A 132,363-nucleotide genomic window follows, 5' to 3' on the forward strand; every position below is an offset into this window, starting at 1 on the left:
ACACTCAATTACCCCTGAGGATCGTAAATTTACATGTCTTATGGATCGGAGTATCTGCCCAGCAATACCCACAGCAAACCATGGGCATGCTATCGAGCGTGTAGGAAATGAGCTGTAAGATCGTGTACTGGTAAAAATGGCACATTGACCGTTCCTGCAACCATCAAAACCCACAAAAGCATCGAACGGGAACGGATGGCCGGTGAAGCGTTCGAATCTTTCGCCTTCCACAGGTACGGCCGCATGTGCTCATAACGTTGCCATTCTGTGGCCAATGTCAAAAGCGTACAGCACAGGGACACAGGGTGCATGTTTCACTCTTCCCAAATGTGGAACGAAATTCCTGTTCTGTTGGCTCCTACTCCAAGCCGGACGCTTGCCTGCTTTGACTGATCTCAATGAAGGAGTGGTGGAAACATTCTCCAAGGTTAATAAAATTTCACCGAACCTCATCCTCAGCCCAGTACCCGGATATGGACCAGGGTTTTCCGTAACACTTGCTTCTTGAGATAAAGCGCCCGGTGTGAGTACCGTGTTACGGTTGTGCGTAGATCGTCCGGGTGTGCATAGATCGTCTTGATAGTCTCCCGTGAGGATGATTCTACGCAAAAGAACGAACATATCGTCTCCAAAGGTGAGACTAACTCTGGACCGCTGGAAACTAACCGTGCAGGATAGACGGAACTGAAAAGATGAAAATACGCATTCCACTCTTAAATCGTACGTTTAGCTGGGGAATGGAAGATGTGGTGCTGCGGAACCCATGGCGGAACCAGAATGGCATTTTTTCTCAATAAACATGTATGATATCAATATTTCTTACCATCGTGTTCGCCTCAAAACCACTCTAGCAGTAAACACTGGCACACATACAGACACAGACCTGTTACGGTCCGGACGGAAGTGCTGGTGGTCGATCTTTTGCCAGTTCCGACCCGGAGACAGCCCAAGAAGCTGTTTCTCGCTTCGTGAGGCCGTGTGTATGTGCTTTGCTTTCGAAAGTGTGCATTTGAGAAAATAATAATAAAACAGCGATTGGTTTGGTCACATACAAACACACACACACAGCCACATGACACACAAACGGTAGAATTCATGCTGGAGACACGATATCTTTATCCCTGCTGGGCCGGGCATGGACAGGAAACAACCGCAAGCGGAAGCAACATGAAACATAATAATATTTTCCCGTGTCCCGTGATTGAAAACTGAACCGAGCGGAAAGACCGAGATCTACCTCAAGGACTGCACTGCGAAACATATCCGGTGTGTCTCCACGGGCATGGGTTTATGTTTTTCTTATAATACATGTCTATCCGTGACTTTCTTTTTACACCCGGTCCGGGGGAAACGACGAAACATGCCGCACAAAGCACTCAAGTCAAGCGACTTCAAGTAAACGAAAGATATAAGAAGATTGAAATTGAAGAAACGGTACCGCCTGCCTTCCTGTGTACCGCTCACGGTGTATCTTGCACAGTCGACTTCAGGTTTTGACGTGAGCGACATTTTGAAGGGCAAAGCTTCCGCTTTGCATGCAACCGACTCGATATTGTTTGGATATTAAAAATGGAACAATCCAGTAGGCCCATGTGAGCAAAAACGACGTGTGCATGATAAAGTGTTTTCAATTAAATACGCCCTGAACCATGACATCGAGTGTAATGGAGGCGCCCAGCTACTGACAATTTGCATGAACGATTTCCTTGGTCGATTTGATGGTTTTTTTTATCCGTGTTATTAATTTTCCTCTAAAATTGAAACTACAAAATGGGACGCAGTTGAGGTGGTTATATAGAGGTTCTACCTACCGGAGGTAACCTTAACAGTGCGTTTAGGCCTAATCTGTCTTAAAAATATTGTCCGTAGATTATGAAATAAAAAAATTATTGAATTTTCAGATTATTTGACGACTTCAAGTAAACGAAATTACTTTAAAGATTTCTTTACCAAGGTATGCTACTTAACAAAGTTATCCTAATTTTTTTTCTTAATCAGTATAAAATTATTCTTCGATCCGCTTTGCATTCTGTTTGCATTTCCTTATATGTGTTTTTTTTTTAATTGCAGAAATATTCTGTTTCTCTTTGTTCTTTTTTGTTCTCTTTCTGTTGTAGTATGAGAATTACTATTTTTACATTGTGGTTTAATAGTGTTTTGCATTCAGATAATTTCATCGTTATCACTATTTTTACCTTGCACATGTTTATTTATCAACATAAAAATTAATGTATTGTGTTGTTTTCACACTACTTTAAAGAGAGCAGTTCTATTAAAATGTTCAAGAATGTCACATATTTGTTGCTTAATGCTTAAGAGCTTTATGTTGAAGAATGTGAGTTGAAGAGTTGTAAGAATGTGATAATTAACAAAGATACAATCAATCAAATAATGCTACGCCACGTGAAAATGCATGTGCTTATGTTATGACATGCTTTGTTTTTCTTTAAATCAACGTCATAGACCAACGATTCTACGACTAGCACTTACCAAAGGCATTTCAAAAGTCCTTGTCTAATTGTCCTTTATGATTCAAGAAGTAAAAAAATTACAATCAAAAATTATCATAAAAAATATCATACTCATACGTCATACGTCAAAAAATTAAAATTTTCAAAACCAATACGACGACAGTTGTGTTAAATATTTATGAATATTCGAATACTCATACTCATTATACTCATTTGAATAGAGTTTGGAATGAGAATACATGACTCATTTCATACGATCAGGTCGGGAAAGTAACTACTTTTAGTAATACTTTTCATAAAAGCAGTTGTTTTGTTTAGTCAGCATATTGATATTCAAGCATAATCTTTTAAGATCGTTCCATAACAAATCATGTAACATTGTCTTTTTCTGATATTTGAAATTGGCTATAATGTTTTCCCCGGCACAACTTATTTTCATAACCTATTTTCACTTAAAATCGATATTCAGAATGTAGTACGGAACGAATTTGCACAAAAGCGTGACGTTCAAGCAGTGCTGCGACCACGGTTGTTTTAACAAAAAGTCAAGGTTATGCAGCCTTTAGTTAGAATTTCATTGTTGCTGGAATGCTACATTACGGCTACAAGGCAGCTGAATGTGACAGTGGGACGTACTATGTTGGATGGCCGAAAACTGAACATCCTTCCGTGTGACAAACCACGCCATGGAAACACACACACACTCAGGGACATACCCATAAAAGGGAAATACTAGGTCGTACTGAAACCACCAGTAGATTTCGTTACCATTAGTTCTCATAGTCGACGCCGTAGTCGCTACCTTGCATTGTGAGTCGTTGGACCGCAGTCTGTTCGCTGACGTCATGTCTGCAGTGCATCATGCATTCCTGATTTGGGGAAAGTTTATAACCACTGCTGCTGTAGTTGTTGCTGATGCTGAACGGAGCCAACAGCATTCCAAAAGCTTCCGAAAACTCGACCGGCACCAGCGTAGGACATTTGCATCGGATCTCGGGGCCTGTTCGGGACCGGTACACCGGGAGGCTGTAAACATGGATAAACTTTTCCCTTCCTGCCCTATACCTTTCCCGGGGACATTATAGACGGGGCACGGGTTTTTGAAATCGATCCAGGCCGAACCGTAACATCACATTCCGGGTGAATTTCGTTAATGCTTGATCCACTGACTCCCTTATGCCAGTCGCCTTCCGGGATAGTTAGAAAGTAGAACCTTTGTGGAAAAAACGGATCACTTTCCGAGTATCTGTTCCTCCGGTGCATGAGCATCCTGTAGTCATACTGCAAAAGCTTTTGCTCGTTCTACTGCATACTATTCCGAGCAGTGAAAGTGAAGGTGCAATAGTTAAAGAATTCACCACTAACCCGGATGATGGAAATGAAAGCCGTGCGCATCTCGTTGCATCTTTTGGCCAATGCACTATCCACGATGACACAGTGCTGCAGTGCCGGCCATTGCTGCGGAATGTGTCGAGTGACTCATCTGCTGGAAGCTATCTTCACCATCGCCCGACCAGCGGCATGAATTGTAATGCCCCACAATGTTCGGCCAGGCGACGGATATCGGTTTTGCTGAGGAACGATTCGTGCAGCGGGAATGGGATTGTTTGCGCGGCCGAGTAGAAAATCGATCGAAATCTTGGTAAGTGTTGTGCAACGGCAAGCACTGGTAAGCATTGCGATGGATGAACGCTGTTGCTGGATGCGTTTTGCGGTAGATGGTTAAAATAGGAATTAAGGTGGCTGTTGCGAAACTTTTTGCAGTGCCTAATGTAGTGAGCAGCTTTAATTTCGTTAAGTTATATTAAAATTATTGTATGTTTCAAAATGTGTAAAAGATTTGTCGCACAACCGGGTGGCTTTTCCACAAAGAATTGTAATTCACAATCAATACATTATCAGGTACTATTTCTAAAATGCCAATAATGAGAAGTGTCAATAAATGACAACAACAACAAACCGATAATATATCATTTAAAAAATGCATATTTCATAAGCTTTACTCCGAAATATTATTCGATTTATTTTTTCAACTTTATAAATATCATTCAGATTTATGGATTTTTCTGATCATCTGAGATCAATCTCCCGCAGTTACGTTATCTGTTGCGCCAGGAATACATTTTATTTTGTTTGGTAAACCTTCCGCCACCTACAGTAAGGGATAATCTCAGTTTATTTTAATATAGCTCAAGATAAGATTTAAACTTTCCACTAGAAATCTCTAATTTTGTGGGATTATTTTGCCAAACATCTGCCGCCCGCTAGAAAGCTTCAAGGTTCTTACGCGAACGCTTCATTGCTGGACGTTTAAACTCAATCCAATCCCTAACTCCGAGCACTCTACCAGTGTGTTTTAGTTTTTTTGTTCGTGCCATAAAGTTTGATGGACAATTTTATTGGATTAAGGCCGCCAACGTTGGATTTTGGATTGTGCTGAAAATTTGTCAGTCGTGTGCGTCGTCGGGAGCAATTGCTATCCACGCCGGTTCGAAACAACATGCTACGCTCGATAACCACATCGATTGAATGTTATTAGCATAAAACCGTCGACAATGCTGCGAACACATCACAGTTCCTCTTGGACGTTAGCGTCTTCGGTTTGCTTTTGGATTCCGTTGCTATGTTACCGTAGGATAGGTTGCGTGATGTAGACGAGCCAGTGGTGGTGATGATGATGATGATGGCTGATGAAGCTGTTTCGGTAGCGCTGCGGTGGGATAGAAAGGTCATCGTTGGAAGGGATGCGTACGGACGGGAACTGATTCAAACATATCCTCCATCCCATCGGACTTTTCAACGATAAAGCGACGGGAAAGCTCAAAGTACAAAATACAAAGCATCAACAACAATGGATATTGCTAACGGTTGAGCCACCTTCTGCCCGTCGGACGATCAGGTTCGATCCATTGTTTCACATGCCCGGGCAAAGAATCTACGCGAGCGACCCGATGGGCTTAAGGCTTGACGTTGGATACATCGCTGCGTCAGAAAAGTAGCACAATAAAACGGAAAATGTTCAACGATTTTGACGACGACTGTAGATGAGCCGCTGGATGGAAGCGCTTGCTTCTTTTGTGATGGTGCCCGTCTGATCCTGTTCAAGGCGCAACTTCCACAAACACCAACGCTCCAACCCTCCCGGGAGGTGCCAAACAGTTTCGCCGTAACTTCGATGTGCCGTTGGTGGGAGTGAAATTATTAGCAAAGTTTGTTACCACAGCTATTTCTTTCGAGCCTTGACGAAGAGCACTCCAGGACATTGACCCTTGCGTTGCGTTTCGGGAGATAACTTCACGAAGCAACTTTCAGCTGCTTGCTTTGAATTGTTAACTTTGGTTTAGTTTCTTGCTGCTGTTGCTGCTGCTGACTGGTTTGTGGCGCGAGTTCTTCGCTTCGCTTCTTGCCGATAGACCGAGATTTGATGAGCATGGACCCACCGTGCGTGGAATGTTTGAACAGCTAGTGCTATGCAAACCACTCGAACGCCGGCGCCCAACTCAAGGGAATGGCGCGATAAAATCAGGAACCACCAAATGCAAGGTTCCGACGACAACTTTCGGCTGTTTATCGTACGCAAGGCGCTAATCTTATCGGTGCGGTGCGTATTTTGGTTTCAGCAAGTTTTAAATTGCGATATTTTATCGATGCTGCACGCGCACTGTAACTCAGCACCGTGATGGCGTTGGTGCCGCCCGGCTCCCCGAAAAAGACAAAAGACCAAGCCTTGCAATGGTGCGGCAGGCCTTTTGTTTCCTTACCCACCCGGGCCGACGGCAAGACGCCGTCGAAAGAAGTCAATCAAAAGTCAATTTTCCAACTTGAATTAACTCGCGCCACGGCCACGAGCTGCGCTACTTGCCGTGGATTACTTTTTGTGCTCGATTTCAGTTGCCACAGCTGGTGGAAAACCGACGAGGATGTTGGGGGTAGGATAGGGTTGGTGTGTTTATGACTCTTTCCCTTGTTTCGCAATGAAAAGACGCGGGGATGAGGACTATCGTCTTGAATCAGCCGCTCTTTGAAGCATGTCCGGCGGGTTGCATATCGTTTGGGCGCACCAAACTTTTAAGTGACATATTTTCCCAACTAAGGGCTTACTTCAGTCATTAAGCAGTAAGGAAGGAAGCGAATGTCTAAATGAGGCTCCAGTTGTTTGCCGTTGCGATCAATTAGATTTGATGATCATTAAAATTGATTTCTTCGAATGGATTGAATATTATCGTCAAGAGAAGTATAGCCTTTTAAGCGATTTTTGATGTATTTTTCTATTAGCAAAGGGTACTTTGGGTTTACTGCTGGAAGTATTAATCCTTTGTCACTGACATTTCCAACAAATTGAAAATTTTGAGCGCTTTACAGCGCTGCATTTGAACGTTTTGTTGCATATTCAATCCGGTTCAAAAACATCCTTTCCAGGAAAGGAAAGCGTTCCTGTGAGCTGTTTCAATTCTACCAAGAGTAAATTGCTCGTTAACTTTGAATGTGCCATCCGGTTGACTTTTACCACGGCTCACACAAATACCCCTCCCCACACAGGCGGTTGTAGCAGCCGGGTTTTTGAGCGAATTCGATTAATTTTCCAAATGAAATTGATGCTCCAAAATGACAAATATTTGCACTCGCGCCATCTCATTCACCAGTGCCGCATCGGAAACGTTATTTACGTGTGAAACCTTGAGACAGTATCTGGCAGCTTCCTTACCCGTGCGTTACTCAAACAGAAGTTCTTATCTGCTTCTCACCTGCGTAATGGTAAATATGCTACGATATGATATGGCTGCCAGCTGCCAGCTACCGATACAAAGCCGAAAGCTTCGGCTGCGGAAGTTGCTCACTTCTTCGGTGCGAAAGTTTTACCCAGCCGCCGTTCGCACGGCGCGGTTTTGTGGAACACGACGTATTGCTTGTCTTGTTATCTTAATTAGATCCATAAAACGAAAGCCAACTCAGCTGTGCTGTTTGACTTTAGCTGGTTGGATTGGGTTCCAGATCGGTGGGTTCGTTTTATGGCAAACACTCGACTGTGTTCTGTGATTTTGTGCAATAGCAGGGCGGTAAAGGTTTGAGTATGGTTTTCGAAAGGCAGTAGTGTGGAGTAGCATTAATTATTCAAATAATCATAAGAAATTTTTAGCAACTTTGAGTTATACTGTGTGCATGATTATTCCCATTCCACAGATTTGTGGCTTAGGAAAGAAGTAATTATAGCTTCCTATTCATATCCTGAACGCTAACGAAATGTCAACAGGAATGATTGATCAGTCAAGCCAGGGGAGTTTTTTCTATATATAATTACAATACTATTTGCATGTTCCTTAATATGGCTTATACATCACATACAACTTAATGGTAAACTCTCAAAACTTGGTTTAGAGATGTTTGAATAAAACTAGAAGGTTAATATAAGTGTGAATCGAATTACACATAGGACAAGTTAAAACTCGTCCACCTCGACTTGGTGTCTACAGTACTTAGCGAGATATGTATAACAGTGGTTCATTATAGCTATACTGTCGCTTCATTAATCCAATGCTTAAGTGTTCGTTGGAATGTAGTATCCTAGTGTGAGTAAAATTAACAATTCGATCCAAAATGATTAGAAGCTTAAAAACAAATTGTAAGAATGTTTGCACCAAATATACTTTGAGGACCTATTCGACGATGTTCCAGAGATTATGTGTGTATTTTTTTTGGACTGATTTATTTTTGCTATCCCAGATAATAAAGTAAGGACTCTCACGTAACAGTACAGGTATAGAGACCAGACAAATAAATAGATTAATAAATCAACTTGAGACAATGAAGGCAAGTTATGCTACACCAGTACGAATTTAATAAACCTTAACGTTATCATTTAGACTCATACATAGGGACCAGCACTCCAAAATGTAGTACTGATAGACTGTAGTGAAAAAAAAACTAAATCAATCGCACCAGTAAATTGCAGTAAGCAAAACAATAACCTTCAAATTCCAAAGCTATGCACAAACAACACAAACATACTTCATCAAACTGTAAGATAAAGCTGATCTTCTCACATCACGATTTTGAGCAAAGTAGTTTTACTCCAACATAAGACACTGGTTTACGATCGTCATTCAAATGAAACAGAATTCCCACATCGTAGACTACGTGCATTCATAGTTTACCATCTGCTCTTCTTACAGGAATCATCCAGCTGCCCCAAACTGCAAGCAAACCCCCCTAAAATACAAAAAAGTAAACATACGAAAACGAACATAAAGTATCACCTTCCACGAACTTGAAATCGTGCAACGAATTTGTTCTCTATTTGATCCATTGCAGAAGCAGGCTACGTTGTCATCAGAGTTCAGCTTACTACCAGCGGGCGCAAGGAATATGGCACCAAATCCCTCCCCCATCAAACGCTACATGCTCGTTTATGTATTTGTGTTGCTGCGTTGAAACATTTATTATTATCATCTTCTCGTTTCGTTTCACGATATCCTTCTCGTTCGACTTCCCTCGTTCGATCGTTTGATAAAGCCCTACAAAGGCGTCGTAGCACCATCTCACTTACAATATCGGGGAATGTGTGGGTATGATTTGTCTGTTATTATGTATTATGCGTGTATTTGTGTGTATATGTGTGTTTGTGTGAAAATGGATGACGACTCCTTTACGGTGGTCGAAACGTGGCGCGATTTTGGGAAGCTGATCGCGTGCCGTAATGCTATTTATGCACACTGACGGTCGTACGAAACGAAACGCATTTCTGTCTCGAACGTATCTTTTATAAAACGGTAGTCAACATTGTGTGTGGGTGTGCTTCGGTTTGTTTTTTCTTCTCATCCTGGTCCTTCTTGCCATTGTAGGGAAGATGGAGAATAAAGCTGGCTTTCAAATATTTGAATGATTTTATGTTCTGTCTTTTTCATATAAACTTTTCTCGTTCGAGTTGTATTGCATGAAGTAATGTGTTTGCATGATCTATATGTTCTTGGTATGATCGTTTAAATGTAGTTTGCTTTGCAAATAATGATCAAATCGATTGCACTAGTTACCATAACTATTCTCAATCCCGTTTTGTATTTTCCGTTTACACTAATTGTCTAATGATTTTCGCTAAATAGATCCTAAACTAGATGTTCTTTCAGTTTTCCACATACTTTAACCAGAACTAAAGGGCTCCTTCAGTACGAGAGAGGCGAAAGGGACGAACGAGGGAAACGAGGAAGCGAGGAGAGGGAGAGGGGGTAGGCTAAAAGGACTCAAATCACGCACTGTTTCACTGTTCTAGGCTGTACACATGCATATGCAAAACAGTTAATAAATTCCGGTTCAAATTCATTCTATGCTCATTATCTACACATTAGTTTTGGTTTTTCTTTATGGAAATCTGACCGGGTGTCTTAAGTTTTAAAACTTCAATGCCATCTCCTCACGTCCAATCTGGATGGTGTGGTACCAGAACATCCAATTCCTGGAAAATGCTCATCCAGCGTTGAGAAACAACCCTTACAGTAACTTTAAATATCGCTTCGTAATCGCTAAGCCCCACCCGAATACGCTCTTAAATTTTGCTACACTTTTACACACAATTCTTTCAATTCCCTTCTCAATTCCCCGATTTTATTCTGGGATGTTCAATCCACCTGTGTGTGTGTGTGTGTGTGGAGTAAGGAAAATGAACAGGGATACGTCTACATACATTCCTCCGTTTCTTTCGGGGCGGCATCGTGTCTTATTTACAGTTGAGATTTATTCTCCCGGAAACGGTCACTTGTACCTTCCCGAAATGGGGGAGCTTGATTTGGATGTCGACCTCGGGCAGCAATCGATCGAAAGGGCAAACATGGTTTTTTGATAAAAGAAAAACGGAAAAGCTTCGAAAATCTAAAGCAGCTAGCGAATGGTTACTTTTTTTGTAGGAACTAATCCTGCTCACTTTTGCAGTAGACTGGAAGCTAATAAAATCTCTACATAGTGAGAAGCGGAAAAAAGACCAAACTTGACTTTAACTTGTTGCGAATGGGCAAGAGCTTTCACAAGCGGGTTGAGATTTTTTGTGTGTTCTCGTCTTAAAGGATGGAGCTGGCAAAGATTTATTGATTTGAAAATGGTAAGATGGCTGCAAATGCTTCCAATCGATTGAGTAAATGCTTTTTCCACTTTTTTTTCTGCATCTGGTAAGTGAGAACTGAGTAAATGAAGAATTATTGCAATGCCAATCAGCTGCATGGTGGGATTGAGCAAGATGGCAGCAGCAGCAGCTACATGGTGATGAACATTTTTAGCTTGGAAAAGTTAAAATCATGCATCCTGATTTACCGTTCAATCGATTGTTTGCCACCCCTGTCAACGACAAGCGTTCGCTGCCTTCGTTCGTTTATTTCACGCGATCAGCCGTTTAGCGTTACGTGCATTTATGTCTTCACACAGCTTCCTGGTCGTCGTCAGCTGTGCTGTACCGGTGCTATACGGTTACCTCCTGGATCTGGACGCGTTTCTTGAGCGTGGCCGTGTTGCCAGCGGGTGGTCCAGCAGTGTTCCCTGCGGTGGTCGTGCCGGCCGGTCCAGCACCGTTCGCATGGTGGTGCGCATGATGGTGATGGTGGTGATGCTGATGATGTTGGCCACCCACACCCGATGAGCTTCCGGTGGCCGTCGTGGTCGAGCTTACCAGATCCACCGTTATGACGTTGCTGTTTGGTTGCGGTGGCAGTGTTGCCATCTCGCAGCCCTGCTGCGGATAGTGATGCTGATGGTGGTGGTTGTTGTTGTTGCTGCTATTTACAAGGATGGACGTCAGTGGTGCGATGGAGGTGGAAGCCGTACCGGAGGATGTGGAAGCGTTGCTACTGCTGCTGGTCGTAGAACGGATCGGTGGAAGGGGCGCTTTGCTGGCACGTGGCAACGTTTGATGATGGCTGACGGTAGCTGTCGGCGTTATTGTCACTGCCGTGTGGGCGACGCTGCTGCTGTGTGGCGAGATTATCTGCGAACGGAAAGGTGAGTTTGTGGATTACTGTTACGTACTGGTGAGTATATGAAAGTTGATTTTGGGACAGGTGTTCATTAGTTAATGCGGCCATGAGTGGATTTAGAAACAGTTTTACTTAGGTGTATCGTTTGTTATGTGCTTATCATGTTTCCATTGAACCAAAATAGACGAAGCTTTTGTTACCTTCAAAACGGAATGAGTACAATTTCATTAATCTTGAAAACAAATGCAATACACGAACCCCTCCTGAATAGCGTAGCCTAGGCAATAAGCAGGCAAAAAAGGTGCACACAAAAAAGGTTTGAGTTATACATGATTATTTTAATACTGAGTTTATTAAACTGTGATCTTAAGGATCTGTTTCAATGCCATGTCTTTGCATAAGGAGCTAATCAAGATCGATGTGTACCAAACACCAACACTCCATTTTTGGGTAATCAAAAAGAATTTCAATTTACACGTCTTGCGAATTGTTTTGCAACACTTCATAGGTGTATCAGCATGCTCCTCGGTAAGCTTAAGCCATGTGGATTTATTTGCTTCGCTGCACATTCTTCCTTAAGGCCTGTGCTACGAGACGGCGACAAATAGTTCGATTAGAAACTGTTAGTTCAAGAGCTTTTGGATAACGTGGATCCCGATCCTAGCAAGTTTTCCTAGCGAAAACCTGATGATATAAACCGTCGTTTACATCACGAACCAACAATTTTGGATGAAGTAGGGTAGGATGCTAGCAAAATAAATCAAACGACTTTAACATCAAACAGCTGACTTAATTTACCTAAGACTTTTAATTGCTGCTCACATGTTTATCCACAAATCTTAATTAACCAATTAAAAATTGGCTGGACAAAATCGCATGTAAAGTCCATCTGCTTCCGCTCACTGTTCACCTCTACATTAATCTCAATCCGTACAATCTGACGCAGATTTTCTGGGGAAAATTTCCATCCAACTCACAGCTCTCCATTACTACCCCCTGCAGCTTTCCTCATTTACAGTTAATTTTTCTCTTCACTCTTCCACTTTAGTGGTGTTTCACTTTCGGGACCATCGCTTAAATGAATTAATTGAGCATTAAAGCAGTGCAAGGCGACGGAGATCCGGCCCAGTGAGGCTTTCCGGGGTCCCGTCCATACATTATTCATGGACTGTGTTGCTGGGCGCACATATAATTAACTGCTGAATAATCAACGGAATTCATCATCCAGCCAACCATCGTGAGCGTCACCTTTCGGAAGGATCAACGCGAATGTGGAGAGCCTCATCAGGCTCGAACGGGAGCTACGCTACGCAACGGAACGCTTAGTCAGAGAGTTTTATTTTTTAATAACAATAATTCTCTAAACACGGCCCGGTTACGTTTGGGGATACGCTGTTCAGTGCGTTTGTCACAACAGATGTTGTTTTCCCTCTGGAGGGAAAGCTAGCACGGGTTCATTTTTCCACCGTGTATCAGTGTGTGTAAATATTTTAATGAGCACTGCTTCATCGAGCTGGTAGCCTGAAGGTCGAAGGCTTCGAATCCCTCGAGGTGAATTTTCTTTGTTCGCATAGTGATGCGCATATAAGCATCATACAGCAAACTGCTCGTGTGAGAAAATCAATCAATCAAATGCAAGCTTTGCGGGAAAATCTAACGAAAACCTCTAGCCCGATCTGTGCCGGGCGTCCTCAGATGTGAATCTATGCTCGAGAAGAAACTAAGAGGCTTCACCTTCGAGATTGTTTTTCCTCCTCTCAGTTATGCTAATGCTTCCCATCCGTCGGCCATTTCTCTCTTCTCCCACACCCGTTCATGCACACGAAGATAGATCGATACGCATGATGGGGCAGTTTCTGGCCGTGATGAGATTATCGTGGATGAAATATTTCCCATACCGGCACGCATTAGAATACCAGCCCCGCTGTGTGGGCTCGTCACCGGGCACGTCTGCAAACGATTTGAAGCTACTGGACGCGTTATTCACCCACAGTGTGCCTGGTAGGGCAGAACAGCAAATTCGTCAACCCACCAAGCGAATCGAAATAACAGCAAGAGTATCCACAGCCTTTCCGGAGGGTATCCAAAATTGTTTGACATTCCGTACGGTAACGTGATTCCATTGGTACGCTATCTTTGTCGTGGGCCAATGGTATTATGTGTACATTTACTTCGGACAGTGAAATTATGGGACAGATCACAGGCAGTAGAAAAAATGTGCCTACAAAATTGTTCGATAGCAATCTGTTCAAACATGTCATCCGCCTTAGGCCAACGGTTCGTGAATGTTGTGTCGAACAAATTAAAATTCAATGATGATTTTGTGTAGCCTTGTTTACAATAAAGACATTGCAAAATGCAATATAATGAATGGCGGATGGAGCATTGGCTGTTAATAGCATAACAAATTCCAATAGACTGAAACCAAATTGAAATATTAGGTATTACAAAAGATTATAAACGATAAATAATGCATAACAGTAATTCTCATTCTCAATCATTCTTAATTATGCTTAACACTAATGATAATCACAAATTCAAACGGTATATTGCAGTAAGTGTTGTGCTCAGTGAATCGAATAAGTAAAGTGGTGTCGCAATCTAACTCACTCAGTTGTTCATATAGATACGATTCGATTTTGTTACATGTCCGCATTTTTATTTGTTTTAACAGCAAAAGGGTATGAAACGCTTTGGTATTATTCAAAGGACGTTTTTTAAATTACCTGTATTTTAACTTCGCATGTCTTCGCTTTCTTTTACTTGCTTACTTATCTCGTTAAATCGCTTATGGTTAGGCACCGTCAACTGTCAATTCATTATTCGGTTTTTGGATCCAAGACGCCTTCTCTGTCCATGTGGACGATCTAAAAGGACTTTACTGTCTCGATCGTCCGGTGTCATTCTCATGACATGACCAGCCCACCGGAGCCAGGAGAGTATAATTTGTTGCCTCGCTTTCCGTCGCCTGCTGTGGTAAGCATCCTTTGGTAAGCATCCTCCACGTAGGAAAACCGTAAACCAATCATGCCTATGTCTATGATGAAAACAACCAAAGAGGTTTTAATATCAGTTTTCTAAAAGCTTCTTTTAACCAACAGTTGTCTAAAAAAAAAGATCGCTCTCAATAAATGTTTACCAAAAATTTGTTGCTACTCATGTGTTTCCCTCGTTTGGGGAATCGTTTCGCACGCAAGATGCATTCAAAAGCAATCCATAATTCGAACGTATCACCATGAATCACTCGTTCGTGTGGACGATTGATGTGTTTTGTGATCGTATTTTTGAGCTTTTGATTTGGAAGCGCAAAAACGGTTTCGCTTCGATTCTAAATCGTTTTTGATATGTTTTTCTTTTCGACACATCATGCACTTTACGGTTAGCGGTACCAAATGTGTCCTAGAAAGGTTTCGAGCTGGTAAAACATGCAGGCGGCAACCATGTGAACCCTCAGGGAGTTTTGCTACCGATTTCGGAACTGGCAAAGCATTTATACTTCGTTCGATGGCCGGCCAGCCGGTGAGTTGGTAGCCCACTTGTACAAATATAGTTGGTACGAATGCATTTTCTCCAACCAGCGCAGCGTTTTTCCCCTAGTATTATCAGGTACAACCTCGGGGAGCTTTTTTATCGGGCGACCCTCCCAATCGACAAGCTTTGTTTGCCTATTTGGCTCATGTTTCGCAGCAAATTGGGCTTGGTTTCGAATCTCTCGATTCCCGTTTATTTCTCACTTTGCCGGGTGTTTCATGTTCACCCGCTGCGTGAACGGCACTGTACTGTGAGCCTATCATTTTCTGAAACAATTTTATCTTCTGATGCTACTTTTTTTTTGCTGCCCGTTTGTCTGTATAGAACCCCATTGGGAGCATAAAAAGTAGGAAAAATGCGCAAGGAAAAAAAAATATATGCAAAAAAGGCACACAGAAGCGTGAGAGATCAGAGACATTTTCCGTTCATTTGAACCCTCCCGCCCGATCACAGTCCCCCTGTTCGGTCCCGGAAGGGTAAATATCAATTACCATTTTTTATCTTTCACAGGCATTTTCTGCGTCCCCGTGTTGTGTTTCTTTCCCCGGGCAGAATGCGTGTCGTTCCGCCCTCGTTATCTAGGCCGTGAAATTGAAGGAAGGACATCGTGCTCTAGATCGGTGCGGTGCGATTTCTTTGCTACTTACTTCCCGTTTTGAGGTTGGGTTTTTTTTGTTTTTTGTTCTTGTTGTTACCCGTACAATTTTCTTTCTTTCGCCGTATTTTGCTCCCATTGTTGTTATCATCCCCCCTTCCCCTTTGGCATGCTGCTTCCAGGCGTGCAATAGACACACGAGTAGGAATGTGTTTTTGGCGTCGAATTTATCGGGCTGCAGGGCATGGCCGTGTAAGCAGAAGCTAACATGCTTCCTTCGAAAAATAAGGAATCGGCACCTCTGTTCATATCGGTATCATGACCCTAGATGCTACACCAATGGCCTCTTTTAAAGAACTTCAATTGAAGTTGTTGTGGAGAAAATTTGAATAAAATTAGCCTTCCATTTTGGGGATAATCTGGAACGGGAAACGAGAAAATAACAAGGAAACAGTGTAACGAGCTTGTAACCCTTTCTGCTGGCTTCCAGCTTTTTTGATCAGTTTTGCCCCCGGGAAATCCTCAATTCCTGCTTTACACCCCCGATAAGATTCGGTAGGCGATGAAAGATACAACCGAACGGTAAGCAGATGTGCAGAAGACGAAGACACCACCCTTTAGGCTGGCCCAGACCAACCAAGACACTGAGGAAGGTGGAAGAAAAACCTCAAGTCTAGGCGGAGGTCGCATCAATCAGTCATGTGTCAGCCATTCGTGGCGAGGAAGGCCAACAGGGCCGAGCGGCAGCTCGTTTGCAGACGCAAGCATAAATCTACTTTCGGTCTGGTACGATTCCCATTCGTTTAAGGTTTCGCGGCGCAAGAGATGAGAAGATAAATAAAATACAGCAGTTCCCAACGTCGATGGAGATGGATTCGGGCCGCTTGTTCCCGATTCGGACGATAATTCAATGTTTTCAATCGGTCACCCAGATTCCACAAATCGGGAAGCGCAAGAAAACCGGACTGCTGTAACAAGATAGATTGGGGCTAAAAATAGTCCGTTTGCGGTAGAACGGAGCCGCATGAAATACAAATAAAGCGCCTTGACGAGGCAACCAATACACTGGCGCAGATCAGTTTCACTCGGACGCATTTGATTGATGTGCGGACGTATGGACGCACAATTAAGGGATGGAATTTAAATTTGTTTGCCAATCGAATGACGATCTGTTTGTGGAGGTAGTATTTTGCTGTCCTGTTGACGCTGGTTCTTTTTTTTAGCAAAGCGGTTTATTTTTATGTTATGGTGCGTTTATTAAAAAAAACATATTGAAAATAAAATGCTACTGATGCCTTTTTAATATTTTGTAGAAAAAAAGTAAGCACACATCCAATGTTAAAAACAGAATAAGCTGGATATAAAATTTGCGAATGGACGTACAGCGAATGATCTATTTTTCTTCATTAATTAATTTCTTTAACATTTTGCACAAAAAAGTACTGCAAAAAGTTTTTATCGGAATGCCCGATTAAATCATTATCAGGAGTAAAATTGTTGAGGATAAAACCAGGACGTTTGTTTCCTGGACAATTTTACAAAGTGTGGATTAGTTCGTGTACACAAAATTTAAATGTTTTTGTAAAAATCCATCCATCAGAATAACAATGTAAGCTCAGCTAGTCTTTAACTGCTTGAAACTTTTTTCCTGTAAACAGACCTTTACCGGGATTCAAACAAACCCCAGAACGGTAAATAATAGCCGTTTGACATGCAATGTGTTTTACAACACAAAGAACATTCACAACAAACTGCTACCTTTTGCATTGTTTTTTTTTTACCTCCTTTAGCCAAGATTATGATTTTCGATCTTTTGTTGGGTGTTATTCATCCCTTCGCACCCTACACCACCACGCCATGAAACTGATCGTTGCTATTGAATGAAGTTGAAAGGCTTTATTAGAACAACGTATTATGCTCCGGAGAGAAGGACATGGCAGGTGAGATGGGTGACGGATGGTGGCTTCATCTTAATGAAAATGTCAGAGAATGATTTAATCAGAGGGACGCATGTTACCCGTGTCGCTTTTCGTTGCATGCGTAAACGCCCGAGAAGAAAGTGCTTCCGAGATTGGGAGCTTCCGGAATCACTCACCCCGTCATACAACCGGGGCGTGCCAATGGCAGTTGGGTACGCTTCACTTGCGATCGAAGAAACGGCAAGGTTCACAAGGTCGAGAATAAATTGAAAGAGGAGTTTTTTTTCGGGATGAAAGAAATTGATTCGTACTGCACAGAAAATAAAAAAAGAAACCGAACGATCCACGACGAAATTGCAAAACGAAATGATGCGAACGGGACGGAGAATTGTGACAGAGCAAGCTTTGGGGCAGCTTAAGGGACCATTTCGTAGTGTCATTGCAGGGTTCGGTGCGCAACCTGCAATGTGGTGGGAGTGCAAAACTAAAACGTCTGTGCCTGGCTGGGCCAGTGCGGGGAATCGGCAGCCACCGCAAACCGAACCACCAACCGGTGCGGAAGGAAACCCACCCGCCCTCCGGCTGGTTGCCCTCTTTTTGTGGTATTAATGGAGTCCATTAACGACATTCAGCTTCCATTATTCGTCAGCAAATTGAGATGAATGAACGATGGCATCGTCCGGCTTTTCTTTTCCTGCCACACTGGACCCAATCGAACCGGCGTGCTTCGGGGAAAGTGCTTCGGTAAAACCAAAAAAAAGCGGCACAGAAAGAAGAAAACTCCAAAGGATTGGGTGCTGATGAAATGAACGTGGTTTTGTGACGTTTATTGGCATTTCCTTCGGTCGAATTAATGTTGACCTAAACAATCACCGGTGAAGCGGAGGGTACATTGCAAACATTCGAGTATGGGTATTCGGTTAGAAGGACGATCGGCAAGGGGTAAAAAACAGATTTGCAATCAGGCAACTCCGTCTTTTCGATGCTTTCAGTGATTATGCTGCAGAGGTATGTTAAAGGATTATCGTATTCATTTAGATGCGATGAACAGACAGGGTAGAAGCCAGCATGTACAAATGGTCGAAGCAATTTTAACGAAAATATGAAAAGAAATTCGGTGCTATCTACCGCTTAGAAAGGGGAAAGACGCTACGCTATGGTACGTTTAGAACATGTGAAAGCAGTAGTTTTCCTAATGAATTGAGTGATGGAGTATAGTTTCATTGATTGAGCACTGTTTTTTTTTTATTATTTTTGGAAAAGCACAAATAGAATTGTTAATCAATTGACCAGTTTTTGGGTCGAAGGTATCTTGGTTGTTATTTTTGACAGATGGATCTTCGTTGGGAAAATTGTAGAAAAAAGAACTCAATGCTCAAAATGTTCAGCACACAGAGTGAAATAATGGAAAGACCACAATTCATAGGTAGAATGCTATATTTCCTGCAAGGCATTACGATGATCGATGCCATTAACAGTCGGTACATTGTTTAAGTTGAAGATTTTCCACTCATTCCATTTAATTATGCTGCTCCGAAATGAGTCAAGGCTTTAGAAATATTGGTTTTTTTAACCTCATGTTTAAACCAAACAAACATCTCGAAGCTTGTTAAACTTATGGCAAATGTTTGTAAATAAAAATATGTTTGTCTCAACCAAACATAGCGAAAACAAACATGAAGCGAAAGAAGTATAATTATTGGCCCAAAAAGTTAATTTTATGGCATTCATGTATTTTTATATTGATAGAGATCAGATAGGTTGTAAGAGAAATAGCATTAGTGGCATGACGTAGAGAAATACGATTACAGAAGAATGAGTAAACAGGAAAGACATTCGGTACTTGGTGACAATTAAGAACATATTCTAATAAGTGTCAATTAGTCAATGATTAATTATTTCATTTATCTATTAGTTTCCAATGGCTTAATTCATCAAAACATTTTAATTCAATTCTGATGAGCTTATTTAGCATTATGCTATGGTTGCTACATTTGATAAATTGAAGTTGGCATTAAGCTTTTATTGAAATTCAAAAATATTTAAATCTCAAAGTTAACAATTGCATTTCGTCAGATTATTTCTAATGAAAATGAGCGCCCGGCATGGTCAACGATCAAAATTCATGACCATTTTAAACACGCTCTCGCTCTAATGCGCCCCTGACTCAATTGTCGGGATACAAACAATGCCGCTTAAATGAAACCATTTTGTTTGCACTGAAGCAAAGCACTGGAACACTTATTACGTCTGCTCTGGGTGGTTAGCAATCAAAGCAAACGAGGGACAAAAACTTTCACGTACGCTTTCGCTTAAGCAATCCCCTTTTTCCATTCTCGTAATACGCACGTACGCCTTTTTCTCCACACAAAAAAAAAGAAACAAATAGAAATACACAAACACCAACGAAAAACCCGTTCCAACCGTAGAACGGTACGAGCAGGTTGGAAGGATTTTATTTGTACCAAAGTCAATGTTGTGTGCACACTTTCTCACGCCTTTTTTTCCTCCAGCTGCCGCGAGTTAGCTTTTAGTGAAACATGTGGTCAAAGTTAAGCACGGTGAAGCGATTTGATTTATTCAACAGCCACCATCGTTGGCTGTCAACGAAGGGGGGCTTTTGGTACCCCGTACGATCAATTTTTAAACCAAACAAAAAACTTCCCACAGCCAAACCGGGACAGCGTCATACCATTTCTTCGTGTAGCCATATGGTAGAACGTTTGGTGATCTGGAGAACAAGACTCTTTCCTTTGGCAAGGGCGTGCAATTGGTGCGTGTTTTTCATCGTCATTCGGCACAGCATCGGAAGACAAACAGCACTGGAGGCAAACGACATTTGAGGACCGATTTAACTTGTTTCGTTTGCCACATCTTTTGCCGTAAACTCGCGCCAACAACACCCAACAGTCGAACCGAACTCGATGGAGAAATAAAGATTAAACATCTAGCGCTTTTTAGGAATAAATCAATCATCGTTGTTTGTGTTGCCTTTTTTCAAGAACCAAAACCCAAGTAACGATGCTTTCTCCATTTTGTACAGCAATACAGCAAGGATATCGATGGTCATAAGTCATCAGGGTCAGAAGAAAATGGCAGAAGGACGACCTTATCGGGATGTTGCATATACAAAAAAAAGGACACCAAATTCCACTCACCTGTTGTTGGGCCAAATACTGCTGTTGTTGTTGCGACTGCCGACTGTTTGTGGACGAGTCGTAGAAACTCCCCGTGCCGGATCGTCCGAGCGTACTGGAACCGGAACGGGTGGACGTCGGAGGCGAACCGAGCTTCGTCTCTTTCGTCCCACTCGAAGCACCTTGCAGATGCTGATGCAAATGATGATGGTGGTGCTGATGATGTACGCTTCCAACGCCCGTACCGGCGCCATTGTTATTCCCGGCTGTTCGCTTCGGTAGTGTCGCGTAGCTGGGCGGTGGTTCAAACGTACGCTTTGCTTTGACCGGCGATGGAGTCGGTATGCTCGTGAGTGGAATTTCTGTCGATCGCACAAATACAAGATTAATCAGTGCGCGTCCACCGGGGAACAACGGGACAGACAACGAAGCAAGATTTATTGGCCAGACACTTACCCGACGCGTCCGGCGTTCCATTGCTGCCCGAAAGCGAGGCGGATGTACCGGTCGTAACGCAACTACCACCGGCCGTTCCGCTCGATTGCGAGGCTTGCGATTTCCGTTTCGTGCGGTCGCGCTGGTAATAGATACCAGCAAAGATCAACATGTTGAGCAGCAGCAACAAACACCCAACCCCGACCGTAACGCCAAGGGCAGCTGTATAGCTGTACTCCCAACAACAACATAAAAAAAACGCGGCAGTGAGAAAATTCGAAGGAAATTACACTTTCGCTCGCTAGATGGCGTGCATCAATCATGCCTACCTGTAGTAGTGCCGGTTGGCAAGCTTTTCCAGCAGTTCCGCTTCCTCCTCCTCGCTCAGCACGTTCCCGATAGCGTCACCCGGACCACTGCCACTCTCCTGCAGGACCTCACCCATTGTCGGATCCGGTGTACACTCGGTGCCGAACGATTCCTGGCGCGATTCCTGCGCATCGTTGATGACACCGTTCTGGTAGAGTGATCGCGGACGGCTGAACGATTCGGCACGTACTGATCCTGTTGGGGTGGAATAAGTTTTGGTGTTTGAGATTTGTTAATACAAATGTGGTTCTACCAAGTAATAAAGATGAAATTGAAAGTGGTTCTTGTAAGCCATCACATCCCAGGGACACGGAATGTTATTTTAAATTACATGGAACTTTGTTCGTCCTTCGAGAAATGATCCCTAAATGGGGGGATAGGACATTATTATTACCAACCTTAATAAGTCTAGGATTGATTTTTTTTCTTCCTCTAACACTAATCGTCCGTAGCCGAATAATAAGTGCACGGGGGATTGGTTCGGATGGGATTTTGGACTTTTTTTTAATTTTTTAAACTTATTTTAATCCATGGATAAATGACGTCAAAATAGTTCACAAATGATGGATTCAAGATTTACTACTCTTGAAGTGTCAAAATGTATTGTTCATTATTATATTATAGTCTTAGTACAAAACTAGGGCAAATATGAAAGAAAAAATTATTTGAATATATCGGTTCGGATAATTCGAAATACAAAATAACATTCAACATAATTGATTAAACCTGGCACGGGCAAGCAGAGGAGCAATTCAAAACCCTCCGTGTCAAAGATCGTGTGTCATCACATTCTCATTAGAGTTTTCGAGATCCGATGTCAATAAAATGAAACCGGATAACCCCGTCCGTGAAATATTTTTAGGTCATCAACAGAGGCGGCATGGGAGGTAAAAAAAAGGTGAATAAAGGAAAAAAATGCCTGCTCGATGCACTGACAGGCAATGGCGCTCGACGGAATCAAAGAATTTTAGCAACAAATGGAGATCGTGTGGCGTTTAGTTGGCAAATACGTAATTACCTTTCATTTTCCTCACCATAATGATAAGAACAAAGATGCGTTTGTAGAATATAAATGATTACATCAGCAAAACCTGAGTAGAAGCGTAACAAACGTTGTAAGCGGTAAATTACCCACACGTTACTAAACCATTTAAAGAAATCGGTTGTTACACACACATTCTACATTTCGTAGCTATTGCTGGAAGGAATATATTTTTTATAGGTGGGATTTTGTTGTGCTCTGCTTCAACGAATGACTTGAAAAAGAAAAAAACTAATATTGTTCGCTGATAAATGAGACGCGTTCTAGAGTGGATAGTTTTAGCATCGTGTTAAGAGCTACTGCACCAAGCTTATCAGTGGCTGCAGCAAGCTCAGGCATGCGTGACTCTAACCGGGATAAAGTAATTACAGTAAAAGTTATTCCATTCCAACGTAAAAGAACGCCTTTGTAGTTCCGATTCCTGTGCAGGATGGAAGATGGAAACTTCCTGGCACAGCGGGCCAGCTTTCCAGCAGAACAAGCGTCAGCATTGTTGGGTGAGTTTCAAACGAAAAAAGGGGAAAAAAACCCTCTTTCATTTAGCTGTGGGAGAACTCCCCGACGGCCCGCAAGAATCAAGCATCCCGTTTCTTGCATGATCTTTTTCCGTCTCGTGTGATGCTAAGCTGTGAAAAGGTTATTTTCGTCGTTCAGTCCACGTCGAACCGGCGGCCGTCTTGTTAGTCATGTTTTTAGTGAATGCTCGAGATTTAGTTCTCCGGGACACATTGCAAGTGGTGCCGGGTTAGTATCTGCTCGGCATGCTGGGAGGGAGGCAATGAGCAAGTCGAAGTAAAACCCTGTTTCCGGCTCGCTGCAAAACAACAAACTGAACGGAAACGAGTCGTTGAATTTCATGCTCGCTTGTCGGTACACCTCGGCTCGGTAAGCTTCGGTATTGCAAACGGGGTGCGAACGGGGAGATGATGGAACCGTTTTTGGGACCGTTGTTATAAAGAAGGGTGGATAAAAAATGGCCGCTATTCCGTCACTGTAAGCGGGCAGTCGTGCGAAACTCCGTGCGGTTCGTTGGCAGTCGCGAGAAAGCGTACAAAATGCCATTGCCAAGGCCTCTAGGCTTGGGACCGGGTTAATGTTTCCGCTGGCGACTCGTCGACTGCACCAAAAAAAAAAAAGGTTGAATTGCACCAAAGTAGCCAGAGACGGAGTTGAAAGCAATACATGGGCATGAACTGAGCAGCGACCGGAATGGATGAGTTAGCAATGTTCAGATGACGTTTGTAGTTTCCCGGCTTTACATCAGCTCCGGAAGCAATTAGAGTTTAGATTTGGAAACATTCTATCCTTCGGTACCCTTAAAGACGAGGACGCTCAGAGGCGTCCAAAAGGATGCTTAAAGTTGATAGTCCTCTCGGTGAGTTTATCGAATTTATTGTACACAAATTTGTGTCCCATTCTAACCCCAAATAACTTTAAAACCTATCGGTGGAACTTTCCATTTATATTTCTCGAACGTGCTTCAACGACCAATCAAACAACGGTTACGATAAATCCCTGCTTATAGAAGGATTGGATTCAATGTGCGTCAACTTTCGCCAGATGCGAATCACTGTTCCAAGAAGCAGCCAAATCTCACACATGAGCACACTCCCGGAAACATATTAAGTTTTGCTGGATACGCGGCTAAATAGCCAACAAACCGCAAACCGACACTTTACCTAATCGGCAAACTTTCCGCACACTGGAATTCCCAAGGGCTTTTCCTTGCCGGTTAGGACAGCGTGCGGTTGCCGACTAGGTGTGTCCAAGGAGTCGTCGGCACACATCGCGATCGTCTCGCGTCGGTGTCACCTCACCTTATGTGACGTACCAGCACCAGCGGTCGCCAAATGGACAAACTTTCGATTGAACTACACCGTGCACAGGAGAGCGGCGTCTTCAATCCCGCGTGTGACACCAGACCCAAAGCAATGGAGCAACCACTTATGAAGCACCACCGGAACCACTCAACGCTGGCTGAGTGTATCGACTGTTACGCACACGACTGGTGCACTACCAGTGTAACGGTTGAAAGTTTCCCTTCAGCGTTCAACGTCGGTTGAGTTTTACGGAGTTAACGACTAACTTCCCTTTTTTTTCCACGTTCCATCCACACTAACCAGTATGTTGTTGACGAGTTGAGAATGAAATAAAAAAACGAAGTTGGGGCAAAAAATAAATTGCTTTAGTTTGTGGTACAGCTGCCTAGGGCCACCCCCGGTTTTTGCGATGAAAAGTATGACTTTTCTCTTCGTTTATGTGCTTGATATGTTCTGAAGGAGAGAGAATACTGTCGTGGAAAAGGCAGAGAATGTTTTGTTTGTGGCTTATGACATGTACTGCTGGTCTAAACTGTACTGTGATTGCTTCGTTTATTTTTACAATTTATCAAAGCACATTGAGGAATCGATGGTTTTTTTTAAAAAGTGTTCTGCTAAATAAAGTAATTCATCTACGACTCGCATGAATCTCATGTGAGGAGTCACTCAAACAAATGTTGCGTTCATGAATTTTCAAATTAATTATGTTCCGAAAATGGTCGTAGAACGTACACAAACTTTAAAGTATCTAAAAGAAGATAAAGGTTTATGACTTGAAATTTATACATGAAAAATTATGCTTTTAATAATGATGGTGCATGATGATTCCTAACTCTATATTGATGGATTCGCAGATCTTCGAGCAATTATGAATCTTTGAGGGTTCATGGATCATTGAGAATGCATGACGCTCGAGGGTTCAAGAATCTCTGAGGGTTCATAAAGTCATGAGGATTTATGAATCTTTAGAAAATTCAGATTCGTAAAGTTCAAAGATTCACCCAGAATTGAATATCTGATTCAGATTCATTCAACATTTGTTTCTACAGTGCTTGAAATACAATTATGTACGTTAGAAAATTGAACAAAAGGATTTAAATTCGGACTTGTCAAAATTGAACATTCCTGGTTTCTGTTTTCAAACTTCCGGAGCTTACTGAGTCCTACACCAAACCTCAGACATGTTGAAATAAAGAAATGAAAGTGAGAAATCCTTTCAAATAGTAGTTGGAAACTACTTTAAAACGAGTAATTCAAATATGGAAGGATGCTATTAAGGTACACATGTGAAAAAAAACTTGACAAATATCTATGATTTAAAAGCTTTCTGACAAATTTGAATGTTAAAAGGATTCGTTAGGCGTACTCCAAAATATAATCTGACATATTACATTTTGTATTATAAAACACACAACACACGACATCACATTTGAACAAATAGCAATGGAATAACTTTTACAATCTCGTTTCGTAATAGCCCTTCGCCAGGGAACATTTTGTACAAAACAAATAAAAACCTTTAATAGAGAAACTCAACATTCTTATCGACAAACTGAAGGTGATAAAGCACGTCGAACGGTGGAAAATCACCCACATATCCACGTTCGGATGGACTCCATCAGCCCGTGACAAACCAGCAAAAGAAACGATCACGTGCTGGTGGAAACAACAAGATTGATACAAAACTTTTCCTTCCCATCCGTTGACAACATTGCATTTGGTTGGAAAGCAAAAACGGAAAAAAGTGGTATAAATGTTCCACTCCATCTCATACACACACGCGCACACACATCGGTTGTGGTTTTTCTTCGATGGCAGGAGAGCTCATGGTGCGGAATGCTGACCGCGATAGCAATACATTGTATGGTACGCCGGGTATATAACATGTGCCCGTGGGTGATGTTCGTTATTGTTGACTTAACTTTGTTTCGTGACCAAAAATCCCACTCGTCATCTAGTCTTCCCGCAACGCCCGGTAACGCGTTGCAACCTTCCCCACTGGTGCGGATTAGTTTCGGGTGGAGAGACGGGGTGAGTTGATGGGAAAGTTGTCACCCTGGATACCGAATGCTATCCGGCTGACGGATGGGACTGAAACTTACCGGCATAATAGTGTGGTTCCCGCTCACGGAAGTGATGGTGTCGCATGGAAACATCCGGGTCGCCCGGTCGGTGAAGTTGCGGAATTAGGTTCAACCAAAGTGCCATCTTGTGTCCCCGGTAGTGGCTGCGCATTTTTGGCTTCGTAGCTGGAATGAAATTGGACGCAAGAAGTTCGATAGCGTGAGAGAGTGTGTGAGTGTCAGTGACGCAAACGTTCTGCGCTGGCAGCCGTGTGGGTTCCGTGCGATGATTTATTTTGCTTCGAAAAGATTTTACCATTAAAGTTTCACACAGGTTGCATGCAATTTAAAGCATAATTCGGAGAGAGAATAATGAACGTGTGCTGAAATCCTGTACCGCTAAATTAATTTCAACAACGTCCAGTTTTAATTATCCATTCGGCCCGTACATTGTTCCATTTTCGCCAATATGCAATAATCGAGCGAACAAAACAAAAGGCAAAGCACCAACTCGGGGACGATGAACATTTTAATTCCCATCATGTGCGTTGACCTTTATTGTGTAGCGCTACCTTTGGAAGCGATAATCATATTCGCGAGGTGTATAATTTTTCACACGGATCAACGCCCGTCCTGTATCGGTCGAAAATGGGAATCAGATACATGTGAGTAACTCTTGCTTTTATTTTGCGTGCCTGTATTCATCCCCCTGTGGTGAAAATGGGTGTGGTGAGATATCAGCCCTTTCACCACCGTTTAACGATGGCAGCTTTAGCTTTATTAAAAATTATGCGTTGATGATCTGACATACATTTTCCTTTCTTCTTTGAAAGACCATCTACCGTTTCGATTCGACACAATGCTGCGAGGTCGGAAAATTGCTGCAAAAGAAGAAGAAGAAAGGACGGAACTCAAATGTCAAAATTTATGAAAATGCATTTTTCATCTGCATCAACACAAGGCGGACATGATTTATGTCAATGATTCTCCCGTTCCGAGTTGGCAACACTCAGGGGAACAACGTCAAAACGTATGTTGGAATCAAAAGGACACAATTTTCATCCCCAGACACTCGACAGCCGATTCGGTTTGGTTCCATTCCCCAGAACTGGGCGGAAGATCTATCAAAGGTTCTGTCACGTTCTCGTTGGTGGTGAAATTTTCCAAGCTAGATCCGTTTGTTTTCGGGCGGTGCGGCTACGGGAGAAACTCAATCCGTACGGCTAATGCATTCTGCGGAAAGAACGATAGTGTGGCAACGGAAGTGTCTGTCAGGCTGTCGTTTTTAGCATCTGCTCTAGCGATTCCGGCTTCTTTTGATTCTGGCACTGGCTTAAGGCGAATGTTTGATAAAGCAAATACTAAGAAAGGGATAATATTCACTTAACATCTTTCGTGAAAGATCTCCCATACGAGCGTAATGTAAAGCGAGGTATGAAAATTAGATAGTTATTGCTTTGTTCTGTGAAATTCCAGCTTTTACTGAAGCTTTGTAAGTTTTTATTACTCTGAATCTTTGTTTTGACAAACTCGTCTTTCGCCCGTAAAATATTGAGCAGTTCAGATAACTTTTCTAAAGTAAACGTTACCAAAATCTGAAACAAATGCTGGCCACTTTAGTTTGAAGAATAAAATTTAAAAAAAGGTTAGTATTGTGTATGACATTTCATAGGGCAACAAGAAATGTGAATGGGTGAAGAGAAAATTGGTTCCTTATATTTCCAAATGTATGTAGAAAGTGTGAGACGCAGTGTCAATTTTACTTGCCCGTAGTAACAATCGATTCCATAACTTTTTTAAGAGTATCCAAGATATTTGGAATACCTTTGTTTTACGAACAAAATGGTTCAGCTTTTTCTAAGCACTCTAAACTCTAAACAAACAAATCCATCAATAGCTTCGGCGAAAACATAAACTGATTGATATATTAATTCATCACCGTCAAAAGATATCCTAAAGTGATTTGTATTCCCAACACATACCGACATTCGAGAGAATGGGGGAAAAGCTTGCCAAATATAAGTTATATTGAAACCTGCCTAATAGCTAGTGACATGCTGTATTGCGAGCCGAATCCACTATTCCAATTCCGGGCATCTCGGTTATTTTATCCTTCTGTTCGCCCGACAAAATACAACGTAAACCGTACGCGATGCCTGGGAGCGTAGATAGGGCAACGCGCGAAAAGCACCAACTTGACTCATCTTCGAACAGTGCTGCTAATACGAATATTGGCAGCCGCCGCCTGTCGTACGTACGAAATGAAACTTTCCATTCGAAACACGGTGTCTTTTCGACGTGAGCAGATCTTTTCTTCACGCCACTGAATGTCGAAGGCGTTCGCGTTGTACTATTGTGCGCCGCACGGAAGCAGCTGCGGGCGTGCAGGCTGAACGTGAACGATCGAACAAACGCCGTGTAGGTGTGTGCCGTTTCGGCACGAAAACAGGGATAATCCGTACTCTTTCGCGAAGAAAGCGCTAGCTCGGAAATTGGATGGAAACTATCCTTAGTGCACAAATAAGCACTAAGCACCATGCTTATGCCGCCTTCCAAAGGGTGGATTGAAGGTTGCATGCAGTGGCAGATGCACACACTACAGGGTATTAAATTTTGCCTTCCCACCATCCTCGTATTGAAAGATGAGCTTCGGTTGAGTATTCTTGGCCAAAACCGTTCCCACAGATGTGCAATGTGCAGCGTTTCGAATGCCGCGTCCTATCGAGTGCATGTGTGTGGATGTACATTGAATTGATCGAAACTTCGTTTTGGGTCGCTCCTGATCATAATGGATGACTTGCCCGAGGTAATCAATCCATCGTTTCCCGATCGAATTCTGGCTGATGAGAATCGGAGCTTGTAGTCTAATTTGTTTGTTAAGAAGCCAAAGAAGTGAAGCTTGCACTCTGTACAGAATGGATGTTTTGTGGTTTCCGCAATTCCGCAGCAGAACTCTTGTTGGTGGGTTTTTGCCCAATCGTTAACGTCCTATTAGGATGGTGGATTTCAATTAACAACAATCGTCATTTAAACTGTCACTGCTTGCACCAACGAGTCGTTAAGATCGTATGCTTGAATAGCGATCGGCACGAGCCGGTGAACATTTACGTCAAACGGATATATTATATTAAATTACTTCACGCTCCGTCGCCCTCGCTGACGCTTTCCATTGCGAACTTTTTGAGTAATCGCTGAATGGAACAATCCTGCAAGTCTCAAATTAGCCATCTCAAATTCCCGCCGTCTTAAGCATGGATGGTTAGTTGTTGGTAGGGTTCATATTTTCCATGGCTAATGAAAAGCTGAAAGTTAGTCTTGCGCCGGCATGCGGAAGGTTCCAAGGCCAAGCTTATCAACCGGCTAACTGTTTATCATTGTGCAATCTTCACGCCATTGCCAAGCCGATGTCATGCCAACGGAAATAATTCACTTTCGGGTATTCTGTCCAGACTCTGCCTTTTGCTCTTCCATCAAACTGTAACTGCTGGTAAGGTTTAAACACATCAAGACCGAGCAAGATGAAAAGAATCTGTCCTCAAAACAGCAGGGCCCCCGATGGCTCTCGAGTGTCACTCTTTTCAGCAGTAAATCGTCACTTTTCATCATTGACCTTCGCCATCATGTACGGGCCTTCCTTACCGTGGAAGTAAAGAACAAATGCTGGTTGGTGCTTGCGCCTGACTGACGGACCGTTTTTGATCTTCGCCGAGCGTCATGCGTCTTTCGCTTCCGTACTCAACCCCCACCAACCAAAATATTGCACTCCTTAGTCCTTCCGCAAGATGGATGTTTACTTTTCATTAGATTCTTTTCGGCTAATGAATGATGCAAACAAAAATATGCTTCATTTCATCCCGAAGGTCTGGGTTTCAATTTTCCACCGACAAGCATTCGAAGGACAATACGGTCGGTTTCACCATTAGCATGCCGCCATTGTTTTGCGATGAGGCGGGGAGAAGATAGGAAGAATAACAGCATTACGCAGTTCATGAACAGCTTTCACTTTCCGTTGTATGTGAGTAAGGACAAAAAAAGTTCAACTTCTGTGCAGAGCGTCTATTTTGTTCCTTCTTATATATAGATTTTTTCCCGCCTACATGTCCCTGGAATGGAGATGAATTGAGCCCATGAGTATCAATGGTGGAAATAGATTCTTATCAGTTGGTGGATCGAGAATGGAACTACAGATGCATGGTGTTTCTGCGTGGACGATGAGTAGGGTTCAATTTATTATGCAAAACGTTCGAATCAGTGGTGCATAACGGGCGCTTTCCAAACAGCCTCGCAATGTTATTTTAATTCTAAATGAAGGAAGGATTCAGCATTTCTGTTTCCGCAAGGGATTTACATATCGCGATTTGGAGTTTCAGGAAACGCAATCAATGTAATTGTTAATGGTGTTGAATACTGGGTAGCAGTACTCTTCTCAAGGTGGCAGGCAATCGTATGAAAAATCGTTTGTATTTATCCATTTGTTTTGAAACGTTCGAAATCTTCTTCGTAGGATGCTCTCGAAAACGTATTAAATCGAATATCAGGGCTACGAAATTTAGGTAAACCTATTACAAAAAAAAAGCTTAAAACGTTTGTTAGTTCCAGGGATTGCAGTCGCATTCGACACATTCGGATAGTCCACTAGAACTGTGTGTCTCATAAACTACATGTAAATCCATCTGATGACAATTTTTTTCCCGGGTAAAGCTGATTCAGAGGTACGCAGGTTTTGAAATTCCAAATTCCAAAATTCCAAAAATCGGTGTTATTCTAGAAATGATCGTGTATTAATCCTTCCTGTGTCTGTTTGAACTTTATCCGAGTATTGATTTAAAAAAACTAAAAACTGTGACGCAACAGCTGTGCCCTATTCTACAAAGCAAATAAACGAATGGTTAATATGAATTCATTGAAATATTTACACCAACCGAAAATTCCTACCGTTTGTTTGCATTACGTTTCATCACGCGCAATTACCAGTTGCGACATATCGACCGAGAGCCACTAACGATTTTCCTGAACTAGATTCCCCTTGTTGATGTCGGTAATCGTTTATATTTTTGAGGTGTGTTATTCGATTCGGAATGAAAAAACAATTTAAAAAAAAATAAGAGAAAAATCGCTTAGTGATGTGAAAAATGTTCAATTTGTTTTTCACATGGAACGAAGTTTTCAACAGAAACTTTACACACCATACAACCATCATAGAGCGCAATTCCCGGGAGTTGGTATCGATTTCACGGCCACTTGAACACGCAGCAATGGCCGCAAGTGTGACGGGCGATTTGCTGTAAAAGCAATGCCACTTCCCTACCCAACGTGAGAAAACAAACAACACTGCGTCTGATAAAACTTACTGCAGAAGGGAAGAAATTAAAAACCGTTTTCCCCATGTACTGCGCTCACGAAACGACCGGTGCAAAAGGGCAACGCCAAAATCGATCACCGACATTGCCATCGATTTTATGGCCGGTGACAACCACCGATGAGACCGTTCGATGCTGTAAGATGATCAAAAAGTTTTTCATTTAATTGTTTACCCCCGAAAGTTAACCATAAATCTCTGTCTGGACAGCTATACTCATCGAGTTGACCAAGAACTGACACTTTCGATCTCTTACTACAGCGACCTTTCCCGGGCTGGAAAGGACGAGCGGCTGTTGGCACCGAAGAAAGGAAAGGCTAGTTCTCCGAATAAGGGGGCCAAAAATCCTGTAAAACCATCGTAAACTTCAACCATTCTTTCATCTCCCGTGTGGCATTGCCCAAAATGTACTGGTGAAACTTACCACCGTTCCACAACTTTGAACGAGTTGCGAGCCAACTGAAACCCTACCTTCAACATTGTCATCACCCACGGGCGTCTCTTGGCGAACATTCGTCTTCACGCCAATTGCTTTCTGGAGTGCTTTAGCCGAAAAAGCCTCAGCCGGTGCTGTGAAACACACATATGTTTCGGTGTAAGGACTCACACATACAGACGCACACAGGTTCACACGCGCCCGTATATGGGTGGCAGTTTTTGGCCACAAAATAGACGAGACCAGCGCTATCTCGGAGCATATCTGGGAAAACCATGAAACAAGCATCGCCTCCGCTCGGTGTATCTGTGTCTTATTTTCCTTGGATAAGTTCCCTTTCGCCAGCTAGCAGCAAACTGGATGCCAGCGTGGAGCAAACGAACGTGGAAGTAAATTTAAAAAAGATACAAAAGCCAAAAAAGACTCCCTTTTTAGCTCGACGTTTCGCCCCAAAAACTTCACCGTCCGTTCACACCGACTAGATGCGGGATGTTGGCCGTGGCTCGCAGTGTACCGCAAAAGGTCCATACGGGGTAAAAGATTTCTCCCCAAACCAGCGTCCCAACGGAACCAACGGTAGCTCTTTTTCTTGTACGTGAAAAAGATTTTACTACTTAACCCTGCGCTTCGGATGAAAAAGCTGGACGGAAGAAAAACTCCAAACCTAGTAAAAAGCCAGGAACGGAAAAGCTTTGGCCGGAAAATAGAAACGACCACAGCGCTCACATACATACACGGAACGTCTTCGTCGCCAATCCGTGATCCGATAAGAGCCTTATAACTAAATTGAATTTATCTCTTTGTTTCTTTGCGTCTTCGGGTGGAGTTTTTATTCCCCGGAATCAGTGCTTGCAGACCGACGAAAACAGCAAAAAAAAACTACCACCAAATTGGGCCAGCTTTTTGAGGTTACGATCTGCTTTGCCGATCAGCGTGTGATTTTTCTTTCGACAAAACCGCAGGGTTGTCGAACGTAACCGTTTGGAGTGTTCGAATATAAAGTCACTGAAGTATCAACAATTGCAAGTGAAAGATTAATAAATTTCTTATATTATCAACTTTTTCCTAAATCTTACAGTACCCATATGCGGCACATGTTCGGCATCCCTGAAAAACGAATGTCTGGAAAATCTCTATCCGGTTTTTCGCATTTCATACTGCCTGGAAGTTGGTAACGCAAACGCACACTACTCGACCCAAATTATTCATGCCTGGTTCGTGTGCCTTTTCGGTCCTCTATTACCCACCCGACGGTAATCATTTCAATCGATCTCTGTCCCCAAACCGAAGTAGGACCGGAGTTAACGCTGACTTACGACCGCTCGAACTACTGCGAAGCCCAGTGCTCTGCACGCACTCAGCACACAGGGAATGTAATTTATCGAGGCGAACGATAAGTTCGGTCGACGTCAGTATGATGTTGGGTTTGGCGAAAAATTAAAGAACTACGGTTCACTGTTTCAATATTCCGACGCGTCGCGTTTGCATAATTCAATATAGTGACCCCGGTTGCGGATTCGGGATCCTCGTGGTTGGTACTCACAGATGCTAAGATACTGCTGCGTGGTAGTTTCGTACGTTTCCCACGTGATGAGCCGGAAACGGGTCCGCTCTTTTGCCGTGCCGTAGTCGGGATGGAGCGGTTGTGCTTGCTGGTGCCCGGCCTCATTCGGGTCACCCGTTTTGCAGAAGTTGGTCACGAAGTTCAGCACTGCCTCGTTGACACCCATGTCCTGGCGCGAGAAGTTCTGCGGGAAGACCGGACCACCCTGCACAAGCGGTAGTCCGAAGATGTACGGTAGTTCTTCACCCCGGACACTACCCAGCCGCTGTCGGTGTGCGTAGTGCAAGAAAAACGAAAAAAGAACGCGAGTTAAATAGAAATATGATAAAAGGTTGTACTTTATGGAATGAAAAATAGCAGTAAGGCAAAGATGAAAGTCTTGTCGGTGCATTAGCTCTTTTATAACGCGCTATGGGTGTTTGGGGGGGTGCAGGGTGAACGATAAGAACGGTGAAGTAAATCATAGTTTATAGCGAGATTCTGTGCGAAAACTAAAAGTTGGATGGAAAAATGGGTACTTGAAAAGTGGGCCGTTAAATCATGCTATAAATGTAAATCATATGATAAGTTTTCTCCAGGCAAACGTAACTTCATTCTAATGCTAAACTAAAGTAATTTTGATGGAAAAATTGTTTGCTACACTTTTGCGTTTCTATAGGGAATTGATGTCTAGAACTTGGGGACGAGTGAAATAGTTAGTTTGATTTTTTTAATAGCCGGGTTTAAATCTTATCAAATGTAAAATTTAGAAAAAATTGTAAGACGATTATTTCGTTCCATGCGAATTAAAAAAAAAAATAGCATCTCTTCCTTCTCTTCCTCCTTCCTTCCTTTCTTCTTCTTATTTTTTTCTCTTCTTATTCTACTTCTGATACCTCACTCTTGCTCAGCGTATTGAATGCCATTGTTCCTTCTGTTGTTACATTTGCTTCTATTTTTAAATATGTTGTCTCTTTGTTTGATCTTAAGCATCTTTCTGAGTTCTTCCTTGAATGTGCCATTGTACCTCTTTTTTCACATGTTCCTTATTCCATAAATTTCGTTTCGGTATTTCTTTTTTGTTACTTTTCTTGAATATTTGCATTCTTCATTTTGTCCTGTTTTTATCTTACGCGATCATCATCATTTCAATAGTATTAGTTCAAATAAAGTTGTTTTGTTTATTTTCATACCATTCTGCAAACAATTGCTATTTTCATTCCTTTTTAAAATGTTCTTACCTGCGGATATTCACTTTCCTTGCTTTGGTAACCGAAATGAAACATGTAAGTCTTTGCACCTCGTCGCGCATGCAGATAAGCCACCTTAATGATGGGTGCCACCGTATGGCCATCGCTCAAGGCTTCCATAGTGGAGTCTCTGTAAGGAGAAAACACAAGCAAACCAAAGATCGTCTTAAAAATGCCCTATCTCATGATGACAATGCTGTGGTTTGGCTGTTTCTTCGAACGCAGAATAACAACAAATCCAATCAAACTGCGAACCAAAATAGGCAGCATAACAAGGGAATAATAAAAGCAGGTTGCCAAATCAGTCCATCCATCACGCCGAACAAAACACAGAGGAAATATAAACAGCAATCATCTTTCATCAACAATTTCTCACTCCGAGAGTTACAATTTGGAATGAGGCAAAAAAACACGCGGAAGCTAAACCCAAAATTAGCCACCACTGTAGCGGGAAACATTTGTCACGTCATTCCTTCCCCACTGCACGCATGACCGGTTCGGGGAATGTGTGCAAGGGGTCCCCGATTGACGTTAAGCAGTGGATTTACTTCATTTTTCAATGGTTTCTCATTTCTTCACTGTTCCTGTGCCAGTCAGGATTGCAGTGCGGGGATGGAAATATCGTCCAAACGCACTGCCAGCGCGCTAGTTACTGGTCCAGCAGTCAGTTGACGTACGCTCAGAAAATCATTTTTTGTTCACGCTCCCAGACAGAACAACCCACAAATGACAGGATGGTGACAGTGAAAATGAGTGGATACTCGCAGGAATTCCGCTTCAGTAAACGATTGGAAGAGAAAGTAAAAACAAAGCGCAAAAGAAAAGCGATAAGCTCAGTGACTGGCAGCAATGCGGGATATAAACGATTGGATGCTGTCTCGGGCGAGGTTTTATTATGTGTTTTTTTTTTCTTAGTCTTGTTTTCACCCCGAACCACAAAGAGGATATTATTTCTGGGCTGTATTTATCCTAGCTGTTTGCCTCGCCTCACCGACCGTATAACTGGTGCTGAGTGCTTTTGTTTTCGTGGGAAATTCTGCGCGTGCATTTGGTCGTTTCATTGCACTGTGGCAAGTTTCCCGTACTTTCTTTCTCATCATCGAAACAATGTATCCGTCAGATCGTAGCACGTGAATGGAGCAAATGTTTCAATCGTTTTTGTTCGTTCCGTGCTTTTGCGATCGAATCCATTAGAAGACAACCACGCGAGATGACAGCTGACACATGCATTGTGGTGGTATCGATAGAATAAATACTGCCTAGACAACTTAATTCCATTCCGAAGCCTTAACAGAAGACAGTACAAACGGACGGAAAAGAATGAGGATCGGTTTTTAACGTCCCAAGTGCTTCTGCTATTCAAGACTTCCTCCCCGAAGGAAATGTGTCGTTTGTCGTCGTCGACAGGGATGTCGTGATTATGTCAAGTTGTCCATTAATACGATTGACAACAAAGCAGGGGAGGTGGTGTCGATTATCCTTAAAGGCTGGGACACCATTTGAGGCCTTTCCCCAAGAAACATTAAGAATGACTTTTCATCTTGTGCAGCACGAACTTTTCCGTTCATGCAAAACTGATCCCGGTAAAACATATCCCGGACGGCTCATTATAGATCGGTAGTCAATTTTCTGATTCTGCTCTTGCGTGACAAAACCATCCGGCGGCACTCATAAACTCACCCTCATATATACCCGAACAAAGGTGAACCAATGCTTAAAGTGGTGGTTTATACATTTTTTATGCGCTTCAGTTAAAGCTTGCACCCGGATAGCTGGCACCTCATTGGTCGAAGGCTATCGGTCCGAATACTCATTGGGAATTTATGCGCATCGGAAAAATGGTTCCGTTCAGGTTCGTAGCACTGGGTCCCTTTGGCAGTGTGGCCCGTGTCCGTGTTCGCACCATTTGCCTGACGAGGGACAAGAACTCATTTCACGCGCTCACGACCACCGTAAGATCTAGGACCCGGTCGATCTCGGATGAATCGATCTGAACCGGAAGTTAACCCAAATCTGTACCGTTGGTCCGCATAAACGCTTTTTTCCCCGAGCACGAGCGGCGATCGAGCGCTAGTAATAATTTTTATCACAAACCTCTGATTGATGAGTTCGTGTAACTGTTCACGTTTTGTGCAGAATCAGTTAGCTTATTTCTCTCTCGGCTTGGAACCGGGTTCATTTCCCATGCCAGCGCCGCAGCAAAGTTTTATCCCAATCATTATTGATGTAGGGCGCTTTTTTGCCTTCCTCACGTGCCTATGTACAGTTCAATTTTTTCCGATCGGTCCGTTCCGTTCGGTGAGGAAAAATGGGTATTAATATTTATTGCCGCTATAAGCAGACTGACTGGGTCGGTTAATTCGCTCCGGGTGCATGTGCGAGGCGAACTGTGCGTGTGACAAATGAGCCGGAATTATTCACATCACGAACAAAACTGGCCACTCATGGCGGATTAGCAGCTTCCGCGCGTGTGCCTGTCGCGTGATTGTTCGTTTTGTTTGACTCGCGCGCATCATTTAGCCTTCTGCTGACCCGAGACTCCCGGGAGGTAATTTGTTATTTTAATTGCAAAGTTTGATTGTGCCGTTTGGCTTCTGGGACTGTACTTCAGGCTGAATGGGCTGGCTATTTGAAGCGGCAATAATTTTGCTGGGTCGGGATCGTTTGTTGGGAATTTGTTTGGGAAACGATTTGCTAGGAAACACTTTGTTAACATGCAGCAGCAAAATATTTTCGATTGACATTCATAAAATTCATTTGTTTTTTTTTATTAATTCTTTCCAGAATATTTCAGTCCGTTGGTATCCAATGTTTCACTTGTTTGTTGCTTAGCCAATTTTCTGTTTTTTTGTTTACAAATGGTGTGTAAACAAGTTGTTATCATTTAAAATAAATTGTTTGTTGTGCGATAACTTACACAAGTTTTAACACGACCGAGTTTTACTTTACACACTCGCATCACATAAAAATACTACGCAAAGGTATACCATGACCTCCTGAACAATACCGCAACACAGGAGATTTAATGTTCTGAATTATGTTTTTTATTTTGCATTCGGGACGAACTGCCGAATATAATACATGGTACAATTTTTCTTCGTTTCCTTGAAACCGCCCACAATTGCCTTGTGTAATCGACTTTCTGGATGATCTATTCTATGTTCTATACTGAAGATGAAGATTTTTTGCCCCGTATGTAAAGTTGGACAATAGAAGAGCCGCTACAATGACGAGCTCTATAAGTTGTACAGCGAACTCATTGTCGTATAGCGGGTTATACTCGCCACACCGGTGTGCTGCCCACATCATGAGAATGTCACCGGACGACCTATCCCGTAAAGCCGTTTTATGTCGTCCACAAGGACATAGGAGGCGAGGTAGGCCCAAATTGAGATGGAGTGATGGCGTTGATGCGTCCGTCATAAAGCACGGAAGAATGGGTTGGCTGACGCCGGCGTTCGACCGTGAGCGGTTCGACCTTGCATTGCATACATTAAGGCACGAAAAACTTCCATAACGAAATGATCTTGAATGTTTTCTACATCCACTCTTCCATCCAATCAGATAAAGCTTGTATTGCAGGGACTACACCCAATTAAAAATTGATCTATTTTACTTATCATTATATTGGTCAAATTAAAAATGTTTGTTAAGTATAATGAGTAATAAAAGCAAATAGAAAAGTAGTTCCGAAATTACAACCATTGCTATTTTTATCAATATAAAATACTATTGCATGTTTTTTTTAGGTTTATTCCCTCATTTGCCAGACTAAGTCACATTCCAGACGATTTCCATCTAGTGAAATGATGACCCTATAATTTATAACGATCCATAAACTACTTCACCACCCCCAATGTTTGGTAAAATCGCATTAATACCAAATTCCAGCCTGAGAACCATAATTGGCTGAAAGCATAAAGCGCGGCAGTCTGTTATCACGTTAGCTCGTTTATTTTTCGATTCGTTCGGTTTTATCGATTCCCGAACAGATGCTCAACAGTGGCCAACAATGATGCGTGAAATGTTCGTCTAAATTGTTATTTGCTCAACGGAATGCGTACCAGTCCCGCGGGTGAAGCGATTTCTAATTTATCGATCGATTAATGACTAACGCCCCGCGCTGGTCATATGCGGAAGGACTCGTTATTGGTGGGGTGGTTAGAAGCTAATAGATGATGTGACTGGTACAAGGGAGGTAAATTATCGAGTTGAAAATTATTAATACTCTTACTGTATCAATACGACAATGGACCATAAAGTGAAGCACGGGAAGTGGTGATGCATGCGCAGCGACGAGTGATTTAGTGCACCAACCATGGTGATGATGGTCCGAGCGATGTGCAAGGGCAAATGCACCATCACCAGCATCCATCATCCAATCAGCCATACACCACTTGGAACCGAGCTACATAACTAATCCTATTTCACGGTATTAATTGGCTACCTCATTTTCATCCGTTTTGCAACAGATGAGGAAGCATCTCTGGTGCGCTTGCATTGCATAGGAAGTCTGTACGCTATAATCAAATCGAAAAGCATTCCTGTACGATATGTACCAACTCATCGTTTGCAAAGAGCAAGGGAGAGTGAGAGGTGTACGATTCATTAGGGAAAATACACGTGTTTTGTGGACACATTCGTTCAACCGGAATGGGTTACACGTAGTTGGTTGCAGGGACGTTATGATTTGACCCTTAAGCTGTCTCTTTTTCAGCTCCGCATGCCAGAATAACTCCCGCAATGTTGTGCATTTCAAAACGGGAGCGTTTTCCTTGGGGAGCTTTTCAGGTTCCCGGAAATCTTCTGCTACGGATGATTACACAAAATCGTCCACCGGGACCAGTTGCTGCTATCGAGTGAAATGTTTAAAATAATATCATTACCATTGGTCCCGCATGAGTTGGACATTCGAGTTGGAGCATGCTAAAAATACTTCTTCTAATTGTACTCGTTGTTAGGACAGGCCTAGAGCAGGATGGGATAGGAAATAGGAGGATGAAAGGAGGTGTGGCAAATCTGGGCCAATGTTGTTGTGGGATCACAATTTTATCAAACTATGACTACCGACAATCATAGCGCTTAACAACCACACACACACACACATACTCACCCACACAAATACACGAGGGCTAAAATGCCTCGGTTGATGCGAAATTACCCAACAGTCCCACTGTGCACCGGAAATTCCTTCCTTCGGAAATTCAGTCGGAAATTCGCCCAGTCTCTTTGAGCAGCAAAACCCCCCTGCCCACCGTCCGATCGGTTTCGGGTGCTGCGAGAAGGTTTAATCTCATGTTGGGAATTAAAATTTCACAAAATCCAATTTAGAATCAAAAGTCTCGCTTTACTATTGCCGTGACGCGCTGGATTCAGTCCACAGGCCGGAACAGTAAAAGGTTTGTAGCAGGGTAGCGGAATGGAAGAAGCGCGTCTCACACATGCACGCATGCGAAAATGGTACCATCCGCTTCCGGGTGCCGAAGGTGGTAGCCATCTTTCGTTCAACCCGTGCCGGAGTCAAACCGTGCTGCCCACGTACATACGGTTTTGCCGATTGAATTCCATCTATTTCCCAAGAATCAACACACACGGCCATAGCGCCACACCGGAGGGAAGCAATTTTCATTTTCCACTCCGTTCCAATTTCACATCCGTTCCGTTTCGTTTGCGATTGTTTCGCAAACGCATCACGTCCGGTTCGCCGGAAAACTCTGAAACTTTTATCAAACCACCGCGACTTGGTGCAAACCGTGTTCCTGCCAGCGAGAATTGTGCTATTCTGGCCAATTTTGAAAATTATTCTTATTTTTCGTTTTACTCCTGGGTTGGTGGCTAGCTGAACGGTATTGAGTGCAGGTGACATCGGCAGGGAACTCGATAATGGAGCCATGGAAACAAGACTGAAGCTAGAAAGCGTTCCGAGGAATATTACAGCAGGAGCTAAGTAAATTACATCCTAAACAGGTAGCTTTCATGCAGATGGAACGATACGGTCAGTTTGGGTGAAAATTGTGAGTTCAAATCACAAGGATTGTTTGGGTTGTGTTTAACAATAACATGCATTTAGAATATATACGAGACATATTAGACATTCAGAGAGCAAATGTGATTTTTGTACCTATAAATTCACGAGAGATGTGATGTTTCACCTAAGTTTGAAACTCTTCTTTCTTATCAAGACTATGCCTTCAAATATTTCAGTCAGTTTACTTCAGCTTGCCAGTCATATATCAAAAGATTTGTAACGCTCTGGCAATTTCCTCTAAGGAATGGAAATCAATTGATTTCTCGTAGACCACCAAGCAAACATTAGAAATTTGAATCACTGCTGTCTATTCCCACGAGAAACGCCAACTTTCAATTACCACAGAATTCATGCCCGATCGGACTCATGTACAACCGGACTGGTTCGCGTCTCACGTATCCCTTATTTGAAGCGTTAAACCCTCCCGTGAGGGATGGGCGGAACAATTACCTACCTGATATTGATTGGATGTTGGATTGGTTTGTCCCAGTCGGTGTACTCGTTCCGGACGGCGGAGAATATCTCGTTCAGATGGAACGTGAACGCATTGCGAATGTACGTCCGCAGCAACCTGTTTCGTTGATCTTCCTCTAGGCCGTACTGCAAACAGAACGAGGTGCACCAATGGAATACCATTCAATGTATGGCCTCCAAATTTTACCGCTCATTTCATCTCATTGCTTACCTGAATGTCTGACGCGCTAAAGTCGTTGTAGCTTTCGGTGGTACTCATGCCCAGCATTAGCTCGCTGGTGATGAAGCCTTCGCCCGAGTGCTCCATGGCAAACTCGGGATCCATCGAGTCCTCCAGCGGCAGGGACGGTCCCCAGGAAGGCATGAACCGTACACTGGTCAACCGTACGCCCATGAGCGCCTCGATCGGTTTATCCCGCAGGCATTCGGTAATGTCCTCCGTCGATGGTTTCCGACCGTTCCGGCCCGGCACTAGATGGCACGCCATCTGCTGGGACACTTCCAACCGCACCGCGTCCGGGTCCGGGATGAGTGCCCACGGGCTGAGTGCCGAACCACTCACAAGGATAGCTCTTTGCACGAGTCCTGTACCGGTTCAGACAACATAAAACACAAAAACAAAAAAAGCATGATAAGAAAATGGTTCCAATCAAACGATGGACACAGTTGAAGGAAAACCAAGCACAAAAAGCACATCGCGCGGGCTAGATGTTGACGTACCCTTTCCCGACTTGGAGATCAGGACGAGATTCGCGAGTGCGGCTCCTGTATCGTGGCCCACCAGGGTGATGCGCTTCGGGTCACCGCCGAACGACGCAATGTTATCTCGTACCCACTGCAGAGCGAGAATGATGTCCATTAATCCTAGATTACCGCCGGAACCGGGTGACAGTGAGGCACGAGTTTTTAGAAAACCTACGAAAGTGAAAAAAAACCGGAAAGCAACCGTTAGTAGCGTTAGGGCAGCGAAGGATCGACCGTGCAATAAGATAAACTTCTTAGAAAATCACAACATTTATCTTGTCACAACAGCATTTACGAATCCTTTCTGCTGTCACGTCTAATGAGATTATGTCCCCTTTGAAAGATAGGCTAGGGGCTTTCGTTTTTGTTTTGCGGGGCGAAATAAAACATCGAAATTAATGCGAACCCCAGTAAAAGGAAGGGGTTTAAAATTTGATTCGAATTTCACACAAATCATGCTATCTGCACGGCATAATTTATGTGACAGTATTATTTAAATTTGAAGAATATTCACCTCGCGGTGTCGCATTGTTTAGTTTACATTAATCAGTAGGTGGAATTCAATTATCATATTTAAGTAATTAGCATAATTGTTGCAAATGTATGAATAGGATTGATCAATGTCATTGTGATTTGATGATGTTATCCCACCTCTTGTTTCTGCATAGGACTGAGAAGAATGAAGCCATATTCAAGATCCACTGTAGCATAATGTGCATGCTCTTTTGCTATCCATGTAACCTACTTAATCTACTGTAGTCTACGCAGGATTGACTTTCCAACTATGGTTAAATAATGTCAAAATTAGCCAGAAATGGAGCACCTCGATTTGTCGAGGTTGCTGTGCGGATAAAGAAGGCCAAACAATCTGCTTAAATGAATTTTATCTGGCATCATCTGGCAGGAACAATGTGGATGCATAGAATTTTAAATACAGTACGATAATCGATTCCTAAAGTTGAAAATACACAGAGTCTTTATTCAAGCTGATCATCATTCAACAATTCTGTGGAAGTTTGTTAATAACAGCACCCATATGTACGTTAAGTTTTGGCTAATCATCTAATATTACTTCCAGGTATGTAGTCTTGGAGACACTTTCAAGTTGGTTGTGCTTTATTCCAATATTCAGTTGATGATACCCATTTCTGATGTGATGTTCCAAATGTTTTCGAAACATTTTGCGCTAATTTGTTGAATCTAAGCTCATCTTGTCCAAAGATTCCATACCTCTATTAGCAGACGAAGAGCCTTAGTTGTACCATAATAAAAATAAATTTAAAAACGACAAGTTTCAGCCAACAGCTAAACATTTTTTGATTCAGATATGACCGTGTCGTCTACAAATCGATTTCTTTCGCTTAAGCGCAAGATCCTTTTCTTATCGTTTAGTTGAATTATAACTGCAATTTTCTGCGACACTCACAGTCAATTTTCCATTCGACTCAGTTTAATTCGACAACGTGAAGGTGTTATCAGACAGAAATATTTAGATACAATGTTCTATTTCAGTTATTTCATATTGGGTATACTCATATCTTCTACGACCATTTGTTTCGTCGTATTTTTTGTGAAACAAAAAACTATGTTTGATGTACGATTATAAGTGAGTTCTTCTCGATAGATCTCAACAATAAAACACGTTTGTCTGAGGAAAAATAACGAAGAATCAGAAAGAGCAAAGAACAGTAGCTTCTTGACCCTGTCATTTATCTGACCATTCCGTAAAAAAAGTCTTTTGGTGATAGCATCTTCGCATCGAACCGAAACACGCCCTGGGCTGGAGTAAATCAGAAAAAAAATAATTCATTCAATTATTCAAGCAAAAACGGCCCGACACGTTCCGCTTTTTGTCACTTCTGACTCCCTTCTGGCCGAGTGATAGAACATTAGCCTGTAGCTTTATCGGTGGTGGGCATTCCGTTCCGAGATGTACGTGCTCGAACTGGGCTGGAAGGAACGGTTCGAGCTGCCAAACAGGGGTCGAACGAACATTGGGCGATAAAACAAATAAACCATTTCCTCCGATGTTTATCTACTGATTACCTTTGGCCCATTGGAAGGCGACCAACGGAGTCACAGGTCCAAACCATTTCTTGGTTCACCCACTCGGGTGTGCTGAAACGAGGTACGCCGAGGCACCGAAAGGGCTCACTGGACTCATAAAATTGATAAATGGTAATCTGCTAGGTAAACATATGCTCGCCAGCATCATTGAACAAAAGGTGAAGATGCTCGATCGACCCGATGTCCGCCCTTTGCCCGAGTTGTGGCCGTTGACTATCGTCTGGATCGATTGGTTCCGATTGCGATGCATGATTGTGAGCATTTGCTTCGCCATTGTCCTTCCCGGCGGGCCATTATGTTTTCGTGCAAATAAGTAACAATCGCTTTTCCTTATCGCATTCGCGGAACAGTGGGCAAAGAATTCTTCCACCACCAAGAACGCGTTAATCTAATTTCAATGGGGAGAGAAGAATAAAAAGCATCCCTGCTGCCTTTGGGCAGGGAGTTTATTTATTGACTCGTTCGGGATCGATTCCAGCGAATAGTCTGGAGCGTTAGTTTTCCAGCCAACCTCCACGCTTCCATTTCTTTCCCTAGAAGACCCCAACGGTACTAGCAGCGTGCTTGATTTATGGAAAATTCATAGTGAAAAGTAAACAAAACCCCACCAATACCTTTAACGCCATCTTCTCTTCCGTTCAACCTGGTATCAACCTGGCCAATACTAAATATTGCTTCCTTCCCAGCGAAACCCCGGGACAACAGCCTCGGCGAAGCGAAACGATCGGGCAGAGCGAATAAATTCGATTATTGAACCGCATAAATCAAACGACACACTCGATAGTTTCAGCAGACTTTCGCCCCATCCCTAGTAAGTCATAAAACTCTCCACTCACTTCCCATCGAACCCATCCACGGGTGAAATTGACAGCGGCACGGGGCGTTATTTTTCTTGTGCAGCTGCACACAGTTACAGCCAAATAGATGTGTGTGATGGTGTGTGTGTGTGTGTGCCCATGATGCTGTGTGTATGTTGTTATAGGTTGTTGCTCTTTTTTTGTTACATTTTTGCTGGAAATTCGCTTCAGTCTAGAAATCATTGCATATGACACCAGGTGGAAAAATGCATCCGCCGCATTGGAAACGTGCACCCAATGGAATGCACCATTTGCATTTTACCGGGACAGTGTTAGCGATTCGCAGCTGGAACTCCACCGGTTTCGAGCTAGTGTATCGCCATTTTTTTTTTCGGCGGATGATTTTCAGCCGGTCCACTTTTGAATCACCTTCCGCGTTGGTAATATCGCGATGCTCTGAATCAGGCGGGGTTGGTGGCGGGGGGTGGGAGGTGGTTTCAATCGTCCCCGGTCATGATTTACAGGGCCGTTTTGGGGCGATGTTTTATGTTGCATTTGAACAGGGCAGTTTTTCTTCCCTCGTTTGTCCATAACAAACCAATATCGATGAATGTTCGATGACCGTATAGTGCACGTGTTCTTCACCGGTGCACCCTTTATGATGTGATTCATTTTTGCAAGTTAAACCAGCCAGCTTGACGCATTTGAAATAAAATCCTATTTGCTGCCACCCCGTCCATTTTCCCTTTAGTTTTTCCATGCCCGTTTGTTCATTATTTAAAAAGGCACACGGTATAAAATATATAGCTGAAATCTAACCAGCAGTACCGTACGGTACGCTTATTTTCTGTCATTGCGCTCGTGCAAATTGACGTGCGTAACTTTGTTTTGCATGACTGACGATTTGTTTTTTTTTTCTACATACGTCCACTTTTTTGGGCCAGATTGTTAGTTACCGGATATTCCATACGATGGAATGTTTTTCTTTATAATATATTACTTTATTAGTTACAATTTGTTTGAGATTTGTTTTTCACTGCATTGAATAAATAAAAACTTTCTGAATAATTTCCTCTTATTAGAAGAAATCAATTGCATTCAAAATGTAATTTTAGCTGAAGTTTAAGTTGTTTTTTTGTTATTACAGTAGCTCTCTTTTAAATGTTGTTGGTTGTCTTATGTCTAATGTCAGTTAGAGTTATTTAAGGGGCGATATACACTTTTTTTATTTTTTCTTTTTATATGAGCATTGACATTTTGATGGAGATTATTACGGATAAAGAGTTTATTTTTAAAATGAGAGAAAAGTTCTTTAGCGATTTCCTCCTTCACTGTAAAGCAGGTGAATTGTAGAGGTAGATCCTTACCCCGGATAGGATGATATAATTTTACTATGTTGTTCGACTATATAATATGATTCAAGTACATTAAATGTGCCGTTTACGTTTCGAAAAAAGATATGTCTCCAAACCAATATGAATTAAATATAACATGACCCTTCGATATAAGTGACACGGAAATGCCCGTTCTCGAAGAAAGTAACCGAAAAACGTGTTAATATCCATTCGAAGAAATTGAATAATTAAAGAGATATTGTTCAGAACAGTTTTATCATTCTAAAAGGCTTCTCGTCAACAGTGATGTTTATTAGTAAAAAGGGATTTCTTGTGCCTGAAAATGCAACCCAAAAATTTATGTCAATCAAAGTGAGGCAGGTATCTGGAAAGTTGATTGATGCTTAAACACCGAAAGTTTGTAAAAGTAACGAAAATATAACTCTAGAAAAGGAAAATCAATTCACACGAGAGCCAAACTCGTTAAGAACCCTTAAGAACAAAGAAAATGAATGAAGGGCAATTCTTTATTTGACGTTAATTTAAAACATAAGTGAAAATCAAAGTACACACGACTGTCTATCCTGTTACGGGTTAATATAGTCAAAGAAACCAAGAAATGGCAGGCCTTAAATGATTGGTTTTAATGATTCAAGTTAACAAATAATTCAGCATAGTTGTTACAGTGTACACATTGCAGCCATTAAAATTTTTACACTTCAAAACTGCGCGCATATTCGATATCATACGCCTTCAGAAGGTCATAAGCGTTTTCGTTATCTCGTTCGTGATGTGAATCATAATCATAAACACCAAAGCAAAAACTAAAACTGGGAAACACATGGAAAATCGATTCCAATTTGCGAACGATGTAGGTTACCAAATTCAACTCTCCATTTACTTTAATACACCCTCAAAGGTGTTTTGTAAAAAAACGTAACACCAGCCAAAAGGATCACTTTTCTAAGGGAAACACAGCAACGAGGGACACACGTGTGTGAAAGGCGATTGCTAGAATGGTAAATTATTGTGCGATATTCGTCTTCCCATTGAGCCGAAGGTGTCGGAACACCTGCGGTTAAATTACACGTCAATTCAAATGCAGTCTTCTTTTCGAGATTATTTCAGGGTGCTATGTGAGGTTAGGATTTTCCTCGCCCATGAGCTAGTTCGTGCGTGTACGATGGTATTTTTATGTTGTCTTTTTTCTCCCTGCCTATGCCATCGTTGCTCGTTTTCACATTTCATAATCTGTACCACAGCTCGCATCCTTTTGCACGCGACGAGATGAGGATCCTCACCACAGGAGGCACCGCTTTACAGTGGCGCTTGGGTTTCACCTATTCACGGTTGGTGGTCCAACCGCAGACCCAGACGCATAGCAACCGAATGTCAGTGGGATTTTTTTTGGGGAAGAAAAAATAGGTGTTTAGGTGAGAGTATTACGAGTATCCTTCGGGGTACGCGTGTTGAATTCGAAATTTGAAAGCCACAGGCGTAGGTGAATGCTGCCGCTTCTCCTCGCATGCAATGTATGCCAATCGCCGACCCAGTCAGCTATAAATATTTGTGTCTCACTTACGGTCGCCGGACAAAGTTCTCTACTGGTGTGTCATCAACGGCGATCAGAAACCAAAAATATACTCACACACACACATAAACATAATTCAAGTGAATCACAGCACACAGCTGGAGACAGACAGCTCGTATATTATCGCTTGGATTGTACAAAGGTACTAAGAAATACTTTTTTTGTAGCTACCCGATGGCGATAGCAGAACGTCATGAACAAACTGTGTTAACTAGACTGGAATATGGATTGAAGGTACTGGGAACTTCTTTAGCGCGCAACCGAACCATGTGCATATTCTTCGTATGAATGTGGTCGCTCGGTTGCTAGCTAATGGTTGAAAATGATGTAAATTGATGCTGTCGATTATCGATGGCACGGTTAGCGAGAATTGAAGATATGAATAAAAATAGAGCATCTGCACGGTGGGTTTGGATCAACATGAATCAATATCTCATTGATGGTGCCTGTAACTCGTTATGTTAAGCTTTCATTCGTGAATTTTGCAGCAATATCAGCCATGTCACAATTTCCCTATCGCACATTACTGGAAAACTGTACAATTGATAACGTTGAAATAGGAAATGGTTGAGATCTGTATGATTATCTGTAATCAATCTGTGTGTTATAATCTGTGTATAATCAGTATGATTATAAAGGATGCTATCATGCGATCATACTAACATAATAATATCTCCTTTTTAATTTCCAAACCAAAGTCGGGGTTTTGTTGAGTTCATGTTATCAAACCAATTAATTAGTAAGAGATTAGCTTTAGCATAAATAATTATAACTTCATCAGTATTAAAAAAATGTTGTACTTATTTCTTAACCCATCCTTGAATGTAATAGAATATCAACGATAAAAATTAATTGAAACGCACATATGTTGTCAATCACGTATGATACAATTTCCACCGCGATCTTTAAGGAAAAATTAACTACAAATTCGCGATGTAGTTCAATAATATTTGGATGTCACCAGTAGCACAAATCGAAGTAACGAAAAAGGTTTTTGTTACTCTTTTGGCGTGATCTACACCTGTTTAGAAAACCTACACCTTGAGGTGCACGCGACAGCCAACGATTAGAGTCTTATGTTGTTAACGGTTCAAAAACTACTATTTACTGAAATCTATAAGACAATCATAAAAACTAAATGTTAGGTGAACAAGTAAATTCTAAGCACTATTCCCAAAATTTGAGGCTTCATTGGGTAAAACGTTGTTGCATAATGTTATCGTTTTTTTATTGTTATTGTTGTCCATTTAACGCCTGATAGATTTTTTCTTATTTTCTCAATTTTCTGTGAAATTACGAATTTAAAGCGAAACTATCTTGTGTCTATTATTCTGTTCGTTTTTACCTCGAAGCTCGGTTCCAAGCGAATCAGTGGTGTTCGCCTCTCCAGACCTAATTTTAAATCTCAAAAGCAGTTAATAATACATGATACCCTTCTGACCCACCCTTTTGCAGGGCATGGCTTTCGATAAATAGGGATATCCATAGGGCCATGTAACTGGAAAACTGTCAATGAAATCTTCAGATATGGCTCATGAAATGTGATAATTCAACCCGTATTGCATCGATGGATTTTACTAAATGCTTGAAACTTACTAGTACGCCTTATTTTTTATAATGTTGTCTATGTTTGTAAGAGAACTATTACAAATTCATAGTATACTGCAAAGTACAACAGAAAAAAAGTTTTCTGTTTCCTACTTCCTAAAATTCTGCTATTAAAATTTAGCGTTCCATTTCTTTGTGCCAAGGTTTGCAATCAGTGTACACATATACTCATAGCTTTGGTTCGCACAGATTATCGATGTTTACAGTTTTGAAATATCAAGCTTCAGAATTACATTTTAACGTGATTTGATCGTACAGAAAATGCCAAAAGCGTGCGTGTTTGCTAGTAAATTCCATTCCCAGGCAATGTAATGGCGTCCAGCGATGCCAAGCACAAACGACCGATAACCAACATCGGTAGAGTGCGTTCCTCTGGATGGAGCGTAAAGTTTTCCGATGCAATACATATAATTCCATAACGAAATGAATTCCATCATGCACCGTGCCAGGCAGCGGGAAGCCGAATTCCGTGCCCAGTAAATCGAGCATCAGATTTTCACGAGATCCCGCGGGATGTTAGTTACGTTGGCTGCAAATGCTGCAAACACAGCTGCAAAGCGATGGAATCATTTTTCAGCATTTATTTATCGTTTCGAACGGCGTTAGCTTTGGCTAGAACGAGGGCGTTTTCGATGATAGTGCCATGCATAGACGGTGTCGGTGTTGGAGTTTGTTTGCTTCTGATTTCTGCTCCCGTCAAGCTCCTCCTGCGTAGTGTCCAATCCACAAATTAATCCACCAATGTGTGACGTTTTTGTTCCGAACACCGGTCACTCACTGCTGTATATGGTTCAAATAGTGCTTAAACATTATTTGACATCATTTCAGTGCGATACTTACGGAGAGAGTTCATTTTATGAAAGTAGTGTTAGAAAGAAATCTCAATGCTACTTCAAGTAAAAGGATTGCTAACCATAGTTTATGCCGTGCAGATTATTGTATGAGTTAAGAACCCCGGGACGGAGGGTTTAACATCGTACACCAACTCCTGAGAGAATGTTATAATACTTATAACTTCATGTGATGTGAATAATTTTTTTTAGTACACATTCTGTTATTACTTTCTGTACAACAATAGCAGCAGATATAGTGGGCAGATAATCATCTTATTGTACACTGTGTACGAACAAAGCGAACACTTCCCCCAATGATATACACATGCCATAAAACACGTCAAGAGAGAAGAAAAAATTAATAACGCCATAAAATGGGAACCATAAAACTTCAGACCCACCACCACCGTGTTTACCGTGCATATAAACATGCATGAAAAATGAATCTTTCGGCTGTTGCCATTTCAATCTTTTGATAAGTAATGATTTATGCTATAATTGTGCGAAAGAACGAAAAGCATAAAACACACGAAGGTTAAAATATGTTACTTTGGCCATACTGCTCGGTGCTGCTATTACAGGCGGCGAGTGGAAATGGCGGTGGCGTAATAAAAATATGTGACCAAAAGCAGAAAATCCTGCCCGAAAAACCACTCACCGAGCAGATGGTTAGCGTAGTGGTTTTTAGGCGGCAGAAAACTCCAGAAGCAAACGAATCAAACCACCCTCTGGATAGCCACGAGCACAGTGAATAATATAAATTTTCATTATCCTACTCCGGTCGGAAAAGCGTACTAGAAGCACTACCTCGTTCATACGAATACGCCATTGGAATGGGGCCACTAGCGGGCAGGGATAGTGTGCTCAGTGGTACTGAAAGCTACTAACCGATTGCTAACCACCGCCAACGCCACGTAGATTTACGAATGGGTTAGTTGTGGCCGGTTTTCCTCGTGGGCTAGCTTTATGCTGCCGCATGTGATCCGCATACAGGCCCGAATTAATGAACGATGACGTTGATGATGACTTGTTGGAGGCAAACATTGACCCGGCTACGAACACGTTATCTATGCGTACAAACGAAGCTCCCGGTCGGGAACCTTTCGCTACTGAACCAATGTCAAACGATCGGTACACGAACTGCATTACCCTGCCGGTGCATCTTTCAAGAAGTGCGTGAATAGTTTTGTGGAGCAACGCTGTGCCGGGTGCCTTGCAGGCAATTCGCTGCACAAGTGCTGGCGATAAATTTACATCAGTGCGCTGTGATCAAGCAGTCGGAAAATAGGGCCACAGATAACTTACCGAGTATTCCTAAACGAAAATTGACTGTAACAACTATGACGTGACCGTAGCTGGCTAGTACCGAACCGTCGTACGGGTTGCCGGAGCCCCAATCGTACGCTTCACCGTGGATGTAGAAGAAAATTGAATAGGGTGCCTCCAGTCCGCGACTTCCTGTTATGCGGGAAGAGAAGAAGATGTGTATATTTGTTAGTGCTATGTGCATATTTCCTTTCCACCGATAGTCAGTGTGAATTTGCATTTGGAGCAAACTCTAAGGCGAACGTATGAATTCTATTCGTCTAGAGAAAATTCTAGGTTAGAATGTTTAGAATTCGTGGCTGGTGGCGGATTAGTATTTCTCAGGAAACGATTACCACAATAGTCGGTAATTTAGTTAAATAATATTTGAATTGATTAAAATATTATATTTTGAATAAACTGAATAAATAGTTGAACAGTTGATTAAATATTGCTCCTATGCATAGAGATTGTGTGAATATATTGCCAGGCTTCTTGTATGAGCATATATTTATACCAAGAACAATAATTATTCATAAACGTCAGGAAATTTTTTTTTATCAAACAAATTCATTCGCATAGTGGGAAGTGTATTCAGAAGCAGAAGTGTTTTTTTTCTCAGAATCGCAAATATACTTTGCTGATTAAATTAATTTATTAAATTTATTTTCCCCAAATGCATTAAACTTGCGAAAAAAGGTTAAATACTTTAAATACAAATTCGTATCTCCCAAGGTATTTTCTGGGTTAGAAGTGGTATGATCATCATGACGTAAAAGTAGTGTATAGGTGTTAACAGAAAAAAAAACAAAAAAGAGCTGAAGCAAAAAGAAAGATATTTGAAGTCATTTATTATCACAAACAATTAAATAATAAACTTAGAGGAACTGATCACAATGAAAAGTGAAAAGACAACAAGAGGACACTTCACGCAGGACTTCAAAACAAGTGGCAAAAAATATAATAGGGCTAACATATGAATTCCATATAGCTGAAAATGATAACTTAAAGACAAATTCAAATCGCAGCTACGCCGAAAAGCAATCAGATGTGTTTACGTCGTTTTCATGATGAATTCTCTCTACCCTGATATTAGAAACAACTTTATTTTGCGTGTTCTATTTTATTCTAGGTTTTTTTTTCTTATATTTTGATTTTCGCCTGCAGATTATTCGCATCAAGCAAAGATCATGAGAAAGGTTACACGGAATCCGTTTAAAAAACCTACACAAAGCGGTAATCACATGAGTCGCAACATCAAATAAATTTCACATCTCGCTTGATGTATGCTAAATCCCGGTTTATAGCGTACAAAACAGCAAGATTATAAATCCCAGGCAAGAAGTAGCAATGCTGCATTATACTTCCATCGAACCGCCCGTAATGTGCTCGTGGTAGAAGATAATCTTCATTAAATGTAGCTTGGTATTTGATTTCTACTGTCGCCGACATCGATAAACCAAGGAACCAGGCTGTGTGGCTTTCCCTTCTAAACCTTGCCGATAGGAGCCACCCACAAGCAAAAAACCCACGGCGTGTTACAAAACAACGTGAAACGCATATCAAATATGAAATATACTCTTTCCTACCGCATTGTATCGGCTAAAAAACAACGATCTGCAGCCAGGAATTTTAGCTAAAAATAATGAGAATCGAAACAGGAAACAACATCCCGTTCATCGTACGACCTGGTTTCAATGTTCGCTTTCAAAAGGGTGCTTGGTTGTGTTGGCTTATGGAGCAACGAAATGTTAAAACCGCCCAATGTGGACGACAACAACACGAAGGTGAACAGGGGATTATTACAGCCACAAATCCGATACGAAAACAAGAGAGCCATCTAAGAAGCTGGGTTGGGAAAAAAGCAAAGGATCTGTTTTTAATTGCTAGCACGACACTGTGCCGAGGATGAACGTTCTCAATCATGAGCGAAAGTGTCCCGGTGCTGGTATTACTGTACGTGGCGGATGTCCAAAACCGATCGATCGAAGAACGCAGAACGTTATGAAGAAACTTAATTAAAAATAAATAAATGAAAGCACAGATTGACGCCCGCTGTTACACATTTAATTAAGATTTCAATTAATCCGCCCGCCCTGCTTGCGCTAAACTTTCGATGAACCTCTCGCCTCAGAGCTTGCTGTGAAGCGGTGAGATTTTAACAAGAGCCCAGAACCGTGCTTAGTATCTTAAAGTGCAAGCTGTAAAACGGACGTCATCTTTGCGTTTCATTCAGGTTGAATCACGCTGAGCTAAAGTTCACAGCATCACGTCTTTATCACGACAAAACCCGACCAGTTATACCATTGGATCGCTTCCAGCGCCATGTGCGGTGGGCACGCTTGTTTACGATGATCATCATTTTCTTTGAAACAGCTTTTTAAATGAAGCACACACTCGGCACATGGTGAATGATCGGCAAAGAGACGAGTATACACATCATTGGGGCGTTTCAAGTGTGGTTCAATTATGTCTGGAAAAAAAAACATGTGACACGTTCTTCTCCATTCGGAGCCGGCCCGAAAATGGTTGAATAATCGTTCGCTAGTTTTTTTTTTGTTGCTTCCATTTCGATACACACACACACACACACACACACACACACACAAACGAATCCCGCACGGAGCATGCTTTGATAATGTTCGAAGCTTTTTTGCAGCCTTTCTGGCTCGTTACAGCAAATATCCACCACCTGCGTGTCCTCTTCAAGTCGAACAAACGTCAGGACGACCCGGCGATGCCGAATGATGGAAAACCGAAAATGTTAAAGTTGAAATTCAATTATCATTTATCATTTGCTAGAAGTACCACTTGCACCCAGCTACCTGGGATGCTGCGGGATGACATAGGACGCACACTCCTCGAACATCTCGAGAGCAACACCGACCCACACCACCCGTCGGGACGAGAAAAATTGTTCGCTCGTCGTATCTGAAAACCCAAAACATAAAAAAGAGGCCACCACCCAGCCCGTGTCTGGACGGTACTGGTTTTCGTGCGAAAAAAAGATTTGCACAAAATGTAGATAAATTGTCGTCCAAGCAGGAAACGACTGCAAATTCGAATTCAGAACAAATACAACACCAAATTGTATTGAAATTAATGAGAAGAAGATTTGGGGCAGGGCGAAGCAACGGGGAACGGCACTTGGGCAATGGAAAAGTTAGCAAACCGTTTAAGGTGTGCTTAACGACAGTTTTAAGGGACCGTAGCAGCTGAGCCGTCACCTTTCGCGGGAACTTTTGCACCATCGGAGCGAGAAAATATTGCAGACTCCACACAAACACGGTTAACAAACACATTTGAATGAATTACCACGAGAAGATCCTAATCGTAAAGTTAAGTTAAAGTCTCCAATTTAAAGCAAATATTTCTAAGAAGCAAGATACACAAAGCGGGTTTTGTGTTCAACGGGATTTGTGGAGTTTGGATCAACAAATAACATAACCTCAACATACCACAAATTGCACTATTCTTCGCTTTCGAACTTTATTCCCACAGCACAACATTTCGACAGGCGGTGCGATCGTACCCACAAAAGTTTTCCATTGAACATTTTCCTAATCGAAAACAACATCAACATCATCCCATCATCGCCATCATCATTCAACCAACCAACCATTCGTGATGATGTTCCACAGCGGAATAGCAGAGCAGTACGATCCAATCAAAACGAAACAAGGTGTTGTAGATGCTGCTGAGAGCGGCTGAACGCTGCATCCATACAGTTTCAACACTATTTCACACTACAACCAGACACATCTCGTTCAGATTTAAACCGCTGGAAGAAGATCGTTTTGAACGAACGGCGCTTTAGCACGGAACATAAGCTGTAACATTTTAGCAACCGCGTTGAGTTTTGTCTGCTCATTGACAAAAACGAGCCGAAAGCAACCCCAATTTAAATCATGTATTTTAGTTAAAATATTCATGAAATATGCACCATCGCGTCAAGGTAGCGTGTTGAAGTTGCTTCCCATGATAGATTATGATACATTTTCACACACTCACGCTAAAAACGGTATGGTTGAAAAGTTTGACGTTTTTCCAACATTGCCCTGCTTCCGTGTAAGTTGAGGTGAGATGTTTTGCTCCTAAATCTATGCAAAACACCGAGCAAGCGCATCCGAGCGTCCGTTCCGTTCGGTGGCAAAAATTGAATTTTACCTCCACCATATTTATTCGGTTAGATGTAATTTAATTTTCGTCGACGTTTTTACTTGCCCCCGTCTAGCGGTGGCAAAAAAAAATGTTTTGACGAACGGCAAAAGTTAATCCACCACGATGGTACGGCTCATTTGGGAAGCCGTTTTGGTGTACTTCCATATTCCTTTCCTGTTTTTTTTCTATTCTGTCCGCTTACCTTTGACAGCTTCCAGGAAGCTTCCGTGTCTCAGAATCTGTCAAAAAACCCTTACCGGTTTACGCGCGGCCGTCAAACCATCAAACGTGTACGGCCCATACCGGTGTGATGGTGAGATAAATTGAAAATAACACGCTCAAAACAGCACCCGTAGTCTCACGCGTACCATGAAACGCAGCTATCCGTATGTTCCGCTTCCCGGTGTGTGCCGCTCGGTTAGTGTATGGATGATTTATTTTTCGAATTTTATTACCACGAACATAAATCGAATCGCTTTTCCTTTCTCTCCGGGGACGGGTAATGAAATGAAATGAAACGATAAAAATAATGCACGCACTCTCCTGCAGCGCCATTTGTGAACCGCCATTACGAGATTAAACAACTCACACATACACACACAAAAGGCGCATCGAATAGGTCGCGCAAGTATTCCGCGGGACATTGTGTGCGCCGTGCGTGCCGAACTAAACTGAAAGAAAATGCAAAAACAGCGAAATCGAATGTGTTTGCTTTGGTAGAAGGTTATCGGGTTATGGTGCTTCAGTTTGACGTGATTGAATCGCTTGGTATCGAAAGCGTCACAAAAAGAGGCTCGTAAAATACGCAACGAACTCTACATAAACAAAACTTGCGGTACATACTGTGGAAAGTGAACATGTTGGAGTCTAACGTTTGCTAAAATATATTTTCTGTTTGACGCAATGGTTCACGGTATATAGCCACTAGTTATCGTAATAGTAAGCACATTAGCTAACCCAAACATCAAACCACACTTACGATCGATTAACGTTTAATCATGTTTTCCTTACCAGCAACAAGATACAAGCTGGTTTACCACGCTACATTCGATCTTCGTCGAAAAACAAAGTGATAAATTTGTTAATGGTCTTACGCCGCCCCGAATCTGCACATCGTATTACGCTCTGCTTTGGCGCTGCCTGCCACCATCTCCCGAGAGACTAATCTGTTTAAAGCATCGTAAAATTAGGTTCGGAGCCTTAGCACTATTTAGTCAACATGGGTAAACGGTAGCTCATCTGATAATGACCAGCCCGGTTGCTTTCCCAACAGCGAACTCTCCTGTCGGCCATATATATTCGCTGTTGATGACGGGATGCCATGCCTGAACGTGGGTGTGCGGGTGCTTAATAGTGGAACAATAGATTAAATTTTATAACTACAATTATGACACTGTACGGTGAACCCTAGTTTGACACCGCAGTGGTGAGGTTAAGGAAATGGGAAAAACCCCAGAAAGAGACTCAAGGGAAAATCGGACGCATGGCTACGGACTTTATAGCTATGCGAGCTTTTGATGGCTCCATTTCTTGGTTATTTCTTGGATCCATTTCTTTTTACTCACTGATTCACTTGAGGTGATGTTAATATACGATTTTTTTTGCGTCAGTTTTCCAAACTGATTTTAATTTAAGCTTGCTGCTGCTCTGCATTTCTTATTTGCCTTTAAATTCATTGAATAATTATTCAGATTGTTTATACAAAGCTTTTTTATGCTTATACCTCATATGTTTTCTAACTCCTACTTACATTCAAGCAAGTAACTTATTTTTCTTACCGATCAAATTCGGTCCAAGTTTTAAAATCACGATGATGCAGGAATAGTGCAACCATCATTATAGAAGCGGCTGCGATGGTGAACAAGGATTAGAAGGTATTAGTAGGACATTTAATATCTTTATCCGCAAAATGCTCAGAATAAAGCTTTAAATTTGTCATTTTTCAGACATATATATATTGTTAACGATAATCGTTTTCATAAAACATCCAACATCAACTATAAAAACGGTACATTTTTGTAACATTTCTTTCTTTATCCTCGTGGTATATAAACTTCTTAGCAACAAATCTCAAAGAAGTGTTATAAAAGATGAAACTGTACTTTACACAGCTCTTTGAAGGCCAAAGTTAAATTTCCACCTACTTTCCAAAAGGAAAAGAAAACGCATTCTGCAACTTTTGCTTACTGTTCCACCAGCAAACCAACGCCATGTCTTTAGGACGAACCGAACATCTTCCTGCAGAGCATCGCAGCGTTACTTCGTTATTCAAAGTAAGGGAACTTGTTTGTTCCACCGATAAAGTTGTTTGTTCAGTGTGTAAGCTTTTGACCTCGGTCTCTCAGCACGATGGGAGCAAAACAATATTCAATTCCATACCGGCATTGTACAAGGTTTCCATGGTCAAACAAATGATAGAGAATATTACACGAAACCTTACGATCGCTGCCAACCCGAACAAACCGCTCAATGGAGTGTCTATGTCTGGACGTACTGTTCTGGTTCTGCCCAGATTAACCCTTCCCGGCATTTCGGAAGGGCATGGCCTTGTGAATTGGCCAATGCGCGTTCCTTCGTGGCACCTTAGAGTGATCCAATTTATGGACGATGAGTACTAAATTTATCGCCACTTTTCGCAGCCAGCCCGTCGGGAACAAATGGGGATGACTTGCGTTAGACCAATCGAATATTCCTCGCTTACATGCGGTAGCCCTGCTCATGAAGTGATAAAAAACGAAACGCCAAAAAACAACAACAACACTAGCTTACCACTTCCGGGGACGTAAATGTTGAGCGTCAGGCAGTCCTCGCTCTGGTTCGCCAGCAATGGCTGCAGTCGCTTCAGATGCTGGTAACGCCCCTTCGGCATCGAGAGTAGTGCTGCCGTCCGATTGCTGATGTCGGGAAAACTCTGCAAAGATGGTCGAAGTACACGGATTAGACGGGGCATGTAAGAAGCACAAATAGGACGGGTTGGAGAATAAAAAACATACAAATATATGAGAGTTATGAACAGTTATTTCCCATCTGAAACCAGCCACCTCAACACGAAGAACGAACGTTGCGATGCAATCTGCTCTAGCCAGTCGGTTCGATGATAAAACGCTTGTGCTTTCCACGGTGTCCCGCGGCACCACTGAGCTTAATGGAAATGTTCAATTTGGAAAAACGAACTCCGAGACGGACGATGCCGGTGGCACGGTCTGGTATGTCACAAAAGCACGCAGACTGCCTTCGCGTGGAGCCAAAGTGCAATTTGCAGTTTCTGGATGCCGTGATTTACTGACCTTTCTGCTGGTCGCCCCCCCCCCCCCTCCCTCCGGGCCAGAGCAAGAACATTAGCCAGAATGGATAGATTTTAAAATTGATCTCAATCTTCGAGCGACGTCAGCAAACGTGTCCTTTCTCCGGGGCAGGGAAGGATGATTGGTCTCTCGAATCGGGATAATTTTCTCCACAATCAGGTTCTTGTTTTCGACCAATTTTTAGCTCGAATCGATGCCCGATGGTGCATCGTCCCGAGTTGTGGTTTTGCCCGATTCCAGGGAGCGTTCGATGGAGGGAGCGTGTTGATTGCTCTCAAGCTGCAGCTGGTAAACAAACCAATCTGTTTTGTTGGCTGAGGTTGGGTTTATCAAGGCGATGATCGAGCAGGATTTTTGTTTTACTGTAAGTTGTTTACCTATCGGGCTATTCATTAGCGGTATAAGCTCTTGAGCTCGGTTGTTGAACCAACACTAGTAGCACTCGAATTTTGTTTGCTTATGCTTCAGGTTTCGCTTGTTTATCGATCAATTAGTTAAATTCATTAAATGGATTTCACAAGGAAAGAGTTCAAAGCTTAATGCATTTTGTGAGTATCTGTGTCATTGGTTCAATAAAGCTTATATGCATATTTATTTCGGATTGATTTATTTATTCAATCAATAAAACTATTCACTCTACAGGAATGACCCGGTGGTGTATTGGTAACAACGCCGATCTTCACACACCAGGACCGGTTTAAAATCCCATCCGGACCAATACCCCGTACACAGGACTAACTATCCGCCTAGAGGTAAATATAGTCACAGAAAGCCAGAAATGGCAGACCTCTTGAGGTTGTTGTGCCGATAAAGAAGATATTCTATAGCTTTACCATATGTAAATGATGGATTAGGTATTATCCGATACTGCACACACAGCTCTTATGCATCAAGAATTGCCCAAATGATTTCTCAGAGAGACTAGATCTCTCTATTTCTAAAGGTTATTCAAATGAACAATAGGGTGCTAGAAACTTTAAGCGGTTGTGCTGATTATATTAAACATACTGTGTCATGTGAGCCAAGCATGTTATTTTAAAGTAGTTTACCCATGTGGCTCTATTGGGTTAACCTCATTTGTCGATAAAAGGAAGAATATAGATTGTTTTCATTCGTACACAGTGTTACAGAAGCTACCAAATATCTATACAAGAGTTATAAATAGCTCAAATCACCTTAAGCGATGTACTTATGCTTATTTTTGGAAGGTTAGCCATCTGACGATCGGCAACAAACGTTGTTCGAAAAATGCGATGTACAATTATAAGTTTTACCAAATTATATAAGATCATATTTGAATATACTTTGCATATTCGTTAAAATTGTCTAAAGTTTCTTTACTTTTACATCATTTACAATATTTATCATTTACTCATTCCTCATTTACTCATTTACTCATCATTTGTCATCACGATCAGCATCTGATGACGGTAAACAGTTGTTTGTTAAGTATTAAAAAAGATAGGAGATAGGAAAATTTGAGTTATGAGACAGCACAAGTTTGAGTTCGAGAGAAACGCAAGGGTTCTATCATTGTTTCATCAAATTTGGCAAGATCAATTCTCAGGTTACACAAGCATTAATACTCGGTAGACCACTTTAACGAAGACAAGAGAATTAGGATATGTGGGTTGATATGATATGAATTGCTGAAAGTGGATTCGATGGGTGCTCCAAAAAATTCCTTGATGCTACCACTAATAAACTACTTTTTTAAACAATGACATTAAACCATGGTTTAGAGATTGAGTACCTTAAAGATAATTTCGACTTTCGCACACCAATGTTGGAGTATGATGGAGAAATCATCATCATCTCATAATCACATTCGGGTACTTTATCAAGATATAAATCCTTATTACCAATTGTGTTTAGGAACTTCAAAGCAACAGTTTCTCTGCAAGGAAAAACAAGTATAATATATAATATCCACTTAAAAATACCATGTCCATTCACAGCTCCAGACCGCACACCAGTCGGCAGCACCGAAGCATAAAATCCACGCTGCGCATTTATGATGATTTCATGCATGAAAAATCTTTAATGGATTCCAAATGCATGACTTGTGCTCTTCAAAGCGAGTGCATACACTTGCCCCGATCAATGCAAACCGAAAAAAACTTGCAAGCTATTCAGGGATGTAGAGCGTGCTGAGTACACTCGTTATTTGGATGCATCCTTCCTTAGCGAAGAAATTTTCGTCTCACACTTCCCAATTTTCTACTACTGCAAACAACAAACATTCTCCAGCAACTCCACTTGGAGAAATGGAAAAGTTCATCCCTCCACCATCAGCATTCCGATGAGATGGAAAGTAAAGTAACTGATAAAAATGAAAGAATATTTCCTAACCCCAAACGAATAATGCTTCGGCGAGGAAACATCCAACATAACGTTTTAGGTTTAGTGTCCAACGGTATCGAACGGTTGGGTTCGGTTGATTGAAGCGCATTCTCAGATGCCACTGCTGAGCTCGTCTTCGAGTTGGGTGGATTCGCCTAAAGCATCTTGCCAATGGTGGAACGCACCGACAGCTGAACTTCAAAACCCCGAAAACCCCATCCGTTTTACAAGCGTCGGTATTCGTTCACACGAAAGCATGAAGCCGGCTACGAAAGCCTCCACAGTGCGGTTGCTGCAGTGAGGAGTTGCCAACTTGAACGCATCCAGCCTCTTTAGTATCCGAGACAAAACCGCAAATCAAGCGGTGAAGCATCCAAGCCAGGTTGCGGATGTGGATGGGGTCAGGGCAAACTGGTTGGGAAATTGGAAACTTCGTTTTCCGCAGTATGCACTTCACTTTTATCGAAATTAAAAACCGATGACGATGCTGGAATCTCAACAGTTTCCATCTAGGGCGCTTCTTCACAGCACGGCAGATGCCTGGCCGGCGTTCCGGTATGCGGCTCGCCATCCGTGGCGTACCGTAACCCCAACCCAGGCGAAGTAATATTTGTAACGATAATGAGAAAAATTTCCACTCTCAGCCCAAAACTTATAATGGTTTATCGGAACGGTTATCGACAAGATGTGCTGCCTTCGGGGAGAGGAGGAAATATCCTCCATCACCCGTTGGCCACCGCCCGAATGGTTACTTCGCACTTCAGCCAAGACTGGTGTGCCAATAAACACGCCCATCGCACACTCAAACAAATGACTCTTTGACGGTGTTTTTTCGTCGCTTTACGAAGCTCGTCAACCACGCCAGGACGTGGCGAGGAAAGTGATGGATGAATATTGACTTTTACCGATCCACTTACGTTTCAACCCCTGGAGGTGTTTTCGGGCAGTGTGTCTCCGGAGGAACGATATCGATCAAGCTCTGGCAGCGCGTTGCGGAAAGGTGTCATAAATGACTTGTTTGAAGGATAGTAAGCTTCTTCCCTGCACGTACACGCGCAACTCGATTAGATATCCAGCCTTCCAGCGTGTCCTTCGGATTTTTCGCAACGTGGACGTTAGTGCCGTTTCAAGTGTTCTTTCGCTCCATCATCCAGAGAGTGCTTACAGTGGAGAAAACTTTCCCGAATCCTCCCCGTTATGCCTATGCTACTCCCGCTACCGTTCCCATTATTGATCATCGTTTCCGGCAGAGTCCTTAGAGCTAAACTGCCATTCGGTTCACTCGAAGAAGTACCGCCATAGCTATTCAGGCAAGTGCCTTAGTTAGGTAAATGGACAAGCATGCTCCATTTTACGTAGCCATGAAAGAAAATCGATGAAGAAAAGAAAAGTTTAAAAGATTATCTGCATCCATTCGAAAGGTGTCGTTTCCTGCACACTGCTCACAAGGTCGTTTTTTCGTTGTTGTATGTGTGTCTGGCTCGTACGGAACAATAGTGTCTTGCAGATAAGCGCCCAAACAGAGCGAACGAATAAACGCAAGGCATGAGAAGCAAAATTGGAAAAATGCTACTTCTATACTTGACAACCATAGAAAATGGCTTCAATAATTGAAATTGCAATATTGCCATACCATAACACATGATTATGCATATATGCTTGAGAGCGCGTATGTCGAAAAAGTGTAAAGAAAGGTTTAGAAGTGCATGAAACACGTGAATAGCTGGTGAAAGACATCATTAAATGCAAACATATACGCTAAGCACCATCATTATTTAAAGAAAACCTTATGTATAACATAAACCTATATCATGAAAAGATATGCTAAACATTAGGCGCTAATCGCCTAGCTGTATCTATTTACTAGCTGGAAAAGAATAAGATTCTCGTCCCTTGCACATGCATGATTTTTTACTTAATTTTGATTAACTAACATTTATTACAATCTACTGAACTGCACTTCACGGAATAATGTAAGATAATATAAATTTGAACAGTAGTTTTGCTATTTGCTTTGGAAGATTTTTGTTCCTCATGGTGCAACGATTATAATATATCAACAAAAATACACATGAATGTAGGAATGAAAATAAATCGAGTTCAATACGCAGAGTAGAATATTTAGGTACAACGTTTGTTTTCAGATTTGATTTGATCCTCAATAAGAAAACTTCGAATCTCATTAACATAAAAACGTCAACCTGTTTGTCCAAAAGCGTTTAAAGGATTAACAAAATTAAAAAATTAAAAAAAATAAAAAGAATGAGGGGTATTCAACTTCATTTGACGGAATATTATTAAAAAAATAAAAAACAACAAATACGTTTCAAAAGTTTAAAATGATCCTGCGAGCTATCATGTAAGGATGAAGATGCTAAGAAGGATTTTTTGGCCCCGTATGTGTAGAAGAGCATTGAAGGAGTCTCTATGATGATGTACGATGAACTCACTCCAGTGGGCTGGTTACGTCATGAGAATGACACTGTACGACCCAGATTACTTCCTTGGTCAGTCTTTTGACCAACCAGACAGATCCAAATTGAGATGGAGTGATGGCGTGGATGTGTCCGCAAAACGATAATAATGGACTAGTTAACGGCGTTCCATCGTAAGCAGTTTAGAGAACGTCTGCAACAGCTCAAGACTGGGAAACCTGCTATGTTAATTAGTTAGTTATTTTTAGGTTCATGTAAAACCATTCCTCCGATACATCGGGCCCCTAATAATCGATGATCTGTTATATACAAACAAGATCGATAAATTCTTCTTCAAATAAAACTAATTTAATTATTAGATACGCTTAAAGGTAGAGAGTATTCCAGTTAGAGTTAGATTCCAATTAAGACCTGCTACAAGAGCCCTCTAAACAGCACAAGAAATACTACTTTGTATTTCAAATATTTTGTACTTGAAAAAAAACGCATACATTTTCTTGTCAATAAACTCTTTGCATACTGACAACTATGTGCTCAAAAAACAATTCCTTCAAATGCCACATTTATGAAGACCCGCATTTTTTTCTGTACACATTATTGTAAAACAATTAAACCAACATGAAACAAATTACCAACAACTATTTCATAATGCGTTTACGTTGAACAATTGCAAAGCGCGTACAATTGCTTAGATCAATTGTTGATGTAATGAAAAAGGTTCCCCAGGATTAACACCACCTTTACCTTTCTTGTGAAATAGTTTTCTCCGTATCGTTCAAGCGAAAGAGCTCATTTTCTTTGTGCGATTCTCTTTTATTTTTTATGGAATTTTCTGCAAATGCTCCCCCCGCTTGAATCAAAGCAACCATCCACAGGCGAGCTTGAGGAAAGAGTTGGTGATGAAATTTTCATGATACTTCAGTTTGCCATTTTTATCGCTCATGCCTCCTGCCTTCTGTTGCCACTTGCACGAGCTGCCGTTCCTCTTACTTTAATAGCTCGAGGCCTGTTTCGTGGCCGTGCAAAAAAAAGACCAGAAACGACGAAAAGATGAATAAAAATGTCGTCTACCGCTAGCGCTGGCACAAGTAGACACTGTCGTCGGTTAGCAAATCTTCCAGCAGGCAGTGTTGCCAGCCGGCATTTGCCTTTAATGGCTTCCCATTTCCTTTGCCATATGCGAGAATTGTTACGAGAGTGGATGGGGCAACGCTTTGCTCCCTGAGGAAATGGAAGAAAAAAGCTTCACGTTCGGCAAGCCAGTAAGCGTTTCTCATGCAGTTCGCTCATCAGTCGAAAGGATGGAGTGTTTCTGGGCTGGTGTGTGCTTTTATGAAAGAGAAAAAAAGCCCCGGTAAAATATTGTAATGATTGTGTCGAGCTCAGTCCGGGACCGGGTTTTCCAACCCGCCCCCAATGGTGGGTGCCTAAGAAAACCAAGTACCACTTCCGTAATGGTACGTTGCCAACGGTGGCCGCTCAACATGGACGTGTCGGTGCGCTCTGGTGCGTTTGAAACGTCCCCAGGTTGGACGTTTATGCAGCACACATGTATGAGAATGACCCTCTCTGTATCCTCCCTCCCCTACACTGGTTCAACGCCTAGCAGAACGGCCCTGACGATGATGTGTGCGAATTAAAGCGGAAACAGATGGGATTCGCACCGCGCAAAAGACATCGTGGCAGTTGGTCCCATTCCTTTTCAGCAAACTTTCGACAATTTCCTTCACCGACGGGGCTTATTTTTCATTAGCCATTTGTCGACAATTTAATGCAACGAGTATGAGTGTTTGGCCGCTACGAGTATGTGTTCCTCAGGTTGAAACTGCTACCAACATTTCCGGCCCACCCGGGCCCGGCCATTCATTGAGGGCGGCCTAACGTTGGGCGGCATTTTCGTAAAGTCATGAAATTGACCTGAATTTTTGACGACGCTGGGTGACCGGCGTCTGGTTGTTCCCACGAGAAGGTAAAATGGTTGTTCCTGGGATGAGGTTTTTACCTTAGCAACGGTTTTGAACGGTTTTTCGCTAACGTTCCCAGTGGAACAAATTGCTTTTGCGAGTGCGCACATGGTTTGTTCGCAATTTGTACGCTAAATGATTTATAGTATTGAGCGTTGGATGCTGGAACGGGTTTCGACTAACAGTTAATCTCTATGTTTTAGTTATGCCCCAAAGTTTGGTTCGACGGAAATACATGTAAAGAGAGAGATTTGTTTCTTTATTGAAGTTCAAATCGCTACTGATAACAATTTCAATTTTTGTTCTTACCTAACCTATCAACTCCTCTCCGTTCTTTCTCTTTTACTCTCCTGCCTTCGGCCTCTTCTCCTTCTTACATACACGTATGACGTTACCACTTGAGTGAATTTATTAAAAAATATATACAAAAACTAGGAATAATAAAGGAAAATAAGAAACAATCCGTAAACAAAATATTTTTACAAATTTTTTACAATTTTTTACAAAAACAAACGGGTTTAAAAGACCCTTTTGCGCACAAAAACATGGCTTCAAATCAAATTCAGTGATCCTCGAAAGTTTTTAACTGCTTCAAGAACTTAGTGACGACAAACTATTTATCTGATTAATTACAGATCACCTCCTTTAAAAATACTTTCTCGAATAAAAAAACGATTAAATAAAAAAAAGTTCACCTAGTTGGCAATGTCATAAAAGGCCTCTATCAGAAAAGTTAATACACAGCCAGTTTTGTTTAATATGTTTCATGATTTTATTTTACACTTAATTGTTCTATTCTCACGAAATGTTGTTAAGGCAATGTAGAAGTGCTATCTGCCATGGTGCCGATATAGAAGAATAAAAATTGTTTAAGATAGCTCATCCGATGATCTCTAAATTGTATTTTAAATTAAGTTCCGTTAGTTAATTTTAAAGAGACATTTTATGATAGATTTCAAATAGACGAATGTATTCATTCAGCCTGATTATTTTTTTCTGTTTTACATTGTTTCATAACAAATATGGATCTGGAAGCAAATTCAAAATCTTTTTATTCACTTAAAACTATTGTACTACGGTTATACCTGAATCGGTTGTGAAAAATTACTCCCAACAACTTTGATTTGAATAAAATCCCATCCGTACCAATTCCCCTTACGCAAGAATCATTTTCCTGTTACGGGTATATAAAGTAAATGAAAGCCAGAAATGGCAGGCCGAGACCACCTTGAGCTGTATTGCCACCAAATAATATGAGAATTTGATTTATGTAGTTATAAGCCATACGGCTAGCCAGTACTTCATGGAATAAAAAAAACTATCTTTTGTCCATGTGCGTCCAATTGGTGTCTCGTTATTCATTGCTGCTTGCATAAACTACAGAGAACATCTCGCAGAAATAGATGCACAGTAAGAAGTAAGATTCGTAAATGTTGAAAAAAAAAACTCCCAAGACCAATGCATCCATCCGACCTCTTTTGTCCCAAGCTAACCCACCAATGCAATGCGGCAAGGTCGATTGCAGGAAAGTGAGGGTGGAATCACGCAAAAGTAAACTCCATCCCGCACGACTGCACTTCAATCCGTCCGTAAGTCAAATGGTCGATAAAAGAAAGTACCGGCGCGGTCCGCGACGATAAACGACAGCCGACAGACGGCATCGCTCCGTTGCTGGAGTTGGTGAAAAAAATTATGATATTAATTTCCTGAACAAGTCCAGCTAGTGCACATTAAGCACGAACTGGCACAGCGGGCTAAAATATTTTGCCATTGAATTGAATAAAAAGCTTCTCGGGCTCTCGGGATGATTGCCGGTGAGAATTTTACTTTCCGCTATTCGCCAATGGACCTGGCGGCCACAAAGTCCGTAAAGTTGCTCCAGATTGGAGCGTTGGAAAATAGCACACAGTTTACAGTTGGTGCAATCGTACCGCTTCGCGACGAAATACGGCTGGTGGAAAAAAAAATGCTGACTCCATCTTGGTGAGGAAATGGAAAATGATTCGGACCATCTTTCAACCGGCCCGGTGCACGGATTCGCCTAAGTGCAAGGCGAATTGTAAGAATTACTTCGCCACCCGTTTGAGCAAAGGATAAATTTTGTCCTCTAGTGGCTGGTTGAAGAATTTGCCCGATAAGTGGAACAATTTTTATTCTTGCTTTCACTCGCATTGTTTTTTTCTTATAAAAATATCGTTCTGCTTCTTTCGCATTCGTAGTAAACCCATTTGCCAGTAGTGCTGAAACGACGATGATGGCACCATTTATCATCCGCTGCTACGGGCTGCAATCACGTCATCAGTGCGTTCGAGCGGACAGCAGCACGGAGCAGGACGTTTGTGCCGCTGTGAACGCTGTAATGGTGAGCAACGTGCTCAGAGTTCGAGAGCGCAATCGGCTCATCAGCAACCATTAGCCGCGGATTTGATGGCGTGCGTGCCGTACGCCTAAAGCCAGCCATCGGTTTGCTTTTCATTCAGTGGCATAAGCCTTGTATAATGGGTTATTGAAATAATTCCATTCATGAAGACATCAAACTCCCTGGTGAGCGGCGTTTCTTTATTTGCCAACCGACGTCATTAGGGATAATTCACTGCCTGACCTAGTTGCAAGTGTTGGAGGTTTTTGTTAAGATAGTCCACCCCCTTTGCTTAACTTGTACAGTGTAACAATGTAATTATCGATATTGTGTGGAAGACTATCGTTAATCGTTTTCGTCGTATTTCTTTTGAAAGCTGACGCAGCGTACCAAGCGTCTCAAAGAAGGAAGCATTCTTCATTAGAATAAAGGACTAAGTGTCTCCATGTAGAACGTCTTATTAGAATGATGGACTAGGCATCTCCATAATTCACCTCTTATGCTCGAAAATGCATTCTGTAATAGTTAAATTATTGATATTGTTAAAAAAGCTATCAGTAACCGTTATTGCCGAATGGCTTTTGAAAGCTGACGCAGTATAGTTAAGGATTCAAAGTGAACTACCAAACGTCTCCTTGGAGAACGCTTAAATTCAATAAAGGACTAGGCGTCTCCATGAAGAACACCTTATTAGAATGAAGGACTAGGCGTCTCCATTCCTGCACTTGTTCAACCAACATCGCTGCGTTGATTTACTCTAGCACGATTATAAAAAAATAAACAACCGTAACAAATGACAAGCTTACCTGTGGGCACACGGATCCAAAGGTGTCCGCCAACTTGGTTCCTTTCCACGGTGGAAGTTTCTTCGGTGGCTCAAAACGTAAACTTCCTATCGGTGGTGTCGCGTACGGCACAGCTTTAAAAACCTGCATGTAACAAACGAGAGCAACATAAAAAAACACATACACACACGTTTTCACATTTTTCATCACTCTTCGAACGAAACGCTGCCACATTACGAGCACGATGATCGGAACGTGCAGCCAATTCAATTTACCTCCACTGGCTCGAGGTGCTTCGAGTTGAGCTCGAGAATAACGCCCCGGATAGCGCCCGACTTTGTATCGACGATGCGCGAACTGTACCGTGGTCCGGCCCGGGCAGGAGCAACGGCAAAGCTGCAGACACACAGCACCCACAGCCAGATCGTGGCACGGATTGGGACGAGTTTCGTTTGCGGCACGAATCCCAAACAGGACGTGACACGGCTGCTCACTTCCGGCAAGGGTTGTTGGTGCTGTTGGTGACGGTCGTGGCGGTAGGATCGCTTTGGCCCATCGAGGGCCTGCATTGTACAGTGCGGTTAACGAATGGGGGAACATTACCGGTTCCCCGCATGAGGATCGGCCATTCTACGCACACGAATGACGCGGTACGGCACGGGTACCACGATGACGGCTGTAGATTCCGTCCGCGTACAACATGCCGCGTTGCCACGCGCGGAAAGCAAGCCAACGCGAATCGACAAATTCAATTCACAGCTGCAATTAATATTCCTTGCTCGGGCTACCAATCCAATTCCAACGCACCGCACACTGCATAATGGCACTGAATCACCTGTACACGATCTTCACCTTGTCACTCTTACCTGTAGTGATCAGTTCACCTGTATTGTGAAATTGCACTTTATCCTTCAAGATAAATTCACAAAATAATGAAAATAAATCACAAATATCACTACCCTGTCCTACATATTAGGAACATTCAAATTCTGTGGAAACATCTGCAATGAAACAAAAGAGAAAGAAATCTGTGAGTTGATGTGACATTTTTTGTATTTAATGTTACAATCAAATATTGAATCAAATATCAATTTTTTTTATTTTTTTTTTATAAAATACTTTCTAGTTCTTCAAACTATACGTTTATTGATTTACTAGCACGTAGGACATTTTATGTTTGTTTGGGGTGCTTCAAACGATACATTATGATATAATCAAAAAATATTATATAACATTACATTATATAATATTTTTCCGTAAATGTTCTATTGTACTTGTAATGATGCTATGATTCATATTAAGTTAATATCGTGTATCTATAGTGGTGCTACATTTTGTTTATTATTTTATCATTGTTCGAAGAGCAATGAGATAATGATCCAGCTTAGTTCACCATCCTCCCTATTACCCTATTATTATTGGAAGTCAATTTGTGCCTCAGACGGAACAGAACTGTAGACTGCTTCAACCCATAAAATATGTGAAATCATAACTCATGTGCTTGCAATCTTTATTTTGAACACAGCTTTCATATACGTTTTCTTCAAAAACAAACCAAAGACAAATATTAATTATTTCTTCTCCATTACAGCTCCTAATGAGCGAAACTCGTTATGATAAAACGGCTCCTCATAATGCTTCTGCTCCTAAGAGAGGTATTTAGAACTCGCGTGCCCGTTTCCTTAACTGTACGCCGGTACATCTCCTTTTGCTTCCCGTGATTCAACTGGATTGGGAAAGTCAGCATAAAACTTACCAACTCACACCCGATACACCCAACGGCACAAACCCGTTGGTTCGGGAACGTTTTGAAAAGCGGGTGGCAAAAGGTTTAATTCAAAGTCATTTAAACTTCTGTGTAAGCCTTTAAATAGCTTCTGAATGCAGCACGGTCTCATTGGTGCCGGGGGTGGATTGCATCACGGGCACAAATTGGTGTTTCTAAGGGACCGTTGCGTACTTCTTGCAGACATCTGCCCCCCCACACAGCAGCACATCACCGTTGCTGTCGAAGTCGATGAAAAGTTCCGGGTGCACACAGTGCGGCGCATCGATGCAGCTTCCACCGCGCCGTTCAAAATGCTACCGGCTGCAACTTTCCTTCAGCTTCACTTCTTGACCGGTTTCGCTCGCTAGCGCAGCTGAAAATACGCGAACCAGCCAATGTGCCGCCTTCTTCGCGCCCTATCGACGTCCGCCATATTTGGTCGTGATTTGCATCGGTACAAATTAAATTAATTTGTTAGCAAAACTTTCCACCCAAATGTGCTGCAAAAGTGCACCCGTCGGCTCCCGGCGGTGGTGCAAAAACAAAAACGACGAACGTGCAAAAGTTCACCTCCATCGGGGCACAGTCGTTCGCGTGCCCAACGGTGGGTGTGAAAGTCAGCCCCCTCCCCGGGTTTGCTATTTTCGTACACTCGACCTCAATTTTACCAAACGCGCTTGTTCCGTTTTGAACTCGAGTGTCATTTCGGGGGTGAATGAGTGCAAGTACCGTTTACACTACGCGAGGTTGCGACCCAAAAGGTCGTTGCAAAATGGAATTACCTACCATTGCGAGACTCGACTCAGACATACTTACAGCTGAACAAGGCAGTTACAGCTCAAGATGAAGCCGCTCCGGATGGTGAGACGTCTTAACACGCTATGCTTGTTTTGGGACGCATTCAGGGATAACTCGTTTGCTAATTCCATGATTAGAAAACCCATCACAACCCTCTACTCTCACCACTGGTCACAGATCTTTACACATTAGAAAAAGCAGCCAAATTTTACATTTAATTCGGGCGGATGCTGTTAAGGCAAAATAAAACAAATGTACCCACAGAAAGAAATTGGGGAGTTACTCAGACGGTGCAATATCCATTAGCAGATTAAATACTTTGCCCGACACTAAGCTACTGCACAAGGCTTCTTCTGGCATGTACTACAAACCATTCGCATCCAACAAGTGCATCGCACATGGTAAGTAACCACGCTTCTCCTGACTGGTTATCTTGAGCTGTGTGCGTTTTCCAAAATGGGTTGATTAGAAAAGTTTAACGTGAAAAAAGTTTGCTCAGCGCGTGAACTCGATCCACGGGTGCATAAAGTTTTCCGCAACTCTAAACTTTGCCCATACACCGCGGCTATCTCTGGGTAGAACTATCGCTCACTTTGGTCTATGTATGTGTGTGGGTCTTAACGTGCTGGAAACATTGAGGAAATTGGAATCCATAGTGCAATGTGTGTTTCGTTTGGCCCGAGTGTTACGGTTGTTCTTCAATAGTTGTTCGTTAAGAAGTTTAATAGATTTTGCCCTGCCCGGGGGAGGTGGCCAAGCCATAGGTGTAAGGTAGTTGTAATTAATTCCTCCGGTTGCATCGAACAAGGGTGAACAAGCTGTTCGGATGACTTAAGAGATTACAACCACACCGAGCCAACCGAGCAATCCGATGCTCGGTAGTGTAGTGGCTGTTGAAACTAAACTCTACTCGGTAAAAACCACACACAGCCCTGTTCTATCCTTCGTTGGGCAAAGGGGGCGCCGTTGCTGGGAAGTCGAAAGTTCCAAAGCTTTCGCATATCCGGTAGCAGATTAAGATTGTAAGCAAAGATGTTTAACACTTTGGGAAGCATTAAAAGGCTGGTAGAAAATGTACATTATCATTCGGCAGGCTTGTTTTTTCAAACCATCCCGGGCTGGGGTTTCCCCTTTCGATAATTGTCCTTTCACGTTCAGCGCTGATGTTCATCCCTTCATCTCTGATGTTATGCTTATTTAAACCGCACCAAACGATGTGCAATGTATCAGAAGCTCGTTATCAATCATGGACCATCGATTTGGCAGGCGAAGCACACTTGATCGATTTATCTTCACAGTTTATGAATTTTTATACCCTCTTTCCGGCTTTTGCGAATCGGTACGGTAAGCTCGCCTCGCACGCTGCAGGCTAAACAACAAGTCGTTAACTGAAGGTCTCCTTTCAGCAGCGAGCGTATGTTATGCTTTCTAATCACGATCGCTTCATAAAATGTTTACTACGATTCGAGACCGAGACCGGTTCGGGGTTTCTTTTTCCACCCCGGAGCTAGTATCCATTTCCAGCGCAAATCGAACGGGACCTACCGGGAAAAGGGCAACCCAATTCCAGCAACATTTGACCATCCGCGGGGCCCTCACGGACCAATGAATTTTCGCTTTATGAATAATGATTTTTCAATCCAATAAATCTTCCATTCGGTGCTGCTGGGGTTAGGCGTGGGCGCGGATCGGTAAGTTTAGTAAACCTCGCCGTTGTAAACATCGAGCCGCCGCGACGTTAGTTTACGTACGGTGTACGGCTTCCGCACAATTCGCGGAAGGTTCTGTGCACCGTTTCAAAGCAAAAGCCGAGTTTCCAACGGATGCTCTTCTGTTCGGCTTACTTTTTGTGTAAAACAGCAGAAGCAGGGAAGGTCGTTCTTCCGCCAGCCATTGCCATTACTGGCAGATCTTTCGATCCTTTCACGTTTCATTGTGCTGTAATCCAATTCTGCCCATGTACGAAAGTGATTCCATGCAGTGCCATCGCTTCCACTTCCGGGAACTCATTGGATTGCATTGGGCGAACGGACGGGAGGCAATTGGGAAAAATACAACTACAAACAAACGGCTACCATCGCCTCAACTCACTGCCATAAAACACGATCAACCGTGAACTCTTGCACCCGCACCCGGGGGTGGGCTTCGTCTATTTTGTTTTGCGCCCGATCCTTTTCCTACCCACCAGTCAACATTGCGCTGCACGTGGGCTTTTATTCAGCGTTCATAAGGATTCGATCCCCATACAGACACACACAAAAATACTTCACCGCCGGAAACCGGAAGCCGGCGACGTCCAAACGGGTACAAATAGAGCGTATAAACTGGGCAAGAAATCCTTTTAGCCTCATTACGGCCGGATGTTTTGCTTCATTACGGCAACGGGCCCCAAAAGCATCGAGCTGCTATCGGGTAAGGCAGAACGCGCGAAAGCGAGAGAGTAAACATAGGGATGCGCTCTTTTTGTTTCCTGCTTATTATATTGCTTGCACTTCATCCATGTGATTTTCACTGCTTGCTTTCGTTTTTTCCATTTCGGCTCACCTATATTGCCGACGGCCGGCGACTGATTCGCTTTACCTGCAAAAAAAAAACCCCAATTCCATCGTTGCACACGGCATGATTGTAAATGGTTGCTAAAGTAGGCTGAAATTGAATTAGGCTTGATTCATACTATTTACGTAAAGCTTTCCATACGAAACCAGAACCATGATGAACCCATTACAACTGATAGAAATGGTAACTGCACTATCAATCGTTCGATAAAAAACAGAAGATCACATATTATGGCAACAAAGTAAAATTATTACATCACGTAATTTCAGATAAATTGAAAACAATCTCTGTCAATATGAGATGTAAAACTCGGCAAATTATCTTGATTTAACCTCAACCGACAAAAGAATACATATAAAAACATTTACAGTTGAACAATTAATTTTTGTTCAGGACATTTTTTAAGAAAAAAAACAAGCAATTTCAGTACGTTTTACTATATGCTTAAGCTAAATTTTATGTAATAACTTCTACATGTAAATATTCCCAATATGTTAAGCGTTACAATTTTTTGATAATGCTAAGGACGTTCCATGGGTTTAATATGACGGTTATTCAAATACTGTATTGCATGTCATAATCGCATAATCGTGATGAAATATTACTCCAGCAAGAAGATTCTCTTCCAGAAAAGGTAGCAAAACGTCTTCTAACATCACGGTATATTGGAAGGGCAGAATCAATCCATTAACGAGAGAGCATCAATATTTTTAGATTAACTTAAAGGAATTGAAATTAATTATTTCGAGCTTTTTTATCACCAATCTTCTCTTGTCCGATGATTGTACTTGCAATCAGAGATCCTACAGTTCTTCTACAAAGACGCCTCTGCTACTGCTCGCCCTAAGTAATCGACCGTACAGTAGATTTTTTATAAGCCTTGCGTCAATTCACTCCAACACTAAACCAGCACGGCAATGATCTGATTTGGATACGAATGGATTTCCGATATCGATTTACCACAGTCAGACACAGCACCGTGCGCTGTTTCCACCGGGGGTGTGGGTGATTTATAGCGGATCATCAAAATGTGCTTCACATCAACTTTATCGGCACATAACTCTCGTATGGCTCTTCCGAACGACCTCGCCGCGTACTTGCAGCGCTCTGTGCGGAGGCACAGTGTGCGGTTATAAAGTTCGACACACCCTCGTTATCCTTTTGATTCGCAAACTTAACCCATTCCCTGGAAAATGGGTGGAAAAGAAGCTACTCTGTTTGTGGTACAACATCGCCGAATGTGCGATGCTGTTAGTGCAGTATAAATGATTTTATTGCCACTGTACACTATACGTACACTAAACGCGAGGTGAAAGTACCCATTAGCCGTTACCAAACAGTAGGTAGCTGTGAGGTAACTAACAGAAAATGCTCCTCGCTTTAAGTAGCCACTTCGACACGCGAACAAACGATACCTGAGCGAGAGTTTATTGTGGTTGCTTGTGCGGGAAATGCCTGTACATATTGCACTTCAGGGAGTTTGTAATTGGACGGGGAAAAAGATGATGCCGCAAATGCGCACATCTCCAACCAACCCGGCAAAGGTCGAAATTGGTGCTTGGTAAATTGTAATGACTCATACTGTGGAACGTCTTATACCTACTTGATTAGTTGGGCAATATGGTACAACACCCCGTACAATAAGCGAGAAACGAGGGCAATTCAATCCAAATGCTGCCATGCTCTCTACCCAAAGCCTGACTTGATAAGGTCTTCAATCAGAAGAAAAAGTTCACACACAACCACTCACACCGTTGGTAGTCTACGTGCAATAACATGACCCATCTTCAATCCAACAGTGCAGATCTATTCCTGTTCCAGACAGAGGTGTTGTTCTATCCTGAAATGTCTCCGCAAGAACAAAAGATTCCCATTGCTTCACTTGTTCAACATACAGAACATAAAAAAATGCTGGACATGGTTTTGCTGGAACCGACACGATAAGGCTTTACCTGGCTATAGCGGATAATATACCGAACTACGGTGAAGCAAAAAGCACACCTGAAGAGCTGAAAAGAATCGAAAGACTAAAAACAGAACTTTCGTTTCACAAAACGAGTGCAGCGAGAGAAATAAAGAGAGAGAGAGAGAGGAAGAGAGAAAACACTGACCCGGACTTGGACCAGTATAAAGCACATCCATCATGAAAGCAACACGGTCCGGACCGTCCGGACCAGCAAGCGCTTTATTGCTGCCTTTTGCAGCACGCGCTTGGTTAGCAGGCAGCAGCCCACGATAAAGACCCGGTGTGTGCCGGAGAGCCAAACGAGCTGACCCGCTGGACGTTCTCGTCCGCAAACCACCGTGAACGCAGCGTGGATCAATTTCCAAGCTTAAAGAAAGCCAAGACTCTGCCGGCGGTCGAGCAAATGCGAATGGCGAAGGAAATGATGAGTTCGTTACGTGTTTTACCACGTCCAGTGGAAATGATTCGTTGCTTAGCTTCCTTTTAGCGTTTTTATTTCTGTTAGCGATAGAATGATGTTGAGGGGGGATTTTTTTGTTGTTTCCAAACCCTGAGATTAAGCGACTCGGTATTAGTGAGCCTCTAGCGAGACGCGATACGTAGAATGGTCAGTTAAATCGGAGGGGATAAGGCTTAACTTCAGTCGGTGCAGCTAAAAACCCTGTCGAATAGGAGGCGGTCAAATGAATGTCAAAAGGTAATCCTTCATTCACTTTTAAACCGTATCCAACCAAGTACCCCGAACCAAGTTGGATGTAGATTCAAACATTTTTTTTTTTTGTTTAATTTGAAACCAGAAAAAAATAACTTCCCTTTTGACCTTTCTACCAAGCACGGTGTAAATATTTATAGAAGTAGCGCTCGAACGGAGAGTGGAAAAATCCTTCAGTGCGTTAGAAAGAAACGATCTGTCATCCGCAGTTCGATGTCCGGCAGGATGGTTTGTGGAATACTGCCATCAGCCACACAACGCTAACTGAAAAGCGCGTCGAATCAGCGCCGAGAAAATACTGTGCTACCCAACATCGTCAGCTTATGAATAATTGATGTTACACTTTGAAGAGGCACGAATATTCCACATTGCATGCGCCATGTCCTTTCGGACCACAGGACATTATACAAAAAAAAAATGCTTCCAAAACGAGATGGCCAGCAGTAGAAGAGAGCGGGATTGCTTTGGACACACAAATTCGCCTTCAAAATATGCACTACCGATGCTACCACAAAACTTATGCAACCGACCACCGCTGGACCAATTTGGACTTGGCCGTGGGGATTTTTATTTATGCCCTTTTTGCCATGAGGGTATCACACGGAGCGGTAAGCCCGTCGAGGAGCATGTTCTTTTTTTCTTCCCAAGACAGGATGAACCTTTTTTACCGAAAGCCAACAACCAGCATCCGAATTTCTCGTGTCCTTTCGCGCGTTTGCGATGGACATTTATGCAAACTAAGCCTCAAATCCTATTATTTAACAGTCCCCAAAAATTGAATCAAACTTCCTTTTTGTTGCTGTTCCTGTGCTCTTTTCTGTTGTTTTGGGTGGTTCACCAACACTCACCATGCCCGGTTCCAGTTTGCTGATCGTTTTCTTTCCATTTTCGCCCGAAACCTTAGCGGTTTTCGGGTTTTCTCACCACTGTGGCTCACCTCATCGTCGATGGACATAACCTTCGGGGGTCGTAATACATCAACGTGACGGATCCGTAACGGAAGTACCGGGTTGGCTTCAACTTCACTTTTCTACTGTCCTCGCTCCGGTAAATATTACGGCCAAGGAAAAAAGTTTTCCACTCGTACTATCTATTGCTGCGCCTGGGTTGTGCGACGTCCATCGTGTGTTTCTTCAAACCAGACCCCCCACGGGAGACTGATGTGTGTTCTTGCTATCGCTTTGCACTGTCCCTTTTATGAAGGCGTGGTGGGAAATCACTGTAGATAACTTTTTGACAATTTCATGTGTTGCCCCCGCCACGGCAATGGGTACGGAATAGTAGGTTACCGATTTTGATTTTTGCCCAGAAAAGTTTATCCACAGGGATAGTGACGCACAATGGCCAGCGAACAGTGGTATACAATGAGAAGAATTGGAATAATCACATTTGGCCTCAAAGAAGCATCTAAAAATTGTATATTGTGTAGATACCCCTATTACCCCACCATAAAGATTTTTTTAATGTAGATATTTTAGTAGTACTGCAAATACGTTTGTTGGAATGTAGTCTTCATGAACTTTTGAAAGCTTCTGTATTTAATTTCAGATTTTCATACTTTCAAATGAAGTAAAGTGGGACAAACTAATTACATGATCGCACCCAATATAATTTTTCAAGAAGATCGACTTCCTTCAAAGCCTTCGAACCTGCCCAAATACATGCAAGTCTGTAGGTGTAGTATATTCCAATAATCCTAACCATGTATGAGATACAATAACGGAGGATACAGATGAGAGATTATATCGACGGACACTAGTTGAATCGAATAGATGAGGTTAGCAAGGTTAGTAGAAAAGTGGAGTGTCTTTGGCCATAAATGCCTACGTCCAATTCCGTATCGTGAGTTAGGTCTAGTCGTGTGAAGCATTCTTTGTTGTCAAGATATTATGTCTGGGACTGAAGGATTTTGTTAATCTACGGGATCGGGAGACTTCTTATAGGGACATAAATCCATAAATGTGACAGAGAAGGTTACAACTCCTTAGTTATGGGAGGGAAGAGATCCATCCAATGGAAAGAGGAATAAAAGGAGGAAGAAAAGGCAAGATAAGAATAAGAAAAAAAGCAGCAGAAGAGGAAAAATCAGAAAAGGAATTTTGTCTAGTTTAGTTCAATGTTAAAGATACATTAAGTGCGTATTTCCTAAACACAACAGCACATCATTTTATTTCACTCCCTTTATTGTTGTACTAAAATATGGGAGGATTTAATGTGCTTCATTCTTATGTTAGTCGTTCATTTTTCATTTTAGCCCCAAAAGGCACAACATAATGAGAAAATTGATCAATGCGGTTCCTGTTGTGGTTACATTAGTGAGCTTCGTTGTGGTTGCATAAAGCAAATTGTTAGCCACAATAATTCATTATTGCAGTGATGTTCGCTATTTCTACTGCCTTTTCTTCGAAATTGGTGCTGAAATAAGTTGAATCAACCGCACGCTAACAAGCAGTTGAACCGCAACGGAACATATTTGTCCATAGAGCTAAATTGACGAATATGTTTTGCGCCATCTTTTTATGAAAAATACTATTTCATCAGAACTGAAAGTATTCCAACAAAAACGAACCGCAGTTATATACAGTTAGTCCAAACAAATGCAAAAGTTTGAACTATTTTTCCACAACGGGCTGTTATGCGCAACATTCGAACAGCACCATATGTCGCCAAATGCCCCATGTCGAAATTGAGGTATCGCACCCAATAATCCCATGGCCACACTGCCGGTATCGGCGAAGTAGGAAATACAGTGTGCAAAAATGAAAAAACGCACCCCGAAAAGGAACTCATCAATTTACACGCTCCACCCGTTTCAAATTAAAGTCAAAATCACTTCCGATTCGTGCGCAGCTTCACTCGGGCTCGATGCATCGATGCGTGACGCAGATTGTACGTATATCGGGGCTGCAAACGTTTAAATTTATGCTTTGTTTACACGATTTTCCGAAAACATGCTCCTTCTCCGCCCGGTCTTGCGCTTTCCCTTACCCACACCCCCTAAATCCCACCTCACGCGTAACAATGCCGGCACCAGTAGTTTGAATGAATGTGGGCTATAAAAAAAGGGAAGGTTTGGGTTTTTCTACCGCATCCAGAAGCGTTTTTCGGTTTCCGGGTGCTCGATTTATTCATTGTACTCCCAACGAAACAATAGATTGCAAACGAAGGCTTCAGCGAGGGGTGGAGCATTATCGGTGTGAGTGTGTGTGTGTGTGTGTGCTCGGATGTGGTAGATACAAATTACTCGCACCAATATGACGGACAATAAATTCCGCACGTAGGTTCCTCTCATCAAACGTCATAGCCATTGAGCCGCGGCCTTTCCCATAATCCCCATTCCTCGGCGGTGCGATGTTCGAATATATTAAAATCTCTTTCTTCCGTGGACACAGTAGTCTGGATAAGCTTGGGAAACGAGGTCAACTGGGCCAATCGGTTGGTGTATGTGAAACCGACGGGGACCACGGGGACTCCACACGGGTTCGAGTGTTTGCCCGTAAATTTTCTGATCATTATGTTCACCACGGTTCTCTACCGCTGCTCTCTCAACGCGTTTTGATGAACAGCGTAAAAGCTCGTCTTACCTTTCACTCCTTTTCCAAAATAGCCCACCATTTCGCCATCATCTTCTATCCCCACATCAACCACTCACATACGTGTAATGAACACGAATGGAAGCGATTCAGAGAATTTTTTTTTCATTGTTACATCCGTTGCTTTATTTAAACTTTTAATATGAATCCCTTTGGCTTGTTTTCATTTTCCCACCGTTTGTTTGCTTCCCATGTTACGTGGTATTTTGAAGCTTTTTATGGAACTTACCAACCCCATCCCGGTACGCACTCAATTCCGAAACGGCCCATTGAAGCAGAAGTTTAATTTTCTGTTTCATTTAAAATCCAATGAAAATGTTGCTCAGTACCCGAACGTCGAGTAGAAGGGTGTAGGGAGGGATTTGTACGTACAGAACAGCATTCACATGTAGGCGCAATAATTTTAAGAATTTTTCTCTCCCTTTTTGCCTGAGCTTACTTCACAATTCCCAATTCTTGTCCATGGGTTTTGCTTCGATTTTCAAAATGTTCGAGCTTTAATGGTTGTTTTATAATTTGGTCTTGAAGCTTCCAAAGTATCTGCTCGGGTGGCGTGGAAAGGGGTGGGCAATGGGTTCGGAAACCTTTTTGATCACCGGCATAAATTTTATCGAACTCTGTGTACGATACCAACATCATTCAACATCGTTTTTTTTTTTTTTGTAGCAATAGAGTGCGGAAAAATCGTTCATGCGAATTATGTGGAAACCAATCCGTTTTTTCCTGTTATTCCTCTGTGCCATTCTTTGCAAGATTTTTTTTAAACTCTCTTTTTTACCTACTGGCATAGTGCACGAGTGTGATAGAAATAGATAATATCCGCCGGCAGGGAATGCCACTCGAATAACTCACACCGCAGAACACAAAAATACCAGTCTGCAAGCTGTCGGGCGGTGCAAAGGGAAGACCAAAAACAGCGCTTAGTGTGCTTATTCGGATAAAGGCACCCGGTTAAACACATACCCGTGCTGCCATAAAAGTGTTTTGACGCCAGTAACCAATTCGAGGGGGCTTAGCGAGGTTAGGTGACGATGAAAAGCAAAGTGCGAAACCAAGACGAAAAAAAAACCAACACCCAGCTTACGACACACGACGCCCAACCAGTTTTTGGTCGATTGTGTATTCTTTTTTGACCGCCGAAGTAAACAAAAAAAATCTGGTGCAATATATTAAGCACAAGCTTAGCTGGCAGCGTTTCGTTTCGATCCAATAATTTTGGCATGTTTTGTGGACCACACATCGTGTTCGTGACAATCTGCGCTTGCTAGGACCGGCTTTTCGCCTTAATTAAGGCTGTCAGTTTTGCAAACTGTAAGCTCGCGGTGCACTAAGCGCTTTTAACGCACTAACGAGCTTTTATACAAAATAAAATACAAAATACGATTTTTTTTTCGATTTGTCCACAATGCAGGCAAATCAATCTAACAGGTTCTAAAGCGATTCATTCCATTTCCGGGAAATAGTAAGAGCATTACCAGCAGCAAAATGGTCGAAACATGCATTTTAATTACTGTGTCACTTTTGTTTAGATGATTTGACGTGCAGAAAGGGACATGTGTTATTATTTTCAAAACTTGTTAATTGCGAAACGCGTGGCAGAGATTTATGGATTTATAAACTCAACGAATGGCGTTTAGATAAAACAATACATCATATACTCTCTCATTAGTATGTCGTATATGTTAGCTAACACGGGAGTGGACAAGTGGTTGCCATCACTACCGTACAACAATTAATGATCCCCCCCTTCGGACGGGTAACAAACATTTTCACAAGCGGAAAATCAAAAACGAGACATGCAAACCGAAGGCTGTTTCCAATTTGTAATTTAATGGTTTTCATTTACCATGAACATTTTTCAACCCTTAGCGCACGCACCACACCACAAAATGATATACAATCATTAATGGATAGTTACGCGGCTACCGTGCTGTGGGAACGGGAGCGTAGAATATGCTACTGCGGTTTCATTTGCGATGCCGTAATTAAACCTATCGCATCACGTTCCTACACTTGTGCGGGCGCAATCTTACTGCGCCGACGAATAAACCAATCAGGCCGCGGATACCGCGGTTGCATGATATCTGTAACACCTCGAAAAATATTGCACAAACTTCAAAAGAGTTGCAGCCGTTTGAAATAGGTTTTCCTAGAAATAGGATGCGTTTCGAAATTGATTTTGTTTTTTCTTCTGGTATTTAATGATTATGCGGTTTAAACTACATCCAACATGATTGGGTAGACACATGAAGTGGAACGAAGGAAATAAATACAATTATTTAATAGTTCTATCCGTTTCAAAATTAGCTATCAAAATCTATTTTTAGTTCGCAGAATAATACTATTCGATTTGAATGCTGCATAAACATTATATTCGTTCCTTTACGGCAGTGGTCGACAAAGTACGTAGCCGTATGGTTTTTTCCCTTTGTCACTTTTATTATGGCTCTTTGCGGAAGGTGGAAAATGCATTACATGCTAATTTTTTTGAAACTTTACCCATAATTGTAACTCCATTGCACCTTAATGATGATTTTGTGGGAATATTTGAATCAATTTTAAACATAGTTGATTATTTATTTTCAAAACAGTGATAACTTGATATCTTTCTATGTTCGTTGCATTCGCTTATCTCGAATTAAATCATGCTTTGGATTAGCATACTGTAAGAACTAAACTGTGGCACGTTCAAGGTTTTGAGATTTAATAAAACAGATTCTATAAATATTTTGTTACAACAATTGCCTCTTCGCTCCAAAAAGTATGCCGACCATTGCTCAGCGTGCACCTCGGCATGCTGGATTTTTTTGATTTACCTGAACGAAGTTATTCAACAAACGAAACCCCCACTGTGTCGCCAACCGTATATTAAACATGCATAATATATCAAGTGAACAAAAAGAAACCCATTTCCCGATTCCGTGTAGTGTTTGCTTAAGAATGCTTTCATATTTTAACATTTTCATACACCAAAGGGCTTTGGTTCTTTAGACAGCTGAAACGGAAACGGTTGACAGTATCCGATGAATGTTTTAGTTGACATGCGTTCTCTTTACAATGAGCCTGTTTCCGCTCACATTTCCGCTGCAATGAATCACTCGCTCCGGGAGCAGCAGAGACTACAGTTCGTCGTAATCACGTTTCACCGCTTCAGCTGTATCGATTTGTCATATCACTTTTGCTTGTTCTGTCTCCTTCATCCGATGTTTTATCGACGGAGAGCACACATTCCAGCATCGATCGTAGGTTTTATTTTATTATGTGCCATTCGTAACAACTCACAGGAGGACAATCGAACATTTTCCTTTTGGAAAGATATTGCTCGACGTAGAAAGGACAACAATTGGCCGATGGGGATTGGCATACCGAAAATCTTAACATCTCGATTTTATGTTCGCCGTGTTAAAGTCACTGACGATAGGAGGAAGACTTTTATGACTACGTTGACAATCGATCGGACATTAAGGGTGTAGCTCGTCTTAACAAGAATTACTGTGGTAAAGCCTGGCGAAAATTATGATTTTTGAGGTTAACATGCTTGAGTTGAACTATGTACTATTTATTTGTTTATATGCTTTTTAGTTAAACACAATATTCATTAGTCAAACTAAAGCAATGACATACATATCTGTTATTAAAAATAGTTGTCGAATTACGATCAAACAATTAAATATTATAATAATTATTGATTCAAATTTTACCCTTGAGCTTGCTGTTAAAATAACATTAACTAAATGTTGATTTAATCCCGATTCCATTTTACTCCACAATTCAGTTATTTTCAACACCTAAAAGTAGGCAATCAGGATTACATAAAAGAAAGGAAAAAGGATAATTTAAAGGAAGGATTTTCATACAAAACAGGAGAGACTTAAATTATTAAAAGGTACATAATTTTAAAACATGTTATGCTAACCCTTTAAATTAGGTTGATTTAAGTGGACATAATGTTCCAGCTTTGGAAATAAAAAAAGAACATACATTTCCAATCTTTCGACTGCTACTATTTCTATTCCGGTTTTTATTCATACTTTGGTGGTTAAAACTGTTAACAACACAGGAAGGATATTGCAAACGAAATAGCAGCGCCAAAACCTCAACAAAGCAAATGCTGATACACATTTTGTAAATTAAAATAAATAGATTTTCTTTCGCCCGGTAACCGGAACGAGCTATTTTGATAGCATCGCTTCACCAAGCAGTAGATGTACCAACGAATTCATCCCAATTTCCCACAGAAAATGCAATTTTTTCCACCAATGTTTATCGTTTCCCTTCCTGTCTACGGTACGTTTTTCCGCGTCGATTTGTTGCTTATTGTGGCAGTGTTTTCTAAATTTCCCCTTTTACGGTGAGGTTTCTGCTTTTGGCACAAAGTTTCCACATTTCCTTCCTCTGACAAACCAGAACAACTACAAAATTGGAATGAAATTAGGAAATCATTGGAAGTGGCAAAAAAAAATGCCGGAAACCCCTTTTTTCGTCAAGTAAATGCACTTCCGAACGAATATCCTTTTCGATTACTGTTAACAGTTTCCAACCGATGGTGCTGCCTGGGAAACCTGCTCGTTGAAAATGGACTATTCTTTTAGAACCTGTTTTATTTTCACATCCCACCATTTCCTCTCCCGATCCTTTACCCGTCCACGGTCCGCTTGAAGCCATCGCGGAAGTGTTCGGGAAAATATTTACATTTTATCTACATTTTAAAATTCATTCCATGGAACTATTGCACTGACGTATTTACACAACCGATCCAGTAACGAACGGAAATGTCTTGAGCATCAAATCTACACTGCGGCTGGTGTTGATGAAGCTAACTGTGTTTGGTAATGTGCTGCACTGGGCGGTAGGTACGGGTTGAAGTTGCAGATAAATAAACATGATCGGAAGGTAGTCGTTGCCTGCAGCCGAACGAAATGCACTTAGTCGTTCGAATGAAACGCCTTTTGCAGCAAACGATTGCATGGTGCTGCAAGAGATCGAGGATTTGGAAACGAAGTGATTGGGAAAGAAAAACATTCCCACCGGAGTCGTTCCTTTGGGAGGGTCTTTTTAATGAACGACGTCCGTCTATCTGTTCCTTCTTCGTACCTGGACTGAGCGATTTTCTCCGGAAAGCAAAGCTACATTCAAAGGTACTTAACGGAAGACGCAGGTACGGAAACCGGTGTACGGAATTTAATGGTTTGGTTTGCTTTAAAAATACACTTGCTACAGTGAAAAGCTTTCGGTTGCCTCCCCGACAGTGTTGACTTTCAATTCTATTGGAATTATTTTTATTCGTATCTTTTCAATGCACAAATTTTGTTTAATTATCCTTTATTTCCGAAATATGTTTGTTTTGTTTTCTAATACATATATCAAAACTATTTTAATATTTATGTGTTTAAACGAAAGGAAAAATAAATTCTGGGACAGTCACTTAAAGCTGCAAAGCTTAAGTTTAAAATAATCCTGGTACCAGGTTGCATCCTTCAAGTGAAATTTGTATAGAACGTAGTATTTTGACATTCGGAATGACAGCGAAGAAATTGAATTGAAGATTAGAAACTTAACATTAAATTCAGTTCTTTTAGATCGATACATCTCTCTCTCTCTTTCTCCCTCCCAAATCGATATCGATCCTCCAATTCATTATTAAAACCATTCCTATGACCTATGCAGTCATTTTCCAATCCGGTTCATCCCAGCCAGTGTAATCAAACACATATGTTCACTCAACAGCATTGATTCAACATTATCATTGCCATCAATTTAACGCATCTCTGCACATGAATGGCATTCATCTCTTAATCTAAACAAGGAAACAAAAAATCCTTTCACTGTTGCTTTTATGATACATATACAAAAGCGTGCTAAGTCACTAGAGAGAGTGTAAGAGATTCCTTTTTTAATTAAAATATCTCATATGTTAACCTATTTGCGCATCGTGCCTGTCATCCGCTGATTCATAAACGAAAATTATGCTGCCTCGCGAAAGCTTCCTTTGATGTTGTCTTTTACGTTCTGGCATTACTTTCTAGGGCGGTAAGGTTAGATTTTTGTTCGCAACCCAGAATGAGCCTGAAACGTAACACGAATGCAATCCTTACAAATCCCGCCCGCCAACTCATAATACATACACACATAAACTCGGTGAGAAAATGTGCCATTATGCCGTGGAAGACATACGCGTGTATGCAACGGGTTCGCAAAAGCTGCATGGTAGTATGTCTTACGTTGTCAGAACCAACACTTTCTCAAGCGGCTACGGTGCAACGCGCGCTGCATGTGCATCGGCCCGTAGGAAAAACCGCTGAGCGGAACGCTCTTGAAGATTAACACTTCAAGATTCGCTTCCTTGCCCTTAATGCACAGCACCGAGCTGAGCATCGTGCTTGTCCCGCGAGAAAACCTTTGGCCACAATGCCGCTGTTGCTGCTGGGCAACAAGATGCCTTTCGGTGCCCTGTGTCTTCCCGCTGCAAGACAATGTTACGTTCGTCGGCTTAACAGCAGCAAAGGCTGACAAACATAAAGACGTAAAACAGCACGGGCACACCGGTGGACGGGAACGGTGGTGAAAAATATAGTTGAACTCCTGCGGAAACTTTATGATCTTTTCCCAGTTTTCTCACTTGGCCTTGGCTGGCTTACGGGTCGGGCGAGCACTAAGCGTTGCGGTCGCTGCCATGCGAGAAACGCATTTCGCGTTGCCCTTTTCTTCCAATGGCGGATGAAAATGTGCTCCAACCTCGTTATTTTATGGATTGTTTCGTGTATCGACGGTGGCTGGTGTGTTGGTGTGACCCACTTCGGCACCGGGGTCTTTTGTTTTATGTCTCTCAGAAGATGATGACGGCTTACGTTCCGCGGTTCGTTGGCTTTACCCGACTCGAAACGGAACCGGTTCCAGCTCGGGACATCGACAGCGTGGAAAGGCGAAACGAACATTGCGAGGTTGCATTTTTGCCACCCACTTTTTCTCTAGGCTCGATTGAATCACATTCTCGCAAGCTTCTTTGTTTTCTTTTTTGCTTGGTTAGAATTCAGTAACAAGGGAAAGCAGGAAAATGAACAACAAATGCGTTCGTTTTGTTGCAGGAGAAGGTCAGATGCGTGATGTCAGTAAGGGGGCAAGATTTATGGTGTTTCAGCGAAAGTCAACTGATTCCCGGAAATGACAACGTAAGATGTGGAGCATCGAGATGTTTAGATGCGATGGGTCATCAGTGAAAAGTGCTGCACCGATTCATCGGTGTGTAATTCGAACAATCAGGATTTTACAATCGCCGTGAAACGATAATTGATCCTAGGAGTAATTGAGGACTTCTGGCTAAAATTCGCCCATTTAAAATTATGTCCATCGCTTCCGTATGTCATTAAGGGGGTTGGTAGTCTCTGGTAAATCTTAAATCTTTTAATGCGTACGTTACAATAGTATTTTTGCCAATGTGATTGCTTTGCTGTTTTACCATACGTTACAATAGTAATTATCACACAATTTTTGTTCTGATCAACACGTACACATTATATATACCTTTAGTACTAACTCTTCAAGATATTTCTTATGTTTTTGTACAGCCTGATAATTTATGCCTTCAAGATGTCCAGTGCATACCTGAAAAGAAAAAAAAATATTCGTGATAAGGATGTTGGAGTATTTAAAATGTGTTGAAAAAATTGGAAATAGTGAAAATCAACTTCTAAACCTAGCACGTTATACCAATACTTACAAAAGCGGATATCTTGTACAATTTTTTTGAGATCTAAAGTCTGGTCGTAGGAGGAGGAAGTTACTATTTTAACTCTTTATATGCAGAATGGTACATAATGTTCACATTTACCAAAATATATTTCCCATCATCTACTAAAAAAACATTGCCAACACTTATTCAATGATGGTCGCTACGCTGTTGGTTGTTGAATGATTCGCTTGTTACCAATCAATACAGTCCCATAAAAGGCATTCTTGGAAAGACTGCTATGCGAAGCTGAGCGTATGAATTTCTAAGAAATCCATCATTACACACAACAAATACTGTATGCGATTGACTTGGTCGGCAAATAATCAGCTTTTGACATGTTTTCTGATGTTCGTATCAGTAAATAATATATTTCTGCGGGTAAGCAATCCACTTCAATACACTAATATTATTATTTTGAATTCTTCCAGGGCAACAATATGTTGTAAACAATTCACAATACAGTATTATTGATCTTACTTGGTTTCTCGACAAAGCTATAAAGTATCTACATTTAAATAAATTTATTTATATGTTGTTCTTAAGCCAATAACAGGATTTATCATACAATGGTATCCGAGTTTTTTGTTTCTTAAATTACATGAAAAAAACTTTGGTTTTTATTTTGACGCAGGATCTTTTTTTTAGTGGCTTGTAGAAATGTCATCTTAACTGATTTTCCATACTTTACACAACATTTTTGATTGTTTCAGATTGATTGATAACGATTTCATGTTAACGTGACAACGTGTTCTTAAAGTAAAGCAACACGGATTGCTCCGCGATAACGATCGAATCGAATACTCTAGCAACGAGCTGATCTTATCAACAGTGGTACTTTCTCGATGATGTCATAAATGATGCATATGTCACAGCAGTTTCGTGTTTGCCAGTTTTTATAGACACATTAAACGTTAATGTAGTTGTACATTTTACACAGATTTGGGAATTCTATTTACGTCGCATTGCATTAGCTACCAGGATTTTATGGGTCGCTTTTTCCAACCATCTAGCTGTTAGACTCCAGAGCAAAAGGTTACTCCGACATTCAGTGCAATTGAATGAAACAATAACTGTACGGAGATTTATAAACATAATAAATAATTAACTTAATGTCGGCTTGTTGTTACCCAATTAGATCTGTGCGGTGGCGTGTGTACAAACGACTACGATAGCATAATTATTTATAAGGGAAAGGAAAAAAAACATCTTGCCTTCGTGTACGCTAGTTAGAACCCGCCCTAGTGTATACTCTGGAAGGCTCGTGGGAAAATCCGGAATCCGTAGTTTTTATCCACTCTCCGAACGGTGAGAGCTAAAAAGCACTGGGGATACAAAATCCAGCACGAATTGTTTCAAAAGGTACGTTCGTGCATCTATTTTTTTCCACATTGTTGTAATCCCATTTGCGTACCTTTGGCCACCGGGGGTTGATTTATTTCATTCTAATTTAATTCAACTGGTAAAAGCATTCCAGAACTCGTCTCAGTTGCTCCGTTTGCCAGACCGAAAAGGTAAAAATTTTAATCTGCCCCAATTACAGCTACAACGAACAAAGATCGGTACGCATGTTGGCTTTTAGCTCGTGTTCGTCTTACCTTCCGTTTGCAAATTCTCGAGACTCAGACCAAAAAAGGCGGGTAGCATAAACAAAACACCAAAAGCACACAATGGTGTATGGAAAGTTGTTCCATCCGTAGTATTTAGCAAACAAAACCACCCCCACTGGGCAACCGATTCGACTCCCCCGAGGACAGAAAAAAGCATTAAAAGTGTCCTCATAATACCATGAGCCAAGCGGGACGACTGGCGGCAATGCGTAAAATACCTGCAAGGTCAAAGAACCAGGCAAACAATCGTCGGAAATTCGTCTGCAAACTAGTAACCTGGGTACTACAAACCTTTTGTTATCATTAGACTAGTTATTCGACCAACCCCACACCAGCCGCTCATTGCGCTCTGGGGGAGGTTATGTACACCGTCCCATTGCTAGTCATCTCATTTTACGTACGGTCAGTATTTTTTTGTCTTCTTTCCAAATATTGCCTTTGTTCTTGGAAATGAACGTCGTTTCTTGCCCGGCTACGGCGAAGATCCAATGACCACTCGTGTGGATGTTTTAGAATGATGATTAAAATTTAGTTTTGCGCCACTCCTTCTCATACTCAAGCGGACTCGTTGCGGTTGACCCCTTTCGTTAAAAGTTACCAAACAAGCTCACCTTATGCACACCTGTGCATACGGCTTGCTACTTGATGAGTAGCCCTTTTTACGGCTCTTATTATTTCCACAAACATTCGCCCCTTCTTTTGCTGACCAGAGTCAGACCGTACGGAGAAGGAGAAAAGTACTCTCGAGAATGACCCCTAAGGCTCGTAACCATTTTGATCTCGGCTCAATTCGTTTTGAAAGCTAGCTTCGAACGGGACAACGCACTTAATCCTATAGAAATACAGTCCAATGTATTTATGAGTTAAAAAACTAAAAACTTCAAAAGAATTTTGAAGATTAGTTGAAACACAAATTGTTTCGGATAGGAGGTAGCAACCCTCCCAATCTGACCGTTAGCATGTCTTCGTTGGAATGGTAAGCGGCATAAAAGCATTCTACAATCTACTGAAAGTGCAGCTATAGACTCACACAGGCATTGATGAGTTTAAGTTCTTTTTAATGAGAATGACCAGTCCATACTAGATTTATTTTTACCACTAAGCCACCCCCTGCTACGGGACGAACGGGCCAGATGGGATTTTATACCGCTCCTGTCATGTACACCACCGCGTACGATTCTTCGGCTGGCTTTCAACAAATTACAAACTCCGAGGCCAAACCCACATGAGAAAAAGCCAAATGAATACTCTCCACAGCTCACATTATGGTGATATGAAATTCCAATTTCATATTTAGGAAGATTAAAATATCGTCCTCGTGTCCATGCGCTCGAAACAGTTGTAGTTTGCGATACAGGATGTTGACCTGTTGGTTTAGTTTATCCCAACCAACAATGGTCCACCCCGTACGGAATGCAACGGTGTCCGTCCATCGATCGATCGAAACTCTTCGACGTACTGGAGCGTTCGGAGATGAAATGTCCAGCCTCCGCTAGACTGTCTGCTAGCCAGCTAGCCAAAACCAACATGTCCGACTTCCTGTCCATTGCATAAATTCCACGAATGCCATCGTAATGAAACGTATCGTCGCCGTACCGCACCAGCGTCACCGCTCCAAAGTCGCTTTCCTTCCCGCGAGCGCAAACGGAGAATGTAAACATGGTTGGAATTTTTAATGACGAACGCAAAGTTTACCTTCCCGAGCGAATTGTTGAACGGGCCACACCGTTGCATCGGGAGCTTCATTGGCCAGCCCGTGCCGTAACGGTTTGACGTTTGGTGAGGAATTTTCTTTCAAGTGCGGAACGAAGGACGACTGGTCACGCGTTGGAATGCATAAAGGGATTATTATGTAATGTCGCCACCGTTAGCGTGATGGCGACGGTCGTGTTGAAACCATCCATGCTTTTGTTCCCATTGAGTGTGGGAGTCAGTCGATTAGTGAATATTTGTTCCATATCAAGATAGACAGAGATGACGATTTTTATTGTAGTGGCTTAGTTTGAAATGAATGTAGTTACGCGCTTAAACTTTAACAAAATAATGCAATTACGTTCCTTATTTATGGTAAATCCAACAAAATTATAAATGTTCAAACTATGGCAGCCTTTCGTGCAGTTTTCTTTAAAGATTATTTATTATGAGAGGAAGTGTTCCACTTATGGCCATAATATTCCATCAACATCGCATTTTTTCTTGGGCTAAATTAGGTGATTGTACAGAAGCCTGCAGTCTATAGTTCACGAAAATATTTGTAAATGGAGAGATAATTGATCTGAATCACTGAAATTTCCATTTCTAATTGCATAGTCTGAAAGAATCCATTATTGCTATATTGCTCCTACGAATTCACCATAAGTGTTCCTATTTTGGCTAAACTCTGTCTTCAAAGCAAACATTTGATACTTGTAGTCACTTAACAATTCTAGCGTTTCAAGCGAAGATATACGTGATGCACAACCAAACAATGGGAGAAAAAAGAATTTCTACATCATCAGTATGGTTTAGCGATGCAATAAACTCACCTCATTAAAAGATCTCTTCCGCATTGCCGAAATGGAATAAACCACGAAACCAGTACGAGCGGACCTCATTATAACATTTTTCCACTTCTCTTTATGGTTCTTCACCATTTTTCCCACTATTGTACTCTACTTTTCACGCTTTTGCATTTTTATTTTCATTGCACCCATCTGTTGAATGAAGCATCGTTACAAAACGCTGGTGGAGCGTTGATGTCGAAGCCGAACCCAAACCAAGTGGGATGAGTGAGCTGGGAGTGGAAACCCACTTTATCTTGCTTTGACAAATGTGACCCGCTTCTACCACCCGTCTCATCCCACTCTCCATCACCCTCCTTACGGTTCCTCGTTCTTTACAACCGACAAGCAAATTAAAATAACACTTTATTCAACTTGCCCGAACAAAGATGATTCCCGAATTGGCGCGCTTTTATGTTGGAATGTGCTCGCAAATCACCGCGTGAAAAATCCGCGCGAAAATAAACATTAAATTATGCTGCGCGATCAGCGAAGGAAGATGGGCGGAGCGGTGTGATATCATGAGGTCACGTCCGGGGTGAAAATGGCCCTGGCCCTCGGGGAGACTTTGGCAGTGACTCCGTTAATCTAATTTATGGGACCATTTCGTTTGTTGATTTCATGGCCGTGGTGAAAAACACGAACCAAGCCTCCCGGGGCCATGCGCTTACCCGAGAGCTTCGCAGCAGTGAAGGTTAATGCTCGTAAAGGCGTTTGATAAGGGCCGGTCGAGATTTAGGGTACCGGTGAGCGACAATGAACGCATAAATCGCCGGTCGATGGGTTGTGAAAACCGGACCGTCGCGTTCCGTACCGGAGAAAGGTCCGCTAGGGAAAGGGATGGTTTAAAATGCACGAGAACCTTACCTTCGTTTTCTGTTCAGGTTTACATCCACCAGATCTACTTCGTGCCCGGCCAATTGGATTGCTTGAGGTACGTTGTACGCGGAATCATATAATACACAAAACTGGTTTTGCTAAGCACAAACGCATGTTTTATCGTTAACTTTTCCGGCCTGCCTGGAAGGCTTTCAAACAAAACTTAGTTATTGGTGCGTAAGATATCACTACTGGTAGCAAGTTTTGCAAACGTTTGCTAAACTTTGAACCGATGCTAAATGGCAAATACATCATGTACTCAAGATGAAAACATCTAGTGCCGGGGGCAGTACAACGTACATTTCTGTACGATAAATGGACTTTGGATATGGGTAATTTGTGTTGTTTCCAAATTAATTGAATTTCAGAGACTAGATAATTCTTCTCAATTTAAAAAAAATGGATTTAAAAAACCGACATAGAAATACTATTACTAATGATAAACAAGAAAAAACTTTTAAACAGTTTTTTATCAACGCATGATTCTTAGTGATCATCATCTTGAAGATCATCATGAAAGTAGTTACGAACTATATGAGCTGTACGGCGAACTCACTGTCGTTCAGTGGATTAGATTCGCCAAGCTACAGGAGGCTGGTCACGTCATGAGAATGACACCGGACAACCCAGCCCGTAAAGCCCTCGTTAGGATGTCCACATGGACAGAAGAGGCGTGGTAGGATGGCTCAAACTGCGATGGATTAATTACGTTGATACATCCGCCTGAAAGGCCGGGTTAATGGATTGGCAGATGAAGCCGCTCGATCGTGAGAATGAATGAGAGAGGAATGAATGCAGCAAGTAAGTAAGTAAGGTCACATCTGCAAGGCGAAACAGGTGGCTTGAACTAATTGCAATTAGACCTAGTTACCTATTTCTACCAACAATGCTGCTATTAATTATAAAGCTCATATGATTCATAATGTCTTAAACAATAGGGAAAACACCAAACGATCTCAGAGTCTCTGTCAGATCAATAATCAAAGCCTTGTGTTAACAAGAAATATAATTACAATGATATCTTGGGAATCTGTAAAGGAAGGAGATGAAGGGCATAATGACATAAAATTTCAACACCTCGTTCCGTGTTGGCTTGATTGCGTTTAATAAGCTTACTGTTTTTAACCGCACATTAGACAACCAGGTATTGAATGTTTACTTCACTATGCAATTATATTGACCAACTATATTTGAACCAAATTCTTGAAGATACGAAACGAATGTACGTCTGGGGAGTGAATGTGGGTTTTTAACCCCTTTTTAGCTACGCCTCATAAAAAATACTATTAATTACAGCTTACCAAACTCATTTGCGTCAAGATTCGGCAGTACTGTAGAAGTGAATTAAATTTATCAATTATATGCATGAAATCGCAACCTCACGCCCTTACGGTAAGACCCCAACATTCACCAAAGGTCCTTCTACCTCATGGCATTAAAAATGCTCGGATGGATTCAGGAACATTATAAAGAAAGCTATTCCCCCGTGTAGCGTTATTCATCTCTCGTAAAGTTATTATGATTTCGTGCCGCATGCTTCCGAATAATGTAATATGCTACGCCATCTCTTTCCCGCTCCCTACACCGAAAAGGTTCCACACATTTCAACTTACCTCGCGTCTTTCTTTCTGCTATCGAGCACGGAAACCTCAACCCTGTTCCCCTTCATTCCTGCAGAAACATCCATAACCAGCGCCAGCCAGTCCCAGTGCCGAACGAATATAAAATAGATGACAGCGCATGGTATGGTCGTCCGCGCACAGATGAGACATCGAATGTCGACATGAATTATGATACGGCTTAATACAGCATAATCATTAGCATAAAAAATGAAATCATCAGTGTGACAGCAGCGACCGGCAACCGACATGTTCCGCGAGATGAGTTTGTGAAAATTCCCTTCGGTGACATCGGGGGCAACATACGCCCTTCGCGCCGCGTTCGATGCCACGCGCTCGTTTCCTGTTTCGGAAGGAACCGGAAAAGTCGGGCCTCTCGAGTGTGGGTGATGTGTACTACTTTTATGCCAGCGCTGGAAACCCGATTTGTTCGCTCATGCGAAGACATGCGCGTCCCCCACGGGGCCGATCGTATCGAGACCGATTCGCTTTATCATAAAGCTATCAAACGAACATATTATTGATGTAAGTTTTCACATTCCGCCGGGAGCCATATGAGACACGTCCCGCTAGGGTCGTTCTCACAAGCACGAAAAAAAAATCTCCAATTGCTGGATCAATTGAACTGGCAATGAATAAAGTAGTCGTACATACCTCCTTCCGGTTGATTTGAGAAGGTAAATCTCTCAACAATTTTCGTGCCCGGAAAAAAATAAACCTTTGCACTGTCTTTTTTTTTCAAGTTCAATGTGATGCAAGTTCTCACCTCTCAACTTTTTTTAACTTCCGGGTTTTCAATCCCTGCATTTAACTCTTTCATTCCTGACAATCCAGCTATGAGCCATTTGCTCTACCTTATTTAAGACATCAGCAGTTTATTGCTTTATCTACTTTTCCATCGTGTGATTAATTTTCTTTCAGGACTAGATCAGTTGATTTTGGCCACTTTACTAGAATACTAGAATACTCTACGGAAATCTTGATCTTAACTAAAATTCACATTAGTTTGAAGACATTTTCTTCTCCGGGCAGCGAAAGGGCATCTCATTCCGGGTGTACTCAATCACTTCTCCACCAGCCTTGTAATTATTAATTTCCCCCTTTTGGTAATTTTTTTTCAATTTTTTTTTGTTCTCTGGCCACCAAGAGATATTGAGCATATAAAGTTATCCCCGTTGCGCATTAGGATAAAGAGTGAATCTTGTTATTGTTAATTACTCCCTTCTCGTGTACAGCTAAATGAAACAGTTAAACGTACGGGAAAAACATCGTAAATTACAATTAAATCAATGCTATCACTTTTCTTCAGTCGCTTTGAACGCGAATTGAATGTAGAAAACTTTGCTATGGTAGCTTCCCCTTTGCACTGCATCATCCATCGTCAAGCCATCGTCGGCCATCTGTTCTAGTGGAAAGTTTTATTCGAGCAGAACTTGAAATGAAAGCGGGGACCTTCACACAAAGCGCGCAAAGTTTTCTCGACTCCCTTTCCGTTTTCTTTAAATATTCACAGCTTTTCTCTTCCACAAAAAACCCGTTCCTTCGCTTTTGATTCGATGCTACGATTACAGTCGTAAGCAACAGTAGCACGGCAAGATAGCTAAAGGCTATATGCGAATGAATGAACCAACGCTAGGATAAACTTTAAAGGAAATAAGAAATGCTTTCGATAACCCAAATTTCCTTCCTACCAACGCCACACCTCACGGTCGTCGGTACATCTAGCGGAAACGTTAAACTTTTCTGCTCGAAACAACCGACCCAAGCACTGGCCCTGCAGTTGAACGACGATTGTTGCCCGCAGGAACACACCCGTACTTACCGGTGGTATTGTTTTATCGAACGGCCACCGGTGCGGGACGGAAGTTTGTGGTTGAATGTCCTGTGGTCATTTGCGGTGGAAATGAACAGCAATACAGGTCTGCTTTCCGGAACAGGAACATTTCTGTTGTCTGACTTCCGTGTTCGTCTACTGTTAACGAGCATCAAAGAGATGCTGATCAAAGCGAAGACGGAACGGCAAGTTGAAGCTAAAATGTGCCATTGTTTGAACGAAGCTTCCATTTCAATGTCAGTTTCCGATTTCCGGCATGACAGACAACCCTACAAGAAGAAGATGCGTTCAAACGATGCAGTGGATCGATAGATCGATCATATTTCATTTTGGCGAAACGATGAACTGCTTTTTGATTCCGTATCTGTACTTTCGAATAAGGGATCATGCATATCATCTTCAATTCGAATAGTTGTATTTTGGTTTATAGATTTAACGTTTTTAATTTTTTTTTTTTGTTTCTTCCCCCTAAGAAACAAGCAGGCGCAACAATACAGTTTAAATATTTTTTGCTCTATCAATGAGGATGGTCTGCAAGGACTTATAGCACTCGGTTGTGTCACTCGAAGAACGCGACTATCTAGACATTTCCATCACTCTCATATGATTATTTTTTTAACGACCCTCGATCTATTATTAGTCTTTTTATGGTCTGTATACCATTCTATAGTCTCAAATCATTCTAGGCTATGCATAGTCTACTCTAGTAGCATAAGCATTCTTGAACGTATTTTACCATAAATAATAGTAAGTGTTACCTTTGAACTACAGCTAGGTGAAAAGTTAGTCAACTTTACAAAATCAATCGCTTCTCTGCTCCTTTTTAGTATCTCTCGTATGACTATAATATCGCCAACAATTAAGGTGGTGGCCTATGGCTCATTGATCTGTACTTTACTTTCTGTCGCCTGTTTCAGTCAATAAACTTTCATTTGGTTACTGATTAGAAACTATCAGGCTTAATGGCTATTTTTATATGATCCTTAAAATTTAACTTAAAAATAAATAACGTAAACAGATATCGAAACTAGAAAGAAGAACATAGCCTCTATTCAAGTAATTTAATTAAAAATGGTGAAAATTATAAATCAAAAGCTAAAAATTAAAACTAAACGAAGGTAATGTTAAGATTAAAAGCATGCATTATCATTTTAAACCAACCAACCATCATTCCGAAACAAAACCTATCTTGAACACATCATTTGAAATCGAAAACAAATTATTAACATTATTTCATCAAGCTAATTAAAACGATATACACTGCCGTTTGAAAAATTCACCAACGAGGACTTAATTGCTGTAACGTTTAAACCGCGCCATGATTCCGATTCCTATTTCTAACAAAGAAAGAACTCTTTACGTCTGCAGGATCATTTCAATCACCGTTCAAATAAAGCGTATAATTTCATTATAGCACATTTATTCCACGTGTTTTCATCTCCTTTCTTATTTTCTGCCAAAGCTCCCTGTCATGGTGACCTTGTTGTGGTAAGTTTCTCGTGTGCCCATTTGACAAACACTGAAACAACGGAGCAGAAACAAACGGAAGCCTATAATTCATATCGATCGTACTGCAGCACACCTCCAATACTTTTCTGTCGGCTCCGTGATTAATATTCTTCTTCACACTGTAACACTGCTCAATGGTGAAGGTAATGGGCGAACCGAACAGTATGAAAAACTCTCAGGCTTTCCAAGCCGATACGAAGGGTGGCCAGGCTTCGGCGAATCGAAGCTCATCATAAATATTCATCAACGTTGTGACCGGATTTGTGTTGCCCGGTTCCATGCTCAGGACTTTGCTCCCTCCCATACGCAACGCTTATCATTCGATCTTCCAGTCATTCGTCCGTTGGAAGCAACAAACCGTGCTTACCTGCCCATTCCGCTTACGTCTCCAACCCGACGACCCTCCACACCGATACGCTGGAGGGATAAAACTTCGCTCGAAAGAATGACTAATTAAGCTTACCCTCCAAGCGACACCACGGGACGGGTGTTTTCTTTCGAGGCCGTCTAGGTGCGGGCAGAAATATCATATTGCCAATCCGAGTAGCCAAAGGTAAGCAGTAGGGTGTGGGAAATCTCATGCTTGAAGCGATCGAGCTAGAAGCTGGGATGATTTATGAAGCTTTTTCTTTCCGATGATGGATCAATGATGTATGCATGTGTGTGTGTTTATGTATTTATTTTTTGTAAATATCGGAAAATATAGGAAAACACACTTTCTACAAACGATATATTTTCTAACATTTAAAGTTATAGATAAGTCTTTTAAAACAAAACAATTAATATACACATAGCAACTTAAATCGAATTCCAAATATAAGACTGGTAGTTTTAATTAAAAAAAAATATTATACGTAAAGTTTATAGCAAAGAAAAACTTGGAACGACAACCGTTTCACGTAAAACTGAATCAAACCTTCATTCCCCGATGTTCCGGTATGAGCGACGATGAAAGAAAAGCATGAATGAAAGCATGGATAAAGTTTTCCTTTCTATTTATCACACTTCAGGAAATAGAAGGAGGTGTGAGCAAATGGTACTCTTTTGTGCCACCCACCGGTGACAATATTCAGGAAAATGGCTTCTAAAGGAATGGTTCCTATAAAATAGGTTCGCAGACGTGATTTTCCCGAGAATATCACCACTTCTAGCTGAACAAACTTTCTCGCTTTAAGATGGAAGATTATCGCCTGAGTAAGTTTTAATCCAGATTAATTAGCTCTTAAACTAAGCTTTACGCATGAGATGTACCGTTTAGCTCGATGGTTTATGTAACGCAGGAGGTATTAGCATCGCATTCCTTATTTTTGTACTGTTAATCATAAATTGTATGTCTAAAGAGTAAGAAAACTTTCTTGATAAAAGTTTTTCTAATACATTAGAGTGAAGAATCTGCAAACAATTCATAACTACTTCGATTTGAATCCTGTAAGGGCCATTCTCATTGCTTTGTTTTTGGCAGCAAGAAAACTATTTAAAATACTTCCGAACATTTTGTTTTGACTGAAGGTAACGTTAAACAACGAACCGCATTGCGGACCATTCATCTGTAAAATTGGAAGCAAAATTGTCGAGCTACAGCAGTAGTAACAGCAAGATTGATGGGATTCCAACCTGCTAAAGGTATGTGGCCATATGGTTGGTTAGCACCCTCAGTAAACTACATCCACAAATCATGCTGCCTTAACGATGCAGAAAATTGCAACGAAAGATCCGTTTGAATGGAATGTTTTTTGAGAGTATTCCATTGTTTTAACGGACAGTTTACATATACACCTCCATACTACTAACAGCATACTAATATTGACAAATATTTGCATGTATATAGAGAGCAAAGCATTTCTTAATCAAAACAAATGAAACTAGCTAAACATTCACTGTTTTACAAACTAAATACATAAAACGGTGCTGCTAGAATGACTCTAACCGACTTTTCTGTTGAATATTTGCAAGAAGCTATTTTGGAGATGAAAATTCCAATCTTTTTCCCACCCCGCACGTTACAGCTTCCAGCTTGCCTGAAATATGGAACTGGCTTTGAGGAAATGTGACTTAATAAAATTGTAACCGTCGGGACATTGTCGTAAGCGAGAGAAAAATTCAAAATGACAGCTTCCGGGAAGAGGCACGATCCCTCTGTACAGTACCTTTTGTGTACGGTTTTTTTTCCCTTTTCGTTACGCAAAACCCCGAAACAGCTCGATAGGCACACTGTTTCAACAAATTTAAAGTAAAAGAGCAAACACCCACTTGCCCGGATGGTGCGTGATGGTGCGATAACGGGTGATGCTTGCGTTACTGGCGTCGATAAAATTCATAAGCGTTTGCCAGCAGCTAAGTGAATTTTTGTCATGAAAATTTAATTAAAATCGTGCCATATTTATTCTGTCGCGTGTATGCTGCAAGTAACGTTTGCTTTGTATCACAGGGACGGAAAAAACGCAATCTGAAGGAACGAAAACGAAGGAAAAACTGTATGACGATATATTTTCTGACTTAGTGTAAACATTCCCGGTAGCATTCCCTTCTTTCGACAAAAAATTTCTTTTTTTAATGAAAGCTGAAATTTGTATCTTATTGGAAATATTCTAGTTACACGATTCCTGGATGGCAACAATCAGTTATTTAACTGTACTGATTCTACAATTGAGTACATACAAAATTGAAGCGAGTTTGTTTCAAACAAGGTGCCTTAAGCGCAGAAATGTATGTTATCCCTAAACAAGCCCAAATGCACATTATTCACTCGCTATAATGCTTCCCATGCGATGGGATCAAAAGCGTGTTATATGGAGTCACATGGTATGAGTTTTTTTCGTGTGATCGAACTTTCACTCGAAAACGATTTCAAACTCAGCAAGGTAATTGATTTTGGTGACCATTAAATGATCAACGATTACTATCTTTAATTTTTATAGATCGTACAGACAGGAGTCAGTAATTGATCACAACTTCAATCGCTGCACAGGTTTACAAACTGTTCTTAAAAAATTTGGAGGTGCATACTCACCCATGGGACAGTCAATATTTAGTAGAATTAGTGGTCGAGAACCAACTACTACTTGGCTCAATTGTTTATTGAGCTCAACAGACAAGAATTAATTACAGTTTTGGAATTTACCTTACTACTTTGTTTAAAAACATTTTTCTTTATGAGTCCTGAAATTATTGAGCAAATTTCTAGTCCATATTTGAATGATTGTAAACCTTAGGTAAATCTAGATTTTAAATTTTCTGGTAGAAAAATAATTACAGTGTGGACAGACACAAAAATACAGACCATGCAACCCAAATGAGTAAAATTTCCCTGTTTACCTACCGAATGGGGACCAACGATTTCTAGCTAAAAAGGGCATCCTGTTGCGGTGTGGAAGATACCAGATAACCTTAAACCAATGACTCCAAATCCTCAGGAATCGCAAGAATAGCTTCCTATCCCAGCATACCACAGCACATAACGAGACTATCCCGTGTTACTCATATTTTGGACGATGTAAATTCGCTCCAATTACCCACTGCGTGTACATGTGAACCCTTTTACCTTTTTTGGCGATGCACCTGCAGCAAACCGCATCACCCTTTTGCCCACGAACAGCAAAAACCAGGCAAAAGTTGTTGAACTGAACATCTTTCTCCCGTTGGCCTCTTTAGAAAACGGAGCTTAATAACGATTGTGCTGATTATCAGCACCCGAGGCTAGGAAAACCGGGGTCATTTATATGTATGAGTACGCTACAACGCCGGATGTCTCATGTTTGTGCACCTTTGTGTATGTGTGTGCGAAAAGCACGCCCGGTGTAGTTTCCGCACGGTCTCAACCTGTCCGCAGCAGGCTCCGTGCAATCTTCGACAAGCGAAAAGAAACCCAAAAGCACAAGCAAGAAAAAATGCTTCGGACGCTGGAATCAACAAGAACCGGAAGGGCTGGTTCTCAGCTGTCACCGGCAGCCGGTGACTGGAACCGTGTAATCCTACCCCACAGGATGCGCCTACGGGCAGGTAGGGTAGGAGTTGCAGCCGGTCCGGAGGTGAACTGCTTTGGGATGGTAAGGTTCTATGTCTGTGTAATTAAAAGTTGTTCTGTTGTAGATTTTTCCATTCTTGTGTACTGTGTTCTCCTCTTGAACCGGCACTTGAGGAACATTCATTATTCAGGTCTTTCGTTGGGGTGAAACGAGATCTACTCGTGTATTAACTACACGACGCGTTAAAAGTTGGTGGACCAGTACCTCGCACTCCACATGGGAATCAAATACATCGTATAATATTCATCTTAAGCGTGCAGTTTACAGAAAAACTGACCAATATTAATAAAAATGAGTACAAGATCCATATAATTATAATGGATTTTGTTTAACTTAAACTAATATAGTAATTTACCCCATCCTCCAATCCAATCCAAGTATTTGCTTCGGTGAGTTCAAGCGGTTCCCATAATTTTTATTTCTTCTGCGACGTTCATTAGCACTCCAATTGCGTCAATTTCTCGACACAGATTTCTCTAATGCACAGTCTCCGGAACATAAAGCGTTCAATTAGTAACCCTTCAGGGAGATAAAAACTGGTTCAATAATTCCATTAAGCCTTGGTCCAACATCATACCAATAATGTTCGACAAAAACATGTGTTCTACTACCGAATCCCACGCCAACACCCTGTACGGAGCGAACTATCGTACAATAATCTGTAAATTGCTTTCGATCAAAACGTAATTTCAATTCTATTGCGTTTGACATATACATATGAAACGATTTCTCAACTCTGTAGCGCACGTTAAAAAGCGTAATCGTTCCAACTACCACTACGAGCTGCAACACTTTACAGTGTGTAAGTGAATTGTTTGCACTTAGGTGAAAATAGGCATGTCCTATGATCGATTTTATATAAAACAATTATTATACAAAATAATTTACCACAACTTTTTGCTGCTCTATCCGCAACTCTCCTTACGAGAACTTCGGAAAAATTTACCACATAAAAAATTATAACATACTAAATATACAATTATTCTTACGTTTAGTACTTATGATCTAGTTTCTTCAACTCTACCAGTTTCTTCACTCGCATTCTTCAGTCATTTCATTTAGTTTAGCATAAAAAATAAGTAAATTTGAATATATTAATTCGGCAGAACTTAATGCTAAGTCAACGATTTGAGTATATACTTGAGAATATTTAAGCAATTCGTAATGGGTAGTTAGTATGCAGCAATAAGTTCCATCTAGTTCCTCTAGTTTAATTTTCTCTACACACTGCCATACATTTCCTAACCAGCACGGTTGGGTTTCCCACAACAGAAACAAAAACTTGGTCTATTTCATCAATAAAATTCCATCCTGTTCTTGTTTGCGCTCTCCCTTTGATTCGCTACGGTGCAGGGAAAGGCAATTCAATTAATTCTTCCATAAAATCTAATACCGATGCGATAAATCTCAATGCAAATTTAAAATCCACTCTTGCACGATAACCACACCTGACTGCAGCAGCGTGAGGATGCCGGCGCCACGTGCATTCATTTGCTGCAACTAATCGTCAGCAAACCACCCGCAGCAGAAGACTTTTTATTCTATTTATCCGTGCATGATGCTAAAACCATTTCCCACATTCACCCGAGACAGATCCCTATTTTTTCACATTTTCAAAGCAAAATGCCTCTTTAGCCAGCCATCCACTCAGCTGATATTAAAGATCGCAGAGAGAATGTAGGAAATGGAAGTTTTTGCTTGCCTTCCTTTTTTTCTATCACTTGTTTGTCCACACATCGGAACCATTGGTCGTTTGGGGCGGAAGAAAACATCACCTCTTTCACTGCCCTGCGCCGAAGCCTGCATAGGCGTCGAGCTATCGATTCCTGATACGCTCAGCCATACTATTTGCTAAGCAATCGAATATAAAAACGACATCGAATAGGAAAGAGCTTCAAACCAAAAAAAAGAAAATCAAAGTATGCATACACATAGCCGAAAAGCATAATGAAAAAAAAACATCTGTGCAAACAAATTGTTCAGATTGTGATGCGAATTTTTTCCTCTCTTCACATGCTGTGCCGAAGGCCCCCAGCATCATACTACCCGGAAGCGGAAGTTCAAAGCCCTTCCCACTTCAAGTACCAACTCGAAGGGGGAGGTGGGATATCAAGCATGGGCTTGAGAGTCGCGGCAAAATTCTATGCACTGTATCGCATATCAGCGGTCCAACCACATCGGAACGTGCACGAGCGCAGGCCTTCCCGGAACGAAGCGAACGAACCACACTGTAGATCTTGCCGGCTCGCCGCCAGTTGCTGTGCTAACGAGTAAAAGCAAATAAAAATCTGATAGAAATTCATGAGACTGTCGTTAGATTGCCGGACCGATGAAGGTCCATGCTGGGCCAGCCCGCCTTATCCAAGACCACCATCTTCTTAACCAGGATATCTTCCTTAGATCTCGGTTTAAAACGAAGAAACGAAGTAGTGCAATCGACACGATGCCGGGCCACGCTTCAAAGTTAAAAATAGATGCGACCGGTAGCATGAAACGCTACGTCTTGTCCATTTTTGGAAGAGGCTTGTTAGCATAGATATTTAGCGATAGCCTAACTAGCCCATTTATGTTGTATCGATTGAAGTTTTATAACTTTGTTCGCTGCTTCTTATTGGTTTTGACTAAATTGTTCCAGCAGCGTTGGGGAGCATGGTAAAATTAACGTAAGCAGTTATATGTAGCGGTTTCAGTGCAGCAGTGGTATTTGCAGCGGTTTCCAAATAAGAAGGCTAGAGCCGTTTCTAAATTTGGAATTTGTCAACTTTTTAAAACACTCACACAATTTGGATCACCATGAACCATGATAACCACTTGAACTGGACGGTATTCTAAATGATAAACTCAATTCAACATGTGCAAGAAATCTTTTAAATTGGGCATCAATTTGGTATAAATACCGAACAATCGAACTCATTCGCATTCGCGCCCGGTGAACGCCCGTAATTGGATATTCAAGGTGTCATCTTTCATTTTCAACCCTCGGCTCAAAAACCTATCACCAATCGTGCTACACAAAATTGAGATACATTTTTCCCATTTTGTCGTTCCATGTTTTCATTGATGCTGACATTAATTACTTGCACTAGTGGTTCACATACTTCACCGCAAAAAAAAAGCCACCCACCACAGTGAAAAACAAGCACGTTATAAGTAATTGCCACTAGTTGGCAACCATGCCACACCGATCCAAGTGCTGCTGCAATCTGTGCAAAAAAGGAAAAGCTAGAATATAAAGCAAATAAAAACACAACATCAGCCGTACCAAACAAACGCTGCTAAAGCATAATCCTTCAAAACCAAAACCACTGAATCTCCGTTCTAGGCACCTCGTCGAACAGCGCTGGTACGATGCTTTCCCGACGATAATGAATGGGTTGCAACATAATCCACAATCATCCTTGCCGGTCGTGAAACATTCGACCAAAGAAAAAAAAAACCCCAAAGGCCCCCACGATCCACCCACCGGCCACCGGGCCCAAACACCAAACAACAACGTTTCATAATCATTATGTTCTCTGCGCCCAGAACGCCCATCTTCACACCGGGCCACCCCGGTACGGTTCGATGATTCGTTTTCATTTATCGTCTTGTTTATCTCGTTTTCGGTACGCTATTTTCCTCGGCGAACAATAACACGCCCGGGAACAACAACTATAATTCAAAGCTCTGGGGGTCAGCCAACGGGAGAGCAGTTCGTGGTGGTGTGAACCTCCCCCCAAAACGGGCCATCTTTTATACATCGCAGCACCGTTCTCTCCTCAAACCGGCTACGATTCTGTGGCATCCTTTCGCCTTTCTGAGCTTTTTCTGTTACATTCGTTTTTTTTTCTTTCCCCTGTGTTTGTGTGTACTGTTGAGAGTGACGGCAAAAAAAAACCGAAGGTGCTTTATTATATGTATGTCTACCGATCGTTCGCTCACAAATCCATACCCATCCGCGTGTGGAACATGTAACGCCGTAACGAAAGACATTCGCTCCTACAGTGCCGGTACGCTCGTCGACAGCAAACGGCGACAAAATGCCACTTTTAAGCCCACGTTGCGGCCCACCGTATGTGACAAGCATCTCATAATGATTTTCGTGCTTTCCAAAACCCCGTTTGTAAGCGGGGCGCGTGGTTAACACGCTGGTAAATGAGGTATCACAGTGTGTTCTTGGGAAGCGAAAACAACCTACCCGCTGCCAACAAGCGGACCATGATCTCTCTTCTCATCAAATGGCATCCATTTTCACACGGTCCCGGTTTGCGAAACGGGCTGCTATTTGTTTCGAGCGTGAACCGTCGGGAAAGGATCACCTTCGCAGTATCTTTTATTTATTTTCGTTGCGTTTACTCTTGCCGCTCAAGAACTGGGCCAGTATAGGGGGCGCGATGGCGATACATCACTATGGGTAAATGGGTTTGACAAGGATTAAGCGGTACGTTCCTAGGATCCTCGCACATCATCGTCGGTGTCATCAGGATGGGAGCAATTTTTACATTGAATTCAATAATATTGTTTGCTGATAAAATTGAAAATTTAGGAATATTTAGCAAAAATAATAGTAAATTAATTAAATTTAAGCATATATGAGTTAAATTTCAACGACATGGTACGAAAAAGCTTTAATTGCTTATGATCATGTCATAAAGGGTTTTTGAGCTGAAAAAAAAAGTTCTAAACAAATTTTGTTTACTTTCGAGTGGAAGTGGAGTATGAAGAGTTAGATATGGAATATTTCTACCATTTCTTAAATTTTACAATCGTTTACTGTAAATCATCCATTAGTTAAACGAGATAGCAGCAAAGATGTCACATCTACCTTTTCAGATTCTAGTTCAACTTGAAGAAAAACAATGATACAAATGATAGAAACTTTCGCATTTCAATTCCAAACAGCCTCTATTGCTATATTATATGTAATATTATATTTTTCTACTGCCCCGAGCTATAGATGGAAGCGGTTCTGGTCTTTAGACGACTGGAAAGCGTACGTTATCCCATCTGGGACACCGTACGTGGGCGTGACTATCTAGTTGCAGTTAAATAAAAGCAACAAAAGATATAAAGGAGGGTCCAATACTCCTTGAGGCGATAGTTCCAGAGAAGGAGAACATTCTATTCGTTTGTTCTTCAACACATGATATTTTTGTTTACTAGATATTCTTTTGCAAATTGGGATTTGATTACATAAAAAAAATTCGATCAATTCGTACCTTTTGGGTGGATTTTTGTTCGAGAAATTTCTTCCATTTTCCAAAAAAAACACTTAAAACTACAAATTACAAAAAGAGCAAAAAAGGTTATTATTATTGTACTTTCCACACATGGCACCAGTACGGTTAAAAAACTGAAATAAAAACACGTCTCGCAAGAAAATGACTAAACGTTCTCCCTCCGAATGGATAAATCGCTCTAAAAACGCTCAAGTATCTCAAGTGTGGCTGATCACCCAGCACGGTACGTGCGTTGATAAAGATCAGATCCATCTCAACGCTCCCACTCACGTTAATCCATCGACAACAGTTGGTCGAAGCGGTAACAAATTTTTACGTAATGTATTTCTCAAAAAAAAAAGGGAGACCATGTATCAACGAAAATGGACCGCATCATCGTACTGGGGAGCTTACAGTGCCGCAAATAAACCGAAACGTGACGTGCAAAATTCACGCTCCTTTTAATCTTGCCGGTTCCGTCTGGTCACAAATGGTCAGACCGGTGCGCACCCCTGCAGTGCTATTTGCCAACTCTGAGGACACGACGCTCGGCCAAGGCCCTCCGCTTCGTAAAAGCTTTTTTCCCGGACCCTTCTCGTGTAAGTGGGAACCCATCGGCATCCCAACGTCCTATCAGCGGGATGTCGATTTTCGCGTTTTACGTTGTTAAAAAAATACAAGGTCAATTTGCCATACTTTTTCCCATTTTCTTGCTAATGTGCCGCGTTTTGAAGCTTCCAACCATTGTCGGCCATAATTATAAATCATCAGCTACCTTTCCACCTGTACGGTGCGATATTCGTTTTTTTTTAATGAAGGTGAATGTTTGCTTTATTGTTTCCCTTCACATCTACAGAAAGCGTTTGCGGATCTCCTGTGCCTCCGCAGATGTCAATACTGCGTTATTACACTCACGCACCGCAACACGATACAGCAAACACGTACGACCGCGGCCATGGGAGGTCAAATTTTAATGGCGTTGGTTTATTCATGGCCTTTTTTCGGCCACTACACTTTTACGCGTTTCATGTTTGCAGCTGCCCGGAACGGTTAGATTGGCTTTCGCTGGCTGCAAGTTTACGAAGTCTAATGATAACGCATGATAATGGAGTTCACAGTGCGCCTGTTAACAAAATATGAAAGTGTTTTCCCTGCAGTACAAACATAACGATACATACAGTTTGTTTTCATTAACTCTTCGTGATACATCATAATGTTTTACTTAATTAAATGATTCATACAGGCACAATCATATCCAACTTGTAGAAATATCTGGAAATCTGAACTTCAAAATTCAGAAAACTTCCAAATTTCGTGAATTAGATAACAAAAAGCTAGATAACTTTCATTCCTACTCCTTTATTATTATTCAGCTTCCTTTGTGCACACCATTTTTAAATCAGCAAAATTCTCACCAAAAAGTGATGTAAATTCAAAAAAAATATTAATATTTAAATTTTAAAGTACTGCCTACAATAATGCAGCTTTAACACTACGCAGTTAGCCCGTGCAAAAGGTAATCTACTTAGGCTTTTTCTCCATTTGAACAGTATTAATGTACATTTTCTTACCATCCAAATACGGAGAAATCCGTAAAACACAACCAACCATCCTGCTCGTAGCGACATTATCGCATAAATCAAAGCGAGTTCGCAATCGGAATCCAACGGCCCACGGAAGCACCAGCACCCGGCAGTCACCCTTCACGCCAGTTGCTATCGCCACCGTGGGGAATACACAGAAAAAAAACACTCACCAAATAACTTAAGAAAGAGGATTACTTCCGAAACCTGATTTGATCATCTTGATGTTCTCTGTCGCTGCCATTCGCTTTCCTCCTTCGCACCCAAAACCCTGCCACTTAGTCATTACGATATTCTTTTAAAGAAAAAATTGTCAACCCGCGTGATCAATGATATTGGACCGGTGCGCGGCACAATGTTATCCCGTACCAAATGAAGAAGTAAAGCGAACAACGAACAGTTCCCGTTACATCGGGACTTTGTTGCACGGCTTTCTTTACATAAGCAAAACAACAAAACAAAGCACAGCAAAAGAAACGTTCAGCATTACAATGCCCCGCTTCATTTAGCCCCGGTGTTCATTTTCATTTCGCCTTCCGAGACTTACACGACGCTGGATCATGTGGCAAATTAATTGGAAGCCATGTTTCCACCTCCGGCCTTGAGTGTCCGTGTGTGTGTGTGTGTGTGTGTGTGTGTGTGTGGGAACGGTTCCATTTCGCAAAGGCAATGCTGAAAAACAACGCCTCATACAGATCGTGTACGCTGTGATTAACTTGACGAAGGGTTTGCTGACTGTGCTGGTGTCCTGGTCCTAACGGATGGTTGGTGAAAGATGAGACGAAAATCTGCTTAATCCGTTCATTTGCGGTCCATAAGAGACCATGCTCATTCCGGTGGCCAGCGATGAAAGAAATGATTAATTAAATAAGGCATAAAGTCAAATGGTTTGCTAACGAATTTATCACGGAAGGTTATTAGAGTTGTAATGTAATCGAAACAGTCGTTAACCGCATGTTGTTAAGTCGTTAACCGCGTTAAAGCATGTTTCTGCTTTGTTAGTAGATCAAACAGTATAATAATTTGTTTAATATGACATACTTCGATAAATGTGGCTCAATTAAACAAATAACCATTAACATTTAGTGTGCGAGGAAACTGCATGCTTATTCAACCTAATGATTACGAATGGTAGATTAAATTGTCTCCTCTTACGATCTTCACACTTAGCGAAAAACAGCTCATAATACAATACATAATACGATACCAAAAATCCTTCCGATTCACAACGTCCGAATCGAACGCGACTATTACGGTTTTCGTCTATTTAGGTGAAATTCCATATCTCAAGAGGCGTATTAGTTCTGTGACTATATAAATTTTATATAATACCAGCTTTAACGGTCGCAACAGAAGTTATTAGTGGTGCAGTTTTCTCAGATAAAAAAATAGCTCGTTGGCGCAAGCATTATCATCAATTTAGTTGTCAATGCTAACCGCTGACTTAACTTCATCATGAATATTTGGCTTCATTGTCAATTGCAGTGAACACAATTTGTGCCTCTCGTGCGACAAACAGAGATGACAAGCATATGTCATTTGATGTTGGTGGTAGGATCATGGGCGCCACCATTTTCCCCACATCGGCAGGAGCCAGGACGTAGTGGCCGTGCGTAGTGTGCGTGTTGTGCATAGTTCTAGTAAAATTAAATTTGCGTGTTAAGTACATGCAAAGTTTGTGTTCTCTTTTTTCCACAGCACGGCCGGTGTATTAATGAATTGACCATTTTGAATTTGTTTTTTTTTTTCTATCCTTGGTGTAGCCACCTTCTAGGTCATGTCTTCTATTTCTGGCTTACTAGATTTATTTTACCACGTAGCCGGATAGTCAGTCCTTGTTACGGGGGATTGGTTCGGATGGGAGTTTGAACCCAATTTACCCCTGGCCGTCCCCAATTTCCAAATTCGATATAATCACCTTATTCGATGAATTGTTCTAGTCGTTTTTCACACATGAGAACATCTATTGACCTTAGTTCTAATTAACGAATTGAATCTGCCGATCTCAATACGATCTGCCTCCGAATGATGTACTGAATTGTGCATGGTTCAGATTCGAAGTTAAACTTCCCCCAATTGCCTCATCGGTCATCAAACATTTACAACTGAATATTTGAATCGTTTAGCTCTCTTCCCTCACTCTAAAGCGTGTCAAAAGTTATCTCTGTATTTAACTTATTATCAAATATTAACAAAATCTTATTGTGTCTGATCATGCGCAATTTTGCATTCCTCAGTCTGCAAATGGAGTAGCAAAATCTACTTGATCTCATATATACCAGCTATTCGTACGTAAAACTGGAGCTACTGCATGCATCAGCAAATCTTTGCTCGTTCCTAGCAGCGCTACCGGAAGAACGTGCAAAATCAACCATTCATCAAATTCCGTCGTCTCCATCTTACTCACCTGGCCACCTGCTCCTGCTTCACCACTCTAACCTACCTCATCCGAGCGATTGTTCTCATCTAATCCAACTAAGCACAACCATATCCGGTGTACGGTGTTCCATCGCACCCATCCCATCACACTCCCCTCATACTGCTCGTAAAACTAGCAAACCTCTCTCCTGGCCGGAAGTTGGAAAACATAAGGATACAAAAAACCATTCATCTGGAACCACGTACAACCGGAAAGCGGGGCGGGTGGGTCCACTAAATCCGTTTCCCAATCCGGCATGGCGCGTTTTGCTTCGATCCGGGAACAATGCGTCGTATCAAGTGTTGCCAGACGATAAGATATTACAACGCTCATTCGGAAGCAGTGCAGCAGGGGGCCACATCCAACCCGCTGTACTGCAGCTCAGACAGGTGAACAAATCAAATGACTTGTATTCTTTGTGAAAAAAAAAGAAAGATAAATCAGGAAGTGTGTCACCAGTGCCAATGGTACCGTCTGATAGAACACGTTTCCGGTACGCTTCCATTTCCATTTTCAACCGGATGGCACAAGCCCGGTTTTCCCGGAGTGCCGTGCTTGTTACACAGCTCGATGCCCGTGCGAAGAATTTGTAAGTTTTTCACGCTTCTTTTCACACGATATTTTCATCGGGATTTTCTTATGCTGCATGTGATAGGTTTGTGTTTTCTCTACCTCCTGGTAGGTGCACACCCACTGGTAGTGCACGGTGACAACGTGAATTGCACATCGCTAGTGCCCGGCTATCGGATATCTTCCCTGTTTTCATGCAGATGCTCGCTACCGTTCGATAAGCATCGAGTCTAAGCAGTTGGCACAGTTATTTTTCGCCTCACTTGTTCGAACTCATTCGAAAACAAAACGGACCAAATGGTTCCAGAGGCCGAATGCCACATCTCAGATACATCGAACCTAATCGACCCTCTTATACGAGTGTTCCCCGAACACGGTTCCAATGTCAGCTGGCAGGCAACTGTGTGCTTACTAGCTGCTCGGTGCAGAAACTTTGCTAACTTCGTGTTACACAACAAAAGTTCGTCCCAGGCTGGAAGGGCTTAGATGCCAGCTGCTTCAAGTGGAATCGATTTATTTACACTTGTACAAATATTCACGCCAAGCCGCCTCTCATATGTTCGATTGTCTTGACATCGCGTGCCGTTTGGTGCCCGCATGTGGGCGAATCAAAAGGGAAACGGTTAGCTCTCGAGCTTGGGCCGTGTCCGGGGTACAATGCCGGAAAAAGGACGAGACAAAAGTGTGAAGTCCTCTCGTTAGGACGACAGCACAATCGTGACACGTGATGCGTGACTATCACCATCGAGCCAAGTGGGTTGGCGTACGACGGGTAGGACTCGAGTGGTAAAAGTGTCATTTCAAGCAAAGAAAGCCCTATTATGCGTGGATGGTTCGGAAAGGATTCGTACTGTCACTGGAGAAGCATTATCGGCTTCAACAACTTTTCGTCTAGATTTGCCGTTGACATGCTCTTGAAGGTTTCAACACTCGTATGGAGTGGGTAGAAGCTTGATGTGAAACGTGTTTTTTCTGCATTGCTGCTCTCCCCGCTTAAAAATGGACCCCGCTTCTAACACTAATGGTGGTGAAAATCGTTTACTTCACGAGCGAAAGAGAGCAAAACAAACGAAAAGTTATTTAGGCAAACAAAATAAAAAAAAAGCCACACGGACAGGTTGGTGGTAATCTGCATCCTACCAAACGTGTACATCACCGTTTGAAGGTATTCTCGCTATTAATATCTGACTGGCACGGTTTCGGATGGATGGAACCCTGTTGAATGTTTTCAAAGGCTGCCATCCATCACAATATACGAATGCGTACACGATGATTGATGAAGGCTTCCTAGAATCGCATTGTCTCTTGGCGCAGGATTACATATCGGGCAGCGTTTAAGTCAGGTGTAATAAAGAATGTAAAAACATGAGAATGGCATGACGTTTCAAACTGACCATGTATGTTCTGTTGATGGATTTAATTTCATGACTTTGATGCTATTAGCGAATACATGAATACAAAGGATACTTGGAAAGGTGACGACCTCATACACGCATAAACACAATTTAAATGGAATTTTATTTCACTGAGATCTTTATGTCCTTGAAAAAAGCATCAAGGTCTTACACCTGTTTGACACAACATCAGCAAAGGCCGATGGAAAAGTACATTTAAGCTCTTAGTTTTTCGTGAGCTTGGGGTTTTTGTGACCCTCCGGATTGTTCGCAACATTATTGAAGTATTCTCAAGTTTGCATGACCATAAAAAAACAATCATAAACCTTTCAACAATCTCGCAATTCTACTGATTTTTTGGCCTTATCACATATTCTTTTACGTGGTACTAGGTATGGAAGTAAATAGTAATAATAGTAATCCCATAATTCCGATTACTGAAAGTCCCGAAGGAAACCCCATTTTTCTTTTCGCTCTTAGTTAACCACTCAAGAACTTCCTCCGGAAATGTGGTGTGAAAGTCATCTATTCGTAACTGTTGGATGGCACAAACACCTTTCATTCTCGTACTAAGTTCCAATGGTCTCACCTGATATTTTCGCATAACAAGTTAAACGTGTACGGGTACCATATCTCTAATTTTACCAATTGCTTCGAACTATTCAGCAGAATGCGGAGGTCACCATGAACTCGCTCTTTAAGATGATGTTTGGTGTTCGGACGACAGGAATCAGGCTTCTGTACGTCGCCCACGATGTAAAACTTCTTCACCCTGAGATTGGAGGCTATTGGATAACTATTTTGGCTGCTAAAAATAAAATATCTAAACTTGGAACGAAATAAAGTAAACAGAGTTACAAACAATAGCGTCATTAAACGTCAATCAAAACATCAGAATCACCGCTAGCATTTGTTGATGACAATGTTGCAATCGTTGACGATTTGATTAGCATCCAATTTAATATTACACAAACTATAAATACTTTGTTCTTCCACAGCATCTCGCCGAACTTCAAACGATAGATCAAAACAGAGGCGGAAACAGCATTTTGACAAACACAGTGTGAAAGTTGTTCCTCTCGGCAACATGAACCAGTCTTGCATCGTTTCCGTAGGTGGGCGCATTGAAGCGCACATTAGTTACAGAAAATCAATTAAACTTTTGGTAGCATCTGCATCTAGCAGCCTCTTCGCAAGCACCACGTCAGTGTTCGGCTTGGGCGAAAGTTTCGAAACCTGCAGCGCTCACGGCTGAATGATAAACAGCGCCAGTGTTGTTTGACCCTTGTCATGTACGCCTCCGCACGACTAGTGTATTGTTTTAATGAGACAACTTTTAACTCTACAGTGACAACAGCGAACGACAGACTGGACGTTTGAAGTAATATGTTGAAAGTTGCCCTAAATGCCAAAACTTTGATGGGTTGCTGAGTTGCTGTTCAAGTCAGGGTAACACAGCGTGTAACCGTATTTTTACAAAACTGTTTAACAAGCTTTGTGGAATCATTAGTTTGAGGGGTTTTTTTCTATTGTTTGCAAAGCATTGCTCTTAACGCTGTGCAGCACTTTGTTCCATAATCCGATTAAAACATAACCATGAAATGAGGTATCATTTTCATGCTAATTAAACCATTAGTCGGCATAGGAAATTAAAGTGCGTGGGCAATCTAACTTATTTTAGCGAAATTAATAAGCTGATTAAAACGAATAGCTATGGACAACCGAAGAAGCGAGTCCATTGAACATCTCAGTTATTTGAATATTTGTTTCATATCGAATAATTTTTATGTTGGATCATCTTCTTTCATGTTGAATAATCTTCCTGTGTAAATTGTGTGTTGCGTTTTGCAACGAAGGTTTTGCCCTAGCAACCACTTTGTTGAACAATCCCAAACAATCGAATTTTGCTGATCTTATTGCTGTTGACAGTGAGCGCCATCTCGCGCTACTTACTTTTGTTTTAGCCCTAGTACTTTTGTTTTAGTGTTGCTAAGATTTATTAAGAATCTTATTGGCTGGTTCTTGGCTTATCGATTAAGATTATGTTCAGATATCCTTTATTAAGACAGAATTTATTATATAAAATTAACACAAAACCCATCATTATATACACTTACAAAGTTGATTGTAATTACTTAAAACTGATGGAAACGACTAAACCGCTTAAAAATATAATCCATATATTGGAAAGCGCAGCAAAACTACTAACAAGCATCATTTCAAACCATCTGGATCGACACCTCAAATATTTCAAAATGAAAGTCACCATGCATTGTATACACAGTATCATTAAAATCAATAACTTTCTTTACGTTCCCGTGCGGTTTAGCGTTCTCACTCGCTCAATGCACAAACAACCGAAGCTGAAATTTATAATCCCCTTCTCAAAAACCATGAACGTGGACACGATCGCACATGGTGATGTATCGCTAGCCCGCTAACAATCTCCAACAGGTAGCACTTTCACTCGCTCGCATATCCCCCTATCTACAGTGGGTTTAACTCTTCATAAACACGTAAACAACAAACAGAAGCCACATTCGAGCAGCATTGAACAGCCTTCTCTCGTTTGGCTAATCGAATAAGACAGCCCAACGGAGCAGCAAGGGTACCCTGGTGTTTGCGCACGTCACTTCCTGCTCCGAAATGCAAATTTACCACCATAAAGCATGCTTCCGCACGTTTACTACCATGCCCGCAAACATACATTTCCGCTTCCGGGCGTTCGTTCCGGTTGCATCGTGTGGCAACTGCAACAGAAAACGCTCCACAGGGAGACGATAGAAGACGGAGGCCAAAGAATGGCATGTTCCGAGCGTAAAAACTATCCACCTTGCTGCAGGCAGCGAAACCTGATTGTGCACTGATTTACCAGGGTAGGAAACATGACAAGGGCATTACATCTCACGGTCCCGCTCGAGGAAACTTGTCAGATGCAGCCTGCAGCTTACGCTTATTGTCCACCTTCATGGGCATGGGTTCGTTGTTGTTTGGTGTGCAACCCAGGCAAGGGAAATCATAAAAACGCTCTGTACTCTACTTCGCCTCTCTATGCGTTTTTCCGCCAGATGGCGCTGTTTAAGCCGTTTCCGTTTACATTACCCACAGAGAGAGAGAGAGAGAGAGAGAGAGAGAGAGAGAGAGAGAGAAGGCTTACAAATGACTTGCAAATGTTCTCGACAGGAAAGGCGGGTCCACCCGGTCAACGGAGTCACTTTGTGACCGGGTCCGACGTCAACTCACGGTGAACTTGTTGGAATATGACGCGCTCGTTCCGCTTGTTTTCCAATCGAAAGGCTGTAAAATGTTTACGTCCACCGTTCTGTTCTATGACAAACTTTCTTGTGCAATTTTTACTAAAGCGAGCAACAACAAAAAATGGCATAACACATCTGCCACCCGGTACAAGAAGTTTTGGTCTCCGTAATACATTTTATGCCAGAAATGATAGAAATGTCACCACACCGAATGGAGTAGACAAGGGCTGATCGAACCAAAGTGTTTGCTTCGTGCAAGACTTTCATCGACGATAAACCGCAGGATAATGTTAACGGTCGGCCGACGGTCTGATTAAGCATTTATGCTAATTAATTAGTTTCACCTTAACTCTTGTTTACTGCTAATACGAAAAGTGTGTTAGCAGTGCTATTGACCTTCGCCATCACCTGGCAAGTAAAATCTCACCGCAGAGCAAAGCAGAAGTATAACTCGCCGGGCAAAACAAAACAAAAAAAACCTACCATCAGCTAATAAGCTCTTGCTCACCGGAACATTTTTACGACCCACAGGTCGGGACCGGGCACTATAATCACATCCGCGGGGTCTTCACCGCGCTGCCATTCGTTGGGCACGGAAGCATCCATTATTTCCAATTATTTACAACTCAACCGAACAGAATAATGATCGCTCTGAGGTAAGCCCGCCCGGTAGCAAGCCTTGCTGTAGTAACAATCAACCATCACTATGTTCTCCTAAGCTACAAGCACAATTTCATACGATTGCACTTTGATTGGAACCGTTTGATATAAGCATCAAGCCTTCCTCTTTCTCTCTTTCTTTTACTCTTTTTTTGTTCAGCTGTAACGTTCAGCTGTTCAGTTTAATTTATCCCATCAATAAACGTTTGCTTTAGTTTTTCCCCTTTCGTGTTGGAATAAAATTGAACTCGAATCATTCCAATCAAGTCCATTTTTTGTGGCTTACCTGTTTTATTTCAATTTCACAGCCTGCTAAACGGCCACCCTATGTAGATGGGTAATTTACAGCTGAAAATAAATGAAGAAGAGTATTGCAATTGAGTATGAGCAAAGTTTTTTATTCTTTTGTTACTTCTAGGAAAATGATTCAAAATGATTCAATGAAAAGCCTAATATTTACTCGCTTGTTTAATCATTCTCGTTCGTTTATTTGTCCTTATAACAGTTCTGTTTAATGACTCTAGGCTAAAATTGATCGACAAATGTAATGCGAAATGCAAATTAATTCCAATTGACTACCCAACACCTATTTGACATTGTAATGGTTCTTTTTAATCGCTAAAGGCTAAAATTTATCATCCAAATTAATGCAAATTACAGAAAAAAAATTTCAAAAAATTCCATGATATTGCAAATCAAGTATAGCACAACTTTTAATCAAATATTGCACCATGGAACTTCAGCACCTTTCTTATAATAATATTAGTTTGTAGTTACCTAAATTAATGCTATACACAAATAAATATAAAATACTCATTATTCCCTAACTTAACCAATTCAAGGAACACAATAAAACAAAAGCAATATGCGTACGTTTGAAAAAAAGACCTAATCCGAGACTTTAAATCTTTAGCACGTACAGTTCAAAAGTAAATTAGGATTACTTATATGTTTCCAGTGTTTAAAAAAAGTTGACTTCATATACATACTACAGATGGGCACAAAAACATTCGTTTAAATTGCACAATGTTTAGAGTAACAGTAACATTTTTGTTTGAAGCGGTCTAACAATAGATGCACTACTACAATAGTACGACAAAATTTTCCCGGCATTCCCTTCCATTTTGTTTAATCGAACTAACACGTACTGCTGTTCCTGTTGCAAACATCAATAGATTCACGATAACAATTAAACGAGAATGAAAAAAAAACACAACCATACTCTTCCATATCACTCCGTTCCTAATTCGCTTTCAATGCTTTACGTCAACTCAATTCGGTGCATTCTTTGTAAGCGATATAAACGATCGTTAGCAAATTCCAAAGATGAATAGGCAATATCTACGCAACAATGTATAAAATATTTCCGCATAAAATGGGACCCAATTCAATCGCTTTTCATACTCATTTTTTGCCTCGTTGTATCCTTTTTTCGCCTTTCTTTTTTGTCTCTTTCGTTTCGCACATTTCGTTGTATATTCCCTGAATAGAAATAAAGCAAAACTTCACGTCCGTACACATCAAACCATCAGTGTCAATTCTTTCATTTTCGACCCCCAAAGGGTATTCAATTACGCACCGTTACGCTGTTGCTTCGTTTCAACATGCAGAATTCGCAGCGGCGAAAATGAAAAGCGATGAAACGATGAAAATAGGGACGGTGATGAATGAGAAAATTGTGCATAAAAACGAAACGGTTACGCTAAAGCACACACTACCCCTGTCATTCGAGTTTTTGTTCACGGTGCAATCAGCTACTGCACTGTGCCGGCCGGATGACCAACGCCATCATCAAGCTTTGTGCGGGAACTAAATAGCACAATCGTTTGTAAATCATCCCATTTGTTACATGCCGAATTGCCGATTTCAATATTAATATCATCGATCTACATACGAATGCAGACGAGAAGCGTACATCCGCCACGCTCACGAGTCCAAAACCGAACGTCAATAAATGATGATCGAAATAATCTGCCGTGAATGTGCCAAATTCAAACGGTAACCGCTTTCGGGAAAGCCAACGATGCATCCGGTGAGTATTTTCAGTGCATTAAACATCACAGTGGTCGACGGTGGTAGCGTCCGGGAGCAAGATAAATCTCTACTCGCCTCTCGAAAGGCCAACACTGTCCGCATGAGGAAAGCGCTGTCGACAAGTTGAAAGCATCGGTAAGGTTCTGTTTGGGCTGCATTTCAAACAGTTCCGAACCGTTCCACAAACACACTCCACGTGCAAAAGCGGGGTTTGCCTATGATGATTGTATTTTCATTTGGTGTTTGCCCATCAAACAGTAGGCGCGGAATGATTTGGACGAAACTCCGTCCGTACGGCACCGTCTAATGGTACGCGAAATGGATCATTTAACGCACCGATACAACAAAAGTCTTCCAGCCTGAAGGGTTCGTAGCATTATTTAACACCCGCTTTGTGACGCCAGGTGTCGATCGGGATGGTACGGTGAAATTTATTATTCACTCCAACTCCAGCAGTAAATCTAAAACCAATAACGGTTCAGTCAACACAACCGAACATACCTTCAATAGCCATAAAATGGTGTCCCAGTAGTAAACGATTATGGGGCAGTTTATCAAATTTTGCAGCAACCGACAGCAATGTTAACGCAGCTACCAGCACTGTAATACTTAGCTGTTTTTTCGTGCTTTTTATGATCCAGAAATTATTTATGATTCTTTCGTACCATCATCATTTTCTCTTGTGACAATACAACTTCAAGAGACCGACACATAGTGGGCGCAACCCATATAACTGTCGAGATTAGTATACGATGTCTTGAAATCTGGATGGTGAATAATGTTTATCAAATGTGCATAAAATGCTATTAATATTATTAAAAACTATTCTTAAAGACTCATAACAACAAAAACCTACAATTAGAACAGTTTTCTTCACGATCATGAATTTATGTGCTGTGAATTCCTGTACTCACATACGTTTCTGAGACAAGGACTTTTCCCAAAACTGACGTCTCCGAGAGAAAGATGTTCAGAAGATTTTTTGGCCCCGTATGTGTGGAAGAACAATGAAGGAGCCGTTACAAAGACGAGCTCTTTGAGCTGTACGATGCACTCAATGTCGTACATCGGATAAGTGTCCCAAGGATCCGTAAGGGAGTTCACGTCATGAAAATGACACCAGCCGATCCAGTCCGTAATATCTGTCTTTAGATTGTCCACATTAGGCGAGGTAGACCCGAATTAAGGTTAAGTGATTGTGTTGATGTGACCACTGGAAAGACCGGGATAGAATACCCGGAAAAAACTAAAACTAAATAAAACGGCTGCTTCGTGAAGATAAATTGGATTTTAAAAAGAATATTCACTTATTATTAACTTTTTTTACAATCATTTTCATAACTTTTACTTGCCCTGATGCTTAATATGCTTGGTGGTGCTTGGTGATACTAAACCCTTCACAGATAACGATTAATAATGATACAAATTCTTAAATTACATCTTTTCTAAACTATATTATAAGTTGAGTTTTCATGCGTAACTAATCTTCCGAACAACAGCGGTTTCACTTACAAAATCTACAATATCTTTAATTTTTCTACGCTGGTACGACTCGTCATATAATAATAAAAATATGTTGCGATTTTGAAGGATGTACCAAGTCCGGCATGATTTGTTGAAGAAAGCTTCATAATTAGTCAATCAACCATACCATACCATACCATAGAACCATAGAAATATAATGCAATTTTCCGGGCGGAGTAACGGTGCCTGTCTTTATACGATAGGACCGTTCCAAAACCCCATCCAGACCAATCGCTGGCAAATGGCAAGCCTTGGTCTCTTGAAATAGTTGTGTCGGTTAATAAGATGAAGAATACTATTTGCAGTGCATCAATGGACTTATATTGCATGATTTTTTAAGGAATGTGTGTTTATGTATTTTTCTTACTACTTCGGGTGTAAGATTATTTATATCTCAAGAATTCCAGATGTTTCTAGACCCAATTGTTTGGGTCCATTTTTAATATGTAAGTCATAAAAATAATTTAAGGGACCTATTTTTCAATATCACCTAACACATAATTAATGACACAAATTTCACTTCCAGAAGTCACCATTTAAAACCAATTATTTTTTTATTAGGGTAAAATGTACCCCTGGAACGCAAAGAAACTCGCTGCGCACGTGGCACGATCGCTAAATGGTAGCTCGATTTACTCGCTGCTTAATTTATGACGCACTCGAACAGCACCACAAAACCCGCCACACAATCGCAATCGAGCTCTACCTGGTGCGAAAAGGTGGTCTCATTTTTCATTGATGCGAACGAACCGACGAAGAGGTACTTCGGCATTCATTTTAACTCTTATTTATATTCATTGTTTCGGTGCGCGGTTCCGATGCAGATACAAACGGTGGCCAGTCTTTTGACCATCGAGTAGTCGCTTCCGAAATAAACGCTCAAGTTATTCAATCCCGGCCAACTTAAACCATGGCAAATATCACACCGAATGCTGCCCTATCAAACCCGTACCAGGTGGTGCTTGAATAGAAATGCCGGAATTCCCGGGACGGGGGATGCTAAAAACCGCTTTAAAATTTAGCCGTCTCTAATGTGACCGAAGTGGATGCGCCAGATTGGGCGCATTATTTTTCACTCACTTGCCACTTGGCTAGGGAAATAAGGAAACTTGATTCCTTCCGTTATCATTTCACCTCCACGCGCGCTACATTGCGCCCCCGTTCGAAAACGGGTACGAAAAGTTGAAATGAAAAACTCAATGGAAGAGTGAAATTTGATTTTGCTTGCTTGCGTCGCCGTGCAGGAAAGAAACACTCCTATAATAAACTGTAAGGATCTAGGGAGCCGGGTCTGCGCTGAAAGATATTACGGTCCCTTCGCCGTGCTTTGCTGCCCTTGCTACGCCCAGCCGCCAGTTTTACTTTGCCCTGTTTATTGTAACCTTTATCTTTTGCTTCAATTTTACTTTTATCGACATGAGCAAAACGTTTCGTGGAAATGGCTTCACGTCATAGCAGCATTTGCTAGCCATCCGAAGTGAAACGTGGCGATAAACTTGCAAATAGAAGAACAAAAAAACGACAGTGATACAGATCGAATAGTATTGCCTGCAGGACATTTTCATTGAATTTTGCAATGCTTTGAATATGATTTTAATGGGTTTCCCTTCGACCGGTTCGGTTTCGCTTACAAAAAAAAACTGAAACATTCAGCAATGGTTTATAGCACGGCAACGAAATTGAATTCTGTGCGCTGTTTTGCTCATTTTTACTCCACCCCGAATAAATGCCAGCTCCAATTAGGGGACAGATTATTTCCCTTCGCGAACCCCAGCCAAGCAGGCATGCTCATGCTCTCATTCCGATGAATGCGTTGCCGGAAATCTGTTCAAATTTTGCAAACATTGTTACGGTCGTAAAAGTGAACGACCCGCCGGTTCCAAAGATGGAAATTCCGTAATTGTCTTGAAGCACCAGGCGTCTCCATTTGACCGTACGGTCGAAAGCCACCGGGCGTCTCCATGGGATTTTTGGGGAAGCGCACGCTCCCGGTATAATAATTGTACCGAAATGGAGCCATCAAGGCAACGCGTCGCTTTGCTTAGGCAACAATTTCTGCCGTCAGCAGGTCGGGCGCCCGAGTACTCGAGTCCGAACCAATCAATTGCTGTCGGTTTTGTTGATCATTCAACAACATTCCTCTGCAAGCTGACACACGACGATGCTGCTGATTCAGTGTGAATTGGACGCACTTGAAACAAGTACATTTTGGGATAACAAAGCATGTACAAAGTATAACACTGAGCAAGACAGGGACCTGTTCCCCTGTGATTGGTCCACCATTTGACAGCTTCATTTCTCATCACAGTCAAATTATTCATCAGGATAGCTAGTGGATGGAACAAAAACTATTCCAAAACTTTAGATTTATTGCATCGAATTACTTATTCAACGATCGCTTCAACGGTTTCCCAGCAGCCCGCTGTACGCTTCCTTCAATATTTACTCAATTGTTAAACGCTCCCGTTTAAAACAAACCTTCCTGTTGCGGACAGCTTCCGCACGGTTGCTCAACTCCATTGCGAAACCCTCAACATCGAGTGAGATTTCACGCCCGAGCTAGTAGCGTCCGTGGTAAAACAACGCGGTACAACAATACAACTCAAAATTCACTCAATATCACTGAACGGGGCGGGTCACTCGAATGCCTCGAGGGTAAGCACTCTACTTCTCCTCGCATAACGGCCACGCGACCGGTACAGCAACGGGTAAAACAATAAATAATATGAACGACCAGCACCGGACCGGGTTTGTGTCGGTTCCAAGGGGCGGTTAAATATTTTCCGTGTCAAGAGCGAACCCCTTTTTTCGTGTGAAAGCATACATCCAGGGGTCCACTGCTCGTTTGCTCGCTGAACCACCTAAAAACAAACACACACACGTATGCTGTTTGAAAAAGGGATGTTCATGCTAAAAGAATTTAAAATACACACACACACACACATACAATCACTCTCCGGAAGTGATGCTTGTGGTATCCCGCAAAGCACTTCAGCAGGACACTGCTGGAACAAGAGTCCCCATCTGTGGCCCGATTATTCGCGCATATTTCCTTTGCAAGCGAACGAATTCTGCTAGAACCGTTAAAAAACAAATACTAGCAGAGCAGTGCTTTTTTCAGAAAAAAAAGATGTTGTTCCTCTCGCTCGCTTTGCAAATTATATCTTTAATTGCTCGTTTCACAAACCCATAGACACGACGGCTCATTAAAACAGTATTAATGGTATTATGTTCGGTTTGCAACTCAATGCTTTCAAGTAACAGTAAGCACACGGAACAAATCACAGTGGTGAAATGATACGCACAAACAAACATGTTTCGTTTGTCGTTGGTGTTGTTTTTTTTTATTTTTCCCCGGCGAGAATCATATCAAACCGAGATGCAAGTATTTAATTAGCAGATAAACAACAGCAAACAACATTGGCGTGCGCCTTAGCATGGGGAGAGACGAGGCTTGCTAGATCAAAGCCAGGATAAAGCTGCCAGACAGAGCGTTGTTAAACAAACAGCATGGACGGTCGTAGCAAACTTATCACATTTTTACATACACACGATGTTTGCTTCCATCCATCAAAGCTTCCCATCGTTGCGCAAATACGAAACAACGAAAGATATTTCGCATCCAATGTAGCGTGATGCAAAAACAAAAATCTCTTTCCAAAGAGATTAAAGTGTCCCATTCCCGGAAGCAGAAATATTAATTCCGATTTTAAAGTCATTCAGTGCACCCGTTTTGGAAAGTGTTGCTAGTCTTCTACGCAACGCCACCATTCTTGCAACACATGTGTACAGTAGCATAACTCTAATGTGTTTTTATTTTTATTTCTTTTGGTGCGTTTTCCCTACCAAACCAAAAACAGTGAACCGAATGTTTGTGTGCCTTATTTATCACCCTAACGCGCTGTCTGGACCAGCCTTTGGCCGGACATAACCACAAAACCCAAAATAGGAAAACCCCAAAGCCAACGTGTGTACGTACGGGCTACAGCTTGCCTACACACGCAGCATTCGCCCGCAAGGCTAAAATCAACCTAAAATTCCGAGAACGTGTACATGGTTCAGCCAGTATGGGTGTTCCAATATTTGTGAAAGATTGCCGGTATGAGTGTGTTTGTGTGCATTTAACCTAGAAAAGAAATTTGCACCATTAGATTCAACCCTATGCTTTTTTTCCTTCGTTCTTTGCCCTTTTTCCTCTCTCTCTCTCACACACACACTCGCACCCTCTTCCTCAAGTCACAAGCTTCCAAATGGTAAAACAGTAAGGGTTTTGCGTACAATTCCAGTTTTTTTTTATTCGCTTCTGATTCCAATTTTTCAGCCCTCAATGCAATATGACCGAAACCGGTCCAGTACTGCTGCTTGCTATTTCCACCCGATAAAACAAACCATACACAAACGTTTATACAAGCCGTTCCAGCATGCCGCAAACCGTACCGCTGGGCCCGGCTTTGCGGCAAATCTCTGGTTGCGGCTCATTCGATGACTCCACTCGTTAACCTTTTTCGGCGCACTTTGGCACCGATGCGTCCGGCGTACTGCTGAACTGGTGTGAAATCTTTCCGCATTCGCTTTCCCGAAGGAATGCAACCGGCTGAACTTTCGTGCAATAAAAATGCACTGCGACAAGCCAACTCTACTTGCCAAAATACTACACCGTTTCGTGCACTCCATCGGAAGTACTGCTTGGGAACTTTGGATCGCAAGGATCTGCAGACAGTGGACCCAGCAAAAAAACACACACATACACACACGAACATCTCCTCAAATCGGCGACACAATCCACCAATTCTCGCACAAAGTTCGTATCATTGAGTGAGGAGGAAAAAAAAAGTTAATTAAATCCCGCACTCACTCGCTCGCTCTCGAAACAACTCCCGGAACTTCGGTTCGGTGAGCAAACGGCCGTATTTGGATCCGTTCCAAAAGTGCTAATCCAGATAATTGAAATTAAAAATTAACCGGAGTGCAAAAAAAAGCACTACAATCTTCTACACGAATCGTTCATTTGCCAATGTTTTGCTTCTCGCCTTTTTTTTTTTTGCTCCTGAGGGTTGTGCTCTGTTTAACTGTCGACCCAACAGTGACTACACACTCGTGAACTGTTTCGTTTAACATATTTTTTGTAAGAAAATAGAAACTGCACTTGTATAGTTTAAATTATAAGCTCTCAAACAATTACAGCTTCCGTCTAGTGGATACTTACAGAATAGCGTACTACTAGGTTAATGGATCAGTTTAAAATTGAACCTCCAAAAATACTCACATTCCATTCGCCATCAGCTTCACACTGTTCGTTCTACCTAACCCGCTAATGCTTCAGGCATTTATCAATTCTTTACGTACGCCGCCTGCCAGCTGAGCCATGAAATTACTCTTGCTGGCTCGTGAAAAACGGAAGCCTAATGAACCGACGGGACGGGCCGCCCAACCTTAACGGCACACCCAATCCGGTGCGATGAGCCCCACGGTGTGGTGCGGTGAGATTTGTTCAAGATTGTCGCGTGACTTTCCACTTTTCCGTTCGGCTGGCTGGGAGCGTAATTACAGGCACTAATTAAGCCCATGATAGATGTCGATTCGAGATGCTTGCCACCTCGAATGGGGCAGAACCCCCCAGCCATTCTAGCCGGCGTAGGCCAGCTGTTGCAGGCGGCGGGTCGTTCGTGGAATGGTTACAAGATTAAAGGTGTAATTATGAATCATCCACCGTCTGGGTGGGATAGTAAGCCGTGCGCTGGGGTGGGTGCTAGGTGCTAGGGCTTATCGGGGTGTTTAGTCGCATGTCCTCAAGATGGCCGATTTTGGGATGTCATCAACGAGCGGGCCACGACCTCCCCCATCCCCAACGCGTCTGGGAGTTAACGATCTGGAAAGACGGCAATACGACAGTACAGGTGTGTCGCACAACTTGGGCCGCCCCATCGTGTACCGTTTAGCGGAGATGCCTCGTACGAGACATAACTGTTCATCACATCGTCTTGTCCGGCAGCTGGGTACCAGCGTTGAGTTAATAAGACTACTTCTCTACTATCACAATCATTATCATCATTAGCGTCGTTGGTAGGTGTAAGGATGGGTTTAGAATGTCCCTTTTAGTTTCACTGTGACTTGAAATTGAATGCCATAGCCTAAAAGAGTACATCCACAAACATGAAAATCTTTAAAGCATTACATCCTATGGGTACGAAATCTTAATCCAAATGGTATAAAATTTCTTGAACGTAAATAGCGAATGTACCCAACTTGAATTATCTTAAGAATAAAAGTTCTATTTTCCAAGTCCAATGTTATTTTCTTCCTATTTATGCAAAAACATATTCTTACAGTTGTTAACAATTATATTTTCACACATTTAAACCAAAACCAATCCATTTAAATGTAAATCGTGGACATTTTAGTTTCAGATTTTCGACTTTCTTTTACATTACTACACCAAAAAACTCAATATAATCGACCAGAAATAACCTATGTAGTGTTACTGACACTAAAGTCACTACTAAATCTTCATCGTATATACATTTTTTTTACTGAACAATGACAATCAGACCGATCTAAATACAAAAATCTACATTGAAATAATCTGCCCATGTTTGACCATTTGCACGGGGATTAACAATTATCCAGGATTGATGTAACTAATCAATCCACAGTCTCAAGCATTCCTCAGTTGGCTGAGCTTAAATCCTAATCCTTACATTTCACGCTAACCCAAAGATATGTATGCCATTTTTAATTTAAAATACTGCATTACTCGATCAATTCACGCCAAGTACGCGATGGTAGTCATAATGCGTCTGAAATGTGCTGCGAAACGGCCTCTTTAACAAAACACGCTACACAAACACCTTGCGTCCGTTGGTAAAACCTTGATGTTGTGAAGTGTTCTTTAATATTTGATCACCTTTAAAAGGACTGTACGCTACAGGCAACACAGACGCAACATTTGCCGTTGCCGTCCGGCACACCTAAAGGACCTTTTCTGTCTACTTTAAGCAGGTTTATTCATTGTCTTCATTATTCAGGAAATGTAACAACAGCAGCCCTTACCGTACACATGAAACGATAGGCTCAGGTACCTTCATTCGTCACGAATTTTGTTTCCCCTTGGTTCCTACGACTTTTCGCTCGCCCAACTTGTGTAATACAAGAAAGAAATAAACACATCCACCGCTACCCAGCTCGACTAAACTTTGCGTTATGATGAGTATACATACATCAAAAAGTAAGATGCAGCTCGTCTGTCTTACGGGGCCGCAGTGTTGCCTGCAGTACAGCGCCGCAGTTCTTCGTGCGCCTGGGAATACGAAGGGCCGGGTGAGCCGTTTTAAATCAAACACTATTGTTGACAAGGCTTTAACACAACGAAAACTTTGTGCCTGTTAAGTTGAAACCAGACCCCCGGTCTCTACGGGCGCATCTTCCACACTCACCGGTACAGCACAGCGCAGGTCCTTCAGCCATTACTCCCTCTCAAGTGCCCACTCACATACAAAACCGTGCCCTTCAGCATCAACTTGATTTCTTGTGCAGACGCGTGCTTCAGCTACATCCCGCCCGTCTGCGGTGACTCGTAAATCTTTGTATGTGTCAGTGCCGGCATCAGCTACAGCAAGGCTCCCAAAGTAACCGCCAGCTCGCATGAAACTCACTCTCCCTCCCCAAAAGTGTCTTCCATTCTTTGTTATTTCCAGCCATTTTCCAGGCGTGGTGACGCACCGGGGAGCCTTTTCGGGGTAAACGTTTTACTAACCTAAAATAACGTACGACAGCAAGCGACCGAAAGACCAACGAAAATCGCTATGAATCATTTTAATTTGAAGATATCTTTTGTGTCCTGGCAAACTACCAACCATCAGACCATTAGCTACAAACGGGACGGCCTTTGTCCGAAGCCTTTACTCGTGTACTTCATGTTCGAGGCTGTCGGCGGCAGGTAAGAGTGAAAATTTTCTGCCAAACGTACGATGCCCAAACGACAACCGTGCATGCATTTAGGTGAGATGTTTGATGGGAGCATATCCCCGGTTGGCCGGTTGTGTTCCCATCGTTCCAATGAACAGCAAATGCTGATGAAGAATGACTGCAGTTTATTCTTCACACTCACGTGCCTTCTTCCTTTGCTACTCCCCCCCTCGCTCATCATGAAGCAAAATTTTGATCTACCATTGTGTAAAACACAAGAAAATAAGACACCCGCATGGTTGGGATTTTGGAAAAGTTTTACTCTATCGGAGCCGTGCACGATGATAACCTGCAACGACCAAAACCCGGTCGAAGGCAAAACTTTCCCAGCCTGGAATGGCCATATCTCGTCGCCAGCGAACCTCCCGCTCTAATGATGCACCACCATGAGTGAGGGGTTCGTGCCGATGAAACACATCTGGTACCGATGTCACGAAAACTCGTGACGAATTACCCTCAGTCATCGCTAGGCCACAAGGATGTTTTAATTAAGGAATGTTCTTTAAACCGAAAACCTCATAACACAACCATAAAAAAAAACCCGTTGTATGAAGAGGACCGTTGAGAGTCTCATCTTTACACACGAACGTTTCTTTAATGCGATGGAACCTAATGCAAAGGACGAATTCACGTGTAGAAGATGGAGACTGGCTTAAATGGAAACCCCCAATTGCATTATCACTTTAAAACCACACGGAACGCACCTATCTATTGGGAGGATTTTAACGAACGCTGTTATGCCCTGGTACATCTTCCGCTTCCAAACCACAACCCCCATTAGGCAAATGATAAATTGTTTTCACAATTTCACGCGAAATGTGTGCGATGTGTTGCGTGATGCACGATGATTAATTACCCACGGCATTGATCTTTCCAATGTGCAGAACCGATGCGGCATAGCAGTTAACTTTTGTACCAGACCAGATCCCATTATGTAACGGAGAACTGTTTAATTATTATTGTTCCGTTTGAAAGATGCTTTTTCAACTGTTTCAACCATTTGGTGATTTAATTACTTTTCGAAGCTGTCGCTTGATATCAGCTTCAATTAAAAATGTTTTGGTCCCTCAGCACTTCGCTTCCTTACAGAGCAAAACTTTTTTTCCGATGTCGTGCTCCAAATAAAAATACATTAAGTTAATGTGCATTTCGCAGTATTTATGAACAGCAATAAATTTTCAATTTCCTCGACGTGTCAGAGCTACTCGGAGAGCTACCTTTCCGACTTTCAAACTGGAACGTTCAGTTTTTATTATAATTTAGCAGCGTTTGAAAGTGATGTTTCTGGTAGGTAATAATCCACTTCCCACTACATGCTAAGAAGCACTTCAAACGGCCGGACTCCGGCACCGAAAACGTGTGCGTGGGCTTTACTCCCACGCCGCACGAGTTTGCTTCGACCATACGGGACCAACGGAACCATCCGGCTAATTAGATTAATGGAAAATGCTATCAAAACCATGGCCACGGTTCCGGCTGAGCGCCATCATCTGTCCAATCTTAATGCCGTCCGAAAAGTAAGACACGACACGACGATCTCGCTGCGCACGGCACAGGGATGGGAAGCGTTCGGGACAGACCCGTTCCAAGAATCCCGGCGCTAATGCCATTCCGGTGTAGTCAGCAAACAAACAGGACTTTAATTAACTACTTTTCCTCTGCGGGCAACAGTTCGTTAGTCGTAAGACAGTGGGACTGATAACGCGGTGACACTGGAAACCAGCCGGCAAGTTCCTTCCACATTCGGTTTCCAAGGAAAAGTTGTCGATACAAATCGTTGTTCGGTTGGGATAGTGAATATTTCGCCGAAGAAAAACGACATTTAGCGATTGATGAGCCTTCAAATGGGCTGAGTGCCTAGTGACAGCACAAGAAGTTTCCTGTAGCACGATCTCCACATCCGAGTAAAGCACTGGCAACACACAACACGCAACGGGCAGTGCACGAATTCGAGGTAAGCTTTGAATGCGTAATTCGGTTCCAATCAAACACGCGGAAGTTTCTTTCGGATTTTCATCCCCTATCTTTCCCCCACCATAATATAACGTGCATGTGTGGCAACGTGGTGGTGTTTGCAGCATCCGAGAGTGACCACCGGAGGTCGCGTTCACGTCGGAATAATTTATGGGTGTCGCAGTGGAATTTTCATTTCCCAAGTTCCAGCGGCGTTATGTTGAGTTTCGTGCTGCCAACACCCTGACAAGCGGAGCACAATCGTGGTGCATACGTACTCACTGGTACATTCTTTCAGCATGCGGCACTCCTCGGGGTCCACTCACATATTTGCAAAACCACAAGAAATGGCGACCGTGGTGAATGTTGGAAAAGTTTTTCCAAATTGAATTAAACTGACCCGAGACTTCAGTTCAGAAGCGTACAGGGTTTCGGGAGGATGTGCATGTGCCTTGGGAACGGTATTCTACGTACCAACAGCAACACAATGGATCACACAGCATTACTTATGCATGCGTAGGTAACCCCGAGCAATACGCACCAGTGCACGTTGGTTTCGCATCCAATCTTCATTGTCGAGCCGTATCTTCATCAAGTGGAGCGTGGAGGTAGCTCAGTGCGTGGGACACTGCTCGTGGAACTTATCTCTCTTTTAAGTGCTACCCCTCCCCCGGCAAAACACCCGACACTAAAGCTCCCCACTCTTAGTTTTAATGCTAAACTTCAAAACCCACTTGTAACCACCGCGCACCGTAGCAACAACATGAAATGGCAATTTTCACCAATTTTCACTTCCAGTTTTACAAGTGCGGTATCTGCGGTGCCTACAAAACACCTGGACCAGAGGAAGCCCTTTCGAAACAGCCAAGAGGCGGCAACACGCACAACAAACACGGCCTACTGAAAACGATAGGTTTGAATTAAATTTAAATAAATTACACTCCCAACCATTTGCGTAGGTACTACGGGGCCTCTTGCTCTTTAGCTCTCGTTGAAGATGGCTTCCGCGCTATTTTGATTGTGGTAAACACTGCGAGAATGGTGAGCCTGTGTCTGAAATGTGGGCTGGCCGCAAGAGCAACAGTCGGAACAGCGGACGACTGCTGAAGCTGTCGATCTTCAGGTGGTATTTCGCACATTTTGAGATGGTTAATTTGTTGATACACCTTTTAGGCATGACAATCTTGCTCCCAGTTCGCTATGAAAAATCCCGTCCCGTTCGGTGTGCTAAGGACGATACCTGAATGATGGATTGTGCGTCAAGCGTACTTGATTTCGGCGAACGCAACAGACTTCCCAACGCACACCGCTAATTATTGTAAACGGATATTGTGCCACCATTTGTGGGAGGAATTCATTACCCCCCCCGGGGTGTATTGCCACGGAAGTATGTAAGACCCTGCAGGAAGACACTCTATACGCGTGCAGCATATAGAATTAATCATCAATCCACCCCCGAAGGATAGAATCGATGTTTTCTACGCTTCCAAACAGCTGGATTGAATAACATAACCAACGTAGTACCACTGAAGAGATGCCACCTAATTCCATGGAAAGGATAGTGATTTTCGATGGAAATACCAAATTGTAACGCACTTTATGAACTTAATGCCATTC

The 132,363-nt window shown here is 41.9% G+C and overlaps 1 protein-coding gene across 1 annotated transcript; it reads right to left on the minus strand.

Annotated features, from left to right (window-relative positions):
* Positions 1-10,911: 10,911 nt before the first annotated feature.
* LOC128710240 (neuroligin-4, X-linked-like) lies at positions 10,912-69,623 on the minus strand. Its single transcript, XM_053805287.1, has 14 exons — positions 69,330-69,623; positions 69,076-69,198; positions 58,633-58,774; positions 51,703-51,855; positions 42,144-42,338; positions 41,635-42,008; positions 41,404-41,549; positions 34,913-35,051; positions 33,672-33,957; positions 26,373-26,519; positions 21,369-21,603; positions 21,061-21,269; positions 20,626-20,966; positions 10,912-11,433 (listed from the first exon to the last, which is right to left on the minus strand). Exons 1-14 carry the CDS (start codon positions 69,621-69,623, stop codon positions 10,912-10,914), a joined length of 3,306 nt encoding a protein of 1,101 aa, XP_053661262.1.
* Between the last annotated feature and the right edge of the window lie 62,740 nt (positions 69,624-132,363).

This window comes from Anopheles marshallii, chromosome 2 (assembly GCF_943734725.1).
Source record: "Anopheles marshallii chromosome 2, idAnoMarsDA_429_01, whole genome shotgun sequence".
Taxonomy (NCBI): Eukaryota; Metazoa; Arthropoda; class Insecta; order Diptera; family Culicidae; genus Anopheles; species Anopheles marshallii.

Coding starts and splice junctions, on each gene's coding strand:
- LOC128710240 (XM_053805287.1), bottom strand. CDS start 69,623: ATGCAGGCCCTCGATGGGCCAAAGCGATCCTACCGCCACGACCGTCAC. Junction 42,339..51,702: donor TTTTCGTTTAGGAATACTCG/GTAAGTTATCTG, acceptor TCACTTTCGTAG/GTTTTCTAAAAACTCGTGCC. Junction 35,052..41,403: donor CAACATCCAATCAATATCAG/GTAGGTAATTGT, acceptor TTCTCCTTACAG/AGACTCCACTATGGAAGCCT.